The sequence below is a fragment of the Ixodes scapularis genome, unplaced genomic scaffold, assembly GCF_016920785.2.
Source record: "Ixodes scapularis isolate PalLabHiFi unplaced genomic scaffold, ASM1692078v2 PGA_scaffold3__209_contigs__length_174095766, whole genome shotgun sequence".
In the NCBI taxonomy this organism is placed as follows: Eukaryota; Metazoa; Arthropoda; class Arachnida; order Ixodida; family Ixodidae; genus Ixodes; species Ixodes scapularis.
In genome coordinates this window covers 114,141,348-114,274,070 of record NW_024609868.1, presented here as the reverse complement: position 1 = coordinate 114,274,070, position 132,723 = coordinate 114,141,348, and the positions used below count along the sequence as shown (strand labels likewise).

Sequence of the window (132,723 nt, the reverse complement as noted above, 5' to 3'; positions counted from 1 at the left end):
GGCTCGAAATCAAAGGCCGCATATGCCTCGTCGTTGACCCAACGAGGCAGGAAGTTCGAGTGAAACTTCACTGGGTGTCGTTCGACGTCTCAAACGAGGACATCCGAAAGGCCTTCGCGGATTACGGCAAGGTAAAGGACGTTTCCTTTGACCGGTGGAAGGTGGCTAGCTTCGAGGGGGCCGAGTCCACCACCCGGATTGTACGCATCATACTCCGGGAGGGAGTCACCCTCGAGCGCCTTCCGCACCAGTTGCGTTGCGGAAGCGGCACGGTCCTAGTCGTAGTGCCTGGACGAGCTCCGATTTGCCTCCGGTGCCGCAAGACTGGGCATATCCGACGGGACTGCCGAACCCCAAGGTGTTCTGAATGCCGCGCCTACGGGCACGAGCAGCAGGACTGCGTGCGCTCGTACGCACGAGCTGCGGTACGTGGTGCGGGTGATGACCAGAATGACCTCCTCATGGACGAGGAGGAGGCGGAGAGAGCGGCGGCTCCCACTGTGACTTCGACCGAGCAGACCACCCCGGTTGACAAGGACGGCCGGCCAGACACCGGCCCGAAGGAGGCGAGCGTCGTGGGGCGAAACAGCTGGAGACTGCAGCCTCTGCTTCTGCTGTTGACGACTCGTCGACGTCTTCTGCGCCAGAAGGCGATGCAAGGGACGTTGCCGCGACGGACAGCGAGTCCGCCGTCTCTGAAATGGACCTTGACAAGACTGCCGTGAAGCGTCGCCATGAAGGTGGTGCTGAGTTATCTCAGGAACGGCGGCTACGACAGCTCGAACGGAAGTGGAAGGCGGTGGCGGGGTGGAAGGGCGTCGACAGTCTTCAGCGGTCTTCGTCACCGCATTCCCGCGAGAAGCTGTCCCAATAGGCCACCACTGTGAGAGAGGACTGCCGTATACGAAGACACGCCAAAAGGGTAAGCTCCCTTCGCTGTGCCTGGTCCCACTTCACGATAAACACGCTCGAAAAGCCTGTACGTATAGCGACCTTAAATGTACGAGGGCTCGCTGAGAGAAGAAAGCAAAGGCAGTTGTATCGTCTAGTCATAGAGCACGACCTCGACATAGTCGCTTTGCAAGAAACGAAGGTCGAAAGGGAGGACCAGACAGAGCGTATGGTGTGGCCCTTTACTGCAAACTATAGCGTGTGCGTCAGTCATGCAGTAGGAGCATCGGCAGGGTATCTGTTGTCAGTTCGGGCGAGCCTGGGAGCGGATGTGCAAAAGGTTACGACCTCAGAATCGGGTCGACTGATAGTCTGTGACCTGGTCTTTTTGTCGCACGAGTGGCGAGTCATTTGCATTTACGCGCATAACATAGCCGAAGAACGAAAAACGTTTTTTGAAGATATTCGGTCTTTCTTTGTGACGGAGCGTATAGTCATCTTTGTTGGCGACTTTAACTGTGTGCTTTCGGCACGAGATAAAACGCGTACACCTCCGTTTAGTGACGCGAGTACTGTTGTTTTAAATGAAATTGTAAATTTCTGTGGGTTAGAAGATGTTGGGGACTGCTCGGGGGACACTAGAAATGTACCTTATACTCATTTTCAAGGGTCAAGTCATGCCCGTTTGGATAGAGCATATATTCAATTAGAGATTCTTCCTCAGTGCAGCAAATATCGTGTGATGCCCGCGTCATTTAGTGATCACTGTTTAGTTTTGTTTACACTTGCAAGCGCCAAGGCAAAAAGAAAATATTTCTGTTGGGAGCTTTGGAAATTAAATTGTAAACTCATGAGTGACGATGATTTCATGGCCGCTGTCAAGGATAGCTTAAGAGGAATCTTCAAAGGGGAAGTGAATGACTACGCTTTAAAATGGGAACAGTTTAAAGGGGCCCTGCAATCATATTTAAGCGTCTACCTTTTTTGCGGTTTCCACGTCCCTTGGGGTCCGGGCAAGCCAGCGGGCACGGAGAGAGTAACTAAATATCAGTGCGTCATATTTTAACCGGACGACGCGAAACCACCTCCACCGACGAGGGCGACCCGCGGTACCGAAAGCGCGCAAAATGTGACGTGTTTGGTCCTAGGCTTACTACTGGTCAAAGCCGCTAAAAGCTTTTTCGTAGTCGAAATACAAAATATAACTGGCGCGACCCGTTTCAATTATTTATAAAAGAAGTTTATGTTCAGTATTTTAGATCAGAAAAGAAACAAATGCAGTTTATAAAGTACGGAAACAAGAAAAGACCCGTCGACATACCCGCCACCAAGCGGCGGAAAAATCGGCGCATACTAGAAATAACTAGTGGGATGAGGCTACGACAAACGGCCAGCGTAGAAAAGACCCGGATGTACGCGGCGGCGCTGCGGTCGTATACCGGCTCAACGATCCGACCGGTTCCGAGCGTTCCGAAGGCCTTCGGCGCGGGCCCTGCTGGCGATTTGGCCATTTGGCGGCATAGCAGCGCGAAGTGGCTCCCGTTCTGAACTGATCTTTACCCCGTGTTTGCTGTCGTTTGTGGCCAATGAAGTGTTATGCCGAAATAGCCTTTAATCGCGCAGCAAATGCAATGCGAGCAGCCCCGGCCGCCCGCTTCATAGAGCCTTTCGAACATATGCTTTAGTGGCGCCCTCTCGAGCCGTTGACCCGGAGTGCGGCAACCGTGAACGCTCGATGAGCTCACTACCCCTCCTCTAGTTCATGGCCACTCAAGCCAGGACCTACTACGTCATGAAGGAGGTTATTTTTTGCTTGTTTTTGTAATACTAATTCGCCTATAACTTTTAAAATAATGCGAAATTTGAGAAAAGAAAAGTTTGATTAAGTTACTACGTTCAGTGCGCTCAGGTTCGGTGCAAATTAAAACCAGTTAAAAAGTCATTGCAGGGCCCCTTTAAGCAAGAAATTAAAATGAAAGCAATGGAAAGAGCGAGCGCGATAAAGTATAGAGAAAGAAAAACAGAATCGCTTCTGCGCAGTAATCTGGAGTTACTTATCGGCGAAGAGAGTCGTTCGCCTGGTGTTTATAAAGATGACATAAGCACTTTGAAAACCAAGTTGGAGGTTCTTGATAAGGAGCGGTACCACGGAGCACTGGTTAGAGCGCGGGCAGGAAAGTTGTTCTGTGGGAAAGCGCCGACTAAAAGAGCTCTCGGGGCTGAGAAAAGGTACGCTAGGCGCAATGAGATTGTCGAAGTCGAATATCGCGGGGCCGTTACAAGAGATAGCGTAGAAATAGAGAAGGCCTTTTGTGAATTCCACAAAAATCTGTTTTCTCATCGAACCGTTGATCTAGCGAACTTTAAAAACGAGTTTTTGCGCCTATTACCGCGGTTAAATAGTGAAACAACTTCCTTTTTAGAAGCTGAGATTACCGTAGATGAAGTCGAAAATGCTATTGAGCATTTGAATCCTGGAAAGTCGCCCGGCCCCGACGGCCTAAACGCGGCCTTTTACAAGGCGATTAAGCATGAGGTTAGTCCGGTATTGTGTAGGGTTTACGCTGAAGCATATGAGCGTAAATTACTACCGCCGTCTTTTTGGCGTTCCCATACAATACACATTCCTAAAAGCGAGGACAAGATAAACTTAGGCAGGTGTCGGCGTACCATCCAATCAGCCTAACAAACGTTGATTATAAACTATTTATGAAAATTTTAGCAAAACAGTTGCAATCTGTGATAACAGCCACAGTAGTGCCTCACCAAACGTGCGGAATTAGAGGACGGACCATAGTAACGAATATCCACGTCGCCAGAAGTGTTCTTGAGTGTTGTGACTGTATGCAACGCGTGGTTGCTATGCTCCAGATTGATCTCGAAAAAGCGTTTGACTAGGTGTCACACGAACTTTTGTTCAACGTGCTAGAACACGTAAATGTCGGCACAGTTCTGCTTGAGGGTGTACGTATAGCGTACAGAAAGTGCTCCACGAGTCTCATTATCAACGAAGTTGTCAGTGAACGCATTGAAGCGTCCCGTTCTCTCTGTCAAGGTTGTCCCTTATCACCCCTTCTGTTTTGTATCTACATAGAGTCGTTTTGTTTAAGTATTATTAGATGCGAAAGTATTAGTGGGTTTAAACTGCAATCGTGCGAGGTAAAATTGTTATCTTACGCCGATGATATCGCACTATTTTGTGCCGATAGAGGTGGCATAGGCGAGGCAGTAAAGCTGGTGAAAAAGTTTTGCAGATTTAGCGGTAGTGCTGTAAATTGGCACAAATGTTTAGGTTTTTGGCATGGAGATTGGGATGCAAAGCCTAGTATTTTCGAAAACGTGAACTGGCTAACGACACCAGTCAAATACTTAGGAATACCGTTAGAAAATTATCGCGACAGTGACCCATACTGGCGAGGGCAGGCTGTGGATCTTCGAGAAAAAACGGAAACGTGGAAAGGGAAGGATTTGTCGATGTTTGCGCGTGCCACGGTGTGCAATTTGTTCTTTGTCTGTAAACTGTGGTATGTGCTTCAGGTCTTGCACTGCTCGCGTATCAACGTGCAGAGATTACATCGTGTTTTTGCGGTTTTTATCTGGGGATCCACCTGGGAAAGAACAAGCCGCACGAACCTTTTCAGGCGCGTGCGCGCCGGGGTACTCTTTTTGGCGCACCTATTTTTGCGGCAGGTTGTAAACCGCTTTATTTTTCTTCGTGACGTGAATCAACCTTTTCTGCCCACAGTGTGTCAGGTGCGCCTGGCCAGCGCATTACCAGAGCTTGTCGTTTCTTCAGTGAGGGCATCTGAAGGGGGAATTTATGGCTATTTCCGTGAGGTGGTGCAAGCGACTCGGTTTTTGTGTACACGTCTTTCCTTACAATATCTGAGCGGGGTGTCTCGAAAACAATTGTACAGAGACGTTGTTCATGTTGTCCTCCCGGTTTCGTTGTATAGGTCTTTGTATGTCTTTGGGAAGGGGCAGGATGTCCTTCAGCGAGTTAAGAAAACGACAGTTCCGCCTAGTGTTAAAACCTTTTTCTTCAAATTGCATACTGGTGTCCTGCCGGTGAAGACATGGATGGATGATAAGGGTCTGTTTGTACCGTGGGGGGTAAATTGTTTACTGTGTCAAAAACCGGAAACTGTAGAACACGTCTTTCTAGATTGTTGGGATGGGTTGTTTTTTTTTTTTTTTTTTTTTTTTTTTTTTTTTGGGGGGGGGGGGGGGGGGACGTGCTGCAACGCACATTGAAAACGAAGTTCCCGCTGCATTCACAGGGAATCCGGTATCTGAGCATAGAAAATGATAATTGTGTCCCTTACGACTTGTTTATGCTTTTGGGTCTACACAGCATCTGGAAATCGCGCATGGCGGTTCGTCATGCAGAAGTTGATGCTAGGCCGGTTTCTGATTATATTTGTGTTTCTTTGCGCAACGTCATTCAGGTATGGAAAGCGCAGGAGTGTTGCCCGGATTGGGTGCCCGTTCTAGAAGAAGAGCTGCCTTTGAAACCTTTTTAACTTTGTGTATGTAGTGTTTGTTTAACCATCGCGTCTACTTTTATCATTCTGTACCTGTTTTTGTTGATACTTATGCCTGGCAATAAAGAAAAAAAAAAGAATTGTACAGAGCACAGAGTGAACAGCCTGACTGGATTCCAGTGTTAGACAGTCTTGTCGCCCTGAGAGTTTTTTAAACCATGTGCGCCGGCTAGGCCGGGCCGGATGCTTTTAACCTTACAATTTTTGTGCGATTGTTTAACTACGTTTATGTTCCAAGCCGGCAATAAAGAAAAGAAAAGGCGTGGTCCAGTGGCTAGGATACCTGGCTCTCACACAGGAGGCCCGGGTTCGATTCCCGGCGTCGGAAGGATTGGATCTCATGGTGTAATGGGATTCGACTTCCGGCTGCCGAACGCGTCGGACGTTCTTATCATGAGCTCCGTCGGAGCGGTTTCAGCGGCCCAGTCGGGCCGCGGTAACAGGAATGCTGACGCTGCATCACAGGAGTATGAAATCATTTTGCCGTCGCTGTCATCAGGACCATCTGTTCTACACACGGCATTTTTGCATGCCGACACGAAAGCTCGGCCCTATCGTCTTGAGCATTTTCGGGACGCCCTTGCACGTGTGGCACTTCTCCCAGAGGTGCTCGCTTTGGGGGCGTATCAGTACAATCACGTTTGGGCTGTCACCTTCAAGAGCGCCGAGGGGAAAAAGAAGTTGCTAGCCGTCGCAGACTTCGAAGTCAAGGACGGCCGCTGCGTCGTGGTGGACCCGAGTAACCAGGACACCCGGCTCAAGCTGCACTGGCTGCTGCATCACGTCCCTGACGAAGAGGTACGGGCGGCCCTGGCGCCTTTCGGAAAAGTGACAGGAATCACAAGAGACAAGTGGCGCGTCCCAGGATGCCCGGACATGGGGTCGACAACGCGGTCGGTGTCCCTCAAGTTGGGGCCTGGTGTCACGGTGGACGACCTCCCCCATCAACTGCGTATCGCCGGCGACCTAGCGTTAGTAGTGGTGCCTGGCAGAGCCCCGCTCTGCCTACGGTGCAAGGGCAAGGGCCACATTGGGAGGGAGTGCCGAGTACCGCGCTGTGCGCTCTGCCGTCGCTTTGGCCACGACGAGAGCCAGTGCGTCCGAACCTACGCAAGCGTCGCAGGACCCGTGGGGAGCGACGATAACTTGGAGCACCTCATGGACGTGGCCGATGCCGAGGAGGCCGCCTCGGGTACTTCCGACAGGGCAGCCCCAAAAGCGGACGTTACACCAGCACCTGAAGGTGACGGGACGAAAGGCACGGTTGACGCGGCACCTGGTACGGACGCTACGAGGCAAGCTGGGCGGTCAGAGGTTCCTACGGCAGAGAACGTTACACCGAACGGCGCAGAAATCAGCGTCGTTAAGGACTCTGCCGTTGACGGATCCATGGTTGACATGGAGGCCTCGGCAAGTGGCCTTACCACCAAAAGGACTCACGAGGACGCCAGCACGGGCCCCAGCGTGTCAAACCACGAGGAGCCACCTCCGAAGGCGGCCCCCTTCAGGAGGCCACGGCTCAACGTCAAGCCGAAGGTCCCTGGCGACGATGCAAGAGTGGTCAAGCCACCCCCGTGAGTGTCCGACCGTGGCTAGCTTGAGGCCTCGGGGTATGCGTGGTGGACAGTCGGACGCTAGTTTCTCGTCGAGACGCAATACACGGCTCCGAACCCGAGGTGAGCACCATGCGGTCTCTCTCCTCCTGGAATGGCACTAAGATTAGAAGCGCCCTTACGCATTGCCACCATAAACGTCCGCGGGATGGCAGCGAGGCGCCGACAATACCAGCTTAGCCGACTGTTCGCGGACAACGAGCTTGATATCAAATACCGTTGAGAATAATACAGGAAACTCCGGGCTAAAATGGGAGACGGAAGTAGAAAGCGATCCTGGCGGTGTGGAGTGGACAACTCGCCACTTTCCCCGGAAATGAATCAAGTGGGTCTGACCCACTAGAGAAATTGATAGTCTATGAAATATTCCCATTTTTTGATGGAGCATAGGCAGCATAAGCTCGTGATATTGGACCTCTTCGTATTTTGATGTCAAAATGCAGTGTGTTGTATGGACCAGTCAGGATTTGTATAGCCGATTTTGTACAATCTAAATAATAAATAACCTTATCTGAGCTTGTTGATTTATTTGTTTTACTCCTACCGAAACATGTCTTATCAGATGCCCTTGGCTCCAAGTGACCATAATTGACAATAGGCATCGATTTTTTATGAGACCGACTTGAAATGAACTCCAAGTGACTAGAAGGGATTGTTATTGATAATTATGTGATTCTTTTGTGTGCTTACTCTTATGAACGGCTTCAAGCAGCTTTTGTTGGCTATTAGCATCTTCTTTGACCAGATTGACCTTAAATGGCTGCCAATAGCTATTGATGAGATAATTGACAATTACCCATTTCGGCGTTGATGAATGCACATGGTTTCAACTGGCTATTATTGGCTATCAGCCTCCACTTTATGTATATTTGATAGATATGGCTACAAATATTAATGAGTAACGAAAGCTGAGCTATTTCTGTTTATAAACTGGGATGACTTCAGGTGGCTATTGTTGGCGATTAGAATATATTTCTGACCAGATTGGCTCAATGGCTACTAATGGCTGTTAGTCAGTATAATAGCAATTATCTGCTGTCTGGGTGTTTATGAATGAGAATGGCTTCAAGTGGCTATTATTGGCTATAAGCACCTATTTTCGAATAGATTGGCTGCAAATGGCTACAAACCGCTATTAGTAGATAACTATTGCTTGAGCTATTTTTATATTTACGAAATGGAATGGGGCTTCAAGTGAATAATGTTGGCTATTTGTAATTATTTTTTACCAGATTGAATTGAAATGACTGCTGATGGATATTGATGACATCATTAAACAATTACATGCTATTTCGGTACTTAAAAATGAGTATGGCTTCAAGCGGCTATTATTGGCTTATGCATCAAATTTTAGATAAATTTGATTGAAATGGCTACAAATGGCTATTAGTGACTAGTGTTGATATTTATGGGTGTTTTAGACTAAAACACCCATAAATATCAACACTAGTCACTAATAGCCATTTCCAGGGTGTCGAACCGGAACCGAACCGAACCGAAAACCGGAACAGAACCGTTATTTTTAGCCGAACCGGAACTGAACCGAACCGAAATCTTCGCCGCCATCTTGGAACTGAACCGGAACTGAACCGGAAAAAAATATAACGGTAACCGGTTCAAAACGGTTCACGGTATTTTTTTTGTTAGTATTACAAATTTATTATTATTGGCACGTGTATTCCTCTACGTATTGATCAAATCGTCATATACAGAATTGCAATGTATAATAAATCCTGGTTTTTTGCGGCGCTTTCTTATTGGCGCTATGATTAGCCATGTGTCACAATGTCACGTGACGTCATGATGTCAAGACATGCTGTCAAGTAATGTCACATCACGTGACCCCGTGACGTCACGTGACTCACCGCGCTAAGTCGATTCGAATTGAGGACGTCGCTAGATCTATTAATGTTCTTGATACCTTGACGTCACATGACATCACAACTTCGCACTGAGAGTCACGTGACACCATGATGTACCCGATTGTCATGATCCCGAGTCAAATGCTCTGGTTCATGACAACCAGTATCGCCAAACATTCGGGTAAAGCTCGTGTTCAACTCAAAGATTATGATGGGCCTGAGTCCCACTAGAGCTAGAAACAGAAACAAACGAAAGCGACAAGCCTCAGACACATGCAGCATGTTCGCGATGGTACCTTTATACGGCTTTGAGTTGTTCGGTGCTCGCGAAGTTAGCACGAGTGTTTACAAGCCTGCAAATGGTACCATCGTGTGCATGATACTCGTGTTTGAGCATAGCCTTCTTTATTCTACAAAGCCTGTCAAATCGCGAAATACTCTGGTTTAAGGCTAGCCGCTGTCGTTTGTTTCTGTTTGCCGCTTTAGTGGGGCTCGGGCATTATAGCCCAACTAAAATTTTATCTGAAGATCAGCCCATGCTCTCTGCTTTGCCAACCCTGCGTATGACTATGATAAACACTGACGGTGTATATATTAGGATCAGATCACGTGGCTGATAGTTCTGATTGTGAGTTGAGGAGGGGAAAGCTGTTTCATTTCTTTCTTTCGACTGTCTGCCATTTCGCGGAGGGGCAAACTAATGGATGCTTTTGCAAGTTATCAACGTCAAGGATTACAACTTAGCGGTATTTATTGAACTTAAAGGGTAACTGCAAAGAAAAAAAAGTTTTTTTTTTAAACAGCCTAATTGGGACAAGCATGTCACAAAACAAATGTTCCGCGAAAAAAATTATTTTTTTAATCAATATTTACGCCACAGGACGTAATTTAGTAGAGTCAGAACCTCTCCACATTTGAAACTCCCGCTCTTTCGACCCCCACGGAAGAGGAGTACGCCCCGCCCCTCACTCTCCTTGCGTTGCGGAGTTGAACGACGCAGCGTCTCGACTTCCGGCAAGATCTGGCAACCACGCCAGGCCGCGGTATTTTTTTGGTTTGATGCGGTTTGCGAGCACATGTAGCGAAGACGTGACCGGAGAAGTGCCCCTGTGATGTTCCCGGAAGATGGAAAGTATCGTTCGTAATCGTCGTGCGCGCTTTGAAAGCGAAGGGAGTCACAGAATCCACGAGTGCGCAACCACAAGCCAAGGTTCACGACAGCGCTGCGTTGGTTTCGGCGATCTCGTTCTGTTTGGTGCAACACGGCGATGCGACAGAGCTGAAACGTTTGTGGTGTGTGTAATGCGGTGCTAACACGGAGCGAAATTGGTTGTTGTGGGGTTGACGTTCAACCAGTTAAGTCCCGTCGTCGTCAGCTGATCCAGTCAAACTGGTCCGGGAGGACGCTGGGAGCGTTTTTAAAAGTAAATCTGCCTCGTTCTGTTTCAAAATGTGGAAGTTTCCCGATGCATACCGTGAGTAGAAAGCTGCGTGCGTTTTCAACAAAATTACGTCGTTTTAATTGAACAATAGACTCCGCATTGTTGTCCTAAATCTGCCGTTTTTATGCTTCGTGTTGGACTGCGTTTGCAAAGCGACGTGTTGCATCGTGCGGTGTGAATAAATTTGGGCACGATTTCGTACCTGCCTACAGATGCATGAACTGAGACCATTTTTATGTAGTGGACATAGTGCTTTTTTATTTTCTGTCTAGTCGCGGACGTTAGGTGCACATGGGGCGAATCTCGACTGCCTCCAGAGCGATATGACGAGAACGTAACTAGACACGTTGGTCGCTACGCGAACGCCCGATTGCCTCCAGCCAAATAGCATCCCTTTCGGGGCGACATGGCTGCTGGAAGGCTCACTGTCGGGATCGCGCATCTGACATCTCCGAAAAGTCAGCATTTGCACGCACAAACAAGCAAAAAAAAAAAAAAAAAGCACGCTAAGCAAGCAAAGAGGAAAACGAAAGAACCGCGCTATGAAAGCCAAAACTCCGCGTCGCTTCCTATCACTAACACCTGCGACCGCTGCTAAACACACACTACTTCACTTCAAGAAGTCTCACTCAAGCACCTGGGTCAGCACGAAACGACGAAACACTGATCACTTCGGCGAAACGATTAGTCGAGGTAGGCGAGACAGGCGGGAGCAGACTTCGGCGGCCATGAAAAAATGGCGAAGCTTTTGTTTGTATGAATGCAAACGGAAGTGCCCGTCTTGTAAACCTTGTGTAAAGAATAATAACTCTCATCACATGGGTTATTCTTTAAACGTAAAAATATGCCGCTCAAAAGGAAATTGCAACATATAACAAAGGTTTAACAACCAAAACCTAAGCTGTCAATCAAACTCTTAGCCAATGAGAACCTTTTGGGATTGACGTCACATAATCACAACTTCGTGGCGCGCGATTTAAAACGGACGAAATACCCGCAAACTAAAACGAGTCTCACGCAATAAATATTGCTGTAAAAAATGTTTTTTCTAGCGGAAAAATTGTTTTTTGACATGCTTGTCCCAATTAGGCTATTTAAAAAAAAAACTTTTTTTTTCTTTGCAGTTACCCTTTAAAGGGGCACTGACACATCAAAATCATTTTTTTTTTATTATCCGAAACGATTGATAACGATGCCGGGACATTACCCTAAAAATTCGAAATTTGGGAATTCAGTATTTGTGAAGTAAAAAAACAATTTCCAAATGCCGAATTCGAAGTTCCCGCGCGATCGGCGCCGGTGCCTTGACGTCAAAAATCGCGGAGACCTGAGAGTCGACTTTCTTTCACCACCCCCTGCTGTTGCCATGGCGACCCAAAGCGAGGAGGAAAGGAGTGAGCGCGGGTGTTGGTGAGCGGCGGCCGCGGCGGCGTTGCTGGCGGACCGGTTTTGAGCGGTGTCGCCCGTTTTCCGTTGGAGGATACAAATCCAGGAGACGGCACCACAACGAACTCCCGATTTTTGGTATTTCAAAAAGAAGGGCCGTAGTGCGTTCGCAATTGCGTTAAAAAACATGTTTTACGATTGCCGTTATTAAATGTTATAGAGATGTCGCCTACAAAGCTTCTAAATTTCCTGATTTTTGACGTCACCGATCAAAAGAAGCGAGGAGGCGGGAGGCGGGAAAATCAAACGCCAAAAATAAAAAGGCGCGCGCGCGCGCGGGAAAATTTTTTTTCGCGATGCGGTTTTTTTTGCGTGTCTATGACTGCAACTTGCATCGTTTTAGACAATAAAAATAAATACGACCTTTGGGGTGTCAGTGCCCCTTTAAGGTAAAAAAAAAAAGATGCTGCACGACCCATTTTACATGTATGCACACCATTGAGGCTTCCAAACATGTTTTCGTTATTGCTGAACTGCCTCAGAAAGTTGTCCCGAGAATAGAAGTGTTAAAGGGTCTAAATGTGACGTATTAGTCGGACGTTACATGGAACTATTAGTGTGTACGGGAGGGATACCTGAAAAGAAAGATCCTAGTGGCCTCACGGGGATAGCCGAACGTTGCCGCTCTGAGTCTCACAGGAGTGTCGCTCTCAAGTTCTCCAAGTTTCGACCGCCCTGTATTTTGCTTAACCTTCACAGTTTGGTGCAAAGTTAAAGCAAGGAAGAATTACTGTTAACAAGTGACACAAATATAATTGTCGAGTGAACACCACTCAATACGGAGCAGGCAATCCAAGAGGAATAAAAAGTATCTTGAGGAGCAACTAAAAAAAAAGGGAGTGGGGAGGGGGGTAGTTTTAAAGCATACTGTGTCGTAAAGATTCCTCTGCCCACATTTTCGGCGCAGACTAGAAAGCGTGGCCTGGAAACGTTAGTGACAGATGGGTAGTTGGTCCAACTTTTATTTGTAAAAACACTCTTGCCAGAAAGCACGTTTTCGTCGTGCCAGATACTCGCGCCGTGCCTAACGACGATGTACCAACAAGAAAAATGTGTGCCTCTCAAATACATAGCTTGCACTGAGCGCGAAACTTTTGCAGCGTGCATTTTGCCAAACCGGATTTGATTTTCTCAGCAAGAACAACTCGCAATGACAACCAGTATCCAGTGCGATTACGTCACGTGCAAACCATGTTAAATACTTCAGCTTTCTGGTGAAGTGCGCACTCGCAACACCAGCAGTAGACGTCCAATGTTTAAGGTTGTGTAGTATTTATAGTAGTCTCGCGATGATATACGGCAGCCTAATGAAACGTTGGAGCACATGGCTGATAAAGAACAGAGTCATGAAGTAAGGTCTCAAAACAAGTGCACGTAAAACCTAAGATAACATTAGCCTCCCGAGGTAGTATCCCGCGACGTTTCGAGCTGAGGCAAGCTGATGCCCAAAAGGGATTTATATTAGGATTCTAGAAAATCTTTGTTTGCCCTGCGCGGAATCTATGTTTAATTAGGAATATCATTTTATGCATTTCTATGCATTTCTTTTCGCAGTAAAGCGTTGTGTAAGGGATTATTTAGAAAAAATTGCGTGTCATCTCCTTATTTCTGCACATTTCGTGTATTTGCCTTCCGATATATCATGTGACCACAGTGTTTTTTGGCATGCCCTGCAACCCACTATTTTACACTGCAAAACAGCTAACAAAAGCACGTTGCCGAAGACACAACAGCTGGCGTATTTTCGAGTATCGTCCTTCCGTGTCGGTCTCAGGCGGTTATGTGAACTTCATAAAGTCAAATTTATCGATGATAATAAAAATATACTTAATTCCTGTCTGAAGATTTGGCAGCATAAATAGAAGATTTTCACCTCCGAGATATATAAGTAAATGCGCCTTTAAATTATCTGAAAGATGTTCGGCAAATATTTTTCGGCGCTTTTATCCTCTATAGACACGTTATAGGTGATTGTGAAAAGATTTAAATAATGTTTTTTTTTATTATTTTGAAGCTAAATTAAATAACTATATGTGTTCCTCACGCATATATAACTTCTCAAATATATAGAAGTTTATTATCGCGTTTTTTATGTGTTTTTACTATCGCCTTTTTTTACTGGAACGAATGGTGGAACTATGACGATTGCACACTTAAACTCTCAGAAAGTGTCCAATTAGGTAGCTTCCGAATTGAGTAGAGCATGAAATACCAGTTTGTTCTATTTAACAAAAATCATCAATTAGCGAGGGTGATGCTTATTTGCAAATTAAATTGACCTGCATTTTGTCAAGAGCAAACCTCAACATCCAGGCTATGCCAGTTTATCCAATATAAGAAAATGTTCACATGGGTAAGCAGTGTTTTAGGTCAGATTCGATCTCAGTACTAAGGTGCTCATAGGTTAGAGTGAACAATTTCAGCCACTCCTTTTCGCATCATTCGTCGCCCGCATCATGGTGCTGAGAGCAAACAATATGCTAGTTAGAAAAACAAGCATTGCGATTGTCGCTTAGTGTTCCTATAAAATATAGACTGGAAGGACTTGCCCCGTGACTTTCGTGACATTTTGAAAATTATATTCCCTTAAGCTCAGTCGTCTCGTCATCATATATATATTGTGAAACGTATTCCGTAAAACACATTTCATGATATATATGGTGACGAGGTGCCCATTTCATGATTGTATTCACTGTAATTAATTCCTTAGTTCAAGGGCAAAACCACGATTCAACATCTAATACTGCGATACAAAGTTGTACCAATCACGGGTATTTTAGGCGACCTACTTCACTTCCGAAAACATTTCGATTCAGGTACAATATATGTGACTCTGGTAAACGAAGGGATGTTGAGTCGTATAAACACGACGTTTTGTATGTTAATGTAGATTTTCCCTTCTTGTTGTGTAGGAATAAATAACAGAATTTTATAATTTTGGTACCTGAGAATAAAACTGAATTGAACAAACAATAAAAAAAAAACTATATGCTGTAAACGACTATTTTTCGTGGGCTCAATATTTCGCGATTTAGGTCAAGCTGAAGTTTTGGAATAATTCGCGGTTTGTAATTTTCTCGACGCGGTGGAATCTCAATATAAATTTCAATCTGTTTACATTTTACCGAAATTGTTCGCGGGACCCATTTTTCGCGAATTGTAGGCGATTCGCGAAATTCTCAAAAATAGGTCCTCGCAAAAATCAGATCGTTTACAGCAGTTAGTTTCACGGCCTAAATAGCGCCTATTGACAGAACAACGCGGAAAATATATTCTCAATTTAGCGGTTCAAACCGGTTCGAACCGGTTCGAACCGGTTTGAACCGTTATTTTTTGCGCCCCGGAACTGAACCGGAACTGAACCGAAAGCCGTGAACCCGAACCCGAACCGAACCAATAAAAATATCGGTTCGACACTCTGGTTTTAGTGTTTACTATAGTCAGTTACAGGTTAAGAAGGTAGCGGCAAATGCCCCTCAAAGGGAATCAGATATCCCTCCGCCACCTTTGCATCCAATAGCGTCCCACCGTTTCCGTGACGTCGCGGAAAACGCGCGAGGAGGGTCTTGCCTTTCTGTAGATATTTGCTTTATCTTTCGACTTTGACTTAGCATTGTGGAAGCCACGAGAGGGAGATTAGAGTTTTCCCCCACCGACGGAAACAAATACGACTTTCGGGGATTAGCTTCCCCCCCGATGGATACAAAGGCTGCTTTCAGGGGCTCGGTTCCCTCTCCGATGAATACAAAGGTCGCTTTCTTAAAAAGTGGGATCGGAGACAAGTGGGAATCATTGAAGCGGAACAAGGAGCGTTTCCAGTGAACTCTTCTTTCGACTGCGGAGAGATTTGAAACGGGCGCATCACACTTGTGGGAGGAGCTTCTCCTACCTTCTTGACTTGTAACCGACTATAACTGGAATGACTTTAAGGGGCTAATGTTGGCTATTAGCATATATTTCTGACCAGATTGGCTTCAAATGGCTAGCAGTGGCTATTTGCAAGTATAATTGACAATCATGGGCTATTTCATTTTTTATGGATGAAAATGGCCACAAGTGGCTATTACTGGCTATAAACATTTATTTTTATTGCAATGGCTTAATTTGGCTACAAATGGCTATTAATGATTACTGTTGATAGTTATGAGTGATTTTTGTGTTCACCAACTGGACTGGCTTTAAGTGGCTATTGTTGGCTTTTATCATCTATTTCTGACCAGGTTGGCTTCAAATGGCTAGCAATAGCTATTAGTGAGTATAATTGACAATTATGTGCTATTTCAGTATTTTTGGATGAAACTGGCTACAAATGGCTATTACTGGCTATAAGCTTTTAGATTGGCTTAAAATTGCTACAAATGGCTAGTAGTGACTAGTGATATTTATCAGCAGGTTTTATGCTTACTGACTGGAATGGCTTTTAGTGGCTATTGTTGGCTATTAGCATCCATTTCTAGCCAGATTTGCCTCAAATGGCTTGCAGTGGCTATTAGTGGGTATAATTGAAAATTATGTGCTATTTCAGTGTTTTTGAATGAAACTGGCTACAAGTGGCTATTACTGGCTATAAGCATTTAGATTGGCTTAAAATTGCTACAAATGGCTTGTAGTGACTAGTGTTGATATTTATAAGCAGGTTTCACATTTACTAACTGGAATGGCTTTTATTGGCTACTGTTGGCTATTAGCATCTATTTCTGGCCAGATTTGCCTCAAATGGCTTGCAATGGCTATTAGTAAGTATAATTGACAATTATGTGCTATTTCAGTGGTTTTGGATGAAACTGGCTACAAGTGGCTATTACTGGCTATAATAGTTTAGATTGGCTTAAAATTGCTACAAATGGCTAGTAGTGACTAGTGTTTATATTTATAAGCAGGTTTTATGTTTACTAACTGGAATGGCTTTTAGTGGCTATTGTTGGCTATTAGCCAACAATAACCAAAGTAAGCTCTTTAATTACCTCTTTTATCCCATCTAGGCCTATCATTTCTAACCACTTATCGCCCTGGTTCAACAGATCTGTTAAGCGTCTTTCTAATAAAAAGAAACGTCTTTTCCGAACTGCCAAGCTTACTGGACTTTCTGAACGATGGGAAGCATATAGCGCAGCCGCTTGTTCCTATAAGACCGCTATCGCGGAGGCCAAGCGAACATTTTTTTCTGTAACCCTCCCCTCTATGCTAACTAACAGTCCTAAACAATTTTGGAATATGTATAGCGGGTCTAAAAATACAGTGCTTTCGCTGACATGTGATGATGGCGTGGTAGTTCCTAGTCAAAGTTGTGCTTCCGTTTTTAATGAATATTTTGTCAAAGAATTCGCTAGTGATGTTGTTCCTGTTTACCCTGGTACTTTCCCGAGATATGGTTTTTTTTCAAATGGATCCACTTGCTTTTGACTATGACGGAATTATAAAACTTATTGATGATTTAAAACCATCTTCCTCCTGTGGCGTTGACAATATCACACCGAAATTTCTTAAGAGAACTAAAAATTACATTTCCATTTTTCTTTGCAAAATATTTCAACAATCTGTTAACCTTGGCGTTTTACCAGACGACTGGAAAATTGGGAAGGTGATTCCGCTTCACAAATCAGGCAGTAAACATAATCCTTCCAATTATCGACCCATTTCCGTTATCAGTACTCCCTGCAAAATTTTAGAGCACGTAATTTACTCACATCTTGCTAACTTTCTTGATTCAAATTCTTTTTTTACTGCATAACAACACGGTTTTCGCAAATCACTATACTGCGAAACCCAGCTTATCACTTTCACTAATGACCTACTTTCCATCCTCGACCGTGGTTCCCAGGTTGATTGCGTCTTTCTAGATTTCTGTAAGGCATTCGATAAAGTCTCTCACAAACTTTTACTTTTCAAGCTCAGTCACTTGCATGTTGATCCTAATATTTTGTCTTGGATTGAATGTTTTCTTACTAATCGTTCTCAGTTTGTGTATACTAATGATGCTAACTCTTCTCTAAGTCCAGTCACTTCCGGTGTCCCCCAAGGGTCCGTTCTGGGGCCCTTATTGTTTCTTATTTACATTAACGACTTACCTACGTGTGTATCCTCTTCTATTAGCTTATTTGCCGACGACTGTGTGATATATCGTGAAGTTACTAATGAATCCGATTCACTCCTCCTCCAAAATGATTTGTGTGCTGTATCCCAATGGTGTGAATTGTGGCAGATGTCCCTTAACATTAACAAGTGCAAGTCTATGAGAGTTTCTCGTCGTCACACGGTTCTTCCACCTCTCTCAATTTGTAACACTCAACTTCAGTCTGTGACCTGTTACAAATACCTGGGTGTCCATATTACCTATAACATGTCATGGAAAACCCACATTGACCACATTATTGCTAACGCTAACTCTATGCTCGGTTTTCTAAAAAGAAATTTTACACTGGCCCCCGTTTCTTTGAAATTACTGCTTTATAACTCCCTGGTCCGGTCAAAATTAGAATACGCTGCTGCAATCTGGGATCCCGGTCACTCGACACTTATAACTAACCTGGAAGCCATGCAAAATCGCGGAGTTCGTTTCATACTTTCTAACTATCATCGTACAGCAACGTTTCCTCCATGAAACTCTGTCTATCCCTACCCTCCCTCTCTTTACGTCGCAAAATATCGCGCTTGTGCCTCTTTTACAAGATCTATCATTTAACACGTCATTGAAAGATAAACTATTCCCTGAGCCCCCATTCATTTCTCCGCGTTTTGATCATCCATTCAAAGTTGGTGTCCCTCATTGTAACACATCAGCCTTTTTGAACGCGTTTATTCCAAAAACATCTCTTGAGTGGAACCACCTTCCCGCTTCGTTTGTTAATATACCTTCAATTGATTTATTTAAAAAAAACCTTATCTGCTCACCTTTTGTCGTGATTGTCCTTTTGTTTATTTTTTGACCAGAGTGCTGTGTTTCGAGCTGTTGATGTTTATTCTCGGCTGTGTTTGCTCTCTTTTTGTACCCTTTTTTTTCATTTTTTGGTTGCCCCACCCCTTCTGTAATGCCTTTTGGCCCTGAGGGTATTGTAATAAATAAATAAATAAATAATTAGCATCTATTTCTGGCCAGATTCGCCTCAAATGGCTTGCAATGGCTATTAGTGAGTATAATTGACAATTATGTGCTATTTCAGTGGTTTTGGATGAAACTGGCTACAAGTGGCTATTATTGACTATAAGCATTTATTCTTTATCGAATTGGCTTGAAATAGCTCCAAATGGCTATTAGTGGCTAGTCTTGATAGTTATGAGCAATTTTAGTGTTTACTAACCGGACTTGCTTTTAGTAGCTGTTGTTGTCTATTATCATTCATTTTTAACCAGATTGGCTTCGATTGGCTAGCAATGGCTATAGCAAGTATAATTGTGGATATTCATGAATAGCTATTCATAGCCATTCAATGAATATTCATAAATAGCCATGCAAAGCCATTCAATAGATATTCACGAATAGCCATTCATAGCCAGTTGAAGCCATTCTGGTAAAAAGATGATAATAGCCAAAACTAGCCACATGAAGCCATTTCAGTTTGTAGACAAAGAAATAGCTGCTAATTATAAATACTTTTCACTTTAAGCCATTTGTAGCCAATTCAAGCCACCAAGGTCAGGAACAGATGATTACAGCCAAAAATAGCCAACCCAAGCAACCGTCTAGAATAGATGCATATAGCCAATAATATCCAGTTGAAGTCACTCAAATCTATGCACACTCCAATTGCATAAATTGTAAATAATAGTTGCTGATAGCCATGTATAGCCATTTCAAGCCAATCTAGTAAAAATAGATACTAATAGCCAATAATAGCCATTCGAAGTAATTTTCCATCATAATCACCGAAATAGCAAGAATTGTCAACTATATTCATGAATAGCCATTTGTAGCCATTTGAAGCCAGTCTGGTAAAAAATAGATGGTAATAGCCAAAACTAGCCGCATGAAGCCATTTCAGTTCGTAGACAAAGAAATAGTTGCTAATTATAAATACTAGTCACTTTAAGCCATTTGTAGCCAATTCAAGCCGCCCAGGTTAGGAACAGATGATTTTAGCCAATAATAGCCAATCCAAGCCAACCAAGTCAAGAATAGATGCCTATAGCCAATATTATCCAGTTGAAGTCATTCGAATCTATATAGACTCCAATTGCATAAATTGTAAATAATAGTTGCTGATAGCCATGTATAGCCATTTTAAGCCGATCTAACAAAAATACATGCTAATTGCCAATATTAGCCATCTGAAGTCATTTTCAGTCATAATCACTGAAATAGCATAGAATTGTCAACTATATCCACGAATAGCCATTCATAGCCATTTGAAGCCAGTCTGGTAAAAAAATATATATATTTTAATAGCCAAAACTAGCCATATAAAGCCATTTCAGTTTGTAGACAAAGAAATAGCTGCTAATTATAAATACTAGTCACATTAAGCCATATGTAGCCAATTCAAGCCACCCAAGTCAGGAACAGATGAATATAGCCAATAATAGCCAATCCAAGCCAACCAAGTCAAGAATAGGTGCCTACAGCCAATACTATCCAGTTGAAGTCATTTAAATCTAGACACACTCCAATTGCATAAATTGTAAACAATAGTTGCTGATAGCCATGTACAGCCATTTTAAGCCAATCTAAGAAAAATACATGCTGATAGCCAATAATAGCCATTTGAAGTCATTTTCAGTCATAATCACTGAAATAGCATGGAATTGTCAACTATGTCCACGAATAGCCATTCATAGCCATTTGAGGCCAGTCTGGTAAAAAAATATATGGTAAAAGCCAAAACTAGCCACATGGAGCCATTTCAGTTTGTAGACAAAGAAATAGCTGCTAATTATAAATACTAGTCACTTTAAGCCATTTGTAGCCAATTCAAGCCACCCAAGTCAGGAACAGATTAATATAGCCAATAATAGCCAATCCAAGCCAACCAAGTCAAGAATAGATGCCTATAGCCAATACTATCCAGTTGAAGTCATTCAAATCTAGACACACTCCAACTGCATAAGTTGCCAATAATAGTCACTGATAGACATGTATGGCCATTTTAAGCCGATTTGGCCAAGAACTGCCCATAGCCAATAATAGTAGACATTTGAATCCATTCATATTAAAAAAAACATCATGACTACTATGTCACTAATGTCACTAATGTTCATTCGGAAGCAATTTAAGGTGATATTGCTAAGATGATATGCAATTGCTAACAATAGCCACTTGAAGCCATTTTCATTCATGAGTAGAGAATAGCACAATATTGCGACCAATAAGCACTAATAGCCATTTTTTGGCAATTCGAGCCAACCAGGTCAATAACAGATGCCTATAGCCAATAACAGCCTTTGGAAGCCAACTCAGCCTGCATACAATCAAATAAGTCGAAATAGTGACTGATCATCATTGATAGTCACTAGAAGTCATTTGGACCCCAAATCCGCCATATAATTTATAAACATGATAATATAGCCAATAATAGCCATGTGAAGCTAAATCAGTCTGCTCACAACCAGGTAAGTCGAAATAGTGACTAATAGCCATTGAAAGTCTCTAGAAGTCATTTGAACCCCGAATATGCTGTATAAATAAAAAAAATATGATTGTATAGCCAATAGTAGCCATTGAAAGCCAACTAACCTGCATAAAATCAAATAAGTCGAATTAGTGACTGATAGCGATTGATAGTCACTAGAAGTCATTTGGACCCCAAGCCCACCTTATAATTTATAAACATAATCATACAGCAATAATAGCCATATTAGGTTAACTCAGTCTGCACACAATCAGGTAAGTAGAAATAGTGACTAATAGCAATTGATAGTCACTAGAAGTTATTTGAACCACGAATCTGCCATATAAATAAAAAAAATATTATTGTATAGCCAATAATAGCCATTGGAAGCCAACTCAGCCCGCACACAATTAAATAACTCAAAATTGTGACCAATAGTCATTAATAGTCAGTATAAGTCATTTGAACTCCGAATCTGCCATATAATTTATAAATATAATCATATAGTCAATAATAGCCATATGAAGCCAACTGAGTATTCACACAATCAAATAACTCGAAATAGGGACTGATAATCATGGACAATCACTAGAAGTCTTTTGGACTCTAAATCTGTCATATAATTATAAATATGAATGTATAGCCAATAGTAGCCACTGGAAGCCAACTCAGTCTGCACACAACAAATAAGTTGAAAAAGTGACCGATAGTGATTGATAGTCACGGAAGTAATTTGGTCCCTAAATCTGCCATATAATTTATAAACATGGTCACGTAGCCAATAATAGCCATATGAAGCCAGCCCAGTCTGCACACAATCAAATAACTCAAAATAGTGGCCAAAAGTCGTTAAAAGTAACTAGAAGTCATTTGAACTACATATCTATCATGTCAAATTTTGATCAAAAAGCCAAAATCAACCATTGAAAGCCAACTCAGCCTGCATAAAATCAAATAACTCAAAATAGTTACAAACAGTCATTGATTGTCATTAAAAGTCATTTGGAACCGAAATCCATCATATAATTAGGAAATAAAATCAAACATTAAATAATTGTCATTCAAATCCAATCTCAGACATAACATTACAAATATCACGAAATGGTCACTAATGGTTAATAAAGTCCATCACAAATGGAACTACCTAATAAAGAGCTGCTTGGTCTATATGCCGCGAAATAGCTTAGGATATTGGCCCAGAGCCATTAATAGCCCTTGGAAGGCAATCTAGTTTATACTCGTTCAAATAACTCAGAAATATAATCCAATAGTAATTGCAGTCATTAGAGGCTAACCAAGCCCCCAAAACGACAGGTAAAACTGAACCGGACACTATTTCTACTTCCTTATAAATAATGACTCTTCGTTAAACAGCCAGTGGAGCATTTACTGGCTGTAATAACTACGTCGTGTAGCATTTCCAGACTATTTAGAAGTGAATCTCATACAATTTAAAATAATCACCCATGGAACAATTACATATTTGAATTGCTGTGCTTTATTTCTAACTGCAAAGAGCCAGTCACTGCAGCTCCATAAACTGTCAATTTACTAGAAAGTCACTAATTGCCGGTAGGTCATTTGTACCAGCTGTAATACATAGGTCTATATAATCTAAATACTTAGTGCCAATATGAAGCGCACCTCATTATCAGAAATACCGTGTATCAGCTCTTGCTCAATTGAAATCGGCACACCGATTTCCCATATATTGTCACGGGTGGTGACTAATAAACAAGAAATAAACAGGAATAAATAAACGTTTAATGTGGCGAACTTGTGCCAAAAATAAAAGGGTACAAAAGAAAGATAACAACAGAGCGTCGCGGGCGTCGAAGGCGCCGAAGCAGCACGATCAAACGCTGAGGCGAGACTGACTCGACAAGGTCGCGGGCGGCCTCTTATCTAGAATGCGTCGCTATCTCGAAGATTCGGCGAAAGCGGCTCGAGCGTCGCGTGACCGGGCGAGAATGAACACGCACTTTCTAGAAAACAAAAGCAGGAATAAATGATAGAAGTTACATGCGGTACATGAATAAACGAGAACTTTCTGGAGGTCCGTGACCGAGCGTTGCTTTCTCAGTCTGGGCGCGGCATTATCCCCCCCTTTAAAAGTGCATCGTCCCGATGCAGCACAAAAACGGAAAACAAAAAACAAAAGGACAGCAGAATTGCTAGCCGGAGTTCACAGTCCACAGTTCACTCGTCGACGAGAGTGGAGAGTCCTATCGTTCGTAATACGGCTTCAGCCGGACGACATGCACCACCTCGGGTCGCGGCTGACGTCTTGCAGATGGGCGCGTTCCGTCGGGTAGAACTTCGTAGTTCAGATCGCCGAGGCGTCGGATGATCTTGTAGGGCCCAAAGTAGCGCTTCAGGAGTTTTTCGCTGAGACCGCGACGACGAATCGGCGTCCACACCCAAACTCTGTCTCCGGGCTGGAAGTGGACGTCGCGGCGGCGAAGATTATACCGGCGAGCGTCGACATGTTGCTGGTCTTGAATTCGTAGTCTGACTAGCTGGCGGACCTCTTCTGCCCATTGAGCAACCACCTGGGCGTCATCGCTCCCGTCGTTGACTGACTCGTGCGGCAACATAGAGTCTAGCATAGTCGTCACCGCCCGGCCATACACCAGGTGGAAGGGCGTCACTCCTGTGGTCTCTTGCACTGCTGTGTTGTAGGCGAACGTGACGTAGGGCAGCACTTCGTCCCAGGTCTTGTGCTCCACGTCGACGTACATAGAGACCATGTCGGCGATTGTTTTGTTGAGCCGCTCCGTCAACCCGTTGGTCTGCGGATGGTATGCCGTTGTACGACGGTGTTCCGTGTGGCTTAGACGCAGGATCTCTTGGGTCAACTGAGCCATAAACGATGACCCTCGGTCTGTGATCAGTACTTCGGGGGCGCCATGGCGGAGGACGATGGACTCGATGAAGAACTTGGCGACTTCGACAGCAGTCCCCGAAGGAAGGGCTTTCGTCTCGGCGTAACGAGTAAGATAATCGGTGGCGACGATTATCCAGCGGTTCCCCATCGTCGACGGTGGAAAAGGACCCAGCAAATCCATTCCAATTTGCTGGAAGGGCTTGGTTGGCGGGGTAATCGGCTGAAGGAGACCTGCTGGCTTTGACGGTGGTTTCTTGCGTCGCTGGCACTCATGGCACGATCGTGTGTAGAGATGGACGGTCTTCGGAAGCTTTGGCCAGTAGTACTTGTCACGAATCCGGGCAAGGGTCCTGCTGTAGCCGAGATGTCCGGCCGTTGGGTCGTCGTGGCACGCTTGAAAAATTTCTTCTCGGAGGCTGGCGGGGACAACCAGTAGCCAGGGGGTTTCGCTGGTTCCGAAATTCTTTCTGAAGAGCACGCCTCGCCGCAGGACAAAGCTCGGTAGGTCCCGAGAAAAGACCCGTGGGGCAGAGCCTCCTCGACCTTCGAGGCTGTCGATCACGGAGCTAAGTTCCGCGTCGTCGCGTTGCAGTGCCCTCATGTCGGTAGCGTCAACTGCGCCTAGAAAACGGGCGTCGTCATCGTCGTCCGCGCCGGAGATTGGAGGTTCGACTGGAGCCCTAGACAAACAGTCAGCGTCATTATGCTTGCGGCCGGACTTATGCACAATGGTTACGTCGAATTCCTGCAGTCGAAGGCTCCAGCGGGCGAGGCGTCCGGACGGATCCTTGAGGTTTGCGAGCCAGCAGAGGGCGTGGTGGTCTGGGACCACGCGAAACGGGATTCCGTACAAGTACGGGCGGAACTTGGTTATCGCCCAGACGACAGCAAGACATTCTTTGTCGGTCGTTGAATAATTTTGTTCTGCCTTAGACAGCGCCCGGCTTGCGTAAGCGATTACTCTCTCTGCCCCTTCTTGTCGCTGAACGAGTACCGCACCGAGACCGGTATTGCTGGCGTCCGTGTGGATTTCAGTCTCCGCCGACTGGTCAAAATGTCCGAGGATAGGGGGCGACTGGAGCCTTCGCTTGAGTTCGTCGAACGCTTGCTCTTGCTCCTCTCCCCACTGGAACTGCACGTCGTCTTTCGTCAGATGCGTCAGCGGTGCAGAAATTTGCGCAAAATCACGAACGAAACGTCTGTAATAGGCGCACAGCCCAAGGAATCTTCGAACGGTCTTCTTGTCCGATGGCTTCGGGAACTCGGCGACAGCGGACGTCTTGGCGGGATCAGGGCTTACACCCTGAGCACTCACGACGTGGCCCAAGAATTTGAGCTCACCATAGGCGAACCGACACTTGGAAGGCTTGAGGGTCAGCCCAGCAGCTTTGAAGGCCTGTAGAACGGCTCGCAGTCGTCTCAGGTGCTCGTCGAAATCGCTTGCGAAGACCACAACATCGTCGAGGTAGACGAGACAGCTTTGCCATTTCAGGCCGGCAAGGACGGTGTCCATAACGCGCTGGAAGGTTGCCGGCGCTGCGCACAGCCCGAATGGCATTACTTTAAACTCATACAGTCCGTCCGGCGTGACGAAGGCCGTCTTCTCACGATCTCGTTCGTCGACCTCAATCTGCCAGTACCCGCTCTTCAAGTCCATCGACGAAAAGTATCGGGCGTGGCGTAGTCGGTCCAGGGTGTCGTCGATGCGTGGCAGTGGGTAGACGTCCTTTTTTGTTACGGCGTTCAGTCGGCGATAGTCCACGCAGAACCGAAGAGTCCCGTCTTTCTTTTTCACCAGGACTACCGGTGAAGCCCACGGACTGCTTGAGGGCTGGATAATGTTGTCGTCAAGAATTTCTTGTACCTGCTGCTGGATGGCTTCCCTTTCTTTCACGGAGACCCTGTACGGCGGCCGATGCACAGGGAGTGCGTCGTCATCAGTAATTATCCGATGTTTCGCAACCGTCGTTTGGCGCACTTTCGACGACGTGGAGAAGCACTCACTGAACTCGGCGAGAAGGTCACGAAGTTGTCGTCGTTGTGGGGCTGGGAGGGATGGGTCGATGTCGAGCTCTGAGGACGTGATTGTCTTGTTCTGCGTCGGAGAGGCGTCTTCTGAGATCACGGCGATCGCGGCTGAGTCTTCAATTTCCTCGACGTAGCCCACAGTTGTACCCTTTGTAAGGTGCTGCGACTCTTGCCGGAAATTGGTGACAAGGGCTACTGTACGCCCGTCCTGGAGCTCGGTTACGGCTCTTGCAATGCCAATCCCTCGTCCGAGGAGAAGTTGGACGCTTCCTTCCAGCAGTGCTACACCGCAGGTGGCTCCTTCGGTCCCGACGGGCACAAAGACACTCGACAGCGGCGGCAGGTTTACGTGGCTGGCGAGGACTCGCACTGCAGCTAACGTCGGTTTGGTATTTTCCACCGATGGGGCAGGCTTCCGAAGCGTCAGCTTGTTCTCCGCAAGGTCGATGATGGCGCCGTATTCACACAGGAAGTCCATTCCGAGAATGACGTCCCTCGAACAGTCTTGCAGAACGACGAACTTCACAGGGCATGTTTCGCCGTGAATCTCGACGCGAGCGGTGCATCTCCCGACTGGTGTAATGAGGTGTCCTCCGGCGGTTCTTATTTGTGGTCCATCCCACGGCGTCATGACTTTTCGAAGGCGGCGGGAGAGCCTCCCACTCAAGACTGAGTAGTCTGCTCCGGTGTCCACGAGTGCGGATGCGTCGTGGCCGTCGATGACGACGTTTAGGGTATTGGACACCACTGCAGCGGCGTCGTTTTGGTCTCTGGTGGCGTTCGAGTGGGGGCCCCCCGACGTTCGTGGAGGTTCTTGGCGTCGGTCGTCTTCGGCAACTCCACCTCCAGGGGTTGCCGCGCCTAGTTTCCCCGGCGAGGAGCGAGGGGGGACAGGCTTTCACGTCGCGGTCGGTGCATCGGCGAAACTGGACGTCGCGGTGACGGCGACCGGAACTCTCGGCGGGACGCAGGCTCGGGGGACTGAGGTCGTCGCAGGTACTCGCCGATCTCGATAGGGCGTTCACCATGACGGGGGCGCGGGTCGTTCGGGTGGAACCCGCGTAGCCCGAGTCGTCGGTATGGGCATCGGCGGTAGGTGTGGTCCGCTTCCCCGCAATGGAAGCACAGAGGGCGTCGGTCGGGCGTTCGCCACAGGTCGGTCTTGCGGGGTGCGCGAGGCTCCGGGCAGGCGTACTGGACCTGGTCGTCGCGGCGGTGGTCGTGCTGCGGCGCAGGAGACTGACGTCGGGGCGGCGTGACATAGGTGCGGCGAGGAGGCGGTGGCCGTCGGGCCACTGCGGCGTAGGTCAGGGCGGGCTCTTCGGGTGGTGCTACGCAGGCAGGAGCCTCCGGTTGAATTGCCCGCTGGACTTCTTTGCGCACCACTTCGGCGATCGAGAGCTCAGCCGGCTGGTTGGCAGCAGGCAGCAGCTTGCGGAGCTCCTCCCGGACGATGTCGCGGACGATTTCCCGAAGGCCGTCGACACCGGTGGCGTTCAGGTCTAGTCGGCAAGATGCGGCGGTTCGAGGAGCAGGCACGCCGGCGAGTCGATGGTAATGGCTTGCTCGGGCCGACAGCGCTCGCTCGATGTTAGTGGCTTCAGCCACAAAACCGCCGACGGTTGTCGGGGGATGGCGGACAAGGCCCCCAAAAATTTCAGCCTTCACGCCACGCATGAGGACGCGGAGCTTCTTCTCATCGGCTGCCTCCGGATCGGCTCGGGCACATAGGCGCATGACATCCTCTACGAAGCTGGTCACGCTTTCGTTGGGGCCCTGCACCCTTGTTTGGAGAAGGTCCTCCGCTCGCTGCCGACGGTGGTGGTTGAGGAACGTTCGCTTCAACTCCGCGGCGCAGGACTCCCACGTAGTGAAGGACGCTTCGTGGTTTTCAAACCAATGCCTCGCAGTTCCTTCAAGCGCGAAGTAGAGATTGTGGAGGTATTGTTGAGTCGTCCATCCGTTGTGGCGGGCTACACGTTCGTAGTGTTGCAGCCAGTCTTCAACGTCCTCGTGGACGTCTCCGTGGAAAGGCGTTGGAGTCCTGGGTGCGATCGGCAGGTACACAACGGCAGAAGCGGCCGGGGTCTGCGCCTGGTTGGCCATCGTCGTCTTCGGCTTGGTCGTGGGTGGCAGAAGTCCGTGTTCCGGGGGTAGACCTCGGATGCGGCGACTTGATCGGGTCTCGATCTGGTCTTCGTCGGGTCCTCCGGAGCTTGGGTTCGGACTTGCAGTGCGGGAACTTGGGGGGCTGCGCTGCACGAACATGCGGTACCCCGCACCTCCACCAGAATGTCACGGGTGGTGACTAATAAACAAGAAATAAACAGGAATAAATAAACGTTTAATGTGGCGAACTTGTGCCAAAAATAAAAGGGTACAAAAGAAAGATAACAACAGAGCGTCGCGGGCGTCGAAGGCGGCGAAGCAGCACGATCAAACGCTCAGGCGAGACTGACTCGGCAAGGTCGCGGGCGGCCTCTTATCTAGAGTGCGTCGCTATCTCGAAGATTCGGCGAAAGCGGCTCGAGCGTCGCGTGATCGGGCGAGAATGAACACGCACTTTCTAGAAAACAAAAGCAGGAATAAATGATAGAAGTTACATGCGGTACATGAATAAACGAGAACTTTCTGGAGGTCCGTGACCGAGCGTTGCTTTCTCAGTCTGGGCGCGGCAATATTCACAATTCCTGATAGTGTGAAGAGAAGAAATAGTGTAGTGAATGACTCTTTTCCTTTTAATTTCGAGCTCATAGTTTACCATCCCACACCGAGAGATGGCAGCACTTCTGTGTCTCCCGACAACCCCATGTATTTTGGCTCGAGTTTCCAGTATTGGTAGTCAATGGTATTTGTTGATATTGTCGCCGTCCAAGAAACGAAAGTAGAAAGCCAGGAACAGACTGACCGCATGGTGCAACCTTTTCGATCTCGTTTTAATGTATGCGTTGCGCATTCGGTTGGTTTGTCAGGGGGTTGCTGTTTATTTATTCGGCAATCGATTGGAATCACAGAGACTGCTGTGGTTTCGTGCACTTCCGGTCGTTTTGTGTACTGTGATTTTTCTTTTTCGAATATCGAGTGGCGTGTAATTTGCGTTTATGCGCCAAATCGCGACAGTGAGCGAATTTTTTTTTTTTTTTTAAGGTATAAGGGCGTAGCTTGAAAGTGAAAGAATGATTATTCTTTTAGGGAATTTTAATTGTGTGTGCGCGCCAGAGGATCGTGTGAATCAAGTCCCTGTTCGCGACCAGAGTGCCATTTATTTAAGTGATATTATTGCTGAACATGAATTGGAAGACGTCGCGCGCCTTGCCTCCACAGGCAAGGTTCAGTTTACTCATTTTCAGGGTTTCAGTCATGCCCGACTCGATAGAGCTTACATTTCGCTTGATCTCGCCCCGTTATGTGACCATTATACTGTTCAGCCTGTCTCGTTCAGTGACCACGCGTTAGTAATGTTCAGCCTTGGAAAGAAAGCCAGAAGGCAAAAGTGGAATTGGTCGCTGTGGAAATTAAACGGGAGTCTTTTGTTCTGTACGAGGTTTTTAAAAGTACAGTTAACAGTTTATTTGAGAAGTTAAAAGAGAATGATGGGTCAAGTGGGAACTGTTTAAAGAGGAGGTAAAAATGAACGCCATAGAAAGAAGTAGTTTACTCAACTACCAGAGACAGAGGAAGGAGAAAGAGCTCAGGCGTGAATTGGACATTCTTTTAAGCGAAGAAAGCGTTCTGCCCGGCGAGTTCGCGCAGGAAATAAGAAACATCAAGAACCAGTTGGAAATTATTGACGCAGAACGTTACAAAGGGGCCGTCGTGCGTGCGCGAGCCGAAAGACTTTGGTGCAGCGAAAAGCCGACAAAGCGCGCGCTAAGTGACGAACAGAGGTACGCGCGGTAGAATGAGATAAACGAAATCAGCTACGGCCACTCGGTAACGCGTGATAAGATAACAATTCGACGGGCGTTTGTCGAACACTGTCGCGAATTACTTGGGCACTGCGCGCCATTACATGACGGTTTTGACAGCGAGTTTTTGCTGCTAATGCCCAAGCTAGAAGAGCATCTTCGTATCAGCTTGGAAGCGCCGATTAGTGTCCGCGAAATAGAGCGGGCCATTGACGAGTTAAGCGCAGGAAAGACACCCGGTCCTGACGGCCTAGGCTCCGAGTTTTACAAAATGTTTAAATCCATCATTCTTAAGAACACACACTGTCCTTATACCCAAGAGCGATGACCCCGTAAAACTTTTGTCCGTGGCATCCTACAGACCTATAAGTCTAGCGAATGTGGACTACAAAATCTACATGAAGGTCCTGGCTCAAAGATTACAGTCCGTAATTAAATGTTTAGTGGGGCCACATCAGACGTGTGGTATAAAAGGGCGTACCATTTGTACGAATATACATGTCGCAAGAAGCATTTTAGAATGCTGCGACGCTTTCTCCAGTCGAGTTGCAATGTTGCAGCTCGACCTGGAGAAAGCGTTCGACCGCGTATCGCATCAAGTTCTTTTCAATATTCTGGAGTATGTTAATGTAGGTAGTGTTATTCTAGACGGTCTCAAAATGGCTTACAAAAACTGTACTATGCGCTTAATTGTTAATAAGGATGTTAGTGAGAGTGTCGACGTCCGCTGTTCTGTGAGGCAAGGTTGCCCACTGTCGCCCTTGCTTTTTGCTATTTATTTAGAACCCTTTTGTTTGCGACTTCTTCAAGACGAAAGAATTAATGGTTTTAGAATCCAGTCAAGCGAGGTGAAAGTTCTGGCGTACGCGGACGACGTTGCCGTTTTTTGTACTGATCGAGATAGCGTGCTCGAGGTGGTCACTGTTGCATCTTCTTTTTGCAAAAAAACGGGGAGTTTGATTAACTGGGGAAAATGTGCTGGTTTTTGGCATGGTAACTGGGACGCGACGCCTAGTGTTTTTTTGAACATTCAGTGGACGGCCTTGCCAGTCAAGTATCTTGGGGTGCCGCTCGAATATTATCGAGACAGCTCGCGGTATTGGAACGAGGAGACGGAGAAGGTCCGGACAAAAGCGGAAAGTTGGAAGGGTCGTGAACTCTTGATGTTTGCACGGGCTACTGTATGTAATATTTTTTTGATAGCGAAAGTGTGGTATGTGTTGCAAGCGCTGGCTATGTCGCGTATCAACTTGCAAAAGATACACAGAGTATTTGCAGTTTTTATTTGGGGATCAGTTTGGGAGCGCTCTTCCCGCACGAATTTGTTCCGTTCAGTGCGATGCGGTGGGTTAGGACTGTCTCACCTGTTTATCCGACAAATTGTGTCTCGGTTTATTTTTCTCCGTGATCAAAATGATGGTTTTTTACGCACAGTTATCCAAGTAAGAATGCGAAATATTCTACCAGAGTTTGTGGTGTCGTCGAGTACCGAAGCGAGTGGCAGTGTCCGGGGTTACCTGCGGGAAGTTCTTCCATCTTTTAAGATGTTGAAGGTGCGTTTTTCTTCAGAATACCTGAGTAATGTAACGCGAAAGAGGTTGTATAAAGATTTAGTTGACGTCTTATTGCCCGTACCCCTTTACAGATCTCTGTATTCGGAGGGAACGGGTCAGGATGTACTAAAAAGAGTTAAAAGAATGCCGATAAGACCAGCGGTTAAATCCTTTTTCTTTGGACTACACAGCGGAACACTCCCTGTGAAGTCGTGGCTCAAGAGTAGGGGGATATTTGTTCCATGGACAACCAACTGCCTGCTCTGTAAAAGACCGGAGACCATAGAGCATGTCTTCATCGAATGCTGGGACGCAGTTTTTTATTGGGATATTCTCCAGCGCACATTAAAAAAGGATTTTCCTGTAACACCGTTCGGTATTCGGTTTTTGCCCATCGAAAATGAAGGTGGGGTTCCGTACGACATGATTATGGTACTCGGTCTTCACAGTATTTGGAAAACGAGAATGGCTGTGCGCCACGCGGACGTCGATGTATGGTCAGTGCGAGAAAACTTTATTGAGAGCGTGGCATACATTCGAACAGTTCTTGCGGCACAGCCTGAACCCCCTGACTGGTTGCCGCTTCTAAAAAAGCTGGTGTGCCTTAAACGATTTTAAATGTAACCGCGCTGGTCTAGCGGAGGTTGTCGGTTTATCTTTTAACACTATCATGTGTGTACTTGGTGCAATTGTCAAAACAGGCAATATAGGGGGAAAAAAAAATCATGGTGTAAGGGTTACCACTCTGGACTCTGAATCCAGCGATCCAAGCTCAAATCTCGGTGAGACCTCTCTCTTTTCAAATCCCCTTGCAGTTGGAGTATCGCCAGACAAAAAGCACATACTTTTCAGCGCTCTCCGTTCCGGCGTGGTCTAGTGGCTAGGATACCTGGCTTTCACCCAGGAGGCCCGGGTTCGATTCCCGGCGTCGGAAGGATTGGGTCTCATGGTGTAATGGTTGGCACTCTGGACTCTGAATCCAGCGATCCAAGTTCAAATCTCGGTGAGACCTCTCTCTTTTTAAATCCCCTTGCAGTCGGAGTATCGCCAGAGAAAAAGCACATACTTTTCAGTGCTCTCCGTTCCGGCGTGGTCTAGTGGCTAGGATACCTGGCTCTCACCCAGGAGGCCCGGGTTCGATTCCCGGCGTCGGAAGGATTGGGTCTCATAGTATAATGATTAGCACTCTGGACTCTGAATCCAGCGATCCGAGCTCAAATCTCGGTGGGAACCTTTCTCTTTTTAAATCCCCTTGCAGTTGGAGTATCGCCAGAGAAAAAGCACATACTTTTCAGCGCTCTCCGTTCTGGCGTGGTCTAGTGGTCTAGGATACCTGGCTCTCACCCAGGAGGCCCGGGTTCGATTCTCGGCGTCGGAAGGATGGGGTCTCATGGTGTAATGGTTATCACTCTGGACTCTGAATCCAGCGATCCGAGTTCAAATCTCGGTGAGACCTCTCTCTTTTTAAATCCCCTTGCAGTTGGAGTATCGCCAGAGAAAAAGCACATACTTCTCAGCGCTCTCCGTTCCGGCGTGGTCTAGTGGCTAGGATACCTGGCTTTCACCCAGGAGGCCCGGGTTCGATTCCCGGCGTCGGAAGGATTGGGTCTCATGGTGTAATGGTTGGCACTCTGGACTCTGAATCCAGTGATCCGAGTTCAAATCTCGGTGAGACCTTTCTTTTTTTAAATACCCTCGCAGTTGGAGTACCACCAGTGAAAAAGCACATACTTTTCAGCGCTCTCCGTTCCGGCGTGGTCTAGTGGCTAGGATTCCACTGCCGGTCGCGATAGCGGACGGACGTGACATGGATCGCTCCTTGCAAGCGGTGGCGGCCGTGCCCGGCCGCGGTGATAACAGGTCTTTTGCTGCTAAGGAATATCGTATGCAGTTGCCGATACTGCCCACCGGTGATGCTGCAAAGCTCAGCGTCGTTTTCCACGCTGACCTCGACGGGCGCCCGTACAAGATTGAAGACTTCCAGCAGCCGTTGCAACAGGTGGGCGTTTTGTCAGACGTGGCGGGTCTGGGCGCCTACCAGATGAGCCATGTCTGGCTGCTTAAACTGAAAACTCCGGAAGCGAAAGCATAGCTTTTGGAAGCAGGGAGTCTTCGGGTGAAAGGTTTGACGTGCCAGCTCGTCGACCCGAACCGGAGGGAGCTTCGCGTTAAGCTTCACTGGGTCTCGTTTGACGCGCCGGTGGACTCTATTCGGCGCGCCTTCGAACCATTTGGGACCGTCAAAGAAGTCGCGAGGGAAAAGTGGAAGGTGGATGGTTTCGTCGACGTTGAGTCCACGACCCTCGTCGTGAGGATCACCCTCAACGAGGGAGTCTCGCTGGAGAGCCTGCCGCACCAGCTCCGTCTCTGCGGTGGAAACGTCTTGGTCGTGGTGCCCGGGCGTGCGGCGAAATGTCTCTAGTGCCGTCGCACTGGGCATATCCGCCGCGACTGCAGGGCACCCTGGTGTGCTGAGTGCCTCGGCTTCGGACACGAGCCCAAAGACTGCGTCAAGACGTACGCCCGTGCAGCCGGTGGCAGTACCAATGCGGAGTCCACAGAGCTTTTGATAGACGAAGAAGAGGCGGAACAGGCGGCTGCACCGGCGACGCCGACAGTGCCTCAAGGGCAGCCCGACTTGGAGGAAGTCAAGGGAGGCCCTAGCGAGACGGAGACCGCCGCCTCTCAGACGGAGCCACCGCCCAAGACGACTCCCGAAGGAACCAGTGGTGCTTCGGCGAGGGATGGAATGGCGACTCCGGGAGCACCAGTGGATGCCGTCCAAGGAAGGGAGCCCGCGGTCGCCAAGGGTGGCGACGACGACCACGTTATGGTCGTCGAAACCGCTACAGTGAAGCGCCGTCTGGATGATGCGCCGTCCAGGGGTGGGGAAGGACAGCTGAGACGCCTCGAGCGTGAGTGGTGCGGGAAGGTGGGACGGTTCAAGAGCCGGCCCGCGTCTCCTGAGCCACAGTGAGTCGTCTCGGCACGTTGCTGCCTGCTTCAGACTGTAAGCACCGTGCTCCCCGCGTGGTCTTTCTCTAGCCCTTCTTCATGTTTCAAAGACCTTTGAGAGTAGGCACTTTAAACGTGCGATGTTTAAACGCGAGGCGTAGGCAATGCCAAGTGAGCCGTTTGTTTATTGAGAAAGACCTCGACGGTAATTGCCGTGCAAGAGTCGAAGATAGAGAGCGAAGACCGGACGGAGAGCATGGTGCGGCTCTTTGAGTCACGTTACGATGTGTGCGTCAGTCACGCTGTGGGAACGTCGGGGGGACGCCTTTTATTTATCAGGAAGTCTCTTGGGTCTGTGACCAGAGTTGTTAGTTGCGAGTCTGGTCGCCTGGTCCTGTGCGATTTGACCATTTCAAGTGAATTGTTTCGTATTTTGTGCGTTTACGCCCCTAATAAGGCGGAAGAAAGATTAGTATTTTTTTAAAACATTTTCGAGTTCGTCCAAACCGATAGGCTTGTCATTTTGTTAGGGGACTTTAACTGCGTCTGCGAGCCGCGTGACCGATCGAACAGCACACAGTATAGAGATACGAGTACCATTTTTCTAAGCGATATGGTCCAGAAGTGTGAATTGGAAGACGTGGGTCAGTGTGCGTCAAGTCCTACCTGCCTGTCTTTTACTCACTTCCAAGGGGCTAGTCACGCACGGTTGGATAGAGCTTATGTTTCTTTGGAACTCGTCAGGTACTGTAAAACGTATGCAGTGGACCCAGTGTCTTTCAGCGACCACTGTCTTGTTTCTTTTACATTGAGCTCTTCAAAGGAAAAAGCCAATAATTTCAGTTGGGATCTGTGGAAATTAAATTCGAAGCTTTTACAATACGATACTTTTGCGAGTGAGGTGCGTAAAAGTCTCGAACAACTAGATAAAGTAAAAGAAGGAAAAAGTGTCGGGGCGAAATGGGAACTGTTAAAACAAGAATTTATGATGAGCGCCATTGAAAGATCGGTTGCTTTAAAACATAGGGAAAGAAAAGAAATTACGGAGCTAAAGGGGCTGCTACAAGATTTGCTTAACGCGGAGAGCATATCACCCGGGCTGTTTTCCGATGACATCAGTTTTTTAAAGAAACGCCTTGAGGCCCTTGATACCGAACGTTATCAAGGGGCCATGGTTCGAGCACGTTTACAGCGTTTATCACGGGGGGAGTTACCCACGAAAAGAGCCCTAGGGTTAGGAAAGAGATACGCTAGCAAGAGTGAAATAAGCGAGATACAGTATCAAGGGTCTTTGACGAGTGAAAGACAAATCATCGAGCGTGCTTTTGTTGAGTATTACAAAGGGATTTTCAGTTATCGTGCTTCAAAGATAGCAGAGTTCCAAACGTCCTTTTTGCCGTTAATGCCGAAACTCGATGATGAACCAAGAGAAAGGTTAGAACAACCAGTAGAGCTGTGGGAGATTGAAAAACCGATAGATAATTTAAAGCCTGGAAAGTCGCCCGGTCCAGATGGTTTAGGAGGGGATTTTTACAAAACGTTTAAAGATCAAGTTGCACCTTTATTGCAACGCGTTTTCGCTGAGGCGTACGACCTTGGTTGTTTGCCTCCTTCCTTTTTGTGTACGCATACGATTTTTATTCCAAAGAGCGAGGACCCCGAGCGACTTCGTTCTGTTGGAACGTATAGACCAATAACGCTCACCAACGTTGATTATAAAATTTTCATGACGGTATTGGCTAAACGCCTACAAATGGTTATTAACGTCATCGTCGGTTCGCACCAAACTTGCGGCATTAGAGGCCGAAGTATTGTAACAAATGTGCACGTCGCGCGCAGTATTCTAGAGTGCTGTGACGCCATGCACCGCAGGGTCGCGGTGCTACAAGTGGATTTAGAAAAACTGTTTGACCGTGTGTCGCACGAGATTCTTTTTTCGATTTTAAAACACGTTAATGTAGGGTCTCTCTTATACAACAGCATCCGTATGGCGTATAAGAACTGCGCCACCAGTCTCGTATTGAATAAATCTGTTAGTGAGCGCATTCCCCTACTTTCTTCCGTACGGCAGGGATGTCCGCTTTCACCGCTACTTTTTTGTGTCTTTATGGAGCCTTTTTGTTTGAGCATCATTCATAGCAGTCAGATACGTGGGTTTAGACTACAGGAAACTGAGGTCCGTATTTTGTCCTGCGCGGACGATGTAGCGATTTTTTGTGTTGACCACGAAAGTGTGAGCAAGGCTGTGCAGTTAACAGAACTATTTTGTGAACAGACGTGTAGTGCAGTCAACTGGCAGAAGTGTGTTGGTTTTTGGCACGGTGACTGGCCCTCAGCACCCGCTATTTTTGGCCGTATTGTCTGGTCCGACACGCCGACCCGTTACCTTGGAGTACGTTTGGATCAATACCGCGTCAATGATCAGTACTGGAGGGATGAGACTGAAGTTCTGCGTGCAAAGGCCGAGAAATGGGGGGGGGGGGAAGGTTTATCCGTTTTTGCGCGGGCAGCTGTTTGCAATTTATTTCTGGCTGCAAAAGTCTGGTATGTGTTGCAGGTTTTGTATTGTTCACGTATTAACATTCAGCGGATCCATCGTGTTTTCGCCGTTTTTATCTGAAGCTCGGCCTGGGAACGAACCAGCCGCACAAATCTTTTTCGTAGGGTCAAAGCTGGTGGTATAGGTCTTTCACACCTGTTTATAAGACAACTGGTTAGCAGGTTTATGTTTCTTAGAGACCAGCAAGACTCTTTTTTGCGTACAGTTATTCAGACGCGGTTGCGCAGTGCCCTGCAAGATTTTGTGGTGGCGACGAATGTAGACATCTGCCCTGGTTTACGCGGATACTTGAAAAAGGTTGTTGGTTCGTATCGGTTTTTAACAGCACGTTTTTCTTTGCAGTATTTGTCCGGTGTGTCGCGTAAACGGTTGTTGAGAGACCTGATGGATGTGCTTTTCCCCATGCCTTTGTATCGTTTGTTGTACAGTGCAGGCCCAGGGGAAGATGTTTTAAAGCCCGTTAAAAGAATGCTGGTTCCCGCCTACACCAAGACGTTTTTCTTTAAGTTACACAGTGAAACACTCCCCGTTAAAGCGTGGTTATCTGAGAAAGGTATACCGGTCCCATGGTCCGATAGCTGTTTTTTGTATAAAAAGCGAGAAACTATTGAACACGTCTTCATCGACTGTTGGGACGCGTTTTTCTATCGGGACGTCCTTCAGAGGACTCTCAAAAAGGACCTCCCAATAACGCCTCAGGGAATTAGGCTTTTACCCACAGAAAGAGCGGACGATGTGCCATATGACATGATAATGCTCCTGGGCCTGCACAGTATATGGCGGTGCCGTATGGCTGTACGCCACGCAGATGTTGATGTACGCCCTGTTCGCAAGTATTTCGTTGAAAATATCTGTTTTCTGATTGAAGTGTACAAGGCGCAGCAACCACGACCTAATTGGTTGCCTGCTCTTGAGGGGCTAACTACCCTAAAAGACTTTTAGCATTTCTGACACCAGCCGAGGTGGCTGATGTCCTCGTTTTTATCCCTGTTGTTTTAAGTACGGAGTGATGGTGAATGTCAGTGTCCTGTTCCAGGCAATAAAGAAAAAAAAATGAAAGCCGTTTACAACTCCCTGTAACGCCGAATTAGAGCGCAGCTCTTGAGGAGGGAAGGGTACTGAGGTTCACGTGTTATCGGAGGGAGGGGTGGTCACGTGACCTTGGAGGGGTCACATGACCCCCTCGCCAAGGTCACGTGACCTGGGGGTGTCACGTGACCACGGGGGTCACGTGACCTCGGGGGGTCACCTGACCTGAAGAGAAATTTTTCCGCTAGATTTAGCGGGGAAATTTTTTCGCTAGATTTAGTGGGGAAATGTTTCCGCTAGATTTAGCGGGGAAATTTTTCCGCTGGATTTAGCGGCGAAATTTTTCCGCTAGATTTAGCAGGGAAATTATTCCGCTAGATTTAACGGGGAAATTTTTCCGCTAGATATAGCGGGGAAATTATTCCGCTAGATTTAGCGGGGAAATTTTCCCGCTAGATTTAGCGGGGAAATTTTTCCGCTAGATTTAGCGGGGAAATTTTTCCGCTAGATTTAGCGGGGAAAATATTCCGCTAGATTTAGCGGGAAAATTTTTCCGCTAGATTTAGCGGGGAAATTTTTCCGCTAGATTTAGCGGGGAAAATATTCCGCTAGACATAGCGGGGAAATTTTTCCGCTAGATTTAGCGGGAAAATTTTCCGCTATTTAGCGGGGAAATTTTTCCGCTAGATTTAGCGGGGAAATTTTTCCGCTAGATTTAGCGGGGAAATTTTTCTGCTAAATTTAGCAGGGAAATTTATCCGCTAGATTTAGCGGGGAAATTTTTCCGTTAAATTTAGCGGGGAAATTTTTCCGCTAGATTTAGCGGGGAAATTTTTCCGCTAGATTTAGCGGGGAAATTTTTCTGCTAAATTTAGCAGGGAAATTTTTCCGCTAGATTTAGCGGAGAAATTTACCCATAATGCACCGCGCGGTTACGCCGACGGTGACGGCGACGGCGACGGCGACGCCGACGCCGCTCAAGCCGGAAACGGGCGCCTAAGAGCTGCGCTCTAAAAAGTGAAAGCCGTTTACAACTTTCTGTAACCCCGAATTGTAGCGCAGCTCTTGAGGAGGAGGGAAGGGTACTGAGGGGAGGGTAGACCCCTCCTCCTCCTCCTCCTTCTCCTCCTCCTCCTCTCATTCTTTAATATGCTCCGGGGGGTCACCTGACCTCGGGGGGAGGGGGTCACGTGACCTCGGGGGGGAGGGGGGGGGTCACGTTACTTCGGGAAGGGGGCCACGTGACCTGGGGGGCCACGTGACCTGGGGTGCCACGTGACCTGGGGTGCCACGTGACCTGGGGGGCCACGTGACCTGGGGGGCACGTGATCTCGGGGGGGGGGTCACGTGACCTCGGGGGGTCACGAGACCTTGGGGGTCACGTGACCTTGGGATGATCATGTGACCTTGGGGTCACGTGACCTGGGGGGCCGCGTGATCTCAGGGGTCACGAGACCTTGGGGGGTCAGGCGACCTTGGGAGGATCACGTGACCTTGGGGGTCACCAGACCTTGGGGGTCACGTGACCTGTGTTGTGGCTTACGACCACGGTGCTTACGACAAGAGACAGGACGAGGTGCAGCCGATGTAGCTTCCAGAGCCAAACGGTTTTTAATGTCCCGTGCCCTCGTTTCGTCTCGCACATCCCAGGCGCGCGCTCACTTCTTTGCCCGCCGCCTCGCGCTATTTATTGAAACAATACTCAAACACAACACTCCTTCCACATCAATGTTTTGGCTGACTCACACAAGAATACCTCTCCGGTGGCCTACGTTGTCGTATGCTACTTCGAAGCACTGGTGTGGTCGGTACCGCTGTCTTGGAAACAGGCTCCATATCGAGGGCAGCAGGCTCTGTCATGTTGTCTCGAGAACCACCGGACGCCCTTCGTGGTGTTGCAGCCGGAGTGTCGACATTTCTTCTCTGTGCAGACGAATTTTCGAAGTGTCTCGGACGGACATCATCCACGTGCACATACCGATGCTGATCTTGCACTATCACGACGTAGGTTGATGCACTTACTTTCTTCACAACACGTCCCACCAACCATGCAGGATCTGTCGGACGTGATCCCCGGACGAGGACTTGGTCGCCTGCTTCAAAAGTTCGCCAAGAGCCTCTTCTCATGTCGACGGCTGTCTTGATTTGTTGCTGGCGACCTCTCATGCGTCTCTCCATTTCAGGATGAAGGAAGCTCAGACGGGTCCTAGGCTTCCAAGAGAGAAACAGCTCGGCTGGAGTTCTGTCGGTCGTACCAGTTGGGGTATTTCTGTATGCAAACAGGAACTGGTCGACTCGATGTTGCATCGATTTCGGTACACCCGTCCGTTGCTCGTCGATTACCTGCCTCAGGAGGTCCCGCTCTACGGTTTCCACACACCGTTCCGCGCTTCCATTTGAGGCGGGATGGTACGGAGGACTTTTCGTGTGGCGTACCCCATTCATTGACAGAGACTCTACGAACTCTGTCGCCACAAACTGGGGTTCATTGTCTGTCACTACCTCTTCTGGTAGTCCAAACGCGGCGAAAACACTTCGCAATCTTTCGATAGTGCATTTTGTCGTAGTGGAACTCATTAGAAACACCTCTACCCACTTTGAATGAGCATCTACGAGAATCAAAAACCAGTTCTGATCCCGGTATGCAAAATCAAGATGCACCCTTTGCCATCTGCGCGTTGGCCAACCCCACGTTAATAATGGAACACGCGGTGGCGCGTTCTGCGCTAGTTGACAAGTACTACAGTTTTTTACAGTGTTTTCGACATCATATGTTATCAAGGGCCACGACACGTGACTACGTGATAGCATTTTCATTCTGGTGGTGCCTGGATGTCCCTCGTGCAACAGGGACAACACTTTTTCCCTAAACACTTCGGGAATGATCACTCGATTTCCCCATGTTACACACCCTTGGTCAACCGACAATTCGTGACGGCGCACAAAGTACGGTTGCAATGCCTCATTGTCCACATGTGAAGGCCATCCGTTCTGTGTGAAAAACAACACTCTTTTCATCACACTATCCTTTTCAGTTTCTCTCCTAATTTCACCAGCTGACAATGGCACTCATCCACCGCCGAAAAGAAACTGACGTAGTCTGAGCCATCGTTCACGTTGGGCAAAGGCAGACGTGACAGCGCATCAGCATTCTGAATCTGGCTACCCTTCCGATAAACCCACGGTAACTGTAGGCAGCAAGTAAGAGAGCCCACCTCTGCATCCTGGCTGCTGACCCCCGCAGGGGGCACCTGTGAAAGCAGGTGTTTGGAGAGTGGCGTCTCCACGGACCCCGAGCCCCGCAGGGGGCGCCTGCACCTTAGGTGCTAGGTGCTTGGTGAGTTGCGTCACCACGGACCCCAGCTACGTGGGCCACCATACCCGCACGCAGGGGGCACCTACTTTGGTAGGTGCTTGGTGAGTGGCGTCACTACGAACCCCGAGCCATGTGGGTTCGCCCACCCACGTCTGGCTGTGCGTGGCGTACCCGTGTTCGGTGGAAAGGGGACCCTGGTGGTTGAGCTGAGCCCGGGGTATGTTTGGACCCTTCGGGGCCCCCCGGGCGAGGCAATACACCGCTTCGACCCCTGCTTCTCGTAGACGGGTGTCCTGGCTTGGCCCGACCAGGATGATTCAGTCAGTCGCCTCCTCTACCCTCTTCTTCCGTCTTTCACTTTTCCTTCCACCTCTTTCTCTTTTCTTCTACACTCTCTTCCTTCCTTTTTCACCTTCTTAGGCGGCAAGGGCTAACCTTGAGTGGAAACAGGTCCTGTCCCTGCATCCACACTCGGTTATAGTGCCCGGGCAGCACTGGTAGAGTAATTGTGTCAGCCAAGCCTTTCTTGCTATGGCACATTACCTACCCCCTTGTTGGGCTCCGTGGTGGGCGGTGCACCCGGGCACTGAATCTCCTCCCATCTCTCATGGGTTCCAAAGCTAAACCTCCCTCTGATCGGGCCCTGAAAAGGGTCCGCACCGAAGTCCCTCTGAAAGACACGACCTCATCTCCCCCTACATTTCCCAAATTTTTGGTTATTCCCTCTGAAGACGATACACCACTCTCCAAGATGTCCCCCTTTCTTGTTGCGAAAGTGCTAGAAAGTGTGGTCGGAAAGAACTTCAAAGTCAAAAAGATGCCCTCAGGTGACCTTCTCGTAGAAATTGAATCCAGACAGCAGAGTACAGCACTCCTTGCTTTGGATTCTGTGTCTGATCATAAAGTGACTGTTTCACCCCATCGTACACTTAATACTATTCAGGGCGTTATCTCCGAAGATGACCTGATTGAGGCCTCTGACACTGAGATACTTGAAGGGCTCTCTGAACAAGTAGTTGTAGCTGCGAGGCGCATCTCCATGCGTCGGGACGGTCAAGAGCGAAAAACTAAACACATAGTGTTAACCTTTGAATCTACCACACTTCCCGAGGCTGTTAGGGCTGGCTACCTCCACTGCAGGGTTAGGCCCTATGTGCCTAATCCTCGAAGATGTTTTAAATTCCAGAGGTTTTGCCACGGCTCTCAGAGCTGCCGTGGTAAGGCCACTTGTGCCAAGTGTGGGAAAAATGACCATTCTGCTGACTCCTGCTCCAACGAAGCCCATTGTGTCAACTGTAGTGATCCCCACCCAGCGTATTCTCGCTCATGCAAGACATGGAAAGAAGAGAAAGAAGTGCTTAACTTGAAGGTCAAAGAAAACCTCTCTTACCCGGAAGCGCGCCGTCGCTTTGCGTTCTTGCGCAAAGGTGGCTATGCGCAGGTGGTGCAGCGGGGACCTGCACCACTGAAGGTTGCAGTGGCAACCCAGACGTCCTTTCTGGACTATGGGAAGCCACGGCAGTCCCCCACGCCCCAGCTGAAGATTCAGCTTCCGGGGCATGCAATCTCGGCTGGACGGTCTTCGGACCCTCCCAGCCAGAGTGCGAACCCTCGCACTCCAACAGGGCAACAGCCTGTATCTTCTCGGGCTGTTTCCCAAACCCAGGATGGGTCGGTGGCTGCCGCAACCGTCCCTTCTCCGCGATCTCCTTCCAGAGAGAAGGGTCGACATTCTCGCCCACACTCCCTGGAGAGACCATCATTGAAGGAGCGGCATGGCTCTCGTGCCGCACCTACAGCGCCTAAGGGACAGGAACGGGTGGACTTGGGCGACGCTTCGCCCAGCACCTCCTCTGCCCCTTTGGCTGGGTCTGGTCGCGGGCGGCGCATGGCGCCCCGTTCCCCGAACCTGAAGAAACCTGCAGAAAAAGGCTTGCCTCAGGAAACTGAGGCCATGGATGAGTGTGAAGTCTCCACTCCTGCGTCTGACCAAGACGACATGGAGTGGCAGACTACTAAGAGTAAGCACAAGAGCAAAAAACCGGTGATCCCACCAACGTGATGTTGTACATTCTTTATTGCCCTGCGCGGCAGAGTTGACATTTTTACTTTTACTTGTACCTTACTACTTTTACTGATTTACTAATTTTTAACTTAGTTTTAGAATAATGGCTAAATTTACTTTTATGCAGTGGAATTGCCGCGGCCTTTTAAGGAATATTGACGATGTTAACTTTTTTATGGACAACCTCCGTCCTATAGCTCTCTCTTTACAAGAGACGCACCTTAATGATCATCATGTGTCTATTTTACGTCGTCACCAAGTTTTTAGAAAAGATCGTTCCACATCAAACTCATCTGGTGGAGTAGCAGTAATCGTCCAAAGTGGAGTTGCTTGTTCTCAGATTCCTCTTTCTACACCTTTAGAGGCTGTAGCTGTGCGTCTCCTCTTGGACCGCTTCATCACCATTGTTTCCATCTATATTCCACCAAATGTTCCACTGCATATTCATGATCTTCATGATTTAATTACTCAGCTCCCTCACCCCTTTTTACTTTTAGGAGATTTTAATGCCCACCATCCCTTGTGGGGTGGCACACGCCAGGACTCGCGTGGTGGGGTCATTGAACGGTTTTTACTGTCATCTAGTCTCTGTCTTTTGAACAGCAAAGAGCCTACCTTTTTTAGCGCAGCTCACAACTCATTTACATCCATTGATCTTTCCATTTCATCTCCATCCTTGGTGTCTTGTTTCACATGGAGCGTTTTAAATAATCCTTTTGGAAGCGACCACTTTCCGGTTGCTCTGGAAAGCGTGAAATCGATTCCCAGTCTTATGAAACGGACTCCACGTTGGAAGCTAGAAAAAGCAGACTGGGCTCTTTTTAGCCAAAAATCCAAACTTGTTCCCTCAATGTTCTCTTCATTAACTCATGACGATGCCACAGGCTACATCACAGAGCATATAATTGGTGCTGCTCTTTGCTCCATCCCTCAAACTTCTTCGAACATCCCCAAGAAATGTAAGCCATGGTGGAATGAGGAATGTTCCACCACAAAGAATAACCAAGATAAGGCTTGGGGTGTCTTTCGTAGATACCCGACATCTGTGAACTTAATGGAATTCAAGAGACGCAGAGTTTGTGCCCGCTGGACTCGGAAGCAGGCTAAAGGAAAATCTTGGCGAGGTTACTTGTCCTCCATCAGCAGCTATGTTCCAGCAAAGGAAGTGTGGGACCGACTTCACAAGGTCGAGGGGAAATACCGCTGTTTTACAATCCCCCTTTTTCCGTCTTCTGGAGCCTCATTGCTAGACCAGGCTAACGTGTTGGGCACTCACTTCGCTGCTGTTTCAAGCTCCGCATATTACTCCCCAGCATTCCTGAAGCGTAAGGCAAACATGGAAAAGACGAGGCTCTGCTTCACAGGGGGAGCGTCTGCACCTTACAATCAGCCATTTACAATGGTTGAGCTCGAAGTGGCTCTCAACTCCCGCAAGAATTCTGCCCCCGGTCCCGATAGAATTCACTATGACATGATCCGGCACTTATCTAGAGAGTCACTTAGTGCCCTTCTCACATACTTCAATGGCCTGTGGTGTGATGCCTACTTCCCTGTTGAATGGAAGCGGGCTGAAGTTATACCGCTGTTGAAACCTGGCAAGGACCCCTCCCTCCCTGCAAGTTACAGACCAATAGCATTGTCAAGTTGTCTGGGGAAAACCTTTGAAAGATTAATTAACAGACGTCTTATTTATTTTCTTGAGCAACATAAAATCTTGGATATTAATCAGTGTGGCTGTCGTCCTGAGCGCTCTGCAACAGACCACTTGGTGCGGCTGGAGACCTTTGTGCGCGAGGCATTTGTCAACAGGCAGCATTGTGTATCTGTTTTCTTTGATTTAGACAAGGCCTATGACACCACTTGGAAGTATGGCATCTTGCACGACCTTTTTATGTACGGAATACGCGGTAGAATGCTTCAGTGTATAAAGAGCTTTTTGTGTAAACGCACTTTTCGAGTTCGGTTGGGAACAACTTTATCAGACTGGTTTGTTCAAGAGAATGGTGTTCGTCAGGGTGGAGTCCTTAGTGCCACACTCTTTGCAATAAAAATTAACTCTCTTAGCAAAGTCATTCCTCCTTCAGTATCTTACTCGCTATATGTCGATGACATTCAGATATCTGTAGCGTCATGTAATATGTCTAGCTGTGAGCGGCAGCTACAACTGGCCATAAATAAAATGACTACATGGGCTGATGAGAATGGTTTTAGGTTCTCTCCGGATAAAACTGTTTGTGTTCCTTTTTCTTTAAGGCGTGGCCTCTGTTTAGATCCTACACTTCTGTTAAATAGAAACAACATTGCTCTCAAAACGGAGCACAAGTTTCTAGGAGTTACTTTCGACCGTAAACTTACCTTTGTTTCGCACCTCAAACAACTCAAGCAAAAAACTCTGCAGGCATCGAACATACTCAAAGCTCTTTCGCACAAGTCGTGGGGCTCGGATAGGAAATGTCTCCTTCGTCTATATTCCTCGCTCATTCGATCCCGCCTTGACTATGGCTCAATTGTCTATGCCTCTGCGAGACCGTCTGCTTTAAAAATGCTCGATCCAGTACATCACCTTGGGCTGCGTTTGGCATCTGGTGCTTTTCGCACCTCCCCTGTGCTTAGCTTGTATGTTGACTGTCATGAAATGTCACTTGAAAAAAGGCGACAGCTGCTTAGCCTCACCTATGCTTACAAAATTTTGTCGGACCCCAGCTCCCCCACTTATAGTTGTATTCAAAACTCTAGGTTTTCTCGCCTCTTTAACCATAAGCCAACTGTTGTGCGGCCCTTGAGCTTTCGTGTCGAGAGTCTTCGCTCCTCCCTCAATCTGACTCTTGATTTTAACCTCTTGAATAGTTCATACCATACTGCCCCATGGAATGTCAAACCCATTTTTTGTGACTGGTGCTTCACAAAATTCAGGAAGCAAAGAGTCTCACCTTTAATTTTACAACAGGAATTCTTTGCATTGGAGGAAAAATACAAAGATTATAATCATTATTACACTGATGGTGCAAAGTCGACAATGTATGTTGGTGCGGCTGTATACTCTTCTCGTTTTTCCAAAGTCGCTCGTCTAAATACTCTTGCCAGTATTTTTACTGCCGAGCTGTATGGGGTCATGATGGCGCTTGACCATATAGTTCAGAGTAAAATAAAGAAAGCCATCATCTTTGTAGATTCTCAGAGTGTTGTTCGGGCTGTATGTTCTGTTTTATTAACAAAGAATCGGCTGACCCGGACTGTGCGTGTTAAGGTACAGCAGGGCCTACAGGATGGTCACGACATTAGGTTTTGCTGGATTCCTAGCCATGTGGGCATTGCAGGCAACGAGGCTGCAGATAAACTGGCCGTCTCTTCGCAAAATCTTCCCGTGTCACATGTCCGCATCCCCCACCAAGACTTAAAAATGCCTATAAGACTTGCAGTCTTGCAATCGTGGCAGTCTCAGTGGGATATGGAGGTTAACAATAAGCTTCACACCATCAAGCCAGACCTTGGTACCTGGGAAACATCTTACAATAAAAATAGATTCCACGAGGTCCTCATATGCCGCCTGAGAATCGGCCACACCTACCTCACCCATAGCTACCTGCTTACTAGTGAAGAACCTCCAGCCTGTGAGCGGTGCGGTGAACCTCTGACTGTTCTTCATATTTTATTTCTTTGTCCTGGTCTTCGGCAGCAGCATAAATTCTTTTTTCCTGATTTTTTCAAGTATCACATTCCATTCCACCCTGCCTTGCTGCTTGGTGAGCGGCCACTAATCTCATTCAAACGTCTTTTCGATTTCCTTGAAAATACCGGATTTTTAAACAAACTTTAGAACTATCCTGCTCCCCATAGTTTAATTCTACTCACCCTTTTTTACTGACTCACCTTGTTTGGCGCAGTATGGCCATTGATGCTCTTGCGCCATTAAAACCGCAAACAACAACAACAACTGGCTGCTGACATCGCCGGAATTTGTTTTTCATGACCTAACAGCCCTACCAACGGCTGGTGATCCGAATAGATGCTGAAATTTCTGCCATACAGATACTTATGAAACTTTTTCAACCCCAAAACAACTGCTAGGGCCTCTTTTTCAATTTGGGCGTAACATTTTTCAGCCTTGATCAGGGTTCGTGATGCATAAGCAATCGGTTTCTCATCATTCCCAACTCTGTGGAAAAGAACCGCTCCCACTCCGTACGCTGAAGCGTCACATACAAGCCCCAATTCCTTTTTTGGGTCATAGAACGTAAAGAGGTTTTCATGCGTAAGCCACGCCTTACTTCTGTTGAATGCTTTGTCTTCTGCCCTTGACCAACGCCATTTTGTGCCCTTCTGTAATAAGTCATACAACGGCTTCAGCTCGGTTGACATATTCAGCACAAACTTGCCATAAGTTAATCATGCCCAAGTAGGCGCGCAGTTCTGATTCATTTTTGGGACATGGGGCCTCCCGTATGGCCTTTACTTTCTCTTCCGAGGGTCGCACTCCATGTTGATATATCACATGTCCCAAATAATGAACAGACGTCTGAAAAAATCGGCATTTTTCTTTCTTTGGTTTGATGCCTTGTTGGCTGAACCGTGCCAGCACGCTTTCCACCTTTTTATAGCAGTCCTCATAAGTTTCGCCCGCTATTAGTGCATCGTCTAGATAGCATGCGACATTTCTCAGCCCTTCCAGTACTTTGTCCATGACGGACTGAAAAATTGCAGGAGCACTAGTGATGCCGTAAGGCAATCTCGTGGACTTAAACAAGCCAAGGTGTGTGTTCACAGTGACCAAATCTTGTGACTCCGGATGCAATTCCAGCTGCTGGTAGGCTGTAGACAGATCAAGTACGGTAAAGTACTTACAACCACTCAGTAAAACGAACAAATCTTCCATGAGCGGGAGAGGGTAGTGATCCGTCCGACAGACTGGGTTTAAGATCACTTTGTAATCTCCACACAACCGGACCTGTTTGTTTGGTTTAGGTACCACTACCAAAGGTGTCGCCCACTCACATTGCAACACTGGTATCAATATTCCTTTTGTTCCTAATGATTGAATTTCCTGTTCTACAGCTTCTCTTAGCGCATAGGGCACAGGTCGCGGTTTGCAGTAGACAGGTGTGCTTTGTTCCTTCAAAACCAGTTTGACCTGTTGTCCCTTTATCAAACCCACACCTTCTCCAAAAAGTTCCGCGTACTTATCAAGGAGCCTTGCTTCCTTTTCTTCTCTTACACTGTTTAGGCATGACCAGTCGACGCCTCAGCTCTTCTAGCCAGTCTCGACCAAGCAGCGGGGTTACGTTGCCCCCTGGTGCCTTAACTACAATAAGAGGAAGTGTCTTTCTCTGTCCATTGTGCTCGACTGGTACTGACAACTTCCCAGTCACCGTGAGAAAATTCCCCCCATACGTTCTCAATTTAAGGTTGCATGGCTCCTTGGGAATGTTTGCCCAGTATTTCACACACCACGATTCTGGCACTACCCACACGGACGCTCCAGTGTCTATCTGCATTCTTACGAGCTTGTCGGCTACTTTAACATCTACTTCATAGTTACGCCTTCCCGTTTAACACGCGTACACTGTGTAAAGCTGCATATCATCAGCTCCCTCACTTGCGACGTGTTTAACGGAGTCTGTTTTGAACCTACAAACTTTTGCCAGGTGTCCGACCTTTTTACAGACACGACACTTGTACTTGCGGTACTTGCAGGGCTGTCCAGTGTGTACCTGTCCGCAATAGGAACATGAAGACGTGGTGTCTCCCGTATGACCGGATGTCTGCTTAGTCGTGGAAGCTCGTGGACCCTTAGTTGACTTGCGCCACGTTTCCCTTTTCTGCTGCCGAACCGCGTTCTCGTCGTCGTCTTCTCGTTGGCTAGACGACCCTTGACGACATGCAGTAGGCTGAAACGTGGTTTCCTTGCGTGCGAGTTCGATGCTTTTAGCAATGTCACACACGGCACCAAACGTCAACGTCGTCTTCTTCAACAAGTCGGACTGTGTTTTCTTGTCTTTTAATCCCGCGACGAACCTGTCGCGCAAAGCATCATCCAAGAAACTGCCGAACTCGCAAGTCGACGCGAGCCTCTTCAGCTCCACTGAAAAAGTGTCTACCGTCTCCTCTTCCTTTTGGTAGCGACGGTTAAACTTAAACCGCTCGGCTATCACCATCGGCCTCGGAGCGTAATGACCTTTCAGAACCGCCACCAACTCCTCCCAGCTTTTCTCTTCTGGTTTGACCGGATGGAGTAAAGTCTTAAGAGTCTTGTACGGTTTCTGGCCAGTTGCGGTGACAAAAGCAGAGAGCCTTAGGGCTTCGCTTACCTTTGTAGCCTTTAGGTAGTGTTCGAATCTTTCGACGTAAGATTCAAAATCTTCACCATCCTCCACAAATGGATCGAACCTTCCCAACCCTGCCATGTTCGTTCGTCCTTGCCGTGGCCCGGTGGATTCCTTCTACGATGCCCGTTGCAGTCGCGATGGACGTTCCATAGTTCGTCGCCAATTATGTTGTGGCTTACGACCACGGTGCTTACGACAAGAGACAGGACGAGGTGCAGCCGATGTAGCTTCCAGAGCCAAACGGTTTTTAATGTCCCGTGCCCTCGTTTCGTCTCGCACATCCCAGGCGCGCGCTCACTTCTTTGCCCGCCGCCTCGCGCTATTTATTGAAACAATACTCAAACACAACAACCTGGGGGCCACGTGACCTCGGAGGGTCACGAGACCTTGGTTGGCGCGTGACCTTGGGGGTCACGAGACCTTGGGGGTCACGTGACCAGGGGGTCAAGTGACCTTGGGGTGTCACGTGACCTGGGGGTCACGTGACCTCGGGGGGTCACGTGACCTGGGGGTCACGTGGCCTGGGAGGTCACGTGACCTAGGGGGTCGCGTGACCTTGGGGTGACCTTGGGAGGGGTCACGTGACCTCGGGGGTCACGTGACCTTGGGTTGACCTTGAGAGGGGTCATGTGACCTTGGGCTGACCTTGGTTACGCCGACGGCGACGCCGACGCCGCTCAAGCTGGAAACGGGCCCCTATGAGCTGCGCTCTAAAAAAAAGGCGTGGTCTAGTGGCTAGGGTACCTGGCTCTCACCCAGGAGGCCCGTGTTCGACTCCCGGCGTCGGAAGGATTGGGTCTCATGGTGTAATGGTTAGCACACTGGACTCTGAATCCAGCGATCCGAGTTCAAATCTCGGTGAGACCTTTCTTTTAGAGCGCAGCTCTTAGGGGCCCGTTTCCAGCCTGAGCGGCGTCGGCGTCGGCGTAATCGGGGGGGTCACGTGACCCCCCCCCCCCGAGATCACGTGACCCCCTTCGAGGTCACGTGATCCCCCCCCCCCCGAGGTCACGTGCCCCCCCCCCCCCCCCCCCCCGAGGTCACGTGACTACCCGCAGGTGACGTGACCCCCTGTTGCGTTCCTAGCAACCAAGCTGTCACCCACACAAACCGGGCAGCGCGAGCCTTGCTCTCGAGCAAGGGCATGCGCGAGGCAGCGAGCTACTGGGAACTGATCTGGGCGCCATACCGGTCCTGCCCGTTCTGTAGCAATAAAGAACGTGATGAATATAACAATTGGCGACGAGGAAATGGCACGAACTCTACGACGGTAAAGCCAGGGAAGCATGGCGACTCACGGCTCCGTGGAGGAATTCTCCGGCAAGGGATGGTCGTCCTGGGCAGAGCGACTGGATTTCTACTTCCAAGCCAACGGTATCGCCGACTGTCACAGAGGCCTTGGCGAAACTACGCGGTGGAAGAATTTTTTCAACAATAGACCTGACACAAGCATATCAACAGCTCAAGGTCACTGACGATACAACCAAGACTCTGACTATTAACACAGTCAAGGGGCTTTACCGTGTCAACCGACTGCCCTTCGGTGTTTCCGCCGCTCCAGCAATATTCCAAAGGTGCATGGACACGACTCTTGCGGGGATATCAGGTATCAGTGCATACCTGGATGATATCATCGTCGCTGGTTCCACACAGGAGGAGCACAATCATCGACTAGACATCGTTCTCTCAAGACTTGAAAATATTGGTCTTCGTGCCAACAGAAAAAAATGTTTCTTTGGAGTCCCGGAAGTAACCTTAATCGGTTTCAAGATCAACCTCAGCAGGCATCCATCCAACGGATGACAAGTTGAAGGCGATTCGTGATCTGCCAGAACCGACTTCAAAGACGACGCTCCAGTCTTTTCTCGGGATGCTCGCCTTCTATGACAGGTTTCTGGAAAACCGAGCAACTGTAGCGAAAGACTTGTATACCCTTCTAGAGAAGAACAGGCCGTGGAGCTGGGAGGCTCCTCACAAGACAGCATTCAGAAAGCTCAAGGAACTCATCTTGCAGCGGACCACCTTGGTCCATTATGATGAGTCTAGACCTCCTCTACTCTCCTGTGATGCCTCACCCTACGGTGTTGGCGCCGTTTTGGCACAGGTTGATAGCGCAGGGCGAGAAGCTCCAATAGCGTTTGCTTCAAGGACTTTGGGAGACGCTGAGAGGAACTACTCGCAGCTGGATAAGGAGGGCCTCGCCATTATATACGGGGCAATTCATTTTCATCAGTACATTGCCGGACGACACATAATCATCGCCACGGATCATCAACCACTCCTCGGCATCCTGGGGCCACAGAAGCCAGTACCTCAAGTGCTGTCTCCACGCATGATGCGATGGTGTGTCAAGCTGGCTGCCTACGACTATGAGCTAGTGTATCGGCCGGGAAGGAGACACCAGAACGCCGACGCGTTAAGTCGCCTTCCTTTACATGATAGGGAGGACGAACCCTGCCCGCCCGGAGACGTGCTCATGATCGAGGCGCTGCCGGTCTCGCCGCTCACGGCGAAAAAAATCGCAAAAATGACACTTCAAGACCCCACCTTGTCTCATATCTTCAAGGCGTTGCAACAAGGAACGCTTGACCGCCTCAGGGGTGAAGAGTTTGCTCCCTACAAGAAGAAAGTGACAGAGCTGTCCACTCAACGAGGATGCGTTATTTGGGGCTCGAGGGTGGTGATTCCCACACAGGCACGTGCCGAAGCAATGGATTTGCTCCATGCTGGACACAAGGGCATCGTTTCGATGAAGACGTCAGCCAGGAGCTACCTATGGTGGCCAGCTATCGATAGGGACATTGAACATGCAGTCGAAGCATGCCGAATCTGCCAGGAATCCAGGCGTATTCCGATGAGAGCCGCTCTGCCAAACTGGGAACATGCATCTCAACCACGGCACACCATACACCTTGATTTTGCCGGCCCGATGGAAGGACACATGTTCCTCGTAGTTGTGGACTCATACACAAAATGGCTGGAGGTGAGAGCGATGACCTCAGCCACGTCCACAGCTGTTATTAGAGAGCTGCGTGCTATCTTCGCGACATTCGGATTGCCACAGAAGGTGGTGTCGGACAATGGGAGCGTGTTTGTGTCAAGGGAGGTACTCGATTTCTACCAACGAAACAGTGTGGAGCCTGTGACAAGCGCACCATATCATTCGACTACCAACGGCCAGGCGGAGCGGATGGTCTTTGAATTGAAGCAAGCACTTCAAAAAGACAAAGTCGGCAGCTTGTTAGTGAGACTGGCAAGATTCCTCTACAAGCAGCACACCACTGTCACATCCTCCACCGGGAAAACACCCGCGTTGCTAATGTTCGGCCGTGAACTGGCATCAAACATAAGCCGAGTTACACCAGAACCAGAAACATGGAACAAAAGAGAAGGCGAAGAAGGAAGAGAGGTGACGACCCCTTCACGCCGCTTTGTTGAAGGGCAACCTGTGTTTGCTATCAATTTTCGCGGAAAACCGAGGTGGCTAGAAGGATCACTACTCAAGCAGCTCGGTCTTCGATCTTGGCTTCTCCAAACGCCGTTTGGAAAAATCCGCAGACACGTCGACCACATTCGAAGACGACTATCTGGAGTTACGCCTCTAACATCCGGGCCCCATAATCTCTTGGCAAGAGGCTTATGCGAAACGATGCCGCCAGCACCGTGGTTCACAGCAGCAGCAGCTGAGGCCAGTCCTGCCACTCCGACTGTTGCTGCTGAGGAGCCGCCTGCAAGACTACCGGCACAGCATTCAACCGTTGCTGCTGAAGAGCTGCCTCCGTTTCTACCAGTACAGTCTCCAGAAGGAGCTGCACCGGATGTTCCCGTCCAAGTTGATCGGCGCACCAGCTCTCGGGCTAGGCGCCCACCTTCAAGATATGGACACTCCATCTAAGGGGGAAGATGTGTTGCGTACCTAGCAACCAAGCTGTCGCCCACACAAACCGGGCAGCGCGAGCCATGCTCTCGAGCAAGGGCATGCGCGAGGCAGCGAGCTACTGGGAACTGATCTGGGCGCCATACCGGTCCTGCCCGTTCCGTAGCAATAAAGAACGTGATGAATATAACACCCCCTCAGTACCCTTCCTTACTCCTCCTCAAGAGCTGCGCTCCAATTCGGCGTTACAGGGATTTGTAAACGGCTTTCATTTTTGTAAGCAGTGAGAGAGTGCAGGCGAGCTCGTAATCAATCGACATCTTGTAAACCCTGAGATGGGGAACGATAAAAAAACGGACGAACACAACAAAATCTCAAACGCAGCTGAAGTTTTATTGATAGGAGCATACCAATAAATAGACTTTTACACAAAAGGAAAAGAGAAAGGGCAAAAAAAAATTCAAAAGCAAAAACAAGACGGCCAACGCGTTCACCCAAGACGGCCTAAGCCACTCCCCGGCTCCAACAAACCTCGGAAAGGGAGCCGACCACTCGAACAACAACAACCCCACGGTCACCACACATGGTGACCTCCAAACCGCTAAAGCCTAATCCTTAAATTCCTTACTCGAAGCAAACGCTTCCCGGTCCCCCACCCCCCCCCCCCCCCCCGCCTTTTTCAAGGTTTACAAAGCTCCCCTCATACAAGCAAAAACTTTTTCATTCGATCAGTGATCACCAAGGACGGCTGACTGACACAATTACCCCGCTCGCGAATGCATAAAGTCTCCTTAATTAGCCTTCTAAACAATTCTTTTTCGTTACACAACAAAAAGGTTTTTTCCCAAAGAGTGGAACAAGAATTACAAGAACTAACATGATAAACCAATTCAGAATTCTGCGCCAAATTCTTTACACACCTTTTATGCTCCACAAGTCGGTCATTCAAACAACGCCCCGTCTGACCAACATAACACAATCCACAGTCAAAGGGGAGGGATCTTGTAGACTACCTCTGCGACACAGGAGACTGAGGGATCTCTGTGTTTTTTCCCGCAACATCCCTCACGTCTGAAGGAAAACGGAGTAAGCCTGCCTAAACGGAAGTCCGTCCTAAAAACTACATTAACGTTAAACTTCGCGCCCAAGGCTTTTAGGCTATGAGAAAAACCATGAAAATAAGGAATTACAGCAAAGGTTCTACCTTGAACCCTCTAAGCGGTCGCCGACGCGCGTACAAGCAGTCTACGTGCTTTTGAGTTTTTTTTGCCCTTTCTCTTTTCCTTTTGTGTAAAAGTCTATTTATTGGTATGCTCCTATCAATAAAACTTCAGCTGCGTTTGAGATTTTGTTGTGTTCGTCCGTTTTTTTATCGTTCCCCATTTCAGGGTTTACAAGATGTTCATTTTTAAATCCCCTCGCAGTTGGAGTACCGCCAGAGAAAGAGCACATACTGTTCAGCACTCTCCGTTCCGGCGTGGTCTAGTGGCTAGGATACCTGGCTCTCACCCAGGGTTCGATTCCCGGCGTCGGAAGGATTGGGTCTCATGGTGTAATGGTGTTAGCACTCTGGACTCTGAATCCAGCGATCGGAGATCAAATCTCGGTGAGACCTTTCTTTTTTTTAAATCCCCTCGCAGTTGGAGTACCACCAGAGAAAAAGCACATACTTTTCAGCGCTCTCCGTTCCGGCGTGGTCTAGTGGCTAGGATACCTGGCTCTCACCCAGGAGGCTCGGGTTCGATTCCCGGCGTCGGAAGGATTGGGTCTCATGGTGTAATGGTTAGCACTCTGGACTTTGAATCCAGCGATCCGAGTTCAAATCTCGGTAAGACCTTTCCCTCTTTGGATGCCCTGAGCTGAAAAGAAAAAGCACATTCTTTTCAGCTCAATAAAATACCGGAAAGGAGAGATCGTTTCCGGCATTGTGTAGTGGCTAGGATACCTGGCTCTCGGGCGTCGGAGAAATGCTCGACGGAAAAAGTTCACCGCAAAACCGCAGATGCGGAGGAAAGCCACACCGGTCCTTCAACAAAAAAAAGCTCGCCGTTTTTTTTTTTTTTTTCTTTTCTTTTTTTTTTTTTAGCTTAGCAGAATGTGCGTCACACGTTGCAACCTAACCCCATAAGAATTCGCCCCTTCATTAAAAATAGTTTTTTTAGAGCGCAGCTCTTAGGCGCCCATTTCCGGCTTGAGCGGCGTCGGCGTCGCCGTCGGCGTAACCGCGAGGTCACGTGACCCCCAAGTCACGTGACCCCAGAGGTAACGCGACTCCCCGAGGTCACGTGACCCCCAAGGTCACGTGACACCTAAGGTCACGTGACTCCCCAAGTCACGTGACACCCCCCCTCCCCGGAGGTCACGTGACCGTCCCTCCTCCCCGAAGTCAAGTGACTGCACCCCCCGCCGAGGTCACGTGACCCTCGCCCCCGTGACCCCCCCGGAGCATATTCATGAGGGGAGGAGGAGGAGGGGTTTACCCTCCCCTCAGTACCCTTCCCTCCTCCTCCTCAAGAGCTGCGCTCCGATTCGGCGTTACAGGGAGTTGTAAACGGCTTTTTTGTAATATATTTGAAGTTTATTGGGCATATTTACTAATTCCTCAGAAATTAGTAATCATCTATTTTGTATATTAATGACGCCGCAAGGGGGGGGGGGGGGGGGGCTATAACATCAGAACATTGGACAGCCGTGAAAAAGAACAATTTATTGACAGCTTCACAGTGCGCCGTCGGTACCTCTGTCAAATTTACAGATTTGTTTTCGCGAGCTAATATGAATGGCACTCACTATGGTGAGGGGCCCGTCACTGTAGCACAGCCGGCAAAAGTGAGGGGGCCCCGTCACTGTAGTGCGGTAGGCAAAAGTGAGGGGGCGCCTCACCGTAGTGCGGCCGGCAAGAGTGAGGGGCCCGTCCTGTGTTGTTTGTATGTGGTGGGAACAGTGAGAATTAATAACTTTCATTTTACAGGCACCATAACCCACGCTTCGCGGTCCTTTCCCTGTCCCTACACATAAATTTAGCGTCTGTGACCTAAATAAGAAAATAAAAAGTGAAAAAAAAAGTATAGTCCAGAACGCGATTCGAACCGTAAATTCCCAGCTCGTGAAGCCGACGCTGTACCTCAGCGCCACGAAGAGCTTTTTTTTTTTTATTTCAATATACACGCATGTAGCACATACACTGGTCCGTGGTTTAAAAAGGCAACACCCAAGTTTTCTAGGCGTCCCCTACAGCCACTTTGCTGCAAGTAGCTGATCAAAAACACTTGCCCATTCGGGCATCTCTGGAAGTGTCTCGATGACGGATTTCAGAGTAGAAATACACTCTAAAAATACAATGTGCGTATGCAGGAGTGTGACGTCTGCGTACCTTACACTCAATCTAGATCGCCAGAGGCTATAAAGGCCAAGAACTACAAACGTATCAATGGGCATAGTTTCATTTTTCTTAAGAGGGAGATAACGGATAGTATGTGGGTTCATGTATAATTCTTCTTTTATTGTTCTTCTGAGGACGGGGTCCCAAAAGAAAATGGCGTCCCAACAGTCAATGAAAATATGATTAATGGTTTCGGGGGCCTTACATAAGTTGCAGTTTATAGTCGAGGGTACATATATTCCTTTATCTTGTAGCCAGGGCTTAACTGGCAGCGTTGCAGTATGTATTTTGAAAAAGAAAATTTTTACTCGTGGCGCTATTGTCATTTTTTTACCCTCTGTAGACAGTCCTGCCCAGGTCCGTCAGCAAATAAAGACCGATAGAGCGGAATGGGGAAAAGCATGTCTCTCAAGTCCCGCACAAGCCTCTCTCTGGAAACGGAACTCAAATACTCGATCGAAAACCTTGCATTCAAAAATAAAAAGGAATCAGCTACCTCCTTAAGAAAGCCAACTAAACGTGGTGACTCCGAAGAACAAGATGACACGACAAACGTTGGCACAAAAAAGGCCAGCTTACACTGAAGAACTGTCCTCAGAAAAGGGTTCTCCTGGTCCCGTAAAAACAAAAAACGCGAAGCAATTTGTGAAATAAACAAGTGTGTTAACCCTACTCCGCCTAACTTGACACTTCTAAAAAGGTTGTCCCGCCTCATAGGCTCTGACCCTGAGCTCCAAATAAATAAAGAAAAAATGCGGTGAAACGCTTGAATATTCACACGCGCACACTGCAACACTTGCAATACGTAACACAGTTTCGACACCTGGAACACATTACAAACTGTCGCTCACGCAAACACGGACAGTTCGCTCCTGGCCCACTTCGTGGTGCTATCTTTGAGCCGGACTGCACAGTCTGCCCAATACCTTTTACTGTTTTTGTGGTGCTGCAGGGGCACCCCGAGGTATTCACAGGGCTCCCTGCTCCACTCCACACCCTCGAAAAAAGTAGGTACCATGTCCCAGCAACCGTAAAACGAACCACAGCTCTTAGACCAGTTTACAGCGGCCCCGGTCGCATCACAGAAACGCTTGGTCAAACTGACCACCTGCGACACACTTTGCAGGTCTGAACAAAAAACAGCAGCGTCATCGGCATACGCCAGTAATTTAACTTCGACTGACTGAGGCGTGAAACCACACACACTGTCACAGCGTAGTACGCTGATACACAAAGGCTCTAAGTACAGAGAAAAAAGCAATGGAGACATGGGACACCCCTGGCGTACCGATGAGAGAACCGGAATAACATCAGACACTTTCTTGTTTAACACCAATCTTGTTACGCAATCCCTGTAGGCCATCTTTACTCCTTTTAAAATAATGTTTCCAACACCGGCATGTTCTAAAATCCTGAAGAGGACGTCGTGACGCACACGGTCAAAAGCCTTTGCTAAGTCTATCTGTAGCATGGCTACTCGACGTCCTTCACTTTCAACGGAGTCGAATACTCTGCGCGCCACGTGAATGTTAGTAAGTATGGTCCTCCCTCGGATGCCACAAGCCTGATGCTCCCCAACTAGGTCAGGTACAAGACTCTGGAGGCGGTTAGCCAGAACTTTCCCAAATATTTTGTAGTCTATATCACAAAGAGTTATGGGGCGATAGCCTGTTACAAACTGCAATTTATCCACATCATTGGTCTTTGGTATCAAAACAGTATGCGTTCTGGTGAAGCTGGGTGGTAGGCTACCTACCCTATAAGCGTGAATGAGGAGTTGCAAAAGAAATGGGGATAATATGCTTTTAAAATGCTTGAAAAACTCGGCGCTGAGGCCGTCAGGACCCGGAGACTTACTGGGCGGCAACGAGTTGATGGCGTCCTCAATTTCAGACAGCTTAATGCATTACTCTAACTCGATCATATTCTGCTCGGGAAGAGTGGGCAGGCCAGAAAGCATATCAGTCAAATTATTCAGACAAAATGGAGCGTTATTGCAACCAAAAACATATTTATAATGTCTAAAAAAGACGTTTTGTATTACGTCTTTGTAAAAAGTGAGAATGGGGCCTGAGTGTATGGAATTTATTTGTTTGATTTGAGCATATTTATGCTCTCCCGATAGAGCGCGCCTCGTCGGTTGCTCACCGAGCAGAAACTTTTCGGCCCGCGAGCGCACTATCGCACCCTGATACCGCTCTTGGGACAGCTCATTCAGCTGCGCCTTTATAAAGAAAATATCGTTAAGGAAGCCACCGGGACTTCCACACTCCAACTGACACAGCTGTTTTAAATTATTTTCCAGCGTTGTCTCACGCTGCCGCGATTCAAAACATAAAATTCTAGATCGTTCAATAGCTATCATTTTTACAGTGTCCTTCCAAAATTCCCACTTTTCAAACAGTGAAACACGCCTATTGTTTATTTCCAACCACGAGGACTGCACCGATTTAAGAAATAATTCGTCATTCAACAACTTTGCGTTGAGCTTCCAAAGGCCCCAAACAAAGGAATTCTTTCCTGCACCTTTCCCGACCACCACCGCCACGAGGCAATGGTCAGTGAAGGCCACTGGTGTTACTTTGTAACTACTTATATTATGAAACATGAATGACGATATATATATTCGGTCCAGACTGGCATGAGACGTACCTTGGAAATGAGTGAACGCTAGTTTATTTTGACAGGACTTAAAGCTTCCTACGTCAACAAGATAGCACTCCTCTGTAGTATCCTGAAGAAAACTCGCACTTCTGTCGATAGCAACGCCCGTTCGCGCCCTATCGCTAGCGAAACAAACACAATTGAAATCGCCCAGTAATAGGATGCACTTATCGGTTTGAAGAAATGATGCCAATTCATGAAAAAACAACACTCTCTCTCCAACATCGTTCGGCGCATAGATGCAAATTATGCGATATTCCCGCTGGTGCAAACAAAAATCGACAAGTACAAAACGGCCATTTTCGCCAGTAAGGATGGGAAGTTGTTCAATTGGCAAAGACTTCTTTAAAAACAGAATACATCCAGCAGAGGTACCTACAGCGTGACTAACGCAGACCTCCAAGTCGAAAAGAAAGACCTCAAGCGCTTTCGTGGTACCCTCCTCGCTTTCAACTTTTGTTTCTTGCACCGCAAGAATATCAATAGCTTCTTCTAATAAAAGACGCTTCAATCGCAGCTGTTTCCTACGCGCTCCCATATCACGGACGTTTAAAGTCGCAACATTAAACGTATCTGTGACAGCGTCGTCGTGCATGGGCACTCACCACACAAGGTGACGTACTACAGCCGGTTGAACAAAAGGGGCCCAGAAGTCTTTACTTGCTCCGACGGCGGTCGTCCTGGGGAATGCGGGGCGCCTGGTCGTAGCGCCCTTTCTTCTTGAAGCTGACGGGCACGCTTTGGACGGGACCTCTGCTGGTTCCCCCCCTGCGCCCCGACGCCTCCAGCTCTAAGCTGCGCTTGGTGGCGAGGCCCGCCTGGTCTACCATGTCAACTGATTCCTGACTTGCTGTCGACGACCTGCGCTGGGCTCGGCTACCACGCCAGGGGTGGCAGAAAGGCCGCTTTCGACGGAAGCGGCGGGGACGCTGGTTGCAACAACGGTGTCAGGACTCCTGGCCACTGCTGTGGTGGCAGGCAGGATGGCACCGGAGACACCGGAAGCAACGGCGGCCTCAGGTCTGATGGCCACGACTGCGGCGGCAGGCAGAACAGGGGTCTCGGGGGCGGCAGGGGGGAGCGGAGGAAGCCCTGGGAGAGTCTCCTTCTCGGAGTTGACGCTGCCGTTCCGAGCCTGCTCCCGAGCCTGGGTGCGTTCAGGAAGTCCGCTGGCATCGACGGCGGTGCCCGGCAGGCCGGCGGCGCCGCTCTGCGAAGTCTCCTCAGCTTCGACTTCATCCATGACCATGTCGCTGGCAGGGGATAAAGGCCCCCTCACTGTAGCGTTCGCGTAAGTCCGGACGCACTCGTCTGCAGTGTGACCGAAGTTGTGACACTTTAGGCACTTTGGTGCCGTACAGTTCTTGCGGACGTGGCCGGCACGCCGGCAGCGCAGACACATCGGCGCGCGTCCTGGAACGACGACCAGCGCCGTTCCACCTGGCAGCTGAAGCTGGTGTGGGAGGCTTTCCAGTGTCGTGCCTCTACCCAACGTCATCCGCACTATACGCGTAGTGGACTCGACTCCTTCGAATCCTTTTACACGCCAAAGGTCTCTGGTAACTTCCTCAACCTTGCCGAAGCCCTCGAAGGCTCGTCTGACGGACTTGTCGGACACGTGGTGCGGAAGCCAGTGAACTTTAAGTCTCACCTCGGCTTTGTTCGGGTCCAGCAGGAAGCACGCCTTGTCCTTGATGCAGAGTCTCTTTAGGGCCAGCAGCCTTCGCTTCGCTTCCGTCGTTTTCAACGTCATAATCCAGAGGTGGTTCATTTGAAACGAGCCAAAAGAAACGATGTCTTCCAGGACGCCAGCGGTGCCCAGACTATCACGAAAATCCTCAATACGGTATGGACGCGAAGTCATGACGTCGCAGTGAAAAAACACCGAGTTTAAAACGACGATGCCTCGTGGAAGGGGCGGCAAAACAACTCGATAATCTGTCGGAACATCTTCCACATCAAAATAAAAAAAACATCGGCTCGCGGGAGCCGATAACGCCGCTCCAGAGGAGCTATTCGTGCTGCGACCGTAGTGGTCAAAGACCGGAAGCAGAATCAGCGCCACGAAGCGCTTCCGGAATGGGGGTATCCATTGTATGTACTATCGTGGACACTGTTAGCGGCGGCCGCCCCGTACCCCCAGCGCCCCATAGCAGGCGCCGTCCAAAACTCCGCGCATGCGCCGTGTGGCGTACTCGCTCTTCCCGCCTGCGAGCACACCCTCGCTTTGTCGTCAGCTGGGCACAGAGCAGACGACGCCACAGCGCTCGTCAATTTTCGCTGAACATGGTACAGCGAACCACCGCGTATGAGGTGCCCACGGTTGATTCCCTGACTCCGCTGGCTAAGGATAATCATCGTATACTAAATGTAACATCACGGCAGATTAAATTTTTTTATGAGACAAACTTGCAGTTATCATCCGTTTCACTTGAGGTCTAAGTGCTGCGGACGCTACGAAACGATATAACCCAGCAAGCAGCGACAAAAGCACTTTTTGCACTTTATTGGGTCCTCCGGGGAGGCACTCCGTGACGTTGCACCTTTGCTGCTATTTGATTGGTTCTGTCGTTTTGATGCGTACGCTGCGGTCGGACTTAAGGTGAAACGGAGTATGACAGTCTATTTCTGTATCACATCTGCTGCGCTCATACTGGTTTGCGAACGCATATCGGTAAAAATGCTGTTTCTGACAAAGCAAAAAACAGGGGTTATGCCCTAATGACTCTGCAATCTGCCCCAATAGAAATCGCCGGTTGAAAATGAGTTTGAGACCAGTTCGCTATACCGAGGGTACCAGACGAGCAGCACTGTAGCATCGCCTGCTCTGCGCCTAGCAGACGGTAAAGCGAGGGTGTGCTCGCAAAAGGGAAGAGCGAGTCCGCCGTACGGCGCATGCGCGGAGTTTCGGACGGCGCCTGCTATGGGGCGCTGGGGGTACGGGACGGCCGCCGCTCCCGTGTTATAGCTAACAGTGTCCACGATAGTACATCTGTATCGGTTGCTGTTGCCCCGTCACCGAAGTGCAGTTTCTAAAGTGAGGGGCCCCGTCACCGTAGTCAGTTCCAATATGAATAGTGGTGTGTGAACCGTTTCATCTCCGAAGATTGTGTGGTGCCTGATAGATAAGCAGGTGTTTGTTGATGTAATTAGTGTCGGCTACTCTGTTTTTTTTATGTTATTTTGGCTAATAAAACTTTGGTTGAGAGAACAGCTTCGTCCTGCCGTGTTTTTGTTCTCTTCACTCTGTCGTCGTTTGAGCGGTTTTCATCATGTATAATCTTTACCAGCTCGCCCAATTCACTACTTTACAGAAGACTAGTTCTTATACAGGTCACGAGTAACAACGGTGACAGTATGCAGTTCTGAAGGTCATGGGTAATTGTCCGTAGAAGGGCACTATCACACGAAGGCAGCGTGTGTAAAAACAAGCACAAGCGGCTGGAAAACGTGCGTGTGCGTGGAAGAAAGAAACTACGATAACCTACTGACCGTTCTATCCTGTTTTCAAGGGATAACGTAAACTTCAAAAAGAATTTCAGGCACAGCGTTGCTAATCATGCACCTTCGGATTTGCGTCATTTACAGTTTTTCTTTTAAGGCTATAGGCAGAGATTATTTCCTTTTCAAACTTTTTCCTGTTTTTCAAGTTCAGAAAGTTTTCAGCAAGGCTTTCGTTGCCTAGAGAGTAAACCAGTAACTACACTAGCCCGCAATTATTAATTTGGGAGAAATATACCCAATAAGCTTAGCAAATATTGCAGAAAGGGGCATTTCCCCTTTTACGAAACTGAGGAATTTTAATGATAATAAATGGATGTATAATACGGGGGATTCGACAGCCTCTGTATGGAAAGATTAAAAAATATCGGTGAGCTTTTCTCCGCATACGCCGGTTTTGTGGTGAGCTTTTCTCCGGTGAGCATTTCTCCAGTGAGCTTTTTTGTAGTGAGCTTTTCTCTGGGATCCATGGCCCTAACCCAGGAGGCCCGGGTTTGATTCCCGCCATCAGAAATGTTGAGTCGCTTGGTGTAATGGTTAGCACTCTGGACTCTGAATCTGAATATGGCAATCCGATGTTAAATCCCGGTGAGAGCTTCCTTTTGAAATCCCCTCGTAGCTGAAACACCACCAGAGAAAAAGCACCGGCTTTTCCGACGCCAATGGTTCGACGTGACAGCAAGTAAAACAAAGTACTCTTCGGTTTTGAGGATTTTTTATGCGTGCGCCAGGCAGTTGCACAATCAGGACTGAACAACATTTGAACGTTTCAACCAGACGTTAAGGTCGCATCGTTGAACGTTCGAAGTTATGCGTAAAAAGCAGCACCAGTCACAGCGTTTACTGGTCAGTAAGAGACTGGATTTGTTAACGGTGCTAGAGACCAAGACGCCTGATGATAAGCAGGTGTCTAGCGCACTTGGGCCTTCCCTTAGTCGTACGAAGTTTGCGTAAACAACGCTGTCAATTATTCCACAAATTGTTTCATTTATTTTTCTTAAAAAGTATTTGCCCTTGTCAGAGTTAGTTATTACTCGAGTCCTGACACGGAAGCGCGTTTTCTAATGTGTGATTTTACGCTTCCGTCAATTCAGCGGCGGAAGCATGTATGCGCCAAATACTATCCAAGGCCAAGTTTTTCTGTTGTTCTTTTAGATTGTAATAAGATGATTGCTTTGTTTTGCAATTTCAAGTGTTTCTTTAGGGCAGCAGATAGAGTGTCTTTCAGACAAAATCCTGGTATTCACATTTTTTGACAACCCCAAATATGGGATACCCCACAACCTCGTCATCAAGTTTTGCGAAGGAGAAACTGAAAGCAAACGTCCACTCTTATCCTTAACCTTGCAGCGCGAAAAAAAAAATAGCATCTTCATCAGTGGCGTTACGAGCGAGTATACTTAAGTCACACTAGTACCAGTAAGCCTTTGCAAAATGAGAAACCTTCCAGTCTAGTGTTGTGTTACGGCCTCTTAAGAAGTAACCCCGCTGCGTTTTTTTTTTTCAATTTTTTTTTTTTTTTTTACATTTTATTGATATTACTGCTTTCTTAGTGCGGGAAGTGTCCCTAAATTACGAAGTGTAATTTTTATGTGTTTCTTGTATAGTTTCTTAGTTTTGTTTCAGGGGTCTAAGGCGAAACCAATACTGCCGAATGGTATGCCCATGAGGGAGCTGGTTGTACATGCTATAGAATAAAAGCGCAAAGTAAAACACGAAGGACAAGTGAAGGGCGACGTACCTCGTCCTTCTATATGTCCTTTCTGTTTGTTGTCGCTTTTATTTCCACAAACATTCCGGCTTGAGAAACAGGAACCTTGGTGGCCCGGCTTACAGTACCCTCGTACCACGACAAATCGAGACTTATAACTCGCGGAGTCGCAGGAGCTGTTTCAATGAGTATGGTAAAAGGCTACCGTAGTTTACTTATCTGATTTATAGCTATTCAACATCTATAGCAAATAATAATGCATATTCATGTAGTTATCGGCCAAATTGCGAGCTAGCCACTATGAAGAATAGAAGAAAGGTAAGTGTTTGGTGCCGGCGCAAAGCGTTCAGATTGACTGCATGGCCATATTCCCCTTTCTGTGACCAGTAGAGCAAAATATGTTGATGCTACCTTGAAACGAATTACTGGACGTTTTATATAGATCGTACAAAAGAGGATTGAGTGGTTAGCGGAAGCTCCATGGCCGCCACAATCTCGCAAAACTGTTTTCCAAAAGAGGTTGGAAGTTTGTGGTGTACAACATGGGTATCGCCAGTAGATCATTCTGAAAATCCTCAGCACCTCCCATCCTCTTTCGGCGCACTACGGAAATTCGATGAATAAAAACAACTGCTAATGTTTTTTTCGCATTTTTCCATTTAAAACGCAAGAAAAGCACGGCCAAGAACCCAAGGTACTGCCGGAAGCAAAAGTTTGGATAACACCGAAGCTTCCTAGCGGCGCGCCGCCGGCTGTCGATACCCAAGCAGTGCTGCAGTGGTTGCAGTGGTTGCAGCTCGTGACTCGAAACGACGCTAAAAACAGGCGCCGTCGTGCCGCACATTCTGGCGTGCCCGCGTGATACCGCTACAGTGTATTAGAATACTTAGGTTACAGTGTACTAGAATACTTTACTTAGGTAGTGTTGAGACCGGAGGGGCTCGCCTGAAGCGCGTGGTATTGATCGCGACAGGTGTCGACACCGGCGCGTTATCGAGAAGGTGTACGCATGCGCGGCTGCACGCGCGAAAATATGAATCTTTGGTGCCGCCTTGGTGGCGTGCACATAGGATTTCTGATACAGCTACGACCAGCTGCCAGCGGTCGTACCGCGGCATCAATTACGCTGCGGCACGATCGTTAGCAACATGATGCTTCAACGTATTGGAAGGTACAAGCTAACATTACGCTTCCTTTACATAAAAACAATTGCGACTTTAAAGAAGCGGATTGCAGGTTGTTTTAGCGTAGAATTAGCTGCGACTTTTGGTTTGTCGGATGGTGGGCATTTTAAATGAAATGCCCATTTCCTTGGTCGCAAAGACCGAACATTAGATATTTGAAAGGGATATCTGAAACTCGGAAGCAGGTGTTTTCTTTTTTTTCCCCTATTTTATTTTATAATGGAACGAAACGGCATATAAGGTCTGTTGTCATTGTTGATCGCTTTCTCGACGTGCTCTCGGTGATATGTGTTGCCGGGCGCCGCCACCTCCGCATTCGTGACTAATGTATCCCCGTAAAGAGATTGCCCTTTGCGGGAAGCTGGCCGGGGTGTCATGTTTCCTCTTCGTGCTCCGATGGATGGACGAGCAGCATTGCATACCTGAGTGCCAAGGTTGTATGAGAGTTGTGCAAGACCTGACATCACAACCGACGAATGGTAGAGCCTTTGAAGGAGTGATGTCCGTTTTGGCAAATAGCAAATCCTCTGAAGGAATGATGTCAGTTTTGACGAACAGCGTTGGAGAAAAGTGGTGTTAGTGTTTGGAGCTTTTTTCTGTGTTCTTTCATTTGGGGGGATTGTAAGCAGCGCGTATGCGCTGGCATTAACGCGTGGTCTTGGCTGGAAAAGGGGTTCTTGTCTGGAGCTAGGTGGGCAGGCCTCGCCTCGAGTAGCCGCAGAGATTGTCCGCGGAGCGGCTAGAAAGTTCCCTTCCTGCTTCGTAAAAGTTGCTGTATCGTGATTCCCTGTATATAAAGTATACCTACCCCTAAGTATACCTATGTCATAAGTTTACTTTCCCGTAGAATATTGTAAACGACTTATTTTTCGCGATTAGGTCAAAGCTGCAGTTTTGGAATAATTTGCGGGTTCTAATTTTTGCGACGTGGTAAGACCTTAATATAGATTCTAATGTGTTTACATTTTAACGGAATTGTTCGCGGGACCTATATTTCGCAAATTGTAGGCGGTTGGCGAAAATTAGGTTCTCTCGAAAATTAAGTAGTTGACAGTATTCGGATCGCCAATCATTGTAATCTGAGAAGAGACCACGGCGATTGACGAGACTGAAAATATGTTAATTTCAACCGCCATCCTCAACGTGGCGCCATCTATCTTTTTTTGGTGGCAACTAAAGTCGTCAAACACAATGCGACTCCCGAGAAGGCGGTCACAGCAGCTCATTCCGAGGCTAACGGCCTTAATGCAGTTCTCGGCCGTTATGCCCTGTTCGGCCTCAAAGCCACACCCGGCCCTTTCGCCCCTCTCGGCCTTAATGCACTCTCGGCCGTAATGCGACTATCGGCCTTAGCGAGATGCTCCCGTATTCAATGCCTCCTTTGAAGGACTCCATAAGTGCTTGTGAGTCCAAACCGACCGTGGCTGTTGCGACGATTCGACCACAACGCCAACGAAGACTGCAGGAGAGGTTAGAAAACTATGTGCTCTCGTTTTACAACATTCAAGAGTCGACAACGGAGAAACCGCGCAAAGAGGTGGGGCCAGAAGTATTTCCAACAACGATAGACAGCTTTATACAGTTCACTAGCCTAAGATCGGATGCACTTTGACAGTGAACTAGTGTTTCAGATGGTTTTAATGTATACGTACGAACAGTGTTCTTCGTGAATTCTTAGTCTACGTGAACTTCAGTACCAAGTATTTAGTATTTAAGTTCTACTAGAATGTTTTCCAGTTTTTGAAGTAATACCTGCTGCACTGGTGACGAATTTTGACATACGTCATGATAAACACGACGAGTAATCTAACAAGCACAAAAAACAACACGTCTAAGATTACTAACCGATAACCATGCAAACACTTATCATGCCGAAGCGGAAAAGAGACACGATAATTATTGTGTATCAAACTAAGGCCCCTTCATGTTTCAAAAGTAGCGCAAGGGGCGTCGATGCACGAGGCACGCGCAACGTGCAGCCCTTGAGAAGATCATGGCGGCACAGCGCAGCACTGAGCTAGATTACAGACGCCATGTTCTTCCCAGAAGGGGCGCGCGGCACGTGCCTCGAGCATTCCCACAGTAATGAATGGTGCCACTTTTCCCAGCATAGAGAGGACCTTTAGCGCCGCCGTGTCACACACTCGATCTCCCCTGTTGGTGTGGCCTGCCGATGTTTTTCCGAAAACAAAAGAGCGCGCGTGAGAGGAGAACTCCCATTTTCCGTGGGGGCGCTGCACATCGGTGAGCGGTCTTGTGAGCTGAAAGCTATATTCTGTTTCACCTTAGGTTGTACCGCAGGAAAGGCTGTAAGCGCGAGCTCCTTGCTCTGCACTCTAAGAAAAAGTGAGCACCCCCCCTCGTCATTGTGCGTTTTGACGGCTGTAGCTACCCCACAGGCTTACTTAACGACCCACTGGGCTCCAGCCATTGAGAGTTAGCACCCTGTTGGCAGGTGACAAGCATGGGGTAGTCACGTTTTATAAACTCTTGAATTGAACATTCAAGTGCATGCAGTCGTTCAATAGTAAAAGTCACTTCAAAAATTTCAAAAGGTACTTGAAACTTGTTTTCTTTCTGCGTTGGTTATCATTTATTCAAATTTGAACCGGTCGAAACAAGCGTGTGGCTCAGTTTACCTAAACTGGCAGAAAACAAACAAGTACAGGCAACCTTGGTAGGCGCCTGCTAAAACCTGAGGCAGATAAAAAGTATCGCGGTTGTCCTTTTTGGTTCCGTCACGGGTTTTACCATGTGCAGCAGTAAACAGCTGGCAGCTGGCGTCGTGCTCGAGGAATTTAACCAAATCTCTAGAAAAGCACAGGAAGCTACGCACAGGCGTGAGTTGACTTGAATGTTCGCCGGACGAGATACTCTCGTCGTCTTTTATTGTGCGGTTCAGTAAAGAGTGTGCTCTCAATAAAGGTGTGATCGGTCAGTTCTGCGTGCAGATCAGTTGCAACTGGCCTCCTCGGTTCCGCCGAACTTGCGCGCCTGACGTACCCAATTTTTTTGCTTTCAAGTGCAGTGAAGTATGAAGCATTGAACACCACGACTGAGGCCGGACAGGACGAACGTACACAGATATCTGGGATCATGTCCATGTATTTCACTATTTCTCTGTCTCGAGGTACATGATTCGCCTTCTCTGGTTCATTTGGCACATTTCATCGAGCATACTCGATAAAAAAATTGCTTCAAACAAGGCCGGTTCAGACACTAGCGTTTGACAGCCTTGCGTCGAGAACCGAAAGCCACTCACCGGCACGTCTGTGCTTCGTATCAAGCGTGGAATCCAATTCAAGGACTCATCTTGGCACGCGATATAAGCAGCAGGGATGTCCTGATTTCTTGCTGCCGCAACGCAGTCAGACGCACGCAGTCAAACACTACTGTCTCAACCAGGATTTAGATAATTTAGCATACGTATTTCGCGTTCGTTGCAGGTGAAGGCACGGGCCCGAAAGCCGCAATTCTGCACTGTCCTCTTAGCGCGAGCGCGAGCGCACAGAACGGATATTTAGCGAAAAGAAGAAAACTGAAATCACGCTTCGGGGAGGACCGGCGGACGGGCTTCGCTAAAATCACCTGCGCGTGCTCAGTGTACTCAACGTGTACCCAACCGCCGCTAAAGTCAGTCTGGGTATGTAAAAAAAGAAAAGAAAATGCATCAGTGTGTTCAGAAAGTTGTGATTGCAGAAATTGGTTTCGATTATTAATACAATTAATTAAACAGGCTTCTGTATACTTGAAGTGTAGGCAAGCGAGAAAACGAAACTGTTCAAAATGTGACATGTAGCAACTATTCAAATTTATTTATAACCTGCAGTTCACTTTTGCAATGGCCCTACATTAGAGATACGAGCGCTTTCCTAAGGGCAGTAGAGGAAAACAATATATACGGCTAAATCTTGCACAGTCTTCTCGTATTTATGCAAAATATGACAGTGGTCACCATCCTAATCGGTCACACAATATACAGCAGTATATAAGCTGGTGGTGTCGACTAGACGTGTGTATAGAATGTAGAGTGGAAGTATCCAGAAAAAAGTTGTATAGGGATCTTTCTGACGTTGTCTTTCCCGTACCTTTGTATAGAGCGTTGTATTGTGCAGGCCCAGGACAAGATGTCTTAAAGCGGGTTAAGAGAATGCTCGTTCCACCTGGGGCTAAGTCATTCTTTTTCAAATTACACACCGGCACCTTAACTGTAAAGACTTTGATGAAAGAAAAGGGAATGTTCGTCCCGTGGGGCCACCACTGTTTTTTGTGTCAAAAGCCCGAGACAATTGAGCATGTTTTCCTGGAGTGCTGGGATGGTGTCTTTTTCTGGGACGTCCTCCAACGCACCCTCAAAAAAGATTTTCCGTTAGACACGCATGGTATTAGATACCTACCCGTTGAAAACAAGGACGGCGTGCCCTTCGACATGATCATGTTACTGGGCCTGCATAGTATTTGGAGGTCACGGATGGCTACGCGCCATGCCGACATTGACGCGCGCGAGGCTCGGGAATATTTCAGCGAGAGTATTGCCTCGATTGTTGAAGTGTACAAGGCTCAGAGCTGCGTGCCAGAGTGGATTCAACAACTGGAAGCAGTTAGGAATTTAAAAATATTTTAACTTATACTACTAGCTGAAAGGCCGGCTGGTAGTTTTTTTAGCACTGCCAATTTTGCTGTTTTTGTCCTCGGACTTGTATATATTGACTTGTAAAAAACGGCAATAAAGAAAAAAAAAAAGAATGTAGAGTGTCAATATGTAATGTTGTATCTTGTGCTGTTTCTGATTGCGTTGATGTATAAAATGCTGTGATGTCCCTATGTCGCGTATGAGTGAAGTGTGGCGTGGCATATGTACATACGGCATTGTCTGGCGAGGCGCTCAGAGCAAGTATTGCTAGTTTCTTTTTTTCTTTAGTTTGAGTGCTGTCCGTTAGGTGGCGCGTGTCGCCGCCCAATTCAAGGAGTCGCGCGTTTACGTGTCTACTTATTTGAGTGAAAAACATGGAGGCGTTGCGTTCCATGGCTCCACGTAGCAGCCATAGCAGCCACAAAGGGTTCGGTCTGGTTCGGTCCTCGGCCTCTCGTCCAAATGGGATCAGTCCCGTAGCCTGTTGAATCGGTGTTCCGTGCGGTGAATAGCGCCAAGTGCGTGCACAGACGCGGTGAGGATTACCAGGGACTTGAAAGTGGATAACGAATGCTAACAGGTGAGCAGGAGCGTTGAACGATCGGAACCGACGCCGCTTAAATCGGTGATGCTTCGCCTCGCCGCTGTCAACCGAAAACGCCGGATCACTTGCGGCAAGCACAGCAAGCAGATGCTCTGTTCAATAAAGACATCATTCCATTTGTCGCTATTTTGTTTCCTTCTTTAAATGTTTTCTGGCCGCGAAGTAAATGCAGCCGGCCTCGCGAAAGCAATTGCGAACAAACCCCCTCGAATACCCCCCCCCCCCCCCCGCCTATCTCACATCGTCGCCCCTACTCGTATTAGGTGCGGTGCCGGTGCTTCGAGGCGCGTTTCGGAGTGCTTTGTGCGCACGGAAGGCAGCGAACGGGCGTACGCACTTGAGAATCGTATTTTAGCAAAAAGCAGTCCAGCTCGCTAGGCCTTACTCGTATTGCTCCACTGTCGCTTGCCAGCCGCCATGTTGCTTTTGGGGGTGCTCAATATGATTACCTGCTGATTGCGTGCCGTGTGACTGCCCATGGGGTTGTTAGTATAACGAAGGGGGGGTAGCGATATCTGTGACGGCTTCTGACGACCCCAAGTGTAGTACCCTACGACAACCCTTTTGTTGAGAGTGTGGGGCAGATCTCGGCGGCACAAGCTCTCGTGCAGTAAGGACAGCTGTCAACGCTATGAGCTCGCGCTTCCAGCCTTCGCTGCGGTACAACATAAGGTGAAACGGAGTATATATACAGGGCGCCCAACGCGCTCTTGCTCTGCTACCCAGATAAAATATCTGCCTGTCATTGGCTTCGCCGATACCGAGGCGCTGCCACGGTTGCAGAAGGCAGCGAAACTCGCTTTCCCCCACCTATGCACAGCTGTGCTCGGCGAAAATATCATAGTGTCACTCTGCGCTCGCGTGTGTGGTTTCTGTTGGCATTTTGGAAGCTGCCGGAAATGTAAATGCGCGTTCTAGTTCTGAGTGCCAGACGGCGATTAAATGTGCCAACTCCACTCGTGAAACAGGAAATCCTGCAGTTGATGAAGTACAATAATGTCACTTCCGAACTTGAGTTCGTACCGCTGACTTACATGGCTGGCTACTTGGCCTTCGTTTGCGAACAAAAGGTGACCATTTTTATTTGTAGAAATTGTCGTAATTTCAAAGTAACTAGCTGAAACATTCAACCTAGCAAAGCAATAAGAATTTCTCAGTGAAAGCAAGGAAGACTATTGTGTAGAACCCGCTAAACTTTGCAGGTGACGTGTCCTGAATGCAAGCGCAACTTAAGGGAAATGAATAGAATGACAGAGCATATCAGTCCATGTTTAGCCTTGACCAAGGAGGACTCAGCTATTCACGACCTGAAGCTGTCTGGCTGTGCAGGCTCGTCTGCACCTTTGTCGAGAGGGCTCTACAGTCGGCAGAGATTCGCGGTTGTGGAAGGATTTGCCAGGTCCTCTCGAGCGCTGTGCTTCCACGCCTTATGGACTGCCCGCTGATGTGGTGTGTTAACTGCCGAGGCCCCTGCCACAGCGAAGAGCCTCCTGCGAGCTCTTTCTCAGAAAACTCCTCAGACCTTTTTTGGCAAACTGGGCTGGTGACCTAAACAGCCCACTAGAGAATATATTGAGGCTTTCGCGGAAGCCTCTTTCCCGAAAGGTATTCTGCTTGTGAACTATATGACTCCCTTGGTCTGTTCTTTTTTTTTTTCTTTTTTGTGAACAATGAAGTTTATATTTCTGAAGTTATGCACGCGGAATCCGATTTTATATTGTACTTCTGGACACAGCTCGCGAATGGCACAGCTCGCGCGTGCTCGAGCGTCGGTTAAAACCGGAAATCATACGGCCTAGCTATATCCAACTATAACTCCTATATTACAGTGGTAATAGAAACGGGGCAACAGTTACACGAACAAGAAAACGACAATTCGCTCATACTGCCTGCAGAATGCAGCTTTAACGCGCAGCCTGCAGCTGAGTGAGCTTTTCGCAGAAAGAATCATGTGTTTTTATTTTACACAGATTTGTCAAATCATTCATGCAATCTGGCACTCGTTTCCATTAAGACTTGCGGCTTCACGAAAAAAAATCTAAATAGCCACACCGGGCCGGGCCGGGCGTACTGCTCCTCTCTCACTATATTTCGTCTTACCTTAGCATGGACTAACCGCGAACGCTGTGCTAGCGCGAGCGGCTAGCCTTTACTGCCTTGACTGGAGCACTCGCTGCACGAGCGCTCATGCAGCCGCCGAGGCTTCCTTCGAAGCAACTATCTCGCGTTTTTAGCACGCGCGGCTAACAAGTACATACTAACGTGAAACGAAGTATAGAGTTCCTCGATATGCTCTCCCGAAAGGAACTCTATCTCTCACTAGAGTTCCTGTATAGCTACCTACGGTAGCAGAGTTGCGCATTCAGCCTCGGCGCGTGGCCGTAGCGCCGGCTTTCCCGCACGAGCTGGATGCTTTGCTCCTCACGTGACTAAATTTGGCGAATAGCGGCGCCGCGCATGGAAAACAGAAACAGGAGAGGAGGACTTCACAACGCTTAGAAGAAGAAGTTCACAACGCTTAGAAGGAGAGGAGGAAAAGGAGGCGGAAAGCAGGGAAACATACGCCGGGGCAAGAGAAACGTCGGCGGAGCGACCGTAAAGGTGGCTTTCTTGCACGCCACCGGATGCTTTGCTCCTCACGCGATGGATCTCGGCGAATAGCGGCGTGGCGGCGCGGGGAAAACAAATGCGCAACTCTGGCTCCCGTAAAGGGGTATCCTAGAGCACTGCACGGGCCGGAATTTCTAGGCCCGGCCCGACCCGGCCCGGTAGAGACACGGCCCGGGCCCGGCCCGAGCCCGACAGAATTTTTAATTTCTAGGCCCGGCCCGACCCGGCCCGGAAGAGACACGGCCCGGGCCCGGCCCGAGCCCGACAGAATTTTTAATTTCTAGGCCCCGCCCGACCCGGCCCGATGACTGTAGCCCGAAACAACCCATTCCCGTTTGAACCCGTCCCGTTTCGACCAGTTCCCTAAACGCCCTTCTCGTTTGAATTTGTCCTGTTTCGACCCATTCCCTAAACGCCCTTCTTATTTGAACCAGTTTCCGAAACACCTTTTGCGTTTGAACGCGTCCCGTTTCAACCTACTTTTATAAGGCCCTGCACATCGCAACCTCTTCGCAAAAAGTTTCTATTCTTCTAAGCCTGGTCTGAGCACTTTTTCTGTTTAAGAATATGTTCTGAAGCAGCTTTCCATGTCAACGCGTTTTTAAAATAAAAAAACCCTTTCAGGCAAGCTTAATTTTAATATATTCCTACTTAACCCCTCAAAAAGTTTTTTTCAAGATGGTTCCCAAAACGTGCAAGCGCGGAACGGACTATGTACACTGCGCGACACTGATACCGCGAACACGACGTTGGCTCTTTTTTCGAATTTTACTTCGAAATGGTGTTAGTAGGCACCAAAGTATACCGCTTAGGTCTGTGGCCCAGATGAGCACTTCTAAAGACACTAATAGTTTTGAAAACAGCGTTTTGATTCTATAAGATAAACATAAAAACACGACGATCGCTTGTTCGCGCTAATATAGTGTCGCGCTCTGTGCAATAAGGGAGTCTTAGAATAACGTACTCAAGCACTTTGGGCAAGCTAAAATTAGCATCGCCATAGGTTTTACATCCCAACGCTGTTTTTACGGTACCCGAAGCGCTTGCGTACCTTTTTTCTAAATCTTCCGATTAGTGAACTAGATATTTTTGAGAGCGATGAATCAGACAGGTTGACAAGCATATGTCTGGGACTTCATTTTGTTTACAATTTATAACACTGAACCCTCGCTCACACGGAAAAAGCTTGAAGGCTTTCTAGCTTCAAGACGTCTTTTAGTTATTATTTTTAACGACGCTGTAGTGAATTTGCACTTCGCTTTTTTTGTATTCAATGAAGCTAAAAGATTAATGAGCAAACTTCTTACTATCAACAACAATTTATGATTTACGGCACAAGATTGCCCAGGCATGGCCCGGGCCGGCCCGGGCCGGCCCGGGCCGGCGCGGCCCGAGAACTTTTTTGTTCAAGCCCGAGCCCGGCCCGGGCCCGAGAAAATACGTGCTACCCGGCCCGAGCCCGGCCCGCGGGCCGGGCCGGGCTCGGGCTTTCGGGCTGGCCCGGGCCCGTGCAGTGCTCTAGGGTATCCACACGAAGGAGAAATCCGCTCCTTTCCTCCGCGGAGCGCGCATCACGTGAGACATACGTCATTCCTTTTTGACGCCTCGCGGCGCCGTTCTCCCGTTCTCCTCCGTGGAGGAGGCGCGGAGGCTTCGTGCTGTCAGCTTGAAAGCTCCGCAGGTGCACGCGGCGGAGCCGAGGACGGAGTTTCCCGGGTTGTTGACGTCACGACATCCGTCCGCGGAGTTCTCCTTCGTGTGGATACCCCTTGAAGAGCCTATACAGGAACTCTATCTCTCACCGATAACGAGCGCCACGGCTGGCGCCTGCGGGGTAAAGTAGAACTATCGCTCTCACCGGCGAAGTGAGGCATACGGCAGGCCGCTCCCAAGGGGAGTCCTAATCGAGTGGCCCGCAGACTTGTACGTAATCCGTTACAAGTAACGAAATTACTTGTAATCCCTTACATTTATGAGTAATTTAGTAACGGAATAATTACATATTTTCTAGAGTAATTTTAAAGTAATTCCCTTACATTTTTCACGTAACGGATTTCTTGTAATCCGTTACTTTTTTTTTTTTTTTTCAGAACCGCCCCCCTCCTTTCCCCCTTTCTAAATTAGTTTTTTTTTTTTTTTTTTTTTGGTAGAGTCGAGCGCAGTGACATTGTCACGCGAATTGACCAGTGCCCAAAGGGAGGCTTGGCACTCTTCAGTTCCGCAAAGCCTGTTTTTGCAACACCAAGCCCCTGTTTTTTTTTTTTTTTTTGTTTTTTTAGACCGTAACAACAATGTTAAAAAAAAACAAAAAACACTTCTACAAAAAAAAGGGGGGGGGCAAGTTATATCCGCTTTTTTTTAGTCCCTTTGTTTTTTCTTTGCGATCGAAAACAGGGAGAGAAGGACACCAAGTGATTGTGTGCCTCTTCGAGAATCTCGAGGCAGTAAGTCCACAGAAAAGAATTAACAATGTCCTTCTCGGTTATAGTGACTACGACCATTTTAATTTTTTACCACCTGAGACTGGGTGGAAGAAACACGACGACGTCTCAATGTTAAGACGTCGTCGTGTTTCTTCCACCCAGTCTCAGGTGGTAAAAAATGGTAAACTTACACCAGCTCGCCTGCGCCCTAACTGTTTTTTCATTAACCATTTTCATAATGTCACAACACGAGACAACGCTCGGTCTACCCTAAAATCTACTAAAAAAGATGTGATAATATGTGGAGGTGTTATTGCCACAAGCACCCTCGTTCGTTGCTGCACACTTATCATCTTCTCTTGGAAAACAGGATTTTTTTATCTGCATCTTTCACATTATTAGACCCTGTTTTAAAAGCTACTTACTTTTGTGTAGTCCAACTTCTATGGTTGGACCACTTTATTTGTGAATTCTAGCCAGGTTGTCTGCATCTCAGTCACTCTTTTTGTGAGTCAGCTTTCTGCGAGCACTTGGAAAATGGTAATAGTCTTTCTTTCTTCTTCCTGTTTTGCCCCAGCAGGACGCACCTTATCTCAAGCAGATATTTTCACAAATAAAACATAATGGTGGCTGACGTAGACTTGATATTCTGGGCTTGGGGAGAGAGTGAAACTCGTGAGTGGGGCCATAGCGCGGCTTCCTTAGTACTCTGCCCTTCGCTGCCCGCGGCATCAGCGGACGTCTATCTGGAGAACACCGGAGTAAACTGCAGTCGGTTCGTGCGCCGTGCGTTTTTGAACGGCACCAAGAAAGGTACACACGGCAAACGTGCGTTTACATTTCCTTGTTTTAACCGAAGTTCTAATTAATTGTTGATATGAGTGTCCTTATTTTTCTTTTATTACTTATATTTGTATACTGGAAACTTTTTTTTTATTCACCAACGTCTCAACCGAGGCTCGAACTGTTCAGACCCAAAGGAACAAGAATATCGAGCCAAACCTTATTTATTATTTAATTATCACCTTACTGTTTGAACTATGTTTTGAAATGTCTGTCAATAAATGTCGGTATAGTAAGATGGACATAAATCAATTCTTATTCTACTCTTGGCTAGATGTATGATGACTTCCGCAGCTTCGCGATTCTGACAATGGAGAATTTTAGTAGATCGGTCTGATGACTCCGATAACGACATCCGATACTTCGCCGCCGTCTTTGCGCATGCATCATATCGTTATCGGGTACCGACATCGTGGGTATCGGAGGTATCGGAACGATCTACCAAGTCTCTCGAATAGCAGGCAACGGCTGCAACGACGAAGACTTGGCAGCGGCGACGGATAAGAGCAACGATTACAACCAGCTGTTTTGCAGGCCGTTTTCCCGAGCCAGCCAGTTTCTCCCGGCACAAGCCCACGGAACCACCGAGCGGCAGCGTGACAGAACATCGCACCGGGACCACAACCGTTGGTCAAGACCGTCCAGTGTCGCCTGGGCTGCACTACAAACAACGACTTCCTTTTCACCGTTTTCCTGAGCCAGCCAGTTTTCCCTGCGCAAGCCTACGCAACCATCAAGCGGCAGCGTGACGGAGCATCAAATAGGATCAACAGCCATTGGTCAAGACCGTCCCGTGTCGCCTGCGCTGCACTACAAAAGAAGACTGCCTTCTTGTATGCTGGCACTTGGCAGCGGCGACGGATAAGAGCAACGATTACAACCAGCTGTTTTGCAGGTTTGTGTACTTTTCTTTCTACTTGCAAACTTCAGCAAGGTCTTACGTCGCCGCTGCCAAACTTGCACTGCCTCCTTTTTCTGTAAACGCTTTTAAAAGTGCGTTCCTTTACTCCCTGTCCTTCGATTGCTGTTTTGCTTATTTGAATGGCAAAGGATTTCGTAAAAATACTGAATGATTTCAAAGAGGAATTTCGTCAAGAATTTAAGAATTTACGTGAATCTTTGGAAAGAGACATACGGACAGATATCCGTGTAATACGAACAGAGTTGAAAGGTGGTGCAAGAGAGCATGACCTTCATGAATACCACGTTTGAAGAAATCAGGGGGACTTTCAAACCGCCATGAGAGAAAACGCAAACCTGAAAAAGGACTAGGCAAATCTTTGCCTAAAGTGTGATGCAATGGAGGAAGAACTGAAGAAATGCCAGGAACGGTTAACACATTGCGAACAGTATTCTAGGAACGGAAACATTGAGATAAAGGGAGTCGAGAAGCGCAATCAGGAAAACCTTTACGATATGCTTGATAAACTGGGGGGTGCGATCGGCGAGCCGATCACGTGTGCTGATATCGCCGCATGTCATCGTGTACCAACTCGAGACGCCGAAAAGTCCAACATCATTGTGCAGTTTATGAACCGGAAAAAACGTGACGCGGTGCTCGGAAAATCAAAAAAGAAACGACTTACAAACTCAGACCTAGGCGTTCCTTCGCAAGCACCCATCTTTGTGAATGAACATCTTTGCGCAACTCTCAAACGAATCCTTGGGATGGCGGTAACAAAGAAGCGGCAATGCAATTGGAAATTTGTCTGGGTACAAAATGGCAAAATCCTTGCTCGTAAAGCTGAACACGCACCTATCATCACCATTGCTAGCGAAGCTGACCTTGTTAAGATTAGTTAGCGTAATCAGTGCCTCTGTGGCATGTTATTATTTCTGGATTTTTTTTTTTGTGTTTTTTTTTTTCATGGAGTACGTGGAATATGTGTTGCCTAGCGAAATCCGTAAGCACCTTACACACCCATCTGTTACAACGGTCTTTCACTTAAATGCACGGTCTATAAAAAATAAATTTGATCAACTTTTTTCACTTTTCGATGAAATTCAAACATCATTTGATACTATTATGTTTTCTGAAACATGGTATCAGCAAGACGCTGATATGCTTAATTTAGATGGTTAAGAACATTACTTTTACGACGTAGTAACAAGCGTGGTGGTGGTGTGTCAATTTACCTCAAACATAACTTTCATGCGGAGCTATTGGATAGTTATTCAAAAATCACAAACGACTACGAGATATTAACCATAAGACAAGGAAAAAATATATTTTCTGTTTTATATCGCCCGCCAGCAGCAAACTTTGAAAACTTTGTTTCCTTTCTTGAGCAATTCTTAGAATTTGTGTCAGTAAATAAGTATAATTTAATTCTGGGGGTGACTTTAACGTCAATATACTTGAAAATTCGGTTCAATCTTTACGACTAACGACTACACTAAACTCCGCCGGATTTACAAATGTCATCACATCTCCGACTAGAGTAACTCTATCTACTTCTAATTCCATCGACCTTTTTATCACTAATGCTAATACAGACGTTAAAGTTGCTGGCACAGTAAGTTTTGACATCAGTGACCACAATCCAATATTTCTGTCATTTTATAATCACGATTTCAAGAAACAGGTAAATAAAAATAAAAATACAATAACCTTTCAGAACATTTCAAATTCTAATATTCTCGCATTTCGTAATGCCGTAATAAGCCAAGATTGGGACTTTGTTTATTCTCTCCTAGATGTAAACAATGCATACAATAAATTTATTCAAACATTAAAGATGCTTTACGATTTGCACTTTCCGAAAGTAACAGTTACTGTATCAAAGAAAATTAGGAAACCTTGGGTTACTCCAGTCCATATCAAAATGATGCAAAAAAAAGACCGTCTGTATAAAGCGTTTTTAAGGTCACGGGATTTAAACAAATTAGTCATCTTTAAGAAATTTCGAAACAAGTTAACCGCTGAATTGCGAAAAGCGAAATATATGTACTACAAAGAAATGTTTAATGACGTTGACAAACAGCGACCTGATATTATGTGGAAAAAAGTTAATGAAGCTCTGAACCGCGGGACAATCTCAAAACAAATAGGTGACTTAATTGTAGATGGCCAAACTGTGTCTGGAGTCTCTTTGGCAAAACTTTTTAACGACTATTTCGTAAATATAACACCCAGACCGCATAGTGACAATGCTGTATCGTTTGTTCACGAAATCAATGACAGTTTGTTCCTAAAACCTACAGATGAAACAGAAATATTTAATACTTTTATTGGGTTAAGAAATAGTAAGAGCTGTGATATCGATGATTTACAGATAAAACCTATAAAATTTATTATAGATATAATCTCGCCATGCTTAACATATATATTCAATTTGTCTTTAGCTTCTGGCAAGTTTCCTGAAAATATGAAACTAGCTAAAATCTCAGTTATTTTTAAAGGAGGGGATAAAAACATGTTGAGTAATTATAGACCGATTTCTATTCTTCCTATTTTCTCTAAGGGACTAGAAAAAATTATATTTAAACGTATTGAACATTTTTTCGTAAAACATTCTATACAAACAGAGTTTCAATTTGGCTTTCAAAAAGGTAAATCTACTGAATCGGCATTGTTACTACAGAAAGAAATTATACTTGGAAATATTGAAAAACGACTGCTCACACTTGCTGTTTTCATCGATTATAGTAAAGCTTTTGATTGCCTCAATCACACAAAGCTACTTTCTAAGCTTTATAAATATGGGGTTCGCGGCATATCATTCGAATTGCTTAAATCATACCTTGAGCATCGCCAGCAAAGTGTATCTATTGACGGTCAACGCTCACCGTTCTCGAACATTGTTTGTGGTGTTCCACAAGGCAGTATCCTGGGACCTTTATTATTTAATGCTTATATAAACGATGTTGTAAACATTACTGATCAAGCTCAATTTATAATTTATGCAGATGATACGAGTCTTCTTTTTTCCGGTAATGACGTTGATGAGCTTATAAGAAGGGCAAATTGCGTATTAGAAATTTTTTTTTTTGGTCAGATGTCAATGGTTTAAAAATTAACACATTAAAGTCAAAAGCAATTCTATTTAGACCCGTTAATAAATTAGTAAATATTACAAATCCCCTAGTGATTGGAAACGCGTCAATCGAAATAGTACATCAACACAAAACTCTTGGCGTGTACTTCTCTGAACATATGATGTGGAATTACCACATTGAATATTTACGAAAAAACTTTCTCAAGTAGTGGGGGCAGTCGCTAGGTGCCGTAGTTTTTTGCCGGTAAACATTAAGCTAAAAATATACTACGCCTTATTCAGTTCTCTTTTGAATTACTGTCACTTGGTATGGGGAACAACTACGAAGACAAACTTAAATAGCATTCTATTACTTCAAAAAAGATATTGCGTTTTATTGCGGATGTTCCGTATAACTATCATACTGAATCCTTATTTCATAAATACAAAGTAATTCGTGTAGAACATTTCTATGAGTACCGCCTACTTCATTCAATCCGCTTCTCATCTTCTACGTTCATGAATTTTTTATATTGCACTTCCGAACTAACTTTACATGAAAGCACAATGAATACACGTTTTCCAGAGAAATGGTTGGTTCCTCGAAATTGCACAAACTACAATCTTCAGTCTCTTCACTACAACATTCCAACATTCTTAAATAAATGGCATCTTCATAGTAGCAATGCTTTTACTCTTCCTAAAAATAAACTTCGCACATACTTTGCTTAAAATCATAAGAAATGATTCTTTTTTTCTTTTTTTTACATGCTGGTCTGACGTTGTGGCGTGAGAAATGTATTAATTTGTGATATTATATACTTTACAGAATGTACATAGGATATTTTCGCGAAGTTGCTGCTGTCATTTGTTACAGGACCCCAGACCCCGTCAAGCTGCTCACATAGCAGCTTTTTGTCTGGAGGTCCCTCCAGTGTATATCTGGAAAATAAAGCTTGAATTGAAAGACTTGCTTTACATTCGAGGTAAATAGTACTTCCACTGCTTCGCTGAAAAAGCTCAATGCAGAGCATGAAGCGTTCGTGAGGAACAATGTGGCACTCCCATCTAGCGCCTCATTTCAAATGGTGTTCAGCGTAGCAGTCGACATATTGAGTAAGAAATAACGCAAAATGTCTGACAAGACTTTCGAGAGCCAGTGTTGCTCAAAATACTCAAGGTCATTAAATGGAACAAATTGCAACGATAAGAACTTGAATGACCCTCTTGCCTTTATTTCCTACTTGAGTATTTCCTAAAATAATGTTAAAAGTAACGCCACGAAAGTAACGGATTACCTTTTGGAGTAACGGTCAGTTACTTTTATGGGAGGGTAATTGTAATTGTAATAAATTACAATTTAACCTTGAGTAATTGTAATTGTAATTCCTTACTATTTTTCAGTAACGTGTACAAGTCTGAGTGGCCGTGCCCGTGTGATACCGCGCGATGGGCTCGTGAAAACAAATCATGGTTGGAATCGGACGGGGCTGGTTGTGTCTTTGATCCAAGACCTTGTTTGATCCTTGGCGAGCGTTCTCGGAGCGTTCTCGGGCCCACTGAGAATATCACAAGTGCGCATCCTTTCTTATCTGCTCGTTTGCTCGCTTCAACGCGACGCGCTCAGGTCTGATTGAAACAGCGATAAACACCACTTCGGCAACCGTGATTCCACGATCTTCCCTCATCGCTCTGGACGATGGACGAGCGGCCGAGCTCGCGTGCTCCGCGCCACGGACAGGGGCCCTAAACTCGTCAAACGTAAGGTTGGAGCAGAAAGTTCGCGAAGTGCTCCTATTGGACGTCAGCGAAAAAAGCGCGACGTCATTGTCGTGATAGGCCAATCGGTGAGCTCCGTCAACTTCGGTCCCAACTTTGAGTTTGATGAGTTTAGAGGCCCACTTCACGCGCCACTCTCGCGTGAGTTGGCGAAGCGTTAAAAAAATCGTTTTTTTTTTCTCTTTTTTTGCGTTAACGCTTTCGATATGTAATAGACCGATCTCACCAGCCAGTTTCGTTACCCCACCATAGAGTAATATAGTAAACGTAAAGAGAGGACACAGGAGCCGATTGGCGGCCCAGATAGTGCGTTTCATACCCTCCGCTACGTGGCGCTTCTCTGCAATTTGGTTAAAATTAATTAAAACTCTTTCTATAAAAAGTATTTATTTTTTAAATGGCAATGCTTTAAAATTGTTTAAAGTACTTAAAACGACTAAATAGTTTAAATCAAATACGTCACAAAAACCACGTGATGAATGGCGCCTGCCATGGCCTGCCTGCCTGCACGCCGTCGCCTCTGCATCATTCTGCATGGCCTCTGCTCGACCCTGCGTCGTTCGTCTGTGCCGTGCGTGCCGTCCATCTGTGCTTTCTGCTGCATCATGTTCGGTCGACTTTGCATCAATCAAGGTGACGCATGACCGCCCGCGTGCTCGCATGCTCGGCGTGAATTCGTGGAGCCGATCGGTTCGAGCTTCTCGCGCTGTTGTTTCTGCCGGGCTGTCTGGCTGCACTTGAACGTGTGTGCATGTTGATTTTCGATGAGATTGTTTTAAAGAAATAATTTAACTTACGACCCTGCACAGGACATTGTCCATGGGTTTACAGATGACGGTGTTTAACGAACCTCTAACACTGCAGATAGAGCATTGGTTGTTATGCTGTCTGAAATTTCCAGGAGATGTGTTTAGCCCCTTGCACACACTGTTGTGCACACTCCAACGACGTCTTCTGTTTAACGCAGTCTCCTCATTTCTCTCATTTGGGAGCTTAAGACTGTTGGCTTCACAGTAAAGGCTGTGGTCCGTGGTTAGGGGGCTTCAAACGTAAGCTTGGTGTGTGTGGTGATAAGCCATTTTTTGAAGTTGACAACGAGCACGTTTACTTTGTCTTTGATGTTCCGCATCTTCCCAAAACAACCAAGAGCAATCTCCAAGCCCACAAACTTTGCATTGGAAATGAGGTCATTGAGTGGTCTTCTATTGTTGAACTTTATTGTTCTATCCATGAGATGAGCTTGCAATTGGCTCCGAAACTTACTGAGAGACACATTTTTTCAAGAACCTTTCTGTAACATGGAAGAAAATTGTGCCCCATACGTACTGAGTGTCTCACTCTTTCTTGCAATCATATCCCTTGTTTATGCCAAGGAACTTCCTTGGCATAACCATCGCTACAGCCTATTTCTGTGATAGGATGTGCATACGTTTTGATTCTCTAAATAGCTAAAAAATTCAAGAAGACAGGGCAGAAGCTGCGTCATGCCATTCTGAAGAGAGAATCTGAAATACTTGATTTTCTCCACCAGTAACTCGGACGGATTTCAGCATGGCAGTTCCAAAGTAGGAGGCAGCCATAAGCCATCATTGGGTGGCAAGTTACTATAAAAAGTGCCCTCATGCTCTGGGATGAGCTTTCAAGCAGCCATGACTTTAAGTTCTTACTTACACGACGCCTGCAGCAAGACACATCTTGAGAACGTTTTTGGAGCTATATACGACAAATGCTGGGCTGCAACACAAACCCAAAATGTGCATCAGTTCACCTCAGGACTAAAACACCTCTGGATAACGAAACTGTTCAAACTGTCGGACAATGAAAACGTAGAGGATGACAAGGCTGACCTCCTAAAGGAGTTGCAAATATCTTCGCACCATGAAAGTTTAATTTCAGACATTGTAGAACGTCTTCCAATTGATAACTTCCCGGCACTAGAGGATATTTCTGAGCTGGCATCAGACATCAGGTCTATCATAAATGATGACTCGTCAACGTTTTTATTACGTTTGGGGCTGTTTGATCAAGCTTTTGCTTGAACAGACAACTTACAGCTGTGGCTGTTCTCAGCTGCTATCGGATGAGTCTAATGACTTGACCAGGCCTCACCAGTACTGTCTTGTTCCTAAAGCATACCACGTGCCTGAAAAATTCTTCGGGAACTTAGTAGTACCATCACAGGCTGCCTTTTATTTCATTCAGCAACTAGAAAATTACTTTCTTCCCATAATAGAGAGTGTGACACATGTTCGAGGAGTGTGTTCCGCCTTGTATAGCACACTTTGAGGTCTGGGTGGTTTTAGCCTTTGCCCAGAGGAGTACCACAAAGGGTTTTTAAAATTGTTTTGCAGAATACGCTTGTGTTGACATGTTTGATTTCTTAACCGGAATTTGGACAAAGTTCGGTTGCACTCTTCAGTGGCTAGTAAGAACGAGACCGGTTTAACTGTTAATAGTGTATTAACAGAGGCGGTTGCCAAACCAAAAACAAAAAGTGCTTATTAAGTGGGCGGTGAAGCTTGCTCTCCAAATATTTGTTTCCCCTTTTTCCAGCGAATGTGTATCACGGCTCCCTAACAAAAATATTTGTCCACTTTCTACAAAATTTCGATAGAAAATAGTGTATAGAGGCTAAAAATATTTGAAAGAAAATGTATCCACTTTTGTATCCACTGTCCATAGTTTTTTAGCCGCTTTTTTCTGAAGCCATATTTCTTTTCTGGGCGATTTCAGGGAATGTTTAGGGACGTTGAATCTTGTCAGATTTCGAATAGAGTTCTCATTGTTTGGTAATGGCTCGCCCGCAGTGAGTTTGAGGCTATGAAAATTGGTGTTTTTTTTAATATTTGCCGGAAATCGGGAATTTATACTATCCGGCGTATGCTTCGCACTGTTACTATGCTCTTATGACTGGTAATGATAGCGATGTCTTATTTATTTTTGCACTTACTTCCCGTACCCGAGTCGGCGTGAAAGTGAATGTATCATACAGCATGTTCTCCGTGGAAAGGTTTTGTTAACTTGGTTTTGCTAAGAATCTATTACGAAGTGTACGAAATGCCGAAGTCCTTCATATTCATTTATTTTTGTGAGTATCGATCTCTTTCGTATAAAACTTACAGAGCTTCTGAAGTAAATTATGTATACATGAATATGCTCCAATAAAGTGTGTTCGAACCACTTACTGTTGTTGACCCCAAAATGCTCCACCAGCCAGGAGTCAATGCGGCGATTGTGTAACTTCAATGCTTTATAATAGAAAAAGAACAAGAAATATATATACTTCTGCTTCGTGAAGTAAGTTGAAATATTGTTTGACACATTTTGCACGGACTCTATCGTAAAAAAATAAAGCAAAAGTGCGTCAGTATTAAAAAAAACAAAACAAAAACAAAAAACAGCGGCTTCGAGAGTCAAGGAGCTCCTGAGAGACGAGCGAGGCGGGGAGGAAAGAGAGAGAGAAGGGTGTCGGAGAACCGGAGCAGAAACGCCCAAACCGAAACCGAAACTAACTTGACCGGAAACGGAATCAGATTATACTTAATACCGCCCGCTAGGAGTGCTACCTGTCACTGGTCTATCTGGGCCGCTGGGGCCTATGGCAGTGTCCGCTCTTTACCTTGTGTATATTACTCTATGACCCCACCGCTGCCGGCACGCATCGTAGGAGCGGTAGTCTTTCAGCAGGCAGGACGACCCCGCTGCGAGTCTACACAAGCAGAGCACAAAACGGCTAACCCACGTGCGAAATAAAGCAAAAAAAACAACAAGTCTTACGATTTAAGGAGGCTGCGATGCATAACTAAACTGACTGGTGAAACCAAAGTCGTACAGAGAGAGTTCGGTCAATGGGAGGAGCAGGCAGAGCCAGGGCGTGCACCAGACGCAGACAGATGGCTTGACATGCTCTCTTGGCCAACCAAAAGCCGAAAAGAATCCCCTAGCGGTGGTAGCAAGAAACAGTTTTAATAAGAGCGTAAAAGTTAAATGTAGTAACTCCTCACGGTTGAAAATATGGTGCACGTGATGTTTTGATTCCGATCATGCAAAAAGATCTAAGAAACGAAGGTGCCGCTCGAACTCTTTTGCTCGACCAGAGTGTGACCGCTCGGACGGCAGACTCCCGGCCTTCGGCGCCTGGCGTACGGATTATGTCGATCGTTCCGTAAGTCGCGCCCTTCCACCATGATTTTGGATGACCATGATTGAAGCATTCCGTGAACCATGTTTTCGAGGCTAGAAAGTTGGGCATGCGTGGGATTCATAATGATTAATGGTCGTCTTGTTGCGCTTTTTAATCATTATGAATCACCATGTTTTCAGTCACCGAGAGTTACTCCGACGCACTTATTAAGCTTGTCCTTCGCTGTTGCCTACGAATACAAATATCTTGGTGTATTCCTAACCTCGACCCTAAGTTGGAGTAAGCACATTGACTATACTGTCTCTAAAGCCTCGAGAATGCTTGGCTTTCTCGCTCGTAACTTTAAGCCTGTACCACGTTCCTTGAAAGAGAGACTTTATTTTTCGCATGTCCGCTCAATTTTAGAATATGCCTGCACTATATGGGATCCTCACACTGCTGTCCAGATAATCAAACTTGAAAAAGTACAAAACCGGGCTGCCCGTTTTGTTTTAAACAATTACGACAGGCGACTTAGTATGACTCGTGCGAAACAGAGCCTAGGATGGAAGGAGTTAAGCTTTAGAAGGAAGAACCTTCGACTGAAATTTTTTAATAACATATTTCACTGTAGGACTGGGATAGATAGAAATGCCTACCTTCACCCGCCAGATTACATATCGCAACGAAAAGATCATGTGTATAAGGTCAAGGAATTCCGCTGTAAAAGTGACGTCTATATGAACTCTTTTTTTCCTAAAACAATACGGGATTGGAACGGTTTGCCAGCCTCGGTGGTCAACATTGTTCCTAACGATATGTTTTATTCAACACTAACCTCGTAGTGTCTAGTTAGTAGTTGAGTAACGTTCGGAGTGTTTAGTAGACTGCATTTTTTATTTTTTATGTAGCCTGCACTTTGTTGTGATACTGAAAGATTTCTGGCTTGTGAATATTGCTCTTTTAACTTTTGTATAACTATTCGTGTTCTTCATTTCCAACTTCTCCCCCCCTACTGTAATGCCCCATGGCGCTGTAGGTATCTGAATAAATAAATAAAAAATCACTGCCAAGGTATTATTTCCGGCTTCTGGTTGGCCTCATTCAAATTTGTGAAGACGCCCTGAAACACGCCCAGCCCGCTTTCATTCAATGGCGTCTCCTCATTCGCCTCGTATACTTCCCAATGAACGTGTGCATTGGGCATCGGGTACTACAAAAACACAAAGAATAAAGCGGGTCGTTAACGTTGTGGCGTAGCCTCTGGGGTAACGTCTCCGCCTTGCACGCAGCGGATCCAGTTTCGATTCCCGCGGGCAGCGGACGATCTTTTTTGAGAATTTGACAACATCGACGACGGGCACTATACGCCCTACTACGCCAACTACAACATCAACAGCTACAACCTCAACAACGGACGTCATTTTTAGTTGTAGGAAGAGCCCATAACAGCTATCGCTGAAAAGAGAAACATAAAGGTCGGGAGCAAAATGGCGAGATGTCATCACCCTAAGAAAAGTGCGTCTGAAAGTCCTTAGTTCATCCTTGCACAGAGCATGAAAACCTTGTTTGGGAATTGACCTCGCGAAAGTATTTTTTTTTTTTTACAGCGGAGCTGTTAAGGGCTAGTTTCCCCAGTAGCGTGACCAAACAAATGATGAAACCAAAGTCTGGACAGCTACCGCTATTTATGAGCGGCGGCGGCAACCAGACAATCGGCTTGCCGGTTGTTTGGTTGCCGTCATCGCTTATAGATGGCGGTGACTGTCTAACCTTTCCACCCTGGCTTGCTGGCTTGCGGCCGGTCACTACTTCATTCCCACCATAGTACAGCCAAATGCTTTACTAGGGAGGTTTTGGTACAGCTTCGCTGGTCTTCCTTCATCACCAGAGTGGAAGGGCTGAAACCTTTTGTTCTGCGCTGCACTAGAAAAAAAAAATTGCCAGAAAGCACGACAAAAAAAGTTCAGCCTTTCCACTTTCGTGAAGAAAGAAGACCAGCGGAGCTGTACTCTATACACTGTGTGCTTCTTCTTAGTCGTCGTCTGTTTTTCGCGCTGTCTCCTACGATGAATTCCCACCAACGCGCCCAACTATCCATTCTTATATTATAGCTGAAAAGGTTGCCGCCATCTACGAGCGACGGCGGAAACCATACTGGCGGTGTGCTTGCCACTGTCGCTTATAGATGGCGGTAGCTGTCCAGGTAGGTTTGTGTCGACATACACGGACACGATCCGGGGGAAACTAGCCCTTAAAGGGACACTGACAGGGTATTTATGCTCGCCGAGGTTTTTAGTTGTACGTGACATATGAGAGCTCAACTACCCAGAACAGAATTTGCGGCTCGAAATTCGGTTTCTTTCCGCCCGAAAACCGCCGATCAAGAACTGGCCGGTTCGAGTCTCGCTCACTCTCTTTTCCGCGGTCACGGGCCGTTTTCTAAGGTATCGATGCGACCACCAAATTTAATCAAAGTCGTGGGTCACTGAAGGGACACACTCAATATTAAAAATAGAAAAAAATATGAAACCCATTTTTTGTGGCTTCTAAAAACCTGCAAATACGTTGATTGAAAAAGAAGTTCCACAGACAACCGGAAGCATTCTGTGCGTGCGTCGTTTCGCGTATCGTGGGACTCGCAGGGACGGCGATGCCAGCGGACGACGGGCGTTGGACCTCTATTTCAGAACTGTCGTTCGCGGTACCGGCGAATTCTGTCTGCCTTTAAAAGAGAAATTTGGGAATGATCAAAAGAATTGGTAATCATCCCGTACGAAACGCCCGACCACCATGCCGATTTGCACGAAGACGTCGCCGAGCCGTCGCTCCCTTCTCGTGGCTGAAGACATCGCTCGCGCAAACGTCAAGCACGACGTGTCTACTTCGAGGTGAATATGCACGCGTAAGATTTCTTTACTAGGTGCGAATGTCGCCAATGCGTGGTGCTTCCCGATTTCGACCCGGGAGTGCTTTTGCTGGAGGAAAATCGGCAGCCAACTTTCCAACTTACAGTTTACCAGCTGATTTGTTACTAAGGAAAGAGATCACCCAGCAAAGAGATGCCCCAGTAGCTCAGCGGGAAAGACGTCCGCTTCACACGAGGTAGGACCGGGTTCGATCCCCCGTGAAGCTTTTTTTTATAATATTTTCTGATGTTTACATTTCTTTTTTTTTACAATTATTACTGAAGAAACAAAAAAAAAAATAAGAAAAAAATGTGGACGACACGTCGCTGAATTAAATGGTGTGGGATTTCCTTTTTGACACCTGCGAACTCAATGTAATCACTTTCCACAAAATGCAAGGATCATATAAATCAGGTAGCGTCCGCTTTCCGAGGTGCCCGTAAATGGTCTACAGGAAATGCAGCCAGCCATTGGTCCCGATCCCGTTGATCTTTCGGCAACTCTGTCGCACAATGCCACTTCTGTTTCGGACGCAGGACATGTGAGCCAGCGCTTCACGCAACATCTTGGGTGTATTCTTTTCGGAGCCGATCAAAATTCACCACGGGCACTCACTACTCATCTCCAACTCCTCAATGTACAAAACAACTCATCTTGGAGTACAGAACAACGAGCGGAACATACATAACTGCAAAAGAATCCCACGGCGAACAGTTCCCGTACGCCGCATGTCGTCTGCTACAAAAAGGAGAGAGACAAAAAAAAACAAAAAAACACGGTCGGGTGTAGCCACGTGACTTCCGCCACTCCACTCTCTTCTCTCCACTTCTCCGACCTCCGTCGGGTTTCGGTTTCGGTTTCGAGCAGTTGCGTCTTTTGACTTTATTAAAAAAATACGCTACTCTGTTGCAAAATATTAATTGGGTAGTCCTCCGACACCATAATGAAGCGCCTGGCAAAAAATGAAAAATATTTTTTGGGGGGTGTCAGTGTCCCTTTAAAGGGTAACTGCAAAGAAAAAAAAGTTTTTTTTTTAAATAACCTAGTTGGGACAAGCATGTCAAAAAACAATTTTTCCGCGAGAAAAAACATTTTTTACAGCAATATTTATTGCGTGAGACTCATTTTAGTTTGCGGCTATTTCGTCCGTTTTAAATCGCGCGCCACGAAGTTGTGATTATGTGACGTCAATCCCAAAAGGTTCTCATTGGCTAACAGTTTGATTGACAGCTTAGATCTTGCTTGTTAAACCTTTGTTATATGTTGCAATTTCCTTTTGAACAGCATATTTTTACGTTTAAAGAATAACCCATGTGATGAGAGTTATTATTCTTTACAAAAGGTTTACAAGACGGGCACTTCCGTTTGGATTCATACAAACAAAAGCTTCGCCATTCTTTCATGGCCGCCGAAGTCTCTGCTCCCACCTGTCTCGCCTACCCCGACTAATCGTTTCGCCGAAGTGATCAGTGTTTCGTCGTTTCGTGCTGACCCAGGTGCTTGAGTGAGATTTCTTGAAGTGAAGTAGTGTGTGTTTAGCGGCTGTCGCAGGTGTTAGTGATAGGAAGCGACGCGGGGTTTTGGCTTTCATTGCGCTGTTCTTTCGTTTTCCTTTTTGCTTGCTTAGCGTGTTTTTTTTTTGTTTTTTTTTTCTTTTTGCTTGTTTGCGCGTGCAAATGCTGACTTTTCGGAGATGTCAGATGCGTGATCCCGAGAGTGAGCCTTCCAGCAGCCATGTCGCCCCGAAAGGAATGCTATTTGGCTGGAGGCAATCGGGCGTTCGCGTAGCGACCAACGTGTCTAGTTACGCTCTCGTCATATCGCTCTGGAGGCCGTCGAGATTCGCCCCGTGTGCACCTAACGTCCGCGACTAGACAGAAAATAAAAAAGCACTATGTCCACTACGTATAAATGGTCTCAGTTCATGCATCTGTAGGCAGGTACGAAATCGTGCCCAAATTTATTTACACCGCACGATGCAACACGTCGCTGTGCAAACGCAGTCCAACACAAAGCATAAAAACGGCAGATTTAGGACAACAATTCGGAGTCCATTGTTCAATTAAAACGACGTAATTTTGTTGAAAACGCCCGTAGCTTTTTACTCACGGTATGCGTCGGGAAACTTCCACATTTTGAAACAGAACGAGGTAGATTTACTTTTAAAAACGCTCCCAGCGTCCTCCCGGACCAGTTTGACTGGATCAGCTGACGACGACGGGACTTAACTGGTTGAACGTCAACCCCACAACAACCAATTTGCGCTCTGTGTTAGCACCGCATTACACACACCACGAACGTGGTGTGTGTAATGCGGTGCTAACCCGACACAATGCGGCTCTGTCGCATCGCCGTGTTGCACCAAACAGAACGAGATCGCCGAAACCAACGCAGCGCTGTCGTGAACCTTGGCTTGTGGTTGCGCACTCGCGGATTCTGTGACTCTCTTCGCTTTCAAAGCGCGCACGACGATTACGAACGATACTTTCCGTCTTCCGGGAACATCACAGGGGCACTTCTCCGGCCACGTCTTCGCTACATGTGCTCGCAGAACCGCGTCAAACCAAAACAATACCGCGGCCTGGCGTAGTTGCCAGATCTTACCGGAAGTCGAGACGCTGCGTCGTTCAACTCCACAACGCAAGGAGAGTGAGGGGCGGGGCGTACTCCCCTTCCGCGGGGGTCGAAAGAGCGGGAGTTTCAAATGTGGAGAGGTTCTGACTCTACTAAATTACGTCCTGTGGCGTAAATATTGATAAAAAAATCATTTTTTTTGCTGAACATTTGTTTTGTGACATGCTTGTCCCAATTAGGCTGTTTAGAAAAAAAATCTTTTTTTTCTTTGCAGTTACCCTTTAACAGCTCCGCTGTAAAAAGGGAGCGCTGTGACTGCAGCCAACTGGCAGAAGCTACAAGAGGCTGCCTGCCAAGAACGTCCGCTCGTGCAGTGCAAGCATCGCTCAGGGCAACATGCTCGTGCTCGTAGCTTCTACTTCGACCCCACATAAAGCGAAACTGCAGAGTCCATTGATCCTGGGTTCAATCCCCACTCTTCCCCGATTCGATCTGGATAAGCTATAGTACCGGCGTGCAGTCGTGTATCACTACTGCGTGGTGCACGTCAAAGACCCTATAGGCTAGTGGTTGTACCGCACTGGCTAAATCGCTCATCTACAGCTGAGAGACAAGTCGCCGTTGAGGCAGACTAAGTTAAGGCTCTATATATAAAGTGAAAGAAGCCATAGTAATTGTTCTTTTTCCAAAATGCGTAGCGCGGATGCGCGCAATGCTTGCACTTCCTGGATTTGAGATTGCGTGCTGCCAAAACAGACCTGTCATCTTGTATGTTTTGCGCAAGTCTCGTTTACCCAGCCATTTTTCCAGAGAAAAACTAGTTTTCTTTTTTGGCTTGCGTGGGCCAATTGTTTTTAAACCAAACAGGGAACAGCCTCTCTAAAAGTTAACACTAGATGAGAGCCGCAAGTATATTGACGAACAGAAGAGGAGAAAGACACTTCTGATGGCGTGGAAACAACGAACTTTGAAGCAACAACTACAACCATGGCGTCGACGCTTCGTGAGCCTATCTGTTTCAGTTCAATGTTTTGTCGTCTATCTTGTGACATTAAATAGTTTTCTTCAGTACGGTGTCGCCTCTTACTCTCTATCGTAACAGTGCTTTTCTTGTGAGGCGAGCGGCATGGACTCGTGCCGCAGCAACGTAGGAGCTGTTTGGACCGACGTGCAGGCTTGAAGGTTCGAAGCTGCGGCGGCGCTGCGATTGCGCGCCGGAGCCGGGTGGTGTGGGCAGAAGGGCGCATGTTTTGCATGGGCGTCATGGCATTTCAGCATGCCGGAAAGTTGTGTAGCCATTATTTGCACCGAAACGCACAGCAAAAGTAGCGGAGTGAATTCCTACAAGTTCCCGGCGGACACTGAAAGGCGCAGAAGGCGGATAATATCTGTGGATCGAAAAGAATGGTCGCCTGGCGCGGACAACCGCTTGTGCGGCAAGCACTTTCTTGAAGGCAAGTGTGGCTTCCATTCCAATCTCCGTCCCGAGGCTTGCTTATGTGCAGGGAAACCGTCGTCTGATCGAGACAATTCAGATATTGTTCCTACAAAGCACCGGCCAAGCGCTGGTCGGTGGCTCGCTACGGCCATGCTACAGAGTGCCAGGAGATCGGCGGCACAACGGACAAAGCGTTACCATTCGTCGTGCCTTGTGGTCATGAGGGTAAGAAAAATATCATACCTTACTGAAGGACGCTGTGTATATTTAATCAATTCATAAATACACTTCCGCATACCCACCATCTGCTAATACCGCCAGCAGCGCGGAAACCGGCTAGAAGTAATCGTATGCCTCGATAGACTTGAACGCCTGCGCAGTGTCGGCCGTGAATCGGCTTGGCGAAAAAAAACTAAATAAACGACGACTTGAGCCATCGACATAGGCGACAGCAACTTCAGGTCGGAACTCCAGCAGGCTTTGTTTACGGCGTACGGATCGTCGAAGGTAACACCGTCCACGCACAGTTTGTCTCGATACCACTGCCGTTCAAGCTCGGGTAGCGAGCTCAAATAGTCGGACATAACATACGGCATTCGTTGGCAGGAAATACGACGCACAAATAAAACTTGAAGCCTCCCTACAACGTCAACAGCGAGCGCACGCAACACCGCGCAATGGCAAAAACACGGAGGGCCTGGCTGCTTGTGCCCAAATAGCTTCTGCGCATGCGCAACCTTCCGGCCGTGTTGGTAAACAGAGCCGCGGCCGCGTGTCGGTCTATAGGTGGTGGCAGCTGGGTGGTGGTGGCCATAGCGGAGCTCACTGCCGCTGAGCACGTGCTCACGGAAGGCTCACACCACGCTTCTAACACGCACATTGTACACCATCGAGAGCGTCATCTTTGGGTAACCATAAATAAGAATTCATCCCGAGCATGCACTGTGGGCAAACACCTTAAATGGAGCGTCCAGTGAATACCACCTATACCACGGTCCTGTGAGAGGTTCACACGATTTGGGGTATGACAAATCAGTGGTCCGCCTCAAACGCAAACCAGATTTGTTCATCCTGATAATATGTGACTAGAAATTCAGGAAATGCTACGAAGGTACCCAAATACCCCGATCAATTGAGTCGGACAAATCTCGCGGGCGCGTTGCGTTCGCAAGGCTTGTGAAAAACCAGATGGCGGATCTGTTCTGGCGCGACGTATTCAATCTCGAACCCAGATGTCCCGATAGGCGGCAGCACATATTTGCAAAAAGGTGGATATCTACGGGTCAGGGAACAGGCGCGTAAGTCTAGATCTTCCAAATGCTTTTGTTTGTGTGAGAATGCGCGCATAGAAGAGTCTTTTCAACGCAACACGCTCGCGCTCGTGCCTTGCCAGCACTGGAGGTGTTTGTGAGGGGGAGTAGAAACCCCAGATCTCGCGCTGCCTCTAACCGGAAACAGAAAAACGACATAGAAAACGCACATCATAGGTTTTTGAATAAAAGTGAACCCCGCAGACCCTACCACACTACCACACATAGTGAATTCCTCGCGGCCGAAAAGTACCGCGCTGCCCGGACTAATACATCACTGCCACGTGTAGTATAGCTAGAGTTCCGCGTTTTCGGTTTTTATTTTTTCAAAATTCGGCATACTTTCTTTGGTGTTTATTTTAAAATTTAATTTTCGTTTTTTTTTTTCGGTGTATATTTATTTCCAAAAAAGTTAACAGTTTTTGTTTTTCGGTAAATATAAAGCAAACATCGCCGGACACCGGATCAGATGATCTTTGTAGTTATGATATTTGTGATCACTTAAAAACATACGATACAACTTCCGTCAGGACACACCTCAAAATCGCGGAATTCGCGGGCATAATCTTCAGCGCGCTTCTTTTTCCTTCCCATTCTGACAACGTGACCGTCTCGTGATGACCGTACAGAAAAAAAAGAAAAAAAAACAGCGGAATGGCAAAAAAAAAAAGATATATATATATATATATATCCATTGCATTTATGTTTCTAGCCACAAGAAAGTTCGATCCTCTGAGGTGCATGACACTCGAGCGCTTTTTTTAGGACCAGGGGTGGTATTCTGGTCACAAACGGTCACGTTTGTGTTTCTCGAAAACTCCTCCCCCCTACGAACCGCGCACTCCTATTGGCCACAGCCCGCGTGATAATTCCACGCGGTTCCCATGGGAACGTTCGCGAAACACGAAAGCAACCGTTTGCTGTAACTGTCGCTCTTCGAGTTCGGACCGTGACCACAAAGTGACGTATGACCACGTCCGACCTACGTAGCACATAGCGGTAATCTCGTAACTAGATTAACTGCGGTATTACTCGACACACCCTACTTTCTGCTTCGCTGTGAGTGCGAGCTAGTGTGGGTGTAGGAGCTACAAGAACGTGCTCCGGGCTTTCAACGTCCCTGTCGAGCAGGCGCGCTTGCGCAGTGCAAGCCAACGTTCGTGCAAGCATCGTTCGGGGCAACGAGGTAGAGGGGATTAGAGTGATAAACAGGAAGTTCGGAAGTGGCACCCCCCCTCCCCCGGTTGCCGCCATGTTTTACGCAAAAGTGACTACTTGTCACGTGACCTCCCAAGAGCCGTGACGTCACAGGCAAGATGGCAGCGCCCAGAGCTGGCGGATGCGAGTTTGTTTGGTGCCCGGTAGCCGTGATGTGCAGCGGCTTTCCGACGACTTCGGGCTTTTTCGTGCTCGCTGACGCAGGTATAATGTAAAAATATGAAGGAATGAGGCTTTATACCCTTTTTGCGCAAGATCGCTCTGGATCATCTGGGTATTATCAACTGTGAGACAGCATCAGCCGTATCGCCGTACCGGTGCTCGGATTCGGGATCTGTTCGAGGATCGATAGAACTTTGATTGCTTTTAGCATAAACTTTTCGCATTCTCTTAGCTTTGTTTGAACGTTAGAATGCCTGAAAATCGACGCGAAATGTATGCGTCGGATGTAGGGCCTAAGGGAATGTGTTTCAGCCCTAGGTAACTGCATAATCACAGCAACTTTTAGCGACGAAGCTCCTGCGACCGTTACGTTTTGCACTTATCAACAATTTTACGATATAACTTCAGGCATAAAATATTCGCATTTTTCTAGCTTCGTTTGGACGTTGGAATGTCTGAGAATCGAAGCGAAATGTATACGTCGCGTTAGGGCCTAGGGTAAGTTGTTTCAGCCCTGCGTCAGCGAATAACCATAGCAACTTTTAGCGAGGAAACTCCTGCGGTCTTTAACCTTTTGTGCTAATCGACGATTCAACATTCGATCGCTTTTCTTCCTTTTTTTGTAAGTGCAAAGTGCGCACTTATTTCCAGCTACGAGGATGAAGTTTTATTGAGTGTGGGTATGAATAAATCGTTGCAGGCACCTGCTTCAAAGCTTTTCAACTGTTTTGGTGTACGAATAAATCAATTGCACCTTTTTTTCTTTTGTAAAATTTATTGAGGCAATACGTTTTTTCATCAAGAGTGTATAGCATTAGTCGGTCAATTATTTACTTGTCCTAATTACCTGGATAAGATTATTCACATTTGTGTTCATCCCTTGCCTCAAGAGCAGTCTTGTTGAAAAATGTTGACCATTCCTTTCGGTCTCTTATATACACTTTTTTGAAAAGTGTGGACTGCCTATACTTCGTATCATTGTAACTTGGAAAAGGACAACCGCCACAGCCCCCTCGAGCCAATCAGAGAGACGGAGCGAAAGTGTGTGACAAATCTGTACAGACGAGCACTCTGAATGACATGTCGTCATGTGCCTCTCTCCAGCGTGCAAATTGGCTCACTGAGACTGTAGCCTTTGCCGTTTTCCAAATTGTGATGAAACGAATTACACTAGCTACTATTCTAATTACCCCAGGCTTTCGTACTTTGGGCTTTTCTTCGACAAGAATGTTATGTCCGTATCACTGTGAACTCGGCTCAGCGCCTATTGGACTGGAATGCTGCATTAGCATTCGACGTCGACTGGGGCCCATTCGTGTGCTTTACGCCGAAAAACAATGGTGACTGTTGTGTTGCTTGATGGGGTTCTGCAAAGGGTCTAGTGTCTCATACGTATAGGAAGTGCCCTGCTATACAATAATGCATCCATACTATTAAACTAGATGCTCAGAGGTGTGTTTGTTTTTGCACTCGACAAGTTGCAGCAATAATTATTTCTTACTAGTGTAATATTTATTTTCGGTAGCTGGGCCTGGTTTGTGCTCATTAATGTCGGTGTTCTTCGATGTTATCACGTGTGTAGCTTTAAGTATCCTTTCTGCAATGCCTACAGAGGCCCTTTGAGAGAATAAATTAATAAACAACATTTTCACATCACTGGAGTTGGTTTTCGGATGCGCCACATGTTCAGGAGAACTGGAACCAGTGCAGCCCAATGCAACTAGTCTGCCAGTCTGGTATGTCCCATTAATTAATATTGAGGGGTCAGAGATGCGGGCGTCCTCAAAAGGTCCAGCACGTGCCGTGAATATAATTCTTTGTGTAGAGACTCTGAAGGCGTAAAGGCGAGCGGAAATATGTTTATCTGGTAAGTGTATCAAATATGTTTATTTCCACTTAATTACATAATTATTGATTCTTAGAAAATGGTTCCTTAACGAGTTCTTTCTGCGACAGTCTTGTGTCAGGCGTCCAGTCGTAGTACCTGTGCTCCTTGTTGTCGGATGACGCTCCTGGCACGTCGGTGTTCAGTTTGGTTGAGTGGCAGCTTTGACCGACGGATGCCGTCTTGTAATCATACGCCGTGTGCGGCCACTAACATTTGATGCATTGAAGCTGCAGAGCTGGCTTCTAATTTGCAAATTTTCCTGGTAGTTCTCTGCGTCAATGCAGCAAGCTCGGGCATGTAGTGCTTACGTGGCTGTGCCTTTTGCTGTAGTGTTGACTTTATGGCTGGCAACAGGCAACAGTGTTTGTTTGCTATCCAAGCCATTTCATTTCCATTTCATAATGGAGATTTTTTTCTGCATCCCGCGACCACTGCTACTTGTGTTAGTCTCGTGTGGCAAAGTGAAGTCGGAAAGTGAAGTCGGGTGATGCTTGGTGTCCACTTTTGAAAACAAACAACCATTCTATTTCTTCAAGTCCCTCAGCGGCATTCTCCGTCAAAGTTGGAAATTGTGTGCTTCATTGCATGGACACAGATAAATGGTGTCGGCAAATTATTAGGTATTGTCCTTGGACAACAACCAACACCAAATCCACTGTCCTTGTATTGCCGCTCATCTGCTTTGTCGTGCTTACCTCCTGTAGAAGTGATGGGGATCAGGAGCTTCGGGGTAATGTCAGCACCAGTGGCAAAGTTCACCGAAGATAATCCTCAATGTTCCACGGACGCTCCTCGAGACGTGGTCTAAGGTCGTTCGGCACAAACTCTGGCAGGCCAATTCAGTGGTACCGGCACCTCCAGTAGACATGGTTGGCCTCATGCTGTGGTAGCAGAGTGATGTTCGATCGACCATTCGCAGCACCTTCGTTTTCCTCGGTGTACTTTGTTCAGCAAGAACCTACACTGGTTTTTTTTTTCCGATGTTGTGAGTGCTTCGACGTTGGGGTGCCTCGTTGAATTGGCATTGAGTATTAGCTGGTAGCCGGTGGTGGACGTCGTGACTTTGTAGCATAAGTCGCCCTCGGTTCGTCAGGTGCCTCTTTTCTTGAAGAAGTTTTCAGTTGAAATGCCTGTTTAACTTGTTCCGAAACTATTTCAGCAATCAAAATAAAAGCTAGGCAACTGATGGCAGAGAGTAGCTTCCTGATCTCCTTTCGGACAATAATGTGGATAATGTTACGGATGCCTGGGAGTCTGGCGTCGAAGTTGCAGCTGGATGGCTCGAGTGTCGAGACGCTGGGGAGTTGTTGATAGTGACATGCTCGGCCTGCAGTGTACATTCAATGTTGGAAGTCTTGGTGATACGAACCCCTCGACTGTTATCGTGGGGCTGCGAACAAGGCTGCCAAAGGTGCTCTCCCTAACATGAGGGGCTTGGGATTCTTATCTTCTCGTCTCCTGTAGCACCAGGGTTGGCGTGGCTGCTCGATCAGGCGTAAAACATCCTCTACGAAAGCAGCGACGCTCTTGTTGGGGCCATGTCCTGGACAGAATCAGGAGTTCGGCTCTCTCTCGTCAATGTTGGCTGATGAACGTGCACTTCAGCTTGATCTTGCAAGCCTCCCATGACGTTGAGGAGGATTTGTGGTTCCCAAACAAGTGCCTGACAGTTTCTTCCACGAGAAGTATAGGTTCTGCAGGAGCTGGTTGTCTGTCCACCCACTGTGGCGGGCAACATGGTCATATTGTTCAATCCAGCCCTCGACATCTTCATATATTATGCGTGAAAGGGCGTCGGAGTGTGAGGTGCGACGGGCATACAAACAATGGTGGAAGTGGACGTGGTTCACTGCTACAGGTTTGTCATTGTTAGCTTAGTCAGCTTCGGATTTTTCTCGCAAAAGACCGAATTCCGGTGGTTCCTGCTAGTAGCAGCGACCGACTCGGATTTCAGGTTCTTCGTGGTGTATTTACGAGGTTCGTCCTTGTGATACTTGCTCGCCTTGCGGTCTTTCTGCCGGGCTCGGGATAGTTATTGGTTCACGGCTCGCCAAGGGTTTAAGACGTGGGATAGCCCGCCACCTTTGTCCCGTTATCGCGCAACTCGGCTGAGGAGTCGCCAAGGTGCACAGAGTGAAGGGCTACGGGTAAAGTACCCAGCACCTCCACCAGAACATAGATGACAGCCGAGCATGGCCTGGAACTTTCCAGAATAGTAAATATTGATAGAAGATAGGACTGAAGCTAGCACCCGTGGCAATATAACAAAACTGACAGAAGAGAGACTACCCTGACAACTAAAGAAGCTGCACTGCTTTAGTGGCATTCTGTCCGAATAAATTCTCTCCCTCGGGGTTTGGCGACTGCCGTGGGCGAACTGAACTGAAATGGATGTGGGACCACTTTTCTGGTAATGAGCCGCTGCAGAATGTTGTCGCAAAGCGGCGTGAACGGGTGGACTGGGTAGGTAACACGCGCAATGAAATGTCCATACGGCTTGCAATTCGTGTAACGAGTGTTGATGAAACTTTTGTGTCGACGAAGCGTGCGACAGACCAGCGGATTCAATATCAACTGCAACACTTGTGCTCCGTGAAAGTGCACGTTTACGCCGTAACAATTTGGGAAGCAGCACAGCATCACCTAAAGCACGGCACAGGAACTAGCAGCTTGAAGGCAGCTCTTCGGTACGCCGCACACCTGTGCTCCGTGAAAGTGCACGTCTACACCGGAACGCTTTGGGAAGCAGCACAGCATCATTTAGCACGGCACGGGAACTACCAGCTTCAAGGCAGGTCTCCGGTGCGCCGCACAACCAAAGTGAGCCTTCGGTCATTTGAACGAAGCGGCACCACGATTGCACACCGCCATGCACGACTCACGCAATTTCCGACGCTAAACTGTGTGTCCAGATATATTGCACACGCTTCACCACAGACCTCGAAGATTCCGATGGTCAACCAGAGCACAGAAACGTCGCCTTAAATTTTATCCTAGCGGTATCCGAATCAATCCGAGGTCCGAGCAACGTAGAACCGATTTCCTCTTTCGTGGCAATATCTCCGTCGGTCACCAGCGAAATTCTCACCGTTCCTCCGTGTTTTCACGTTATACCTACGTCAGACACCACGCTGAACTCTGAAGTCGCTTTGCACCGGCCTCATATGACGGCTTCCGCGTCTGAAATCAACTTGCCGAGACGAACGACAACCAACAAAGCATCCGACAAGCTCCGGCCCAGCTGGGGCTAGCCGCTGCATGGGCGCTGTCATCTTTCCTGTGACGTCACGTATTTGGTTTGGTCATGTGGCGAGTAGTCAAATTTGCGTACAATGGCAGCCGCCTTATGGGGGTCACTTTCGAGTGCAGACCGGAACCCCGGTTTATCGCTCTAAGTCCCTCTACCTCGTTGGTTCGGGGTGATGCGCTCGTGCTTTTAACTTCTGTTTCTATTGCACGAAGGGGAACAAGCTTTGAACAGGATTCTAGAACGTAGAAAATGGCGGCGATGCTTGTTGCGCAATGATGATTCGACCAACGCGTACAATGACGGGTTTTCCGCGAGCACCCGGTTGCCTTCGCGATGCACGACGATTGTTTCTGACGACAATACCGCTTGTGGAAAAGCGCCGTCTGATCGCAGTGTAACCAGCTGCGCGACGAGAGACGGCGACGATGAGAGATGATGACCGTCGAGCAGTAGCTACTAATTTAATCGCACTTAAATTTTTCGCAGCGGGGAACTACAGGAGCGGGTTGCAACCGATAATCACATAGATAATGCCCAGTGGATGGTGATCAGAGCCGTGACGGCCGTCGCGAGTGTCTCTGTCAACCGGCTGGGAAGAGACAGCTGGGTCGACAAAACCCTGGACCGAGGCAGCTGAGGCATGTGCGAAAGAAGGCCTTCGTCGCCACCACGACAATCACACCGACGTCGTGGGGTGTGTTGACTGAACCTAGAACCTAACTGAACCTTCGTCACCATCGTCATCGGTCTGAAGGTGACCGTCACCGTTCTGAAGGACTCCAACACTTTGCCGCAAACATTACTTTGCCATTAACAACTCGGTGGTAAGTTGATGTTAAAACTTCAGGGTTAATACCGCTTCGAACTTAGTGCACGCTTAGTACCTATGTATTCACTTGACCATTTGTTGCGGTTTGTAGCTACTGTCAATCACGCAATAAAATCTGGATGGGTTGCTGATGGCATTTTATTGTATTATTTCGATATTTTACCTTTTCACACCAGGCTTCTGGAATCGCATGTAGTCATCGGACAGACATAAGAAACACTTTTCGATGCCCTGCAATGAACTACGAACAGGTGTGTCCTAAAATGAATCGTTAGTTGTTTAGACAGCAGGAGTTTAGTCTGACAGAGTATGGTGACGTTCTTACCCACTGTAGACGAGAAATTTAGCCGTGCAATCTTGTGGATGGTCGTCTTCTTTGTGACCAAGAAACATAATAAAGATACAATTGTCTTACATTCAACAAACGTGTGTTTAATGTAAAGGTTATTATACCAATTAAACAGATTATCGTTTCAAAAGTGACAGTAACTTATTGAAATTAAAAAAATAGTGTGAGCTGGATATTTTCTTTTAATTTGCCTGTAATGCAGAGCGAATACGCACTGTTGACTTATCACCATCAAGCATAAACGACGAGCGGAAGCAGTGTAGATCTGTGATGGAAAAGCGAGCATATGTACTAAAGAAAGAACCGCTACGTAACGTGAAGAATGTCAGCAACTATCTTGCCATTGTGGTACGAGCTCAGTGGCTATGCACATGCTTATGGCAGCCTGTGAATGTAGGATGCTTCCCTTATGGTATCATCCAGTGGCAAAGCCAGGGGGGGGAGACGAGGGGGGGGGGGCTTATGGGGCTTCGCCGCCCCCCCCCCCTCCTCAAATCCGGCAGGCCCTAGAATGTACACACAAATTTCGACCCCCCCTGCACCCCGAGTCATGAACATCCCAGCCACCTCAACCCCTTCCAACGTCACCCCCTCAAAAGTTCCTGGTTACGCCACTACTATCAACAGCACTCAATAGATAGTCAACATTATCAAGATAAGCAAAATTTTCTTTATTTTAAGCACCATATAGGCAGTGTTTCTGTCTTTATATGTATGCAGGCAAAGCACACACTGTAGAAAACACTTGTGTGAAGCCTGCGTTCACGATGCAGTCCCCGTCAAACTTTCAAGGCGTTAACGAATTCCGCAAATTAAATTTTCAACGAAACGCATTAGTTCTGCAAAACGCTGGCAAACTTACGTTGCGTTTTACATCATTCACCTTTGTCGTCCGATGGATCAGCAGTCAGCACTGCACAAACCTCAATGAGCTTGTCGTTTGTTTTCTTGCCGTTGGGGCGATCGCTGGCGGTCGTGGCGGCGGCACAATTCTTTCTCAGACCGTTGGGTGCTGCCTATGTGCTCGCGGAAACGTGGTTCCTTTTGTGTCAAGGTAACATTTTGAATCTTGATGCATGGCAACGCTGAATGAAGGTCTATTACCGTCTTCATAATCTCAGCAAGGCTGCCCTACGAGCCACAACAACACCACGACGTTCAAGCTTCAAAACACCGGCACAAATAGAAGCTAAGTGTTGCATTTCGCCAAGTGTTATATCGGAGACGTTAGACGCCAGCTCACCGTGCTCTTCGACCCGGTCCTGCCGCCAAATGGGCTCATCCAACAGCACGAAAGCATTCGTGTGCGCGTTGATCAAGTGACCGATCGCATGTCAAACCCCAGCCGCGGTCGATCCGACGAGCATCACGGCCATGTTCTTTCGAGTTTATCTCGCCAAGGGTACGGTTGTCGAGTTAAAACAATGCAAATAATTCCGTGCATTCTTGTTCTCACGTCATTTCGTCGTCATAAACCGAACTCGAAAAATGACTGTTATGCCTGATTCACATGGTGCGAATTTGCCTGCGATTTCGCAATTGCGACGCCGTTCTTGCGGCACAACGCAGTTGCGGTGCGAATTCGACTAATTCGCAACTCCGTATTTTGCCAAACTTTCCTTGCGAACGGCCGCTCTTGCGAAGGGTACGGACAGCCAATCAAACGCGGCTCGTGAAAGACGTCACGGTGGTCATAGCAACGTGGGAATCAAAAATACGGAAAATGCGTCACCTACGTCGTCGTCTTCAAAATTCGCTGCGGGGGTGGGGCGACGGATGTGCTTCTTCCATGTTAATATTTTTCGCCGGGGAATGTAAGCTCCAGTTCGGCATTAAAACGAACTGGCGTTTGCGTACCACGCGAGGGTTGTGATTGATTCCTTTGTAAAATGGCAGGCGATAACAATTGACGCTTCTGTTCGATCACTTTGCGTAAGGGAGTCGTGGCATAGTAGGAAGATCCTTTCTTCAAATCTGTTTGCAGATGACGCGAGGGTCTGTCTAGAAACCGAGAAACGCTGAACAGCACCTTGTTATTAAAGCCATTTGATAAAAATCGAGCTTCACATGTTTACGTATAGTGACAACAACTAATGATATGTAAACGCGCTGGACGCGTGCTACGCGAGCGACACACGTGTAAAATTGCTTTAATTACAAGGTGCCGATCAGCGATTCTCGGTTTCTGGACAGACCTTCGTGTCAGATCCCCAAACAGATTTCAAGAAAGGGTCTTTCTACTATTCAATGAGTCCCCTACGCAAATGTCAGACGTGCCACGCGTGACATTTGTCATAGGAATCCTGTGGCAATTTGGTTTCGTGCATAGTTTGCGACTATTTCACCAACATGATTGTTTTAGCTTTTTTGGCATCTCAAACCCTGTGTTTTTTTATTTATGTCGTTTCCTTTATCTTCAGTGTTTTTGTCATGTTCGCAATCGCTAATATTGTTTTGAATTAAAAGAATAGGTAAACATTTACGTTAGCTTGTCCACGCTGACCTACGCTGAGGAAGTACAGAATGTGTTTTGCACGTCCAGCGTGTCGTTCATTTCATGGAAGTCGGCCGATAAAACACATTCTGTGTTAAGTAAAGACCCGATTGGGCAGCGTAGGTCCAACGAAAACAGTAAAATAGCACCTCGCCTTGTGGGGAATTAGCCAGTACTCTGTCGATCTACTTTGGGCTATACCTGCCACAAAAAAGTGTCCGCCAGTTTGTCGAGGCAAAGACCACAACCCATTTTCTACAAAAAAAAATGGACTAATTTGCAGGCAACAGGTCCGGGGTGGAAATGAACTAGAGAGATGATATAAGGCAGGGGTGATCCAGGAATAATTTTTTTATTGCTCGCTTTAAATGTTGAAAGATAGCAACTAACAAAAGACAAAAAAGATGCAATTACAAAAGAAGACAAATCAAGCACAGGCTCACCTTTTTGGCAGACATCAAATATGATTAAAGATGAACATAACACGTTGCTGGAGTCATGGGGTGCGCCGGCGCCAAAAGGCAAATATTTGCGTTGTGCGCCGGTGTTGCAAGGCCGCCCAGTCATCTACGCACGCCGCCGACGATCCGAGTACCCTTTGTCAATGGCCAGACGAAATCGACCCCTACGTGACCCGGAAGCTACAACGCAAGGCACGACGAGAAGGAAACTCGCCGTGCCTTCTGTTATAGTTTCGTCGTATCCACATAACCCCCTACAGCCCACCCCACACTGCAAAGAGGGCAGGTGCTACGCTTCTTCGGCGTGTACAAACATACTCCCTCTCAACATTCACTACCTCCAGCACGTGGCAGATCTACCTGAACCACCTAAATGCACATACTTCGGAGACTACTCAAATAACTCTCACACGCCAAGCTAAAGGGAAACTGAAGCGGTTTTGTATTTGAGGAAACACACTTAAATCGTCTTCATTTCACCTCCAGGATCTCGAATATCGAAATTATTTCTTTTATAATTTGGTGCATGGAGGTTGCAGAAAATCATTTTCAAAGTACCACCGAAGGCCCTCCTTCCAGGAGCGTGTCGCCACAAAAGGAGTTTTCGGAATCTTCCTTCCAGCAGCATCCACCAAAGCTATGCACGCGTGCTCTTGCTATTTTTTTTAAGAAGGGCAGAAAAATATGTTAACACTTGTGCCAGTACGGGGGAATACACCTGGCAAGCTAGAGATTGCTTGCGCGGCCCTCGAGCGACACGAGCTTTGCGGCAGAAAGGCCCTCTTATGACGCCACGACGGGTCGGGTGTTTTTCGTGTTTTTTTCGCGTTTAGTTACATCTTCGAGGAAAACGAACACGATATTCATATCTACGGGATAAAACTACGCTAGAATCAAGCTCTATCTCATTTTTTTTAAAGAAGTGTTCCGGCTTCCCTTTAAGAACTGCGCCTCAGTTCAGGATCTTGCAGAACGTGCACTGAAAACACTCGTCCCACTTATCCAACCAAGGATATGAGAGGACTGTGTCACTCCTCCACGGGCGGCAGAGTATAAATTACGTCAACTCCTAGTTAAGCACATTAGGAGCGTACATGAAAAGGGAAAGTCCCTAATTTCATCCCCCTCCACTAGCACCGGTCTTGGTACAATACAGATGTTTCACTTTCTCTGTTGAAAGTCCTAGTGGGCATCACACGGAAGCCGTCTCTCACCAGAGCGCCCGTTCAAAGGTAGCTAACTCGCAGCGGCAGTATATTGTTGTAATGGTGGCCTCAGCTCCCTGTTCCACTGGAAATAGGTCAGACGATCCTCACACACAAAAACTTGAAAACTTCGTGATTTGTCACCATACCGCTGACACTACTTAGGATTTCAGTTCAGCGCGGTTCCTTTGCCATGACACTGCAGCTTCCTTTACAAAGTACCTGCAATACAGGTCTCTCACTGCGGTGGCCACTGTGTTGCATTTTCGGGCAGATTGGTCGACGTGCCGCGATCTCAGCCTCGGTTGGTGGAGCAACGCGTTTGTCTGTTGACAGACCTCCTTGCGCCATTGGCCATCAACGATGTTGCCGAAGTGGTCGACTTCAATCAGCGTAGGCATTTAGCCTGTGCAACTTGTCGTCTTGTAGGTAGTTGTGCAGCACACAAGCTGCGCGGACGACTCCAGTGGCGTGATCTGGGAGGAGGTCGATTGGCCTGCGGAAGATGCAGAATCTAGCAGCCAAAATTTCGAATGCGTTCTCGACGCCCCTTCTGGAAATGGGACAAAGACAACACTGTGATTTTTGTTATTATAATGCAAGTGCAACAATCCTAAAGGTTACCTCGCTCTACACAGTCGATAGTTTAATATTTTTAGATAATCGCTGAGGTATCAACCAGGACAGGGCCTCAGAAAGTCCGACCTCAGTTGAAATGCCTCGTCTCCAACGAAGACGGACGCGGCGATAACATGGGAAGATGGCAGCCGATTTGGTGGTGGACAATTCAAGGCAGCTTGACTGAGGCACTGTCCTATCCTTGATGCCTTGAAGACGCCGCAATCACTTTGGTGGCCATACGCTCCAGCGTCTGTGGCCATAAACCTCGACTTGCTGTCCACGACGGCCATCAGCACTATAGAGTAGGTTACCCTAAAAAGCCGAATGTTACGTCACTTCATGCGCTCTTGCAAAACATGATATGTGTTAAAGTAAATTTGTAGACCCATATACAGCACCATGTAGTTATAGTACAGGCTTCCAGAATCGGCAAGGGCTTCGATATGTACGTGTTTTCCGTCAACGTTCCCCACACAATTAGGAAAATTCCGCCCTGTCTCAAAGCCCTCGGCAATTTCCCTTAATCTGTGATTCTTGATGGGAGCTAGAAGTACAGCACAAAGTTCAGACATGGTTTTACGTTGTCACTTAAAAGCCGTTCATGTAATCTTACTTTACCTCTAGTAATACTGGTAATAAATGCATCCTCATATATGAGAAATACTTGTTGACGCTTAAAAATTGCGAAAACTTTTGTAACTGAATCTGAAAAGCTGTGTGTCTGTTTGTTTTTTGTTTTCTCCCTCGCTCCGTTTTTTCTACGTTCAGCTGGAAACTTTCAGAAGCATGTTTAACCAACTAGCCCAGCTCCAGGCACTCACCACTTACTTTTGTAAGCTATCATATTATGCCCAAGTCAGGCCGGTGTCAGACTGCTTATACAAAAGACAAAAACAGTCTGCAGACATCGATCGAACGCGACTCACTGACGCATCCGTGTTTCATAAGCCGCGTGCCAGGCTGCTCCTTTCATTGGTTGCCATGCGACATACAAAGCAGGGATGCTGCGGTGCCTCAAATTACTATTTGTCTGCAAACTGTATTCGTAGGATGCGTAATGTGTGACCCCGTCTTTCGAAGGTGGCGCAGTAATAGCATTGGGGCCCTCAACATCCCCAGGTCTGCAGCCCTCCCTTCCCCCCAAGTTCGTCCCTATAATCATAAATCAATGGCTCTCTGGTGTGTAAACGTTTTGAGAAACCATTTTTGACAGTACAGCTTTCAACATGATTCATCTAGATATTTCGGCTGCGAATAGTTAGGAGCAGCTGCAAAGGACTGAGTTTGCTGCAGTGATTTGTACACCCGACTCCCATAATTATCTCCAGGTGGGGTGTGACACCCCCCCCCCCCCCCCCCAGAATGTCTTAAGCAATGTATATAAACCTAAAGCCAGCCCCTTCCAACACCCCCCTATTTATCTCCAGGTTGGGGGCGACACCCCTCAGAATTTCTTGACCAATGCATCTAGACCTAAGGCCACCCCCTCCCGACAGCCCCCCCCCCCCCCCCCCAATGATTTTGTGGTTTGGTAGTGTGTAGAAAGAGTACACCGGGGCAGGGGGGGGAGTAACTTGAATTCATCAATTTCTCAACACCACCACTGTGAGTCTTGTTCGTAATGATCTACATCTTTAAAGGCGCTATTTAGTGGACGCCGTATTGGCGCGCATTATTCGCAGCTAGAGCTAAAAAAAAAAAAACTGCTACGTACTGCTGGCAAAGATAAACAATCTTGACGGTGTGAAATATACGTTGCAGAAGCGTTGTGCAAATTCACTAACAGCACGTGCTCTCAACAGCAATACCACACGACCAGAACACCACCTCCATTTTGCAGTGTTTTTTTCATTACGAGACGCCAGCGACTCTTTCACAGCATGCATGCGACACTAAGGATACGGTTGGTTTTGGATGAGGCGCGTTTTTATTGGCTGTCTTTTCGTACCGTCGCAGCGGCGTTGGTGACGTCACGAAAGATGTTTGACAATTGACGCAGCTCCGATTATTTCATAATCGCACTGAACCTGCCTGTTTGCCGCAACAGCGCCGTCGCAACTGCGAAATCGCAACTAAAATCGCTCCATGTGAAACTGTCCTCTTTTCCACAAGTTACCAAAAACGAAATCAGATTTCTTTGCTTACCTTCATGTGTTTTGGGCGAAGCACCTTTCATATATGCGGACATCTCTCATGCACGATAGCTGCCACTGTTAACACTCCAACCTTGAATTGCAGTGCAAGATCCTACATTGACGTTGCCGATGACAGGTACCTGAATAAAAACAAAACATTGCTGTGTACATTAATGTATGGAAGCCGCGAAACTAGTAATGAGTTCGCCATATAAACCAGTTTAATTGCACCTCGTATTCACTCCAAACAGTGGAGTTTAAAGAGAATACCATTTTACCTCAAAGTGATAGCAAGCCGCACCCGCGACGAAATGGGCTCTCTGACGACATATTGCTTCGTAAGCTTTGTTTCCAGGCGAGCGTGGAGTCTTTCAAAGGCGTTCGGCATTAGCCGGTAATATCTTCGAAACTGCTCCAGGTCCCTGTGCAGCATAAAGAGGGTCTTCAGAGAAAAAGTATTCCAGAAACCTGCTCGCAGAAAAGCACAAGTAGACTTACCAATGAGTAAAACTCCGATTCTTTGGCTCTGTTTTGCCAGCACGGCCTGACCCATCTTAAGCGCGGGCTTCCGTCTAGGAGCAGCAGTTTTTTTTTTCCGCAGAAGTAGGTATTCCTTTTTACAGAGCAGTCTGAACTCGTCGTCATCTAAAGTAGCGGCCATCATGCTCTATGAAAGTCAAGACGCGCTGCTACTTGCCCTCTTTCAATATGGAACATCGTCCACGTGACGAAGCCACCGGGACAACTGTTCGCCTTGCGCGACATGCCAAGCAACGCAACAACTAGCTTGCTCAAGCAGTTATGAGCTGTGGCTCTCCCGGTGTCCTTGTCGCATTCGTCGTACTCGTTGTTTTCGTCGTTTTCGTTGATGCGAATGCAGTCGATGCAAACGTCTGAATCGGCCCTAAATATAAGTATACCGCGTACTTTTTTACCAGAAGCTAATAAATAAATCTGAAAATTTAATAATTTTGTTAAATATTGAAAATAGTATCCTCAAACGAATTCAAGGGTTCCAACCATGTGCTCCGCAAGTGCGGAAAATCGCATATGTTCTCAATCAATGTGAAAGCAAACGCGAAATTTCGCATGTGCGGTTCATCGCTTCACCGATTTCGCAGAAGAAAATCGCACCGTGTGAATCAAGCTTTAAGCGGGTTTCACATGCAGCGATTCCGCCGCCCAAATCACTGCCACTAGCGGCGCGGCGGCACGAATCGCGAGGTTTCATTTCACATGAGCGTTTTCTGCCGTTGCGATGGCCAATGTTGCTTGCAGCAAGCAAATGCTCACAGTAGGTTACAGCGGCTTCTAACAACAATTTGTATGCCTTAGTTTTCAGTTTCCCCTTTAATTTAACCTTAATAAATCAAAGAAAAGCGTCGAAAATACTAAATAAACGTTGGTCTTATTTTTTTATCGTTCTTTTTTCAAACTTCGTTTTTGCGAAGGATGTAACCTCGGATCATCCTCAGCAGCGTCACGGGCAGCGCCTTCCTCGGATGTAAACACTCCAACTGATATGGCCGGCCCGAACCTCCTGGACATAGTTGGTATTTCCGAAATTGGGGTATGTGCTCATGATCCGGAGTATGTCCGTCTACGAAGACTTGAAGAGTACCTTCTCTTAAGAAAGAAGCAGATCCTGCTTACTCTCCCGAGCCCAAGGCGCTGGTGGGTAAGGCCCATCTGGCAAAACCGCAGGAGAGAGTCGGAGTTCCACACAGCGGTGAGTTGTGACCTCGTATTTTGATACCAAGGATTTTCTAGTGGTATTAGTTTTCTCACAATGTAATATATTCCTGCAGATGCCTTTGCTTATAAGTGGGGACACAGAGTACTTCCAGAAGTACTATAAGATGAGACCTGAAAAATTTGAAGAGCTCCATTCCCTGGTCGAAACACCACTCACAAGAGCTTACCTCACGCGGGAGCCGCTATTATCGCGGGCTAGACTTGCCATGATACTCAGGTACTGGGAACTTTCCTGCTTTTCTAATTAGCTCTGATTTATGCACAGACATATGATTTACTGTTCCACCCGCTTTCTTTAAGGTACTTATCGTCTGGAATGCAGATACAGGACATTGCTCTGGCCTTTAGAGTCGGAATCTCGACAGCGGCGGGTGTCATTCACTCCACCTGCAAGATTCTCTGGACAGCTCTCCAACCCCTTTGTCTAAAGGTATGTTGAAAGGCTGGCTGGTCAAATTAGTGATAGAAAATGCTTTGCTTAAGATTAAATTTTGCGCACCTCTTCTATTACCAGTAATTTGTGAGGTGCTTTTAGAGAAATACTGACACTGCTGGGGATTCTAGTATTGAATACGTTTTAAATCGGGAAATAAGCATACTGATTAAGATGGTGCGTCCACGGTGACCGTTCAATGCAGATCCGAGAGCTCAGCTCGCGCACTGCCGTCCGAGCCCCGCTTCTTTTTGCCTGACAATACCTGGGTATACAAGCAGTCACAGTTCGTCAGCGGGTTTCACATGCAGCGATTTTGGCTCTAGAGCGGCGCGATTTCTGCCGTCGCGGCGCTCTGGCCAGCCGCAGCGGCTGAGCGGCACGGTTCCACCTGGTTGGAAATTCTTCGCCGCGGCAGAGCGGCAGCTCTCGCCTTGGCCACTCACAGCGAGGCGTTAAGTCATGTGACAGGAGGAGAAACATTGCGGGAAAGCTGGCGCACAGGACGGTGGCGTTTTCACGTTCGTGAAGCAGACGACAAGCAGAGAAAGTACGCAAGCGACTGGTTTGCGATATCTCTTTTACGGCGGGTCGCGCTTCTTTGCTTCAGCAGTCGCGTCGGAACTGTTCAGTAGATCATTGAGGAGAGGGATTGCTGTCCCCTTCCTCGGAATTTGTTTTCTCAATGAATTACGCGACTCTTTTTTGCTTTCCTCGCCCGAGTACCGACTGTAGCGAGCGCAAGAGACGCTACTTGGTAGCGGCTTGTACGTGCGCTAGTGAGAAAAATAAAAGAAGAAGAAGAACTGAGCGACATTGACATGTTTTTTTCCAACACAGATCGTTGCACCAAGTAAGACGAAACATGTTGCGCCCAGTTCAATGAACTGCTTATCAGTGAACTGTCCAAGCGTCGGGTTCCTTAGGACGCGCAGCTCAAAGAATTTCGGAACAATGGGATCAAAGGGAAACTTGGGGAAGAGGTGGCTGAGGCCTCGAAAGTGATCGACAAGACCGGTATGAAACGACAGCACTACTACCGGTTCGCGAGGTTCGGGTCGGTCATATCAGTTGAAGTATGGTGCCTGGATCGCGTCTTTGACTGGTGTGTTTACCGCGGCCAAAAAAGTGGTCCCTCGATTTCCGCCTGATGACGTCATAAAAGTGTTCTGCTGTCGCCGGTCGCGACCCTGGTGGCGTCCCAACAGTTATGGTGTATGTAGCAGACGCCTGTTCTGCTGCAGGTCGCTTTCCACTGTGACAGTTCACGGAAGCTAGTGCAGCCGGAAGTTGGGACGCCTAACGGGACGCCGTGACGACAGCGACACTCGCGTTCGCTCCTGCTTTTCGCCAGCATTTCTACGGCCAACCGCCAGGATCGCGACAGGCAACAGCATGACACTCGCGTCATTTGTTGCCACATCGGGACCACTTTTGATGTATGGGCGGGATAGGACGCTAAACACACCAGTCGAAGACGCGCTCCAGGCACCATAGTTGAAGTCTACATCCGAGGAAGGCGCTGCCCGTGACGCTGCCGAGGATGATTCGACGTTTGATCCTCCGCGACAACGAAGTTCGAAAGAAAATAAGAACCATAAACAAATGGGATCAAGGTTTATTTATTATTTTAAACGTTTTTTTTAATTTTATTAAGGTGAAATTAAAGGGTAAAATGAAACCTAAGGCATTAAAATTATTGGAAGCCGCTGTAACCTACTGTGAGCATCTGCTTGCTGCAAGCAACATTGGCCATCGCAACCGCAGGAAACGCTCATGTGAAGTGAAACCTCGCGATCCGTGCCGCCACGCCGCTAGCGGCAACGATTTCGGCCACGAAATCCCTTCATGTGAAACCCGCGTAGATTAATGGTGCTATATCAATGAAGGCCATCTTGCACAAAGTTGAGCACTTATTATGAAGTTCTGGAGTTGAGTATTGTAATGTAGTATACAGATCATGAAAACCTTAAAACGGTGAAGGGATTAACCAATGTTTACTTATGTTGTTATAAAACAGATTGTAAAGGTATCTGTGTGTGCTTACATATATTATATACCATCGAAAATTGTAGTTTATAAAACTGATTTCAGAACTTCCATGCAGTCGCGTTTGAAACATTTAGAAGGCTCTATTACATGTCTGCTGCTATGACACAATGTTATCACAGGTGCCAACTACTGAGAGATGGCAGGAAGTTGCTGAGGACTTCCAGAACAAGTGGAATTTCCCCCACTGTGTCGGTGCTGTGGATGGCAAACACATCGAGATTCAGGCACCACCGAATTCTGGTAGCTTATACTACAACTATAAGGGGCAGTTTGCGTCAGTACTTTTTATGAGCTGTATTTCTCACTGCATTTATGATTTGTTGTCATTACAGGGTACATACTCTATCGTACTAATGGCTGTTGTGGACAGTGACTTGAAGTTCGTTGCTGTAGACGTCGGTGCCTACGGACGACAGAGTGATGGAGGTACCCTAAGTGCCTCTCGGTTCGGTAAATGTCTCGAAAATGGCCTCCTCGGCCTGCCACCACCAAAGCGGCTTCCAAACTCGACAGTAATCGCACCATATGTGTTCTTGGGGGACGAAACGTTCCGCCTACGCCCCGAATTTTTGAGACCATACCCCGGAAAGCACCAGGACGATGACAAACGAATATTCAACTATCGGCTCAGCCGTGCAAGGTGACTTAAAAGCGCAATAACCATGTAGTGAATTGGAGGGAGGGGGCGGGTAGTTTCTAGCAGGGTAGCAAATAGTTTAATTGTTGTTGTTTTTGTCTGTTTTGTTGCGGGATAATTGTAAAGAATCATTTCCGTGAACCTGTCTCCACTTGTGCAGGAGGTGCGCCGAAAACGCTTTTGGCGTGTTGGCATCAAGGTTTCGGATATTCCGAAGAACCATCAACCTGCTACCAGAACACGCAGACTAAGTCGTCATGGCAACTTGCGCACTACACAACTACTTGCGGAACGACTCCGTCTACATTCCTCCTAGCTACGTTGACAAAGAGGATGCCTATGGCAACATCACGAACGGCAACTGGCGATCGACATTCAAAGACGACGAAACAGTTATGACGGACCTGGAGCCTCCGGTGGGGCACAATTACAGCGGTTCCGCACGTGAAGCGAGGGACCTCTTCTGCTCCTACTTTATGAGCAGGCAAGGGGCCGTACCTTGGCAGCGGACCTCTGCTGGGCTACGTCCTTGAACGGAAGCGCACCTTGTGCTGCGAGCACTTGCAAACTTTTGCATACATTGCATGGTAGACACCATCCAGACGAATAAACAAGCAAAAGGTGTGACTCATTTGTCTTTACTCGCTCTGTACAAGAAGTGCATCAGGGTATCGGCCTTGAGCATACTGAGATAGAATATGTAGAAATTCCATCTTAAGGTGAGTCTGCATAGACTCGGGTGTCGCCTTTAAGTATGGATCTAGGGAGAGCAGGAAGTGGACAGTAGCATCCATAGGCTTGTGTGCTGCCAGGGCCCCTCTCACAACGTTGAGTTCGTCTTCCACTGCTTCCAAGTCCTGCTTCCGTTTTTGGCTTTTTGCGTGTGTCCTAGTCGCTACGCTTTCTCTTGAGCAGCTTCCCGGCTCGGCTGCTTGGGAAGGACCAGCAGCAGAGGTCTCGGCGTAGCCCGGTGACGCAAAAATCAGATTCAGACTGCTTGAGGCGTCCGGCCCCCTTGGGCTCCCTTGAGGCGTCGGACTGTCTGCTGCCGGTTGACTCATTAGTGCCACCGTTAAATCGGTGGCCTCCATGTTGCTGAAGCTTCTAAAAAGAATGTAAATTATTAAATGGGCGGTGCAACAATTTTTCTACTTCGCGCAAATACCACTCAGAACGGAACACCGACGTTACTGACATATATGAAACACGCGTTCGTCTTTCAACCCACGTAATAGAAGTTCCAGAAAAACATTAAAAAAAAACGAGCAGCGTTCACCCCCTCAACTCGCAGCCAGAACAAGCGGCCATGTGATCTGGAGCAGATTATATGCCGCCAATGTTGATCATAGCCACGCGCTGGGGTTGGCAAAGCATAGGACACGCGCTGAGTTCCAGACATTGCTATGGCTCGGCTATTGTCGTCGTCGCAGCGATTGGTCACGGGCCACTACCCGAATGCTTCTCGAGCTAGTAATTATCACAAGCCCAAATCGAGGGCCCACGCAATACTCGGGTCCAATCTATGAACCGCATTCAAATATCGTCATTTGGGGTGTACTACGATCCCCACGGTACGTCATCAAAATTCGCAAAGGAAAGATTGAATGAAAATGATCGCTTTTGTCCCTGAAATTACACCGCAACAAAAGAGTTTTTTAGCCAGTGGCGTTGCGAGTATACTTGAGTCCCACTACTGCCAGTAAGCTCGTGCAAAGTGAAAAACATTCCAATTGAATATCGTTGCACCGCTCCTTTAAGCACTTGTGCTCACACCTATCAATTAATATTGATATTTTCCAACACTTACTTGCGCAAACCTAATGTGTCCCTCAGGAACTACATTTGGTCCGTGTAGGGCCGAACCTTAGATTTTGAGGAAGCTGCAGCCCCACTCTTTTTTGTCCCCTTCTCGTCATTCATTTTTTTTTTCGGAAAGTGTCCCTCAGGTTCTTCCATCGGGAGTGGACCTCATCCACTGTCACTGAAATGTCAAGTCGTATACAGCGTGATGCATGTTGATTAAAAGGCTGATGATGCTGGACATTTAGATTAACATAGCGCGCATTGCGCATGTTGCCGTCTTCGAGAGCGCTCGTAATACAGTCGACTCAAAAGGGGTAAATGACTGTCCTACAGTCGGTGATCCGCATCGAACACAAGCTTTTTGGCTTTGATAACAGTAGAGAGTTTTATCAAACGCTTAACACGATACCGATACGATGCCGGTACAGTCCGGGCGCGCTTAAAAGCATGCTACAAAGTAGTAGCGCAAGCTCCGCTGTACCGGGCTATCGTTTACGATCTGCTAAAACTCTCTAATGTCGTACGCGCCACCAGAGCCCTGCGACAGGCAACGAGCGGGGGCGGGAAGCGCAGCATTGAACGCTTCTAAATTTGGGGTCAACTTTCTGTGCCATTTGGAAGAGCGCGCTTCCATAGATTTCGCCGGTGCTCAATGTTCCGAGATTCACGCGCACCCACACATTTGATTTCATAGCGTTGGAATCTTGCCCCAAGTATAGGAAAGCAGAGAAACATCGAGTTACAAAGAGCGAAAGTATGAAGGCAAGCTGGTTATGTCACATTTCTTAGGTAACAAGCCATGGGCATTGCTGTTCTTGGTCTACTGCGACTGCTGGGAACACCCTGTGCAATTGTTCAGATATCACTATAAGCCACTTTGCAATATTTATTTTAAAAATCAAGACCCCTCACCAGATACGTCCGAATTACTCGAATATTGGGGGGCGGGGGGGGGGGGGGGGGGGGGCAAACAGAGTTATTTTTTGCCCCGTCCAAGTACGTATTCCTTACATTAAAATTTAGAAATATCTAGGGGGGCGCGAGGAAGGGGGGGGGCGATCGCCTCCCTCTGTTCCGATACCACTGCCTTTGACGTTTGCTGAATAATTCACATGGTTAAACAGTGTAAAAACGTTGAAACCCGTGGTAGTGCAGTGGTTTCATACCGGTCTTGTCGATCACTTTCACGGCTTCAGTCACCTCTTCCCAGAGTGTCTCTTTCGTCCCACTGTTCCTAAATGCTTTGAGCTGCGCGTCCCAAAGAATCCGACGCTTGGACACTTCACTTATCAGGAGTTCATTGAACTGGGCGCGATACATTTTCCTACTTGTTGGGCGATCTGTGTTCGAGAAGACACGAAATGTCACTCAGTTCTTCTTCTTTTATTTTTCCCACTAGCGCTCGCACGAGCCGATTCCGATTAGCGTCTCTTGCGCTCGCTACAGTCGGTACTCAGGTGAGGAAAGCAAAAAGAGCCGCGTAATTCATTGAGAAAACAAATTCCGATGAAGGGCACAGCCATCCCCCTCCTCCATAATCTCCTGAACAGTTCCGACGCGACTGCTGAGGCAAAGAAGCTCGACCCACCCGGAAAAAAGAAACCGCAAACCAGTCGCTGCGTGCTTTCTCTGCTTGTCCTCTGCTTCAAGAACGTGAAACAGTGGCCCTTTCTTTCGTGTGCATGAAAGCTTTAGAGTGCTTGTTTTGAGGGTGCGCTGTTTCCTTGTCAGTCGTGAAGGTGAAACTGCCGCCGTCCTATCTGCCAGCTTTCCCGCAATGCTTCTCCCCCTGTCACGTGATTTCCCGCCGCGCTGTGAGTGGCCAGAAGCTGCCGCTCTGCCGCGGCGAAAAATTTCCAACCTGGTGGAACCGCGCCGCTCAACCGCTGCGGCTGGCCAGAGCGCCGCGACGGCAGAAATCGCGCCGCTCTAGGGTCAAAATCGCTGCATGTGAAACCCGCTTTAGCGGCAAACAGAGGCTTTCTAGTTTCACGAACGTTCCCATGGCAAATAGCGTTGAATCGTCACGCGCAATGAAGCCGATGATAGCGCGGTACCTATGTAGGGACGTGTAAAAACGTAAAAGTTTTCTTTCCTTTTTTTTCTTTTTTTGTTTTTTTTTTTTTTTTGTTTTGCACGAGCTTTTTTGCAAATGAAAAAATAAGTAAAAAAGACTGCCCGAGATTATGCGGTCGCGTCTATTTCTTCAGCGGCGAAAGAGAAGAGCATGGCTTATGGAGACTATACCGTCGTAATCACTGCAGTGAGCAAAGGGAGCAAAGCATTATTAAAATTGCCCGAAAAAACTTTCCTGCATCATCCACAGTATGTTCACAACCGGTGCACTCTGCGTCGATCTCATAACTTGTCATATATTACCACAAATTCGTCGTCAGCTGTGTATCCCTTTGGAGTCTCCTTCACAGTCAAACAGGAAATTTCATTTGCAGCTTATGTTCACGGCGGCTTCACAAAGGATGATCGGTGTCGCAGCGTACCTTCACATAATATTTTCTTCTCGTAATGCCATCCGTATCGTGCAGAAAAAGGGAAAGCAACGACACAAACAAGACAACAGGACACAAACACCACAAGGTCGTTACCGCGGTTTTCGTCATGTTTGTTTTCAAAGACCGTAGCGAAAGACTTCAAGAAAACCAAGCTGAGATATCTGAGCTAAATTTACTTTACGTCATAATTATTGAAACAATATTTCGTATTTTGTAAAAGGATAATACTGTATTTCTCATTTTCCTTCCTTTTCCCGGAAGGTAGCCTTTTTTCCGTTATTCGCTCGTTCTAACTCCCGGAGAAAGGAAAGACGATAACAAAAAGAACAGAGGGAAATGCGGGGATTTCTTCGCCCCAAGTGCGTGGACACATCATCGCGACGTAGGGGGATCGTCAGATTCTAGCTGACCGCGTGCGTGAACCTGAACGTTGGGGCGGAGCCTCAAACAAGAATCATTCTAGTTTGAGGCTCCGCCCCTTCTTTCTCGATACGTCACAACTCGAAAAGTACCAGTTTGCGACCAGAATAGCACCCCAGGAACTTGAATCGAAGACCTCTTTTGTTGCATATTGAACCTCGGAAGAAGGCAATCACGAAGACGTCACACAATGTCAAACCTTGCAAAACCCTCTCTCCTTTCCCTCCCTCCCTCCCTCTTTCCCTCCCCCCCCCCCCCCCCCCCCCCACCTCCGACGCGGCCCTAAAAAACTAACCTTTTTAGGTTAAAACCGAATTTTAGAAAACGGATTAGACGTACTTTTATCGGTTTAAACCCGAAACGCCGAACGTACAACTGACCTTTTTCGGTTAAAACCCAATTTTTGAAAATGGATTCGGCGTACTTTTATCGGTTTCTATCGGTTTCAACCGGAAACTCCAAACCTTAAATATAGCCAGGACGATCGAGGGATGGCGCCTCTAGGTAAAGGGCCCAAAACAAAAAGGATGTTTAGCAGACGAATTTTTAATCTCATCTATAACATAAACTTCCTAGGTTCATTTGGTAACGACAATGCACCGAGGAAATCCATTAGCAGATATAAATGCTTAAAGGCATTATACACTTCAGTGTGGGACTACAACTTGTATTTATCCTTTAATTTAATTTCTGGGACGCTTACAAAAGGAAGCTAAACATTTTTGTTTTTAACGCGATAGCGTTTAGGAGCTCGTGTCGCAGAAAATCCGGCTTCGGCGTCGGTGGGACCAAAAAATCCCATAATACAACGCGTACAGCCACGTGTGACGTCACGCGTGTGATATTATACTTGGTTGCGACGTCATGACCCTATCGACCCGCCAAATTTAGCGTAAAACTTTCCCGCCAAATTTAGCGCCGCCTCCTAGCCGCAACGTCAACTAGAGCTCCAATAGCTCTTTCGCAGGAGGGGCGCGCGATAGGCAGGTCTCCCCTATTCAAGTTGATCCTGGTTGCAAGCGTGTGAACGGCACTTTATTGTTGGTGCCTGATCTCCCCCGAAAGAAGTCGTCAGAGAATGTGAGCTTGATTCACTTCGGCTTTCGTGCTGAGCTGGGCGTATTCTTGTGAATGGGGCCAGCTGAACATGGAAAACACAGAGAAAAAAATATACATTGTTCATGGGGCCGGAGTGGTAACAAAAGAGTTCTTCCTCCCCCTCGGGCGACCGGAGAACAGGAACTCCAGCCGAACGCTGACGCGGCGGGACCTTTTCATCTCAGTAGTTGCCCCACCGGCGGGTAGAGGGCGCTGGTGCACTCGCCGCCATAGGGTGCCTTCATTTTGATTGGTTTCGGTTTCAGCGCGCTCGTGTGTTATGTTATTTGTGTCGTCAGGTTCGCATAATTTCGTGATACAAATGCGCTGGTTATAGCACACCACTAATAAAACTGTGGTACTGAGCCAACTTGAGAACCACAAAGTGGTTTCGGGTCATATTCGCGGACTTTTTTACGAACACTTTATTACGATGCATCTGGTAATCACGTTTGGCGTCGGAACGACTATGATGCACAAGGGGGATTCCAATCGTCTAAGGGCCGTACCCACTGACCCTAGTTTTCATAAAAATGAACTAATAAAGAGACTATTGAGTAGATGTATAGTAAAAAATGCAGCTCCACAATCTGATTAAAACCTCCTGAATCGCGAAAAACACATGGAGTCGCCAGTTCACTGCTCACTGTCTGATTTTCGCGGACACCAACTTTTTGTGAACTCCAGAGACTTCAAATGTATCCTATAATAGCGCAGATAATCTAAAAAAGAAAGATATCGTCTTGGGCTGTTTTCCTTAAAGAAATTAAGTACTTGAGAAATATTTCGATACTCCGTCCTAGGTCGGGTGGGAAATTCCTTTAGCTACTGACCCTGCTAAAGTATACTTATTAAGAGCATTTGACAACGTTGGCGTTAGAAAATGAGCTATTTGTTTTACTGACATTTGATTACGACGTGCTTGGCACATGAGACAAGTGACAGGCCCATCAATTGGATTCTGAAATGTTTTCTTTGTATAAACTTTGTCAAATAAAATTAAATGGTCCAAGGGAAGTGATCTCCCGTACGTTTGGCTGAAGTCGAATGAAAGGCACGACTTCATGAGCCTGTATAGACAGATCTCCATGGAAACTGAGGCGATCTAGAATCAACAACGCTGAAATCGGGTTATTTCTATATAGAGTGCTTCTTTTCGGCATAACATAATGTGAGCTCTAGGCATTCCCAAGCTGCCTGAGACAGATTTTTTTTTACACGGGTTTTTGTGTTAAATAATTGAAATAAATAAATTAAATTTCGTGTTAAAAAAAATGTCAACACCGTTTAAAGGGATACTACAACGAAATTTCGGCGCTCATTTTTTTGTCTATACGTGTTCAAAGGAGCAGCATCACATCGAACATACCAATATCTTGTTGGTAAGTAACGAAAAGTAATTTTAAAACGAATTAAACGATTAGCAAAGAGCACCTGGTTGACGTCGCTAACGCCTCGCTTGTAATGCCCGTCTAGGAACCTTGACAGCTAGTGACGGAGGTTGTCTCGCCTCCGGCCAACGTTATTAGATTACCTCAGTTACGGAACTGCTCATAGACGCCGCATGCACGAACAGTACCCCCCTCACTCACCACGACTCACCAAGCGTCGCTCGACGCGCCGCCAGACGGCTGCTTTGGTAACTGAATCAGGATACGTACGTTTCAACGTTACTAAAAACGTAAAAACCAACGGAAAAAAAACTCTTTTTGTAGTAACTTTTATTGGAGTTTAGTACAAAATGGGGGGCGCGTGATGTTTTCTAGAATCTTTAGTTTGCAAGGTTTTGCGGCACAATAATATATTTTTCATACAACCATGCCTCAGCGGTGATTTCAGGTAGCGCGTCCCGACCTAGGCTCATTAACTTCGGGGTTAATTCGCGGCGCGTCCGCTGGGGAGACGGGGGTGGCATCCACGTAACCCTTTCCACTGTATCTGTTTCGGGCCGATTGAAGCCCAAATAGATGCTAGGTGCAGTTCCTCGAGTGACCGCTGCAGGGGAAATGGCGGCGTTGTGATCGCCATTTGGCGCTTCAGCTGGGCTCTTGGGGAACCTTCTCGAGACGTTGAGCAGTACGGACGCGTCTCCCTTGCGCTCCTGGATTATCGGCGTTTCGCCGCGGAACCTAAGCCCTTGGGGGTGAGTCTTAACTCTTTTCGATTAGCGGACGACATAGCGAAGCCACGGAATCGTCGTTTTACACGAAACTTTTGCAAGAAAAGCCTATTTCGGACGAAATTTGAAGTCGGGCGGTGAGGCCTAGCGCTAGGCCTAACGCTCCGTCCCTCAAGAGGCGCCATGGCGGTCGCAACGAGGGAGCAGCGGAACTTAGCCACACTAATGAACTACATCAAACGCGATAAAGAAAAGGAGAAGCAAGCCAGCTCCCCGGAAACAGACGCGACGAAAGAGAAGTCGCAATGGAGGACTGTGGGTGGAAAGAAGCTTCGAGTCAAATTGTCGAGGAAGTTCCGGACCACCATAAAGGATGAAAACAGAGCATGCGGAATCATCATTCGTACGAAAGGAGTGGACCTGAAGACTATCGTCATCGGTGAAATCACGGCCGCGATCGCCACCGCGACCGGAGTATCGCCTCGAGACATGATCGGTACGGACCTCGTGACGAAGAACACCATGAACAACACGATCACCATCACGACAAACGACAAGCGAAGGGCGCAGAAGTACCTGGGTATCACCACACTCAAGTGCCAGGGAGCAGAAGTAGAAACTCAAGCGTACACGGCCAACCGAAAAGAGTCTGTAAGGATGGTGGTCTCCAAATGCCTCCCAATTTCTATCCCGTTCACGGACCAGGAGATCTACGAGCACCTCAAACTGGAGAACCCCAAGATACCTATATTCGACGGGAAGACGACGGGCCGGACCACCTCGATTCTCGTCACCCTTGACACCACGGAACTTCCTGGATTTATAGTATCCTACTGCTGTGCCAATAGGTACCACCTATACCAAGAGAAAAAGCAAGCGTGCACATCGTGCCGAGAGATGGGACACCGAGCAGACTCCTGCCCGTACGGACTCAGCCAAATTTGTCCCAACTGCGGCGAGGAGCACGACTTCCCCAGGAAAATTCCAGGCATGCGCACGGAGTATGCGTGCACACCCAGATGCGTCATCTGCGGCGGCAGCCACTACACCGGAGGAAAGGGATGTAAGGACAGATACCAGCCTTTGCCCGAGCCGAGGTCTCCGAAGAAGAGCGCTCCAGAACAAGATCGGGAGACGGTGAAAATAGACATGGGAAAGAAGAATTTTCCAGAACTGAATAACGTCACTACAGCGGGAGAAGACTCGGAAGAGGAGCTGAGTTACGCTCAAATCCTCCGCAAGAAGAAAGGCGCAAGCAAGAAGAAGCAAGACTCCAATCCCAGAATTCAGGAGCTCGAAAAGAAATACGAAGACCTCGTACGCAAGCACGAGGAGAGCCTGCGAAAACAGGAAGAGCTCAGAAGACTTAACCAGCAACTCTTACGGGAGCTACAGAAGGAGAGGCACGGCTCAAACCCACTGGTTACGGAAACGCCTAATGAACAGACGACAGTCCAAGAAGTGGAAATGGCACCACGTCCGTCTCTGCCGAGTGTACGTCCGCGCAAGCGCACAGACTCAGAGAGCACCGTCAACTCTGTACAGACAAGTGACGAAACGAAGACTAGCAGGCCTGGGAAGGTTAGAAGAAAAGAGGAGCCCAACCAGAACGCCATCCTGGCGGGACTAGCTAGGCTTGAGGCTACGCTCAACGAAATGAAACAGAGAATGGATAACCACGACAAGGCATTCCAAAACGTATTCGAACGGCTCGAGCGGCTCGAAGAGCGCGCCAATGGACAACAGTAATAGCATCGTCGTGTGGCAGTGGAATAGCGGAGGACTTTGCACCCGGATCAACTCGCGCAAGATGTTGATCATGGACACGGAAACTCCTCCGGACATTATAGCGGTACAAGAATCTGGAGACAAATGTAACCTGCCAGGGTACGCAAGATTCGATGCAGAAGTTCAGCCAACCGGAAAAACGATTCATACTTTCGTCAGACGACATCTCCCAGTCAAGCAACACGAAGTAGACCTGGATGAATCGGTGAAAGCAATATTCACGGAAATTATACCGAAGAAAAAGAAGCACAAAAGCTTATTCATCTGCAACGTTTACTCGAACCCCAAAGACACCACGAGCGCATGCGCCAAGGTCTTTGCGGAGACGAGCCGCGTAGCGGGTGAAAATCCGACACTGGCGCTGGGGGATTTCAATGCGCACAACACCATATGGGGCTACGACAGAGACACACCCAAGGGGAGGGAAATCGCCAACCAAGCCGAGTTGCATGAAGCTTTTCTCCTAAACGAAGTTGCGGACTACACCAGGATCGGAAACAGTGCTCAGAAAGATACGAACCCGGACCTCACATTTGGTATTAACATCGATGACTACACGTGGCTGAACACGCGTGAATATCTCGGCAGCGATCACTACGTCATCGAGACGAGGGTCCCCCTGCCCGGATACAAGAGCGCAAAATTCCCAACGCAGAAATGCACGGACTGGGACCAGTTCAGGCAGAAGCGGAAAGACAGGCCGTTGCACACGATCGAAGAATGGTGCGCACAGCTAGTCGAAGATCACGACTCTGTTACGACCGAAGTAGAGAATCCCACCCAAGCCCGGACTATGGATAGTAGACTCCAGCATATGCTAGAAGCTTACCGCTCCATTTAGAGACGATGGAGGAACACCGGAAAGCGGTACCGTAAATTGAGGAAAAAAGCGGCCAAGCTCAGTAAGGAGATTGAAGAACACGCTCAGAAATTAAATCAACAACAGTGGCAGAAAATGTGTGACGAACTGTAGGGAAGGCTTCACACCAAGAGTCCATGGACCCTATTCAGGCGCATGTTGGCGCCGGAAGATACCAAACTCGAGAAGCGCAAACTCCTAGCGAAACTCGTCAGAGACCTCAAGGATGACGAAATCTACAACAAACTCAGAACGCAATACTTAGAATCTCCGCCATCTACTAGTGAGATTCCAGCGAAATACGAAGGGGCCATAAACGACAAGCTGGACGCGCCCATCACCGAAAGCGAAGTCAGAAAGGCCATGGCTGGAGTCAAAACAACTTCCGCACCAGGCCAAGACAAGATTACGAACCGCATGCTACGAAACCTCGACGACAATTCCGTGGAGCGAATCACGGAATACTTTAACGAGTTATGGACGAGCGGAAACCTTCCAAGCAGTTTCCGACATGCTACGGTCTGCTTTATACCGAAACCGGGCAAGCCACTCATGTTGGAGAACCTGCTCCCGATTTCCCTCACATCTTGCGTGGGCAAGCTACTGGAACGCATTATTCAAGTACGTGTTCAAGAGTACATGGAGGAGAACAACCTGTTTACGCATCAGATGTTCGGATTTCGAAGACACCTGTCGACGCAGGACGTGTTTATACAGCTCAAAGAGGAAGAAGACAATAAGAAATGGACCGCCCTAGCAGCACTCGATCTGAAGAAAGCCTTTGATCGCATATCACACGCGGCTATACTCAGGCAAATCTCGGAGCTAGGACTAGGGAAGCGAACGTACAACTATGTTCGCTCGTTCCTATCAGATAGGACGGCAAACATTCAGCTAGAGGGAGACACGTCCGAAACCTTCCCAGTAAATGTTGGCAGCGGAACTCCTCAAGGAGCAGTAATATCTCCGCTCCTCTTCAACATTGCCATGCTGCCAATATCACGGAAACTTGAGCAAGTCGCGGGGCTGCAGCACGCAATCTACGCTGATGACATCACGATTTGGACAGCGCACCACTCACCATACATGGGGAAAGTGATGAAGACCGGCGTAGAAATTCTCAAAAAAGAAGCTACAAAGATGGGTCTGGAGCTTGCAACTGAAAAATCGGCTCTCCTAGTCAGACCACCGTCGCAGAGAGCTCTAAGAGAAGAGATGGAATTCTACCTCAAGCTGCAAAAAATCGACGCACCGAGAGCCGAAAAAGTTCGAATTCTCGGCATGACGGTAACCATCAAGAGGGAGCAGAGCAGTCTCATCGCTGACGTCAAGAGAAACGCCGACAACGTAGCGAGATTCGTGAGAAGAGTATCACGAAAGAGCTACGGATTGAAGAAGAATGGAACGTGCCGACTAGTCCAAGCCTTCGTCCTCAGCAGGATAATGTACGCGGTGCCGTACATGGACCTGACCGAGGCTTCGATCAAGCAACTCAACGGAATTGTGAGGAGAGCTTTCGAGATAGCGCTGGGCATACCAGTATCCACGTCTACAGAAGCGATGGAACAACTAGGAATATACAACAGCTTCGAGGAAATGAAATCTGCACAGAAGCAGTCGCAAGTACTACGGCTCTCTAGAACGGAAACGGGACGCAGGACTCTCCAGAGAATCAAGGAATGTGAACAACATGTCCTCACAAGCAGAAATGCAATATCCGAAGAATGGAAAGATTCGGTACGAGTTCCGCCCCTACCGAAAAACATGGACACCGAGAGAAATAAGGACAGGAGAGAAGCCAGAGCCAAAGCGCTGGACAAGCTCCACGGCGACTGGGAACATGTTTACCACGCGGACGCAGGCCCGTGCCCAGGAACATGGAACAAGTACGTGATAGCAGTCTGCAGCACCAACGACAAGACTACGGCCTCTGTCTGTGCAAGAATATTGACGAGGCAGAAGAAGTAGCCGTCGCCTTGGCCTTAACCATGGCGGCATCCAGAACCGAACAAGCCATAATCACCTCAGACTCGAGAACGGCCATCTCGAACTTCGGTGATGGAAAAGTTGGCAAGGCAGCCCGCATGATCCTTCAAAAGAAGACACCGCAAACAGGATCCAGATTCTCGTTAACCTAGGTGCCCGGACACTCTGGACACTCGGGGAACGAAGAGGCCCACGCACTCGTAACCCGTGCACAACAAATCCGGGCGACGAGCTGCCGAGCCACGACGGACGGAGACCACTGCTACGGGGCCTCGCCATACGACAGAGGCCCTCGAGCGTACAACGATATTCTAAGAAGTATCCGAATGCAGCGCAAGTTCATGGGCGCCCCTCATAAGCGGCTCTCGCGACCCCAAGAATCGACGTGGAGAAGACTTCAGCTACATAACACCCTAACTCCCCGCATGCTGAGCAGAATCTGGCCGGATCTCTTCAGCGACAAGTGCGAGGAATGTGGTAGTGTCGACGGTGGCTGGGCGCACACGTATTGGATGTGCCCGAGCAACCCGATACCAGCCACGCTCCAAAGCAGACTGGACGATCAAGACGAAGATCTTCCCTGGTGTGCGCTCCTGGCCGCAGAGGACTACGAAACACAGTTGGCAGTGATTCTAAGGACACTAGAAATAGAGCATCGGTTAAAGACCCGATTGTCGGAAAGAAGATCCCTCCCCTATCACCCTCCCTAACGAACCCTCGTTTTGGGCATAAGCCCATTTAATAAGGTTCAATAAAGTTGCTGACTGACTGACTGACTGACTGACAGCTGGGCTCTTTGGAACGCATAGTTATAAAACGAAAATATAGATGGCGCTTCGAACGACGCTAGGCGGATTGAAGTGAGTTCCACAACTGAGGTAATCTGATAACGTTGCCTCCGGCCACGACGAGAGAAGAGGGGAAGGAGGAACTCCCCTCTTCCCGAGAATGCCTTTTGTGTGTCGCAGAAGTCGCTATAGAACTTTTTCACAAGGCCGCCGCCATCTTGAATTGTCGTCACTTCCAGTATGGGCGAAAACATTGTTTTGCCGTCGCCTCACCAACAGAAGACATTTAGGATATTAGCGCAACCGTCACACATTCTCGTTTGGCCTCCCCTCTATTTTTTCACTAATTGCAGGTTGTAGCGTTTTATTATTTTTTCGTTACCAATACCGGATACGCCTATTAGGTGACTGGGGAGGAGTGTACACAAAAAAGGTCTATTGTCCCCCTACAAGATTATAGAAAACTAACCCGTCACTCAAGATTCGTACAAAAGCAGCCGCTTCAGTGGCTGGAACGACTAGGCCATCGTCTTGACGTCAGCTTCGCCGTAGCTTTGCTCGTCCCGAGACGAACTACGTCACGATTGCGTTAGATGTCACGTGGTCTCCGCTGCGCCTTCTCCGAGCGTTTGCCAGAGTGGGCAATCTATAACGAAAAATATAGCCACCAGGCTCAAAATACAAAGGTGCGATTGTCATTTACGGATATTGTGGATCATATTTGTAGTGTTGGGCGGTTCGTGGACCGCTATCAGAGCACGACCATCGCGGGCAGAATCTCGTCAGGAACCGCTTTATTCGGACCGAACACAGAAGAGGAAAAGAAGATGTATTGAAGGATAACACGATAGATCGGACAACACAAAGAAAAAGAGGTGAAGGATAAGCACAGTAGGACACAACATTTCTCCCCTCCCCCGAACAAACATACATCAATACTAAAAAAAGAAAACAATCAAAGCACTTCTCACTATTACATTACACTGTACATATACAGGCTCTATTTACACAATAAAAGCACGTCTGACTATTATATTACACTCTACATATACATACTCTACACAATGAATAAGCGTTACCACACAATGCATTCGTTATTCCATTTAAGCTACCCTTGGCCAAGGCTACATTTTACGCATTCATACTAAACATGTACTCTTCCCAAACAAACTACGTAATTTGAACGTTTAAACTAGAAATAAATCCGTCTCCAGGTTGGTCACTTCCATCCGAAACACAGGACTGCGAGTTACAGACTCCAGTCTCCAAATCGCTCTGGAGGTCGACGGTTTCGTTTTGACGGGCGAGGATCATCCCCTTGCATAGCTTGATTGGATCCACTCAGACCATCATGAGACAACACGTCTTCATTCAGCTCAGTTTCCTGGCAAACTGGGAAAGGAGGGGGTGTTTGCGGTCGTAACTGCTGCTGTCGCCGCTGAGCATCCTCCTTGAGTCTGGGCGCTTGCCACTCGTGATGAGGATGACGGTTCGTTGAACTGCCCGTCGTAGTACTGCTCGCAGGCTCCCCATTAAATGATCTTGTCACTTCTTGTGGCAACTTGTTGCCGATAAGTTCCTTAGGTGGAGCCACCACCGTAAGCTTGGAGGCGTTCCAGATGCGTCCATCATGAAGCTTGTAGGTCCATCGACCCACGCGTTCAACAATTTGCATTGGAGGTCCAAAAGCTTCTTCTCCCTTTCTCGCCTTCCCTTGTTTTCTGACACGCACCCATTCGCCGACCTGAAACTTCGGAATTTTCGCTCCTCGCCTTTGGTCCGTATATCGCTTGCTGCTCTCCTACCCTCTCTGGACTCGACACCGCAGGCGTTGTAGCTCCTCCAGTGGATTTTGCAGGAACTGCGATGGTGACAGGCCGATTATGTGGAGCCGGTTGCGTGGCTTACGTCCATGCAGCAGGAGTGCAAGAGACAATCCTGTCGTGGCATGAGGCGTACAGCGATACACGTGCAAGTAATCCAAGACAGTAGAGTGGATCTGTCGCTTCTCCAGAGAAGCGCACTGTAAAACGACTAAAAAATGCGATTAAAGCATTCAACTTGTCCGTTGGCCTGTGGATAGTAGACGGAGACAAGATGATGGTTGATGCCTCGCGTAGCTAGGAAGTTCTTAAAGTCTATGGAGGTAAACTGGGGTCCGTTGTCCGAAACAATACTTTCGGGGTTGCCTTCCCGAGGAAAGATGAGACGCAGGAACCCCGTCACTGTGCTTGTCGTGATGTTTGAACAAAAGTAAACTTCCGGCCATCTTGAAAAATAGTCCACCAGTGTGACGGTGAAGTTTCAAATGGCCCAACAATGTCGATGTCAACCTTCGACCATGGTCGCTCAGGGAGGGGCAGAGGCTGAAGAGGTGTTGACGACGTCTTCGCACTTTTGTCGGCAGACCCGCAAACGCCAAAGGCCTAAACCGCTCTTTTCACCTCCGCATTCATGCGGGGCCACCAGTAGAGCTCTCGGAGTCGGGACGAAGTCCTGCCGATACCAAGGTGGCCCTCGTGCGCTCGGCCGATGAGGGCTCCCCTCATGCTAGAGGGAATAACGAACTGATCGCCGCGTAACAAAAGACCATCGTGCACAGAATGTGTGTCCTTAGTGCCATGAAAGATGGCTTTATCGGGAGCCAACGCCCGTCGTGGTGGCCACTCCGATGTGACATAGGACATTACGGAGGTCAACTTGGGGTCGTCAGCCGTCTTTTGTTGAAGTTGCTCCTTCGATATGCACTCATCTTCCAGAGCGGTGAAGGACACAATTTCTACACCAAACGCTGTTCCTCCTTCGTCTTCCGGTACAGGAAGTCTGGAGAGGGCATCGGCTACTTGGTTTTCAGCGCCACGCATGTACTCTACATGAAAGTTGTATTTGAGAAGCCGGGTAGACCACCGAGTGATACGGAGTGGTCGATGTCCGGTCCCTCGCGTGGCCAAGATAGCAACGAGAGCCTGATGGTCGGTGTGTAGGGTGAAGTGGCGACCCCACAGGTATGTGTGCCACTTCTCACAGGCTCACAGACACGCAAGCGCCTCTCGCTCGCCCCGCAGATTAGTTTCTTTCAGTAGCAGTAAGCGTTCGTGACGCGAACGCTACCTGGTGAATTTCCTGTCCGTATCGCTGCTGCAACACTGCGCCAATACCGTAAGCTGAAGCACCCGTAGTGACGATGGTAGGCAGCGCAGGATCAAATATCTTCAACGTTTGTGCAGAGGACAGTAGCACTTTCACCCTCTGGAAACTTCGATCTGCTGCCTGGTCCCAGATGAACGGGATGTCCTTGCGCAAGTACTTTCGCAGCGGTTCTACTTCAGAAGCCAGGCACGGGACAAAACGAGAATAATATTTGACCATTCCTAAGAAGGGCTGTAGCTGAGTCAGGTTTGTAGGAATCGGTGCCGCACGAAGAGCGTCGACCTTCTTCTGAAAAGGTGAAATCCCGGCAGCACTAACTTTGTGCCCCAAGAACGAAATTTCTGTGACGTCAAACATGCATTTGTTGTTGAGCTTCAGATCTGCCTCCGAGATGCGCAAGAGTACTTTCTGCAGGCGCTCTAGGTGCTCCTGTTGGTTTTTACCAAAGACTACCACGTCATCCAGATAGAACAGCACTCCCTGGCAGCCTTGCAAGATCTTAGTTATCATCTGCTGGAAGGTTGCTGGTGCTGAAGCTAATCCAAAGCACACTCGCTTAAAGCGAAAGAGTCCTTCGTGCGCAACAAACGCTGTTAAGTCGCGACTTTCCGGATGAAGCGTAACCTGATGGTATGCTGCAGCAAGGTCCACTTTTGAGAACCTCTGCGCTTCATGCAGCGCGTTCAGCAGTTCTTCAATGTGAGGAAGCGGGTAACTGTCGACGACTACCGCTTTGTTTACTTTGCGAAAGTCTACACACATTCGGATAGTGTCATCTTTTTTCTTTCTTTTTTTTTGGACCACTACTATAGGTGATACCCACTCGGAGGTGATGATACGCTCGATCACGCCAGCTTCCTCAAGACGTTTAATTTCCTCAGAAACTGGTTGTCGAGCAGCTTGGTGAATGCACCGAAGCCGATGTTGAACGGGAATTACTGAGGAGCGGGTCTTCACCTTGCAGACAACTCCCTTGACTCGGCCCAGTCCTGGCGTAAAAAGGTGCTCGAAGTGTGTAAGGGATGCTAGCAGCTTCGGAGAGGTAGACACAGGCTTAACTCGAAGGTGCGCGCGTGGAGCCACGCTTGCCTCCGCTAGAGGTGCAAGCCGTTCAGTCCACTCTTCCTCCAGTGCCACTGACGAGTCGTCCAGCTTCGGCGTCGTGGCTGATCTTACTGCCATTGATTTGGGTGTCAGTGTGTCTGAG

At 47.5% G+C, this 132,723-nt stretch overlaps 1 protein-coding gene, 1 long non-coding RNA gene, 10 other non-coding genes and 2 pseudogenes across 13 annotated transcripts; 13 read left to right on the top strand and 1 right to left on the bottom strand.

The window, feature by feature from the left end:
• Positions 1-32,578: 32,578 nt before the first annotated feature.
• On the top strand, positions 32,579-32,650 carry Trnae-cuc. The gene has a single exon. It is a non-coding gene; the product is annotated as a tRNA-Glu (tRNA).
• Positions 32,651-32,656: 6 nt separating this feature from the next.
• Trnaq-cug lies at positions 32,657-32,728 on the top strand. The gene has a single exon. It is a non-coding gene; the product is annotated as a tRNA-Gln (tRNA).
• A 71-nt stretch (positions 32,729-32,799) lies between these two features.
• On the top strand, positions 32,800-32,871 carry Trnae-cuc. Its single transcript has one exon. It is a non-coding gene; the product is annotated as a tRNA-Glu (tRNA).
• Positions 32,872-33,021: 150 nt separating this feature from the next.
• Trnae-cuc lies at positions 33,022-33,094 on the top strand. Its single transcript has one exon. It is a non-coding gene; the product is annotated as a tRNA-Glu (tRNA).
• Positions 33,095-33,100: 6 nt separating this feature from the next.
• On the top strand, positions 33,101-33,172 carry Trnaq-cug. Its single transcript has one exon. It is a non-coding gene; the product is annotated as a tRNA-Gln (tRNA).
• A 71-nt stretch (positions 33,173-33,243) lies between these two features.
• Positions 33,244-33,315, top strand: Trnae-uuc. Its single transcript has one exon. It is a non-coding gene; the product is annotated as a tRNA-Glu (tRNA).
• Positions 33,316-33,321: 6 nt separating this feature from the next.
• On the top strand, positions 33,322-33,393 carry Trnaq-cug. Its single transcript has one exon. It is a non-coding gene; the product is annotated as a tRNA-Gln (tRNA).
• Positions 33,394-50,759: 17,366 nt separating this feature from the next.
• Positions 50,760-50,831, top strand: Trnaq-cug. Its single transcript has one exon. It is a non-coding gene; the product is annotated as a tRNA-Gln (tRNA).
• Positions 50,832-55,528: 4,697 nt separating this feature from the next.
• On the top strand, positions 55,529-55,600 carry Trnae-cuc. The gene has a single exon. It is a non-coding gene; the product is annotated as a tRNA-Glu (tRNA).
• Positions 55,601-55,606: 6 nt separating this feature from the next.
• Positions 55,607-55,678, top strand: Trnaq-uug. Its single transcript has one exon. It is a non-coding gene; the product is annotated as a tRNA-Gln (tRNA).
• A 21,650-nt stretch (positions 55,679-77,328) lies between these two features.
• LOC120845348 lies at positions 77,329-93,802 on the top strand. 2 transcript variants are annotated; one of them, XR_005716630.1, is made up of 3 exons: positions 77,329-77,366; positions 77,931-78,291; positions 93,033-93,802. It is a non-coding gene; the product is annotated as an uncharacterized LOC120845348 (long non-coding RNA). The 2 variants fall into 2 exon arrangements; XR_005716629.1 differs by having other exon boundaries at positions 77,351-77,381.
• A 17,943-nt stretch (positions 93,803-111,745) lies between these two features.
• Positions 111,746-114,712, top strand: LOC115319410 (protein ANTAGONIST OF LIKE HETEROCHROMATIN PROTEIN 1-like). The gene is made up of 5 exons (XM_040217194.1): positions 111,746-111,847; positions 111,927-112,090; positions 112,174-112,303; positions 114,478-114,632; positions 114,691-114,712. Exons 2-5 carry the CDS (start codon positions 111,927-111,929, stop codon positions 114,710-114,712), a joined length of 471 nt encoding a protein of 156 aa, XP_040073128.1. The 5' UTR covers positions 111,746-111,847.
• Positions 114,571-115,622, top strand: LOC121047823 (annotated as a pseudogene).
• Positions 115,623-132,627: 17,005 nt separating this feature from the next.
• The window catches only part of LOC115326327, a 1,667-nt pseudogene continuing 1,571 nt past the window's right edge, over positions 132,628-132,723 (bottom strand).

Bases quoted from the DNA above. Each gene is read 5' to 3' on its own strand.
- LOC115319410 (XM_040217194.1), top strand. From the start codon at position 111,927: ATGCCTTTGCTTATAAGTGGGGACACAGAGTACTTCCAGAAGTACTAT. The intron at 112,091-112,173 runs GTACTGGGAACT...GCTTTCTTTAAG, and splicing joins AGACTTGCCATGATACTCAG to GTACTTATCGTCTGGAATGC. The intron at 112,304-114,477 runs GTATGTTGAAAG...ATGTTATCACAG, and splicing joins TCCAACCCCTTTGTCTAAAG to GTGCCAACTACTGAGAGATG.